The 144,179-nt window shown below is 41.5% G+C and overlaps 7 protein-coding genes across 9 annotated transcripts; 5 read left to right on the top strand and 2 right to left on the bottom strand.

The window, feature by feature from the left end:
* The first annotated feature begins 68,437 nt into the window (after nucleotides 1–68,437).
* LOC126568227 (lipase 3-like) lies at nucleotides 68,438–76,520 on the top strand. Its single transcript, XM_050224672.1, has 4 exons — nucleotides 68,438–69,000; nucleotides 71,921–72,402; nucleotides 72,490–72,635; nucleotides 76,365–76,520. The coding sequence occupies exons 1-4, from the start codon at nucleotides 68,438–68,440 to the stop codon at nucleotides 76,518–76,520; spliced, it is 1,347 nt and encodes a 448-aa protein (XP_050080629.1).
* Nucleotides 76,521–82,359: 5,839 nt separating this feature from the next.
* Nucleotides 82,360–97,246, bottom strand: LOC126567859 (protein argonaute-2). Of its 2 annotated transcripts, none has more exons than XM_050224183.1 (12): nucleotides 97,078–97,246; nucleotides 89,414–89,488; nucleotides 87,056–87,665; nucleotides 86,902–86,996; nucleotides 86,025–86,247; nucleotides 85,696–85,941; nucleotides 85,460–85,625; nucleotides 84,803–85,124; nucleotides 84,550–84,716; nucleotides 83,505–84,023; nucleotides 83,258–83,427; nucleotides 82,360–82,544 (listed from the first exon to the last, which is right to left on the bottom strand). In XM_050224183.1, the coding sequence occupies exons 1-12, from the start codon at nucleotides 97,193–97,195 to the stop codon at nucleotides 82,406–82,408; spliced, it is 2,850 nt and encodes a 949-aa protein (XP_050080140.1). In that variant the 5' UTR covers nucleotides 97,196–97,246; the 3' UTR covers nucleotides 82,360–82,405. The 2 variants fall into 2 exon arrangements, with proteins under 2 accessions (XP_050080140.1, XP_050080139.1); XM_050224182.1 differs by having other exon boundaries at nucleotides 84,803–85,142; nucleotides 97,078–97,245.
* Nucleotides 96,550–97,803, top strand: LOC126568568 (uncharacterized). The gene is made up of 3 exons (XM_050225065.1): nucleotides 96,550–96,695; nucleotides 97,425–97,552; nucleotides 97,628–97,803. The coding sequence occupies exons 1-3, from the start codon at nucleotides 96,550–96,552 to the stop codon at nucleotides 97,801–97,803; spliced, it is 450 nt and encodes a 149-aa protein (XP_050081022.1).
* Nucleotides 97,804–97,854: 51 nt separating this feature from the next.
* Nucleotides 97,855–98,049, top strand: LOC126568642 (uncharacterized). The gene has a single exon (XM_050225155.1). It carries the CDS (start codon nucleotides 97,861–97,863, stop codon nucleotides 98,044–98,046), a length of 186 nt encoding a protein of 61 aa, XP_050081112.1. The 5' UTR covers nucleotides 97,855–97,860; the 3' UTR covers nucleotides 98,047–98,049.
* A 17,847-nt stretch (nucleotides 98,050–115,896) lies between these two features.
* LOC126568142 (pantothenate kinase 3) lies at nucleotides 115,897–130,368 on the bottom strand. 2 transcript variants are annotated; one of them, XM_050224567.1, is made up of 6 exons: nucleotides 130,307–130,368; nucleotides 119,184–119,868; nucleotides 116,865–117,336; nucleotides 116,479–116,778; nucleotides 116,273–116,408; nucleotides 115,897–116,097 (listed from the first exon to the last, which is right to left on the bottom strand). In XM_050224567.1, the coding sequence occupies exons 2-6, from the start codon at nucleotides 119,614–119,616 to the stop codon at nucleotides 115,906–115,908; spliced, it is 1,533 nt and encodes a 510-aa protein (XP_050080524.1). In that variant the 5' UTR covers nucleotides 119,617–119,868; nucleotides 130,307–130,368; the 3' UTR covers nucleotides 115,897–115,905. The 2 variants fall into 2 exon arrangements, with proteins under 2 accessions (XP_050080524.1, XP_050080525.1); XM_050224568.1 differs by lacking the exon at nucleotides 119,184–119,868 and having other exon boundaries at nucleotides 130,307–130,343.
* A 1,273-nt stretch (nucleotides 130,369–131,641) lies between these two features.
* On the top strand, nucleotides 131,642–132,767 carry LOC126567545 (uncharacterized). Its single transcript, XM_050223762.1, has 4 exons — nucleotides 131,642–131,755; nucleotides 131,830–131,953; nucleotides 132,020–132,593; nucleotides 132,657–132,767. The coding sequence occupies exons 1-4, from the start codon at nucleotides 131,647–131,649 to the stop codon at nucleotides 132,765–132,767; spliced, it is 918 nt and encodes a 305-aa protein (XP_050079719.1). The 5' UTR covers nucleotides 131,642–131,646.
* A 287-nt stretch (nucleotides 132,768–133,054) lies between these two features.
* Nucleotides 133,055–133,862, top strand: LOC126567544 (ribonuclease P protein subunit p29). Its single transcript, XM_050223761.1, has 4 exons — nucleotides 133,055–133,061; nucleotides 133,127–133,427; nucleotides 133,507–133,652; nucleotides 133,726–133,862. The coding sequence occupies exons 1-4, from the start codon at nucleotides 133,055–133,057 to the stop codon at nucleotides 133,860–133,862; spliced, it is 591 nt and encodes a 196-aa protein (XP_050079718.1).
* Nucleotides 133,863–144,179: the final 10,317 nt, after the last annotated feature.

The following is a 144,179-nucleotide window of genomic DNA, read 5'->3' as shown; positions in this document are numbered from 1 at the left end:
TCAATAAAACAATCGCATCAGCCGCCTCACTTTAAAATATATTTTCGCCATCCCATCCACAACAACATCATCCAATAAAATCGCATAAAACAATCAAAATCTCAACGAGCGCTCAATAAAGAGCAAACGCAGATGTTGCTCGTGTAGCTTTTTGACGCGTTTTCTTCACCCCAACCCAGCACAACTGCTCCAATCAACTGTACCATCGCCTAGTACAGTACCAGCATAGATGAAAAACATACTTCGATAAGCAACCACCACCGCCGAATACGTCTAAACAGCTTCCCCCCAGACTACCAGAGTTTGATCGTACCACATGCGAGCTAAATGTTTTCCCATTAAGGGTTGGCTTTATTGGTGCACTTAATTTAATGGGGTTTCAAAAGTGACAGCAAAAAAAAATTATCCACCCATTTAGCAGTGACCTGCGACTGGGGTTTTTTTCCCCCTTTTGTTAAGGAAGAAACAGTTTGCTTTGAAGTATAAAGGTAGATCCATTTAAAGGAGTCAATATTGATCATTTTGAAACGGTGCTATTTTACACCAGCAGTAATACTTTTTTTTTGTCCCAGTTTCAGGTACTCTCTTTCATCTGAACATCAACATAACGTTTCATAATTCTAAGGCCACTTAACGAAACATCATAACTGGCTCTATGATTGTACGAACCTTCCGCCCATCAAGTCGATTACCGTTATGGCAGAATGAATTCCCAACACGACATTCACCCATTAGGACGAAACCTCAACCGTACCGTACCCAATCTACACGAGCAACATTTAGTCGCAATGATTCCTTCCTGAAGACATCCTTCTTACTACAGCACGCCCGACTCATCATACATAAAATCACTAAACGACAAATGATGTGAACCGTGTGGGTTGTCCTACGTGTGTCTATTTGCGCAGAAAACAAGATGAAGTCGATTGCTGCATGCTTGACAGGATGTGTTCCATATTGTGTGGATATTAATGAGGTTTTAAAAATGAGGAAAACGTATTGCTAAGCGGTTTATGTTGCCACTGAGTGTCTTTTTGAGTCAAATCGTTTTCGTCGGTAAGGAGATAAAGTACTTTTGTATGAACAACAGATTATACGCTAAATGAATGAACGCTTAATGCAAAATTACTTTTCATCCAGCAATTGCGTCTTATCTTTCATATGGTTTTCTTTCATTTGGTTTAAAATAATTATAATTGAACCTATTTTTTCAGTCCGAGTCAGAGTGGCGATAGTCTATAGCTGGAGACGTTTTTCCAGATCCATCCCCAATCAGTGGAAGGTCCATAGCCAATTTGGTGCCCAAAAGTCTGTCAATAATCTTTTGCCGCCTACTTTTAGACGTGTTGTTGTGTGTCGAAATATGGAGCCTCGAAATGAGAAATATGGAGATATATATCTGTGAGAAACATGGAGCGAAATACTCACCAAAAACGCTTGTAATGTGAAGATTTAGTCCTGCTCGACTGCATGGAAGGGCCACTTGGTTCCATGGGATTCTAAATCCTCCAGTCCTATCCTATAGGAAAGACCGCTACGTCTTATGAATCTGATCTGTGTACATCGGCCGTGCCCAATTCTCAAATGTAACGAGCCAAAGCTTAGGCAGAAAGAAAGTGGTCAAAAGCGACACCTTCCGTGCCAAGTTTACGTTTCTGACGTGGTTCCTGATCAAACGATGGAACTGTAGAGGTTTTCTCAGTTATGTCCCTTCATGTACATAGTCGAGGAACCATTTTGTATTCGATTTATATATCATTCACATGCGTAGTGAAATTTCACTTCACAATTTATCTTTCCTTATTGATACCGTCTTTAGCAATCTTCAATAGCGTTGCGGTCTTGGCCTGCTGCAGAAGTCCTCTGAACCACTCACGATCTGGCTCAGTTATTGATCCAATATCCACCTTTTTTAAAGTGCTTGTTTCTTCGTCACTTTCGACAGCTTAAAAAAAAAGCTTTGGTTGTCGGGTGCTGTTCTCGTGCTACTGCAGCTCACTGTAGTCCGTAAGCTTTTTATTAGCTATTATTATAGTCACTTGACGAATGTTTTGTGCCATTTTTTAGGTCATTTGGTAAGCTTCCGCTTCAACGGAGAGCATCAAACCAATGATGTCTAAGCCATCGGTGTATGAAAAAATTAGGATTGACTTATAGAGGATGGTCTAAGAAGTTTGCAGCTTTTTGTCTCGACGGCAAACCTCTCTAGTGCCAAATTGAAGAGAAATCAGGTTAGCCCATCTTCCTGTCACATGTTGCGATACCTTGTTATAGCTTAACTAAAGCTGTTTTGCCCATGGTAGGCTTTAAACCAATAAAGAAATCTTCTAAAATATTTGAGGCACGAAGAAGATTTAGTCAGCTGTGAACTTCCGATTTCGGAATCCTCTCTGACAACTACCAACCATTTCTCGTATTTAGAAAAATCCTTACAAGTGTTAATGAATGTCTTTGCCTTTGTTGTTTGTCTTCCTATGCGAGTAAAATTTCTGAACAAATTCTAGAATATGCTCAGATTTTAAATACAAAAGATGAACAAAATCCTAAAGACATAAAGAAAAATCCTGGCAAAATTTGTTATTTTTACGTTTCATTTCAACCGGAATAATGCTCTTCTGCCTTTAATGCATACTCCACAACATTCGGTCATAATCCTCCGATTGCATATTGAACGTATTCATACTGCCGCAAGCCAACTCCATTTAACATTCAGCATAGGAAGTGACTTGGAAAAGGCATCTTCTTACGTCAAGTATCGGTTACTGAAGGGCAAAAAAACCGACACGATTCTCGCTTTTCGCCAGACCCTTTGCTAAATTTTCACTTTGACTCGCTCGCAGCTTCCGGCAAATATGATAATCAAAGCGATTGCTTTAACTTTTTCTTGCAACAGAGCAGCACCGTACGTCGTTCGTCGTCGGTGTTCGGCGCTTCAATATTGAATTAAATCGAGTATCGACAATTTTTCCGCTTTTTCCCCCCATCACTCTCCAGCAAAACTGATGGTGACCATACGTTGGGGAATTTGATGGTGAATCGTGTTTCAAGCGCATGGTACAGAAGACGAAGGTGGATAGAGAGTTTTATACGGAAAAAAAGACCGCTTTACTTCTTAAAGGATTTTTTTTCTGGCTGAAGATTTTATCTAGCGTTGCATACGTATCAGATATCCTCACGACGGTTTTTATCCCTCCATTATATAGCTCCGTTTCGGCAACTGAACGTAAAGAATGAAATGGAAATATTTACGCTTTTCATAGCGGTTCAAATTCTCGATCCGTTTTTTTGGATCGCTGAAGGATTATTCGTGCTTCGCTTTTACTAGTCACACAAGCATCAACCGCATGCTTGTGTGACTTTCCACGATGCCTTCTGATTTACCATCGGCTCGGCTCACACCATTTCTTCCAGACGGTATACTAATTCCTCACCGCGAGGGTAACTCTTCCGCCGGCAAGGACAGCCCCAAACAGCGCAGGAAAAGTAGCGTGATTTCCAGACCGAACAAAACTATTTCCTTTCGCTGCGGTCGCTTTCTCGCTTCGCACGCGACCTTCGGTACGTATTTCCATTGATTGAAATTCCTTTCCTTGGTGACGAAAGCCGGCAGCAGAAGCGAAGGGTGTGTCTTCTGTCTGCTGCGGGCGTGTAAAAAATCGATCGAGCGTCTTCAATCGATCCCGACCAACCGAATCGAAGTCGGCGGGCGTGTTTGCTTTCCGCTGAAAGTGACTCGTTAAAATAAGGATTTCGGTGCGAGCTTTTTTTTTTTTGGGAAGGGAGTTGGAAAAGTTGGGATTGACAAAAACTACCACCACATCACCTTTTACCCCGTAAGATAAGTCAACTCGAAAGTCAAAAAGCTAACTTACTTTGTGCAGTGGAAGCAGTGGTTGATCTTCGTATGCAGCATTGCAGCACTCACACACGGTTCTTTCGGTTTGCAGCAGAAAACGAATGGTCTCTCATCAAAGGACAATCCCGTGTGCCGGAGATCAAACGGCAATGCTGATGCAATGCAAAAACGCTTTGCCAGGGTATGGATGGGCGATTTAAAGCGAGTCGAATGAAACGGAGCACCCTGTTCAAGAAGCATGCATTATGCATTGCAGCTTTATTTACTGGTCTTTTAACTGAGTTTCGGTATTGATATTTCAGAAACTGGTTACGATAGTATCAGGAGTGATTGATGTTGAAATTAAGTCAAACTGAAAGCGATTGTTTAGTTAAGGAATTAGGAAGGGATTGTCTTTCAGTTCGCACAGTATGGCGAATTCGAGACGAACCAAATGGGTATAATGCTGGTAACTTCAAAACGTATAAAAATTATCCATTGAAGCTTGAAAAACAGATTTATTAACAATATTTTTTTATTAGAATTGATCTCGTATTTTTTTTTTACTCTTTCTGGGGTTTCGATGCTTGCTAACTGTGTTTTTTCTTAGATCCAAAAACGAAATAATCTTTCATATTGTTTAAAGTTTTTTATATTGTTTAAAGGCTACTAAAATATAATCAGACATATCATTTCGTTCCTCAAACTTTAGGAGAAACTCTACTTTGGTAAAAAAGAAACTTTCTAGCTTTTTCTCAGGAAAGCTTGAAATGGGTTTGCCATGATTTAACATTTCAAAAATAATTGCATTTCTATGCGATATTGTCTTGTTTGTTGTAGATATGTCGATCGAATTTGTACAAGACACGACAGAAATGGAAGAGCAAACTAATAATCCAACTCCAACATTCTTACTAAGTAGATATAGAATCGATCTAATAATAAGTGTTCAATAAATTTCCTTAGAGGCCCTAGGTGGAATGGATATTAGGGCCCACACCATCATCAAACATCAATATGGTAAAAATAGGGTCCCTGCTAAGCGTTCAGAAGGAAACCCTTACTACGAAGCTTCTAAAACGGCCTCTCATACGAGACAGCTTCTGTTGAGACCCTAGGCGGACGCTTCTGCCTGTTTATTGACACCGATTGGTTTATTATCTTTTTTTTTTTATTGCATATCAACTAGTAACGGCTCAGCAATGTTTAATATGTACGAAAAAATAATCAAATACTTGCAAACAATGGTGCGAAGGTAAGGAATCAGTGGCGCAGGTCGCAGGACACGGCAGGACTGAGGTTCAAAGCACATCCGAAACTGACTATCCAACTACGTGGTATCGATAACTATAGCAAGCCATTCGATGGCCGGTGTGACCTTGCAAAAAGCAAGAAGTTAAAAGAATCAAGTTAGTTATTTTATTTAAGATTTATTCAACAGTTCGCGACGAACTGTTAGGCAACCCTATTTATGTAAATGATTAGGATCACGATCCGATGAACAATGATAAGATGAACTATTGGGAATGAGAAACATGAATCACTTTTTTACACACAAACGAACCATAGAGTCTAAAGTCGTCCACGTCTCAACAATAACAAAGCATTGAATTAGGCAGATATGTTAATCAAAAATTTAGTAATATATATTTTATTTGTTTTTAAATTCAAATTGATTGATCTAAGACTCCAACGTACTCACGAAAATCCTTCAACAGTTCATTCCGGTTGCTCTCTTACTTTCTATTTGATATAATAAAACACACTGCACCGGCTGGCTGCTTCCAATAAAACGTTTGTCAGTTATTTCGACTCAAAAAAAACCCCTGAAACTCCTATACTCGGTACAAACCGCGGTACACAAACGGTACTACTATAAAGAGATAAAAATTTACAACACTTGCGTTGCGGTTGCACGGTGCATAAAGACATGCTGCCTCCCAATTGCGATACGATATAAAACTTTTCCCGCTTCAAATGCTGCCAATTTGCATGGTGGTATAAAAAATATTGCTTGTGGTGGCTATCAAAACACGAAACAATGGATGCGTGTGCGAGAAAGAGTGAGTGGAAGAAAGAGGAAGAGAGAGAAAAAGGAAGAAAAACCAAGCTCCATCTCAGCAATAAACCATGGCGGCACAGTGACTGTAAAATCATTCTCCGTTTTGTGTCCTTTGAATTGCTGTGGAGCTCTCTCGAACAAACCACAAACTCAAGCTCTTTTGCTTCTGATTTTTTCCTTTTTTGCACAATCAAGAAATGATGGTGAAATCTTTATTTGAAATTTAAAATGCTTCCAGAAGAGTTTACAGCACATAAAGCTTCCGTGGTGGTCAGCGTAGACATAAAATCGCTTATTTATGTGACCTAAATGCAATTAAGCCAATCGAAGTAAGCGGAGAAGCTTTCATTGAAATGCTCTTTATGAGCTTTCTCTCTTGTGAAAGAAAAAATGACAGATTTCAGTTTTAAGTAATTTTTCGTATTGTAGAATTTCAAAGCATCTCAATGTTAAATGTAGCTCTACAAGAATTAAATGTAAACATCATCACCAGATTTCTCTACTCGTATTGGATTGCTGTTTCACGCCACACACACACACACACACACTTGCACACGTACATATAGTCACACATTATGTGAGGGAGTAGAGCGTTATGAAACTGTATCGATGATGGTGCAACCGATATCCTCCGACCCAGAAATACACCCATTCTCCCTCGCAGTGCATAAACTCGTCAATCGCCACTGTGTGACAAGTGCCACTTACGATCAAACTTTGCACCACGAAGTGTAGTTGTTTTTCCTCCCTTCCCACCATATCCCATCCATCGTTCTAGTTTGGCGCCAGAGTTCTCGCCAAACAAATCTCGTCCCAATCGCCAACCGAGCGACCTGATGGAAATGACGCAAATGGAACGAAAAACGAGCGAGCTGTGTGTTTGTGTTCGATTTTCCCGGTCCCTTTCTTTTCGACCGCCAAACCCCGTTCCAGTCCTTCTGGCGACACATATTCAACAGATATCGGTGCCCTTCGTTGGCCTTCCATGGCGGATGTGAAGTAGTAGACAACGTGCCGGAAGGAAGTAGACAAGGGCCCGTGCACATGCTGCAAATATGGTTTAAAACTTTTCCATCATTCGGTATCGATAAGTGAATGCGCTGTATCAAAGCAAGCATTGGAAAACGGTTATTAAGGAAAGGGAGAGAGGAAGAATGAGAAAGAGAGAGAGAGAGATAGAAAAGAAGCACGAGTAGTGTAAGCTCATCCTTTCTCCTAGGAAACAAGCTTTAGCCAGCTTTTTGAATTGCAAAAAAGAAACACAGTACACGGAAGTAACAAACCACTGTGAGCGAGTGCTGTCGGTTGGGGGAGGGTTTTTATGCGACAGATTGCGCTTGAAGGTTTCCCAAGCCGTTGGTAAGTGTCAGCGGTAAGTGTGACGATACTTGCGGCACCATCATCGCATGTGATTCAACTCGTTCCTTGTAGCGAGATTTTATTTTTCTTCTGTACTTTTTTTTTGCGGAAAATTTGTTTTCGAGCGTCAAGTCCATGACACCAACGAACGGAACGATTGCTTGTTTTTTAGGGTTGTCATTTGTTCACGAAAAGTTTTTGCTCCCTTTTGCATTTCCAGCGAACAGTGTAGAACCGGAAAGAAATTGAACTAGCTTACTCCTATGAAGCGGAAGAATGGTTTATCAAAACTTTCCCACAGCAAGCAGCTCTGCACATGATCCGGCCCGATCCGGTTCACAGGCATTCAAGTTCAAGTCGGTGCTCGGTTGACCGATTTACTAGCAAAACCCATTTTAATGCGCCACTTTAATGCAGAGATTTTCAAGACGTTCGGTAGGACCTTTTTGTTTCGAGTAAGTTTTTGCCCTATTTGCCATTGATTGAATCTGGCGGAATGTTATGGGGTGCATGAACTTTGTTTTTCCCTCGGTGAAGTTGAAGCCAAAAAACTGTCAGTGATTTTCCGCCCCGAAAGCCTACTGTTGCTGTTCTTTCGTAAGAATCCGGGGATCGGTAGACTGAGATAGCAGCTACTAAATCAAACCAGAGCTCGTCGTTGCGTCGTTAAAACTTTTGTGACAGGTTTAACGTACCGGTGGACCCTTAACTTTCAAAGTGACAGAAAGGTCGAGATTCGATTGAAAGAGATTATGGCGCGGTTTTCATAACGTCCCGAGGGTGGTGGGAAATCTTTTCGGAAAGAAAACTATTGATAAGGGCTTCATCGTTTGACGCTTTCCTGTGAGTTTCAGAATCTTTTTGTCAGTTACGTCTGATACTGTCGATGTAAAATTTGCTAGTCGATATTTTAAGATCCTCATGATTCATTGGATTGTTCGATGGGATAAGTCAGAAAAGTAAAATTGAATAACGCGGTAGTTAACAGTCGAGTACTTGGTGGGACATGATATGCAGAAGACCTTACTACATCTGCAGACCATTATCAAAGACCAAAGATGCCAAAATTGAAGAACGTCATCAGCAGTGTCAATAAGGTGCTTTTCACAACGCGTATTGAGCCTTCATCTCACCCTATTTAACTATCCTCTAATCTCATCCATTCTATTCTTGAGACTCATCGCAAACTTCCTATCACAGGACATAGAATTTGCTTCTCAGTTTGCATACATAACTGACTCATCTACAAGCAGTCCTCACTGTATACACTGTCAGACCAAAGTTCAATTCTACGATTCTACGAGTATCTGCTTCTGCAGTACGTTATGAGTTCTCCTGCTTTGGCTGTACAACGTCCAGAGGTCTTACGAGGACATTTTTGGCTGTCCTGGACTTCATTTTAGCCGTAGCTGTATATCCAGCCTTGCTAATGGGGAGAGAATATCTCGACACAAGATCATCCCACCATGAAGTAGTTACCGGTCCAATAAAAGTGTGATTTTCCTTTCTAAAATTTGTTGAGGGAAGAGAAGAAGCCATCGTGTTGTAATTATATTTTATTGGGTTTTAATATATGTTTTTTTTTTGTCAAATTCATTAGGAACAAATTTTATACTCAAGATAGTTCAAAATTATACCAACAATAACTACGAATTTATTTTATTTTTCTACACGAATCAATCATAAATTGTGTGACTCATAGTGCTCTGCTATTCGAATAAAATTGATTTCTAGACAGGATTACTAAAATAGAACACAAATACTACCGTCGAAACGATGACTGAGCCGCAAGCTGAAACGACCTCTGGTCAATAAATCTTCTACCGAGTTCGACTCTAAAAGCTGTCATTCAATTAAACCTGATTTAGGCTGTCACTCGCAGAGTCGTCCACGTGCAAGCCATATGTAATTCGTGACTCATTCATCGGCAAGACATAATAAATCTCACATTAATTCGCTCTCGTACCACATACACTTCCCAATAGTGCCACCGATGACGGTGATACGGTAAGCCTAGCCTTCTAGCTCTAAACTTATCACCAAACCGATTTTCGACTATTTATTGAACCACTCTCGGCTAAGTCGCTCGCACGATAAGATATTTCGTGCGAGCTATCAAATCGATAAAAACATTGGCTCGTAACGGAAACACCTTCAAACTGTGCTCCATCGCATAACACTGGTCACTGGGTCGTCGAATTAAGCGTGCACAACGCGATGAGATCGTTCGTAGTAGTTGTTTTTCTGTTCGGGCTGTGCTTCATCGCTACGGCTGAGGGCTCCAAACATCATCGTGCACGAGGTGGTGGTGGTGGTGGTCGTTCGGATGCATCACTATCGAACAGCTTCATGCAGCTGGACGAGGTGAAGAATATACACCCGCAGCATCTGAAAGTACTGAAGCATGCGGTGGACGAGTTCGAAAAAACCATCGACAGATCGAAGCTCAATGCAGCCGATAAGGAGGCAGTGAAGCGGAAGGCGGTACACCAATTTATGGGACGAGTGGCAGAGCACAAGCGCAAAGGACGCGGTCACTAGGTCTATGGTGAGCGTGGTGCAACAGTGATCGAACGGATGGCTATAAAAGCGGCTATAGTGTCATTTGAAGTAAGCTTCGATGGAGCTACTTCTCTGCAGCGCTAAGTGAAACAACTATTAAGTGGTCGACTAAATGGTGAAATATTATGCAAAAGATTCAATAAAATAAATGCTTGAACTGCAAACAGATGCATTTGGAGTTTTAGAGAGTTTTGTTTGATAGTAAATAGACTTTGTTGTGCAAAATTAACTCATATAGAGTGTTACGCTAGTTTCATCTGGCTAGAAATATTATCTTATTCTATTCCAACAAAAATTCTAGAGAATCTGAAACGTGATTTTTATCAAACAAGGCTAATATTGAAGCCAAAATTCACTTTTTTTACCGTAACCTCCTGACAACTTCCCACATGGGAAGAAAACTTTCTAACGATACTTCAGCTATTGTATTATTTAGCCTGTGGCAGCAGTGGTAACCCATTTTCATACTCCCTTCATCTCAACAGTGATGAGAAAAAGTCTTACGACAAGAGTCAGGGATCCGTTAGAACCAAACGGTCAGCTTCAGTTATCGTGGGTCAGTGCCATTGGTTACAAGGCACTATGGGATAAGTGATGATAGACCAATGGACAACAACATGTTTGCCTGCATAATCTAGAATAAGCTGATAGGTGAATTAATTTAATGTAATTTTATTTAAATAGTAAGATCCTGGAAATTCAAAGAACTTGTTTTATTTCTTCTTTGGCTCTACAATCTGGTTTTATTAGATTCATTTTTTTTCCTCCTGTGATAGAAAGACTACCGGTGCTATCGCTCCATCTTCGACATCTGGATCATAGGGACCCATAGAGACACCATGAATTATTTTTGATCTTCGATCATTATAATTGGAATCAAATTGGGATTAAAATTACGATTGTCAAACTTTACATTAAATTATTAATTAATTAAAAGAAATGAGCATCAATAGAGTAAGATTAACTGTTTAATATAACGGACTTGCAAATGTTATTTTTTTGTAATTTTCTAGCTTTTCTGTACGTAGCTACCAGTTATCAGAAGCACCACATTTAGAAGAATGATTTTATTTACAGATATGAAATCATTTTTATTAACTCTCTAACGAACCGAAAGCTTCGAATTGACGGACAAGGCAGATGTTTTATTCAGTACAATAAAATACAGTGCTGAGCTTAAATTTTAACTAATTTTATAAAAGTGTTAAACCGAGCTTATTATGTCACAAATTGCCATACTAAATTGTTAACGATGCTTTTTCTAACTTTTCTGACGGTCATACCCAGTCATACTATCAAGATTTTTTAGTATATTTGACCAATGTCAACCCATAGTGCATCGGTTAAGATGCAAATGCATCACCCGCCCCTTTACCAGAAACCATCAAAGCGGCAAGTTGCATACGGAACAGGCGAAAACTTCCGAATAAATGTCACAAAACTTGCCACACGCTTTATAACGCCATTTCGCAAATGATTTATGGGTGCAAAAAATGTTCAATTCTCTGCCTCGTTTGCCATTTGAAAAACAGTAAACCGAAACGCTGTTCGATTTCAACGAAACCCATTGCGCCACAAACTGACGTTACGACGGGTTACGGCTACTGCATCGTCGAAGGTGGCCTTTCGCTTGGCTTTCTGTCGTAAAAGGATGATAGTTTTAAGCATTGCGGGCACTCAACAAGGCAGAGCCGTTGTTTTCCGACACGTATGCGCGATTTTTGGACCGGCGTGACCCAACCACGACCGAACCAACTAGCACAGCATTCCCTGGGTTTATGTGGCAAAATGGCTTATTGTTTCTTTGCTGTGTTTCTCTGGAGTCGCTCACTCTCTTGTTCCCTGTCACCCTGTCACGCCGTTAACCGTGACCGCATTTGATCGTTTCGGTAGTTGGTGCTGACGAAGAAGCGTCCGTATGAGGAGGGGTAGTTTGAAGCATGAAATTCACCCAAAATTCCCACCACATTGCTCAAAGTGATAAATTTTACGCACCGAACAACGACCACGACAAGGCTTTTCATTTTTACGTCAGTGAGTGAGTGAGTGAGTGAGGTCATTTCGGTGGCAGGCGATGTTTCGCGCGTTCGCTCAGGAGCCGCCCACGCAAACCACAACCGATCCATCGGGCACAGGATATTTATGGATTGGATATGGTTCGGGTACGGGAGTATGTTGCGCACTGCTGTCATTTCTGCTGATTCACATATCGTGTTGGAAAGCTCCCGGAAGAACGGTGACAGATGAGTGATGAAAATGAGTGACAGTACTGGTGAAATGGGTTTGGGGCTTTCCAGCTGTTTTATGCCACGACAATGGCTACAATCGAGCCCAACCGTGTTGAATGGTTTGGGCAATGTAGGTTATGCACTAAAATATAAACTGTTTGAAATCAAAGAATTTTTAAAATATTCAAAAGAGCAAAGAAAAAACCCAAGCAGGGAAAACGTTTTTCTTCAACCCAGCACGTTTTACATTTATCTTCTAAATCTCTTTCTACTGTGACAAACTATTTTAAAATTGCTCCCCAAACGATTGTGCAAGATTAAAACGTGCTCATGCTAGCCGTGAACGCCTCGAGAAACCCAATTTAACGCTCAGTCTAGCTTCCTTGCGGCAATAAAATGAATCCCTCGCTGTCCTTTCGAATGCATTTTGCCTGAACACATCCAGCAGTGAAGATTAGATTTTTCTTTTGCCACTATTAAACTATTCTCCCTCACTTATGCAGTGTGTGTGGAGGCATAAGTAAAAAGAAAAATCTCCCGAAAAATACGAATGCAGTGTTTAACGGGTCAGAAAATAGAACACATTTTTCACACTGGCCAAATTTTTCAGTTCTCCAAACTCCAATTGCTTCTGGGCGGCACGGGCCGCTGTGGGACAGGGAACGAACAACGGATAAGTATAAAAGCGAATGCTCTGAGAAACATTGGACACAGATACCCGGTACGAAATAAATGTCGAGGTAATTCCATTCGATTAACGAAACTCACACCATCTCCACTCGAGCAGGCACAACCAGAGACACTATCGAGATATCGAGATAAGATAATAATTGTATACGCGAGCAAAAGGAAAGAGAGCTTGATATGGATAAGGCAGAAATAAATTGGGTAATCAGCGCTGTGGCATTGATATATTTGCTCGATAGTATCGATATTTGCTGCACGGTGTGGTTCGAATTTTTATTATTCGGACTTTCTGCTTTAAATTGTTTCATTTGAAGTATTTTATTTTGCTTTCGAGTGTGTTTGGGTATGACATTTATTATGATATTTTGTGGTGACTTTATTGGTCGTAAGGGATGGTAAATAAGGTTTTTATAAGAAAGTAGAAGTTGAACATTTTGGACATTATTTTCTTTTTTTTCTTATAGGACGCCGTTTTGAGCTTAGCTTAACTACTGAGAATTTTATGTCTGAAAACATAATATAGCAGCTTTCTCTCAACTCAATAAAGACAGCCCATCCGAAATACAGTAGTTAAGTAGGGAGTTCTCAGGAATTTCCCACCAACTCGATCTAAGACAAGTCCTTCATCCACGAAGGTATCCGATCTCCAACAGGTTCGTTACCACTTGACTCGCTTTCGAGCATGTTCCTGATGGAATCTCCCCGACTACCGTAAGGGCATCTAAACTTCGAAACAGCTCAGTCAGCTTGTAGTTCATTCTACTTCACCATACGTCCTGCTCGCACACACCGTCAAATATAATCATTAGTACCCGCCGTTAGAAAATGGTAAGTCTGTTGAAGTCTTCTGAGCCACAGGAATTGTGCAGCCCGTATTAGGCAGTTGCTGCTTGCGTTGTTGTCCGAAGTAGCGATCGTACCAACATAGCAGAACGTCTCTACCACCTCAAGATTATCGCCGTCAGTTGAGTAGATTGCTTCCGAGTCGGACTCTATCACGGTCAGAGCCTTCTTCAAACAGGAATTTTGTATTCGTTGCAATGAATAGGAAAGAATTGCCCACAGATGCCAATATCCGTATCTGGCATAACACCCTCCAGAGTGATGTTGAACAACAACAAGAAGAGTACGTACCCTTGCCTCAGACCTCAATGAGATTCGATCCCTGCAGCATGTTTTCTCCATTCTCAGTACTTTCACCACGCACTGCACCCCATCCATATTGACCTACAATAGCTGTACTAGCTTCCTAAGGAACAGTACGAATTACTGTTGGATTATGTTCCATAGTTCAGTACAATCTGTGATACCGTCGACCGCCTTGAAGTCTTGCGCTCTTGGCATCTCTAAGGATCCGTCGACCGCGGACCTTAGGCACCGCGGACCGCGGTGCCGCAGACCCATCAGGAGTGTGTGCGTTCATTTGAATTATGTCTAAGCTTAGGTCTAATAATTTTGTCTTGGGGACGCATTTCCAGCGTACATTATAAGTCGACTTCTAGATATCTTCAAGGCTGTGGCCTCGCATTCCACAATATAGATAATCGTGTGGGAGTTTTGTATGGTGTACGCGGTTGCTCGAACTCTTTTCTATCGGAATCGAATGTTTTAGTTACGTAGTTAATAAAACAAAACTATAGCAGGAAATAATGATACGATTGACAGGCAGTGTGTGACATTTCGTTAGACTTGTTTTTGTTTCACTTCTTTTTCGATCTCTATATCCGCTTTGTAGTGCCTCGTTCCCGATTTAACCATCCACATACTGCAATATTAATGATGTTTTTTCCCTCTGTTTTGCTACTGCAGAATCTTATTTTCACACAATATTTCTCCACCGAACGAAAGCAAACAACTACACCAATCATCTCAGCTCGCAGTAACAACCATTCTTACCGCCGCACACTGTGTGCTTTTCCGCGTGCTAAATCACGTTCCGGTGCGGACAGTGCCGAACGAGATCAGAAATCGTGCCACATTTCGCGCACAATTTGTGCTGAATATTTCATCCATATCCTACGAGCCGACTGAGGAATTTTCTTCTTTTTTTATTTTGTTCGGGGAGTGTCTTCTGAACGAAACGGATTTATTCACTTCACGGCCACACTCTGTCGTCACACGACGGCTTCAAGCAACGGCGACGACGACCTTTCGACTTCAAAAGTGATTCGTTTCTTTGCCTGTCTGGTTCGATGGTGTGCGCGCCCGTACGATAATAGTGAATGCGATTTGAAGGTTGCAAGGGAGGAAGGGAAGAAGAGGAAACCAGGTATGGGAGCAGAACGAACACCAATTCAACGGCAAATCTCTTTATGTCACATATCGAATCTACTGCATCGCTTCGGCGGGTGCTGCGAGCTGAAATTTGTGGTGAATATTTTATGCGCGAATGAAACATTGATGGGAACGAAGGAAACCCGGCCTGTTCGACTCGTTTCAAGGGTGTAAGGCTTCTTCCTTTCTTTTGTTAAAAAGCGAGGGAAACATGTACATTGAAGCCCGAAGAAAGTTTAAAAGATTCAACTCGTTTTCATTGTGTCAATTATGCTTCGTGATTGACGTTTTGCTGAGCACAAAACACATTTGTCCTTGATCATGCGTTCGCTCTTCAGATTTTGTACACCAAGTTGAGTGTTTTTTTTTCTCGATTTTAAAGTATCTTAGGGAGGATAATTAAAGTATACAAAGACTTATTTTTAATTCAAAAAATGTTTCCAAAAAGCTTACTTCTTCAACCAAAGCGACCTAAATCATTAGATTGAAGAGCGAGAATCACAATCAGAACACATTTTGCCCCAATTTTCCTTTAGCACCTTCTATTTATTTGCGGCTCGAGAGCTTTCTTTTTATACGTCCTTGAGGCATTCAAAGCTTTTCCACTTCAAATGTGCCCGGCCATCACATTAGAAGAGAATATAAAATTGACCTCGTCGGCAATCGCACCCCGCATTTCGCATTGCAGTTGGACCATTGGACCATCTGTCCAACCACGCCAAAGTGCTTGAATCCTGTCATCGGGAATACACGCGCCCATCTCTTCCCTTCTTTCCCTCTACTCGCCATCCCCCGGCGAATGTAACTGGCGTCTTCCGTTGTCGGTTTAGATGGTGTAATTCCATTTTATGGGGACTCTTTATTGCGGTTAGATTCGGGGCACTAGATATGAACAATGTCTTTGTTTCCGTTGGTGGTGCAAAGCGTGGCTGGAAAGGTGCGGAGCTTGATGATTGGGTAAGATGGCTGGTGCTTTGTGTTAGCTAAGAGCTGTGCGAGAAAGTTATAGCAGCGCTTCCTTGTTTTCTCCTCGAGGGGATTTTGGTAAAACATTTTCTAAAACATTCTCCCTCTGGTTGGTTTCGGCATTAAGAGTCTTGCGAGAGTCTTGAGGTGTTCTGGTAAAGAGCTAGGTAATAATGTTCTTGTGCGTAGATAAAAAAAAAATTTAGAGAGATAATAGACTTATTGGAGGAATTATTTTGCTACAATAAATTAAATTTCCGAGAACGAGAACTCTGGTTCTAGTGATCGAATTTGCGAGAGTTAAGCATCGGAAACAAAAGGTGGAATTATAAAGTACGGTTTTTGGGAGCGTGGCTACACAAAAGACTAAAGGAAATTTAAAACAAATTGCCTTAAGAAACCAACGAATATATAAGACAATAAGTTCCTCAAAACGGGGATAATTTCGGAGAGTATTTCAAGTAAAAAAGAACATTTTTAATACTACCCGGCACTCGCTCAATTTAAAAAACTGTATCAAAAAGCAAATAAATTTTTTTTTCTGGTATACAATTTTTCCCCAGAGGGTAGATTCTACTATGCCATGCAGTGTATTACAGGGTGGTGTCGTAGAACTGATGCACATTGCTCATATAATAAAATCGAAACCAGGTTTGAATTCTCTTTGGAATCGAATTAAATAACAACATGTAGTAATGAAATTTCATTCCACTTAATTTATTTCAAATCTTTCACCTTTGCACTTGATAACGACCGGTAGGCCGCACGCATAACTTCATCCAGCATTTCGTCAAACAATTGTCTCTTGAATCCGTCCAAATTCAAACATTTTACGTTGGCAAACTTTCCAAGCATGTATTCCCATCTGCTGGAGTCCAATCGATTCAAATCGATTGAACTCCAGACGAAGCAGGCCATTCTGATGCGCTGATGAAATATGGGAAACGCTCCTTGCAACACTTCTGAACGATCGAAGCCTTCTGGGCTAGATCCCCTCTGGAAAACGTGCTCTAAATAGTACTCCTTGTTGATTTTCATGCCTTTGTCGATAAATAATAGCGGCAACTGATCTGCTCTTTAATCGACTGGTATATCCCGAATAGATGCTCCATAAAAGCGATCATTCTGCTTATTCAAGCATGCCTCCAGAGAGAACAGTTTTTTGTCCGAAAAGATGATGTTGTGACCTGCGAGCGTCTTCAGCAGCAAGCGAGATCCTGTCAGTTATTGTAGCCAAAGTCAGAATGCTTTGCATGGCAAAGTAGCTCATGTTCATTTTACTTTCTTGTTGAGCGAGCTGGATTTTCCCGGATAGGTTCCTTTATCATTTTTATCATCGCTTGAGTCCAGACACTACGTTTTTTGCCCAGTTTCTTATTTGGAATACAACAAACAAGAGTAATCAAGCTAATCTGTCAAAATGTTACCATGTGTTTGACGGACAGTGACAGAAAATACTATAAATGGGCGAGAATGGGAGCGAGATACCTCATAATCTCAAACATTTCCTCTTCTTACTACTCATTTTCCTGTTACTATCAGACGTCCGCTTTAAATCTTCAAGAGCAACTGCATGGTATACAGTTTGGTGGGTTTTGTCTTCCTTGGGAATCTTTGTAAAAATTGATTTACTTGAAGATTGCATCATCATGTACAGGAATGGATTTTTTAATGACAGCACTGAGTAAGAGAGATACCAATTTTCCCGACAACTATTCAGCTTAGATTAACTTTTAGAGTGTTTAATGGCCTCCAATGAACAGAAATTTGTAATGCTACAAGAAAAAGCAGTTCTTTAAGTAGATGATATTTAAAATATCTATATGATCCCGGAACATATGAGGGTCGGACTGGTGGTTTAGGAGGCAGCAGTGGCGATCCTAACACGGTAGAACCGGTGTTCAAACCCCATCTGGACCGCCCCGCTTCGTAGTGAGGAATGACCATCAAACAACGAAGTATCGGCAAGTCAATCCAATCCAATAGCCGACGTCACCATGAAGGTAGTTAAGCCGAGAAGAGGAATACATTAAACTGGGTTTCTTACAGCAATATCTTGTACGGGACATGTTGAATATGAATTGTTGTGATACATGTTTGCCTTGACAATCCATCAACTTTAGCTCGTACGTTTACATTAAAATCAGCACATTCGACCCAATTTTCCATTCTATTTTTAAACAAAACTTTAACCCAACCTAACCCATTTCACCCTGCGGCAAAATCTGTTGTTTATCTTATCCTTTCTAGCTCAGTTCAATGTAGCGCTACTCCATCCTCCGGTACCCTGGCTCTATCGCTTATCTAACATCATTTCCAATCCGTTCGACATTTTCACTCAGCCTTCGTACGAGCAATTTCCGCTAATCACGGCACAACATCCGCCAACGATGACTTCACCAACGCCGACGGCCTCTTCCTCCAATCGGGATGGGCAAATTTCCGTGCGCCACTCACTTTGCCACTACCACTCGAAAGACAACAACGTGTCTGTAGCATTTCCGGCTGTTTTAGTTTCGCCCCTCGCTGGCAGCAAATCATGGCGTTGAGGTTTCTTTTTTATGCTTTCCATCCATCCATCTGGAAGTGTACGAAAATGGATAAAATGGACGAAAGGTTTGGCTGGAGAGCATGTAGGAGAGAGGAGAAAAAAAAACTCAAATAATGTATCCGTTTTTCTTCCCGGCCATTCATTCTACCACCACCACCACGCTATCAGTTCCGGCAGAACGCTTCATTAAACCTTTTTCCACCAAATCATGCCCGGACGAGTGAATTAATGGTGCGTTGTCGCTGTCGTTGCCTTCCCACTCCCCCCAACAAAACAAGTTGCATGGTTTTCCCGGAGGGCTAAAGGACTGATTTGATGGTGGGAAGAAAGGGCGAAAGAAAAAAATCATCGTCGTACATATCCATCAATTTTTTGGCTCCTGCTTTTGGTACGCTGCAAGGCCGGGAATGTCAAGAAATGCGTACACCCATTTTCCCGAAACTTCCCGTACTCTCTGGCCTGAACCTGCCATGTGTATCCAAAGTAAACCATCGATTTCCTCGATTTGCTAGTGATATTTTGATGGTGTTTCCTTTCAGCAAACTGCTGTACGCTCCTTCCTCCGTTCGATTATTCATCTTCATCACGCACGTCAAGCATCATCGTTCACGCTGACACGTACGCGTAATTTCGCCCGTAATTTCCATGTACGGTGGCCTGTTCCGGCACGGAAAGAATTGTAGGAAAAAAAAACGGCGAAGCAAGCAAAAAAGAAAAAATACAGGAAACACCGAGTGGCAAGTTTTGTGAGTTATTGCAACGAAATGACTGCAACAGCAAACGGTGACGACGACAGCGATGAATGTGAGCCAAACTGGGTGAAACAAACAACGTTTTGACGATAAATTAACTTTACTTCCCTGGTGGAAGTAAAGGGCCGAGGCAGGGATGAGAGAAGTGAGACACATACACGCACACACGAAAAAATGGTGGCAAAACAGGCCGTCAGAAACATGACGATCCCTGTAAGCGATGGTCATTAAAGTAAATGGGCAGGCTGTTTTCTAGGCTTTATCTCGTGAAAGTAAATCCTGTGCAGTACGGCGAACCTTTGGAAGTGCCAGGTTGAAATTGTGACTGTTTGTGTAGCATTTGTTATCTTTATTGAAAATAATAGGCGTTTTAACTAAAGCGACGGCAGTGAGTATTATTTGTAAATAAAGATTTAAAAGATGGACTCATGGACGCTGCTGGTACGTTTAGGTTTTCCTTTTTATACAAATATAAAAATTAATAAATATTTCACACTATCTTGTCAATAAATGTACATTAATAAATTTAAAAATGTCAAACCGACAAGCGAATTGTACATTAGATCACTTAAAGTTTGTTTTTTCCATCCGAATAAAATCGTAGAAATCTACTGATGTGACGTGAAAAACTCTAGCAACTTTTTTCAATGTATTTTGTTAGGAAGATGTGTATTGCTCTTGGTTTCGTTTGAGTGTCATTCATTTATTCATATTTCTTAATCCTAGTTATTAATTCTAATATTCATTTTATTTTGGCATATTCATCCGAACATTCTCCTAATCAGGTTTACGCGTGCGAACGCGAACATTTGACATAAGAATAAGATTTATGTTAGCAATACCTTCCTAAATAACTAAAATAAGAAATATGTTCGAAATGAGTTAGTCAACATGAGTCTTCAACAAGCATGAAGGCAGATCATATAAGAAAAGAAATACAACGTAGGAATGCCCTGATGCAGTTGGACAATATTTTACTAACCGAAAAATAGGTAGGTTTGATAAAAAATTAGATAAAACAGTAACACAGTGTTTTTCCTCTCGCCAACAGCAATAATGATCGCACACAACGATCACCGCGACGAATAGCAGGAAGTAAAGAGAGAAAAAGGCATGCGATGCATGAGATATTTCATGCATTGAAATTGCACTGTAAACGTCTAAGAACGTGACACTAAAAGCTACATATCGGCCGTTATAATCCACCGTCAGCTAACTGAGGACGAGTAGTAACATTCAGAGACTAAAAACTAGTGCTGTTGAGAGCAGAAGAAGGGATCTAAATTTAAATTTTGGCTGAACGTTACTACTCATCCCCAGTCAGCTGACGGTGGATCACCACGGCCGATATGTAGCTTTTAGTCCTTGAAACATAGGACTTGAGAACCCCTCTCTCCTTGTCCTGGCAAAAAGTAACGCTGGACCCTGCTGCAATATTCCGCAAAGCTAAGATAACTCTTCTCTCTTTAAAAATTTATTTTAAATTAATTAAAATAATTTTGTAGATAATATGTCAAGTTATTAAAGCAGCATGTGTTCCAAATTTTAGTTGCATATTACTTTCTCTTACGTAACACAAAGTGAACAGGGGGGGTTCAATTGTGTAACAAATCGTAATGCTGGATAGCCCCTGGGGTAGCCCCTTCCTCTCCTTCTTCTAGCGTTACGTAATTTATGAACACTCCCTTATAAAGCTTTGCACCAAAAGATCAAATAAAGTTGAAGGGTAAACTATCGTTTCAAGTATCGTTTGATACTACAAATATCCGAAATGTCGATGAATTTGTAAAACAAAATCTCAATCGTTTCCTACTTCCAACAGCCAAATATTTAAAATTAACTCTTACTACAAAACCCTCGAATCAATATTTTGTCTCCTCATTCCACCGCCCGAGTGTCATTATCCGCAATAGCAAATAGACCAACCCACAACTAACAACACTGAGGGCTTCAGAGCTGTGCAGCAACAACTAATGAAAAAGAATCGTCATCATCATTGCCATTCCTCTTCCCTGGAGCAAATTATGCAGCAGACGAACGGCGTCAACGAAGAATTACGACGTGTCGTTATGTCTTCCGGGGCCGTATGAGCCGTATGAGAAAATCCCCGATCAAAGCCTCCTGCCCTAAGCGACAGAAAACGATAACGAACTCAAAGGGAAATGTTAAAGAAACACCGACAACAGCTCACATATGTGTATGTCTGTGGCGTCACTGGCAGCACTGCAGTATCACGCGACATCCATGCACGAGATGGCAAACGATTGAGCCGCACCAGCAGCCTGTGTGTGTGTGTGTCAATCCCTCTTCGCCTCGTATAGCATGCGGCATCACTTCGAGGCGTTGGTTTAATGAATGAATCGAAATAAAAACCATGAACAGCAAACCGAACGTTGGCCCTCACGTACTTACTCCGGACAGGCTTCGGTACGTTTCCTGTACGTGGTTGCTTCTTTAAGGCAGTCCTCCGGAAAAGCAGAAAGCCTCCAAGTGCACGATGGTTTCAAAAGCAAACGACGCGAGAATGGAAAATGCCTCGGGAACATAAAAAAAAGCTTGCTCCACCGGCACAAGCCCAAGCCCCGGTCACGAACCCAACGTCGGAAGGAAGTGGCTAGCACCGAGACACAACAACTGGAGAAGTGAAGCAGCTGAAGAAGACGACGAACAAAACATGACTACGAAAACTATCTTCACCACTGAGCCCGTTTGTGGAGACAACTTTTTACGACCGCAACAGATGTGATCGGTTATTTTTGGGGAGGTGGGGGTGGGATGGGGGGTTAAAGGGACGGGTGCAATCAGTCCTATGGTGTTGGTGCACACAACACCACCAACAAACACTGCCATCACCTATTCCGGTCACGTATGAGCCGAATGATTTAGAGACACACACACACGCACGCACGCTGCAACACCATGAGCGACCAGGCGCCTCCATTGCACAGTCAGTGGAAGAAAAAAGAAGCGAAGCCTCTGCTGGGAGTAAAACGAAAAAACCACCAGCATTCCCTCACCGGTTTGATGCCGATGGAATTTGAATGAGTCCTGTTGGCTTTTTTTTTGTGGCCGTCCGTTTCTTCTGTTTTGTGTGTATGCAGCTTCACCTTCAAGCTGCACCAACCGGGTCTTAAGGTTTTTTAAGGTTTAAGGAATTCAAATTTATTACCCACCCGTCCCGCTTTTGCTGCAACGGTTGTGTCGAAGTGAAGACGAATCTGTGCATCTGTGTCAACGGTTGTGGAACCGTTGCCTCAATTTTCCCAAATCCCGGTCGGCACCGGTCGTTTAATCCCGCTGGCACAGTTTAATGCAGGACTTTAGGAATTAGTCACACGCTGTGTGATTGAATATCTAATGCTGAACTTTGCACATCCTAACCTGCTGTTAGTGGAGGTTGAACATGGCGCATACATTCATGGACACGCATCGATCAACCATTAGAGCGTGATCGGTGAATCGACACAGTTCGGCCGTCCGGTCGGCCGTCAATCCGGGCACTAGCGAGCAAAAACTAATCAATTCTGGCACGTGTGCAATGTTTGCACAGTATCACAGGCTTGCAAACGAGCAACACTTGCCGGAGCGCTTCGAGGGATGGGAATTGCAGCGAAGTAGTGTTATATTAGCAAAATCACGTTGCTCTTGCTTTCGATTTAAACATCTCTATCTTGTTCCATCGGTCAGGCAATTAATGGGGTTCGAACATGAATATGCTTTTCACTTCAAAGTGGATGATCGTTGAGAAACTCTTGTTTGAAAGTCTACTAAAAGCGAAGGAGTTTTTAGCTGTTCTATTCCTAAATGAATATTTAATATTGCACACGCTTTAATTCGTTGCTCCTGTTAACACACTGTTTCAAAGTTAAGTTACCTCGAAGTAATGTCCAGCTTTAGTGTGTTCCAGAAATTAAAAAAATATAAATAATTTTAACAGGAACTATGGACAAAACCGTATGGGAAAGTCAACATAAATTTAACTCCCATTTTGCCCTCAACAGCAACATATCTGAGAGAGTCCGACGTCTGGATTTGGTTCGTTTAATAAGCATTATTAAGCATTATTTGATTTTAAAAATTATTGGACATTTCAAACAAAATACTCACGTATTATAAATTAAAGCATTATAAATTAAATACAAATAAAAGTGACAAGCTGGTGCCACGTACAGTCGCAATCTTCTCGATTTGACAGCCATAGCCCACTGTTGAGTTCAGCGCACGGGCATTACCACACGTTTCCTCTCGTCTCCTCCTGTTTGTCATTCCTAAGCGCGGTGTCCACGGAATGTTGTGGTTGTTGCCAGCGATAGCAAGGCCGGCAAAGATAAATCCCGATCTTTCTGCGTTCTTAAACTCCTATCGTTTCACACCATCAAATCTGTTTTTATCAACACAATCAACAGATAGTTAGGCAAATCTCTGCTCTGTATTCGATTGAAACGGTGCCACTTTCATATCTCACCATAAATATCGCAAACCTGTGACGATTTAATTTACTTCCCCAGAATAAATCATCACTTTTGCATCGTCCGGATGGAGAGTACTGGGAAGCCGTCTGTTCTTCGATTTCCATTCGATTGAATTTGTTTTAACGCACTCTGTTCACCGACAGTGCTCATGTTGACCGATCTCAAGTGCGCACGTACGGTTCGAGCGCACCCCAACTCAATCACACTCTCACAAAACAGATCCGTTTAAGATTATGTAGAACAAATTGAAATGAGTATTGATTTTGAATCAATTTACACCATCATGCATTTTATGTGTGACGAGGGCCAGAGGGAGCGAGAGAGAGGGGGAGCAGGGCTGATAGTAGGGGTGAATACTGATTGCATCGTACTCATTTAATGGCATTCAGACTGTGCAGGAAAAGAAAACATTCATCAATGATAGCAGAAGGTGAACTATTGCGGAGACTTTTGATTTAGTGGAGCATGATTGTTGAAAGAAGCAATAGCACTGACATCGTGTGCCTTTATGAGATTGTTTAAACAATTCTACAGCAAAAATCTTCCTGCAAACATGTTCCAGCAAATCCTCAATTCCGAAAGCTTTTCATCCCTTACACGTGACAGCCTGAGAAAACATTTTGAAAACCCCAAACACGCCGATCCAATCCGGAACTTCGATACGAACTCAATTAAAACTAACCACATTCATTCCAACCACGATCCGGTGCGTTCCATGAGAACCGTATTATTTTTAATCCCTTTTTGCTAATGAACTTTTCCACCACCAGCTATTGCCGCTTTTCCCGACCGCCTGGGACATGTAACGCGTGTGTCCGCACATGTGTTTGGAAAACGTAAACGACGTCTCCTCTAACAACTCGCCGGCTCTGATCCCTTTTTTGCCCCGAGGCTTCCCAGGAATGCGTGCTAGAAATGGATGAGCGAACCATTCGCTTGCCATTATTTATATTACATATAGATCGCAATGGGCATCGGGATCGTGAGGAATTGAAGCGTAACGGCCCGTATCAAGGGGCTTGACGTATTTTGCGGGCGTGCCAGCGAAGCATTTTCCGGATTGTCCGAAAACGGATAAATTTATCGCAAAATGCGTGCGAGAGGTGTATTTAACGAACAGTATTGGTAGCGAGTGGACAGTGCAAAGCTTGTTACGAAATATTATCAGAGCTTTATGATGGTTACTTTTCGCAACAAGCCATAAGAAATTAAGTTTTGGTAATAGGATTTATATTTTAGTGTTATAAAATTTAATAATTTAATTTTATACTACAAGATTTAATTCATAAAAAAAATTCTTTAGAAAATGTTTGCATCAAAACGCCTAAACGTATGCATTAGGTGGCTCTGTTTAATTTCATTTTCCTAATTTGTGTGTGTTTAGTGTTTGTTTAGCAAATAAAAGCTCCGATTTATTTTACCATTATGTAGTGCTTTTTCTACCGAGCAAATCAAATTCACTTTGCTCTCTCTCTGCTTTGTATATCCAAGCACTTAAGCTAAAACTTGTTCTCGTTCTCGCCCAAAACTTATCTCCACGAGCTCTCAACGCTGAGCTAGAGCTGTACCGACGACAATGAAGTGCCATTTTAATGATAAATGCAACCCCATAAACTACACTACCGAAGAACCCGGTAACCCGGTAGCCTCCGCCTCCGCATAAACACTCATAAAACGACCCAGCATTTACTGTATTCATTGCCCGAAATGTCATAAGAGTGGCTTCCGCAGGTACGAACCTGAAGCGTTAAGACGGAGCCACGAGCCGGAGCAAAGTGGAAAGATAAGCTTCTGAAGGTGTTGATGCTTCCGGTTTCATTAGCCGTCTTTTGAGGAACTGCTGCTGCCTCCACCCAGCACCCCTTTTCACGGAAAGGATAATGCCATTTCAGGCCACCGGAAATAGGGATGGGGTAGGGGAGGTGGGGGGCAAAAAACATAGAAAATGAACCCCGGTTTTGAGCTGTTTTGTTTTGGCAGACTAAGAGAGTTCTCTCTGTTGCGTTTGTGTGCTGGATGGCGTGTCCTCTTGCCTGGCCAACCCCCTTCCAGCACCCGACACTAATTAAGATTTTCATCCCAAAGGCCGCCCCAAAGCGATAAATCCTTTTGTTGCGATAACCACCCGCCCTCGACGGTGCGAGGGTTCACAACAATGTGAGAAAGGTGACGTTGCTGATGATGATGTGGATGGTGGTACACGATTAATCAAATATTGAGTATCGTGCTAGTGGAATGTTTGAGAAATGTGTTTTCAGGAAGGCGTTTTATAGCGTTCGGTTTGTGTTCGTACCGGAAACCACACCGTATCATTTACAGGTTAGCTTATCTGCGTCTTATCATGGCACGGTGGATGGGACAATACGGGTCTTATTAAAGGATGCTTGAGCGTGATTTAATTAACAGAGATTTTATGACCCTCGAAAACAGTTGAGTGGCATCGTTAATCGCTTGCGGTGGAAGCAATACGGTCTGACACACCTTTTTACTTTAGCTTTACTCTTGTTTTTTCAATGATTTTACATTTTAAATATCGTTTTCAATTTGTGTAAGTAGAAAGTCTCTTGTCATCAAGTCAAAAGCTTTCAACAATTATCATTTTCTTAAGAGCTTAGATCAAGTTTAAAGAAACAATTTCATTGCTGCAGACCTCAAATTTCTAATAAATTCCACCATGTTATAATCCATTAGTATCATCAGAGCAGGGCATCGGTTTTGGCGTATATAACATTGTATCCGAGGCATATTTCCAACTACGCCAGCCATGCTCGATATATGTAGCGGAGCTCGCCGCAATCTTTTACGCCTTGTTAATAATAAGTGCTTGTCCTCCAGACGAATATTTTATATTCTCCGACAGTTTAAGCGCTGTCGAAGCATTAAAATCTGTGAAGGCTATTAAGAGCCCGGACTACTTCGTAAAAGAAATATTAAAGGTCTTAAGCTCATTGTTTGAGAAATCATTCCGGATATCTCTTGTTTGGCTGCCTTCACATTGCGGTATCTTCGGCAATGAAAAGGCAGACCAATTGGCCAAAAAGGGTGCTTGGGAAGGGTCCTTTTTCGACAGGCTTATCCTACCTCACGAGTACATGCGTGCCCCACAGTCTCTCTGCATGGCTCGGTGGCAGAGTTTGTGGGACACCGATGAGCTCGGGAGGTTTCTTTATTCGATCACTCCCCAAGTGTCCTTGAAGCCTTGGTTCCACGGCATCTCAGGTGATCGTGCGTTCATTCGAATGATGTCTAGACTTAGGTCTAATCATTTCGCTTTGGGCGCGCATCTCCAGCGTATAGGACAGGTAGACTCCAAAGTATGTGGCTGCGGCCTCGGATACCATGACATAGATCATCTTCTATGGTCTTGTGTGGAATACGAGGCTACTCGTTCCGCCTTGTTAGACGCAGTCCGGGGCATTGGAAAGTTGCCGGATATTCCAATTCGGGACCTGCTGGGAGACTGCGACGAGGTCTACCTGAGAGTAATCTTTCTCTTCTGCCGTGCTAACGGATTATTAGTATGATCCCCTTCCCCCTTTACTCCCACTGTTTGTCTGTCTTATACATGTTGTACCTCGCTTGTATGAATGATGATGAATGAATGGATGAATGAATGAATGTATGAATGAGTACGATGCGTGAAGGGTTGGGTAGCATATGGGAAAGTTGCATCGGCCTATGCGATGGACGGACAAACCAGCAACGGGATGAAGAAGGACAGTAACGAGACGTCATCACAACAATCGGACACAATCAAGGAACCTTCGAAATGGAAAATGATCAAGATCCCCGCTACCATCTGGACCACGAGCATGGATACGCCTGACATTCCCCGGGATAAGGTACCCTCACACGATAAGACCCTCGCTAGGAACACGACTTTGGCTTTGGATGACGGAACTTACGCAACGGAACAACCGAGCACACCCGGGATATGGTGCCCTTTCACAGCTCGGAGAAGGAAATGTCTCCCAGCAAAGAGGAAAGGAGTATACTAATTTTAAGTTTATTGTAAGCAATACGGCCTGGCCGTCCCTTATGAATAAAAAAAAAATTATCCATTAGTATGACACCTGCTACAATTCATCTTTATCTGCTACAAGAGTAATTCTTGCTTCAATTTTCACTATAAACGCGTTTTAAACTCTTTAACACATATGCTAACGTATCCAAAATTCACTCCTTAATGTAGTCCTAATTTCTCCACGAAAGAAAACAAATGCTACCTATCCAAAGCCCTTTTCAAACAAGATACGCAAACACCCTATAAATCATTCGCACTCCACCTGCTTAAAGCGATACGGTGTGGTGCCTCTTTTATGCTCGTAACTGTGTGTATGTGACACACGATGACACTCACGGAGATATCCCGGTCGAGTAGATCTCGCATCACCGGAGGCATCGAGCTAACACCCCATGGATCGTCCTTGCAAGTAGGTAATTATTCACCTTCATCATACGGCAAGCACCTAAAAAAAGCCGTGTGAAGTATATCGTATCAACAACCCCCCGGGGGTGCAACATGGCAACATGAACAAGAGCCAGCAGCACCCCAACGCACGGCTAGCTGTCTTTCAGCTGTCAAATGCAATAGCTAACAAACAACAGCTCACCCCCGTATGTGTTTACTGCATGCCGGCAACGCTCGCTGTGTAGCAGAGCTTCCCAGAAATGACTTTAAAAAAACCTGTCCATTTTCTCCGAAGGGTATTGGATGATATTTGCAAAACCGAGAGCTTGAAATAGTGGAATAAAAGGAAGTGAAAAGCTTTCTTCTGCTTTGTGAAAAGTACCTGGAACTGGGTGGGATGCTGTTGGATGTTCGATATTCAATTACGAAAGGATGAATAGAACTCTTCTTGTTAAGGTCGAGAGTACTCGGAAAACACCGAATGAAAGAAACTGCTATTCATCAGACCATGTGAAAGTGTAGTAAAATCGTTGCCATTCTCACAATTTTTAATGTGAACCAACGAAACGATTAAACATAAAACTAAATTGACCCACTGTTTAAAAGCCAGTTTCGATTCCCCTTTTTCTATAGTCCTCACTTCTCGGAATGCTTACCCTACTGCCAGTTAGTGTTACGACTCGGTGGCATGTTATTACGAGCACCAGTAAAACGTTTCCCCCAAATTTAATCACCAAAACGATTCAATCTAACCGAAAAACACGCAGAATAGCAACAACACAAAATCATTCCTTCTCCATCAACTACACAGATGGTGGCAATGTGCGATTCTTCTCTTTTTCGAACTCCAAGTGCGTAAGATTTCTCATTTTCACAATGTATTCGGTGCGCTGCCGTTTTACACAATTTTGCCCCAATTAAATAGCCCGGCACCGAAAAACGCTGGCACTCGCTGTTACAATAATATTTGCTCATGGGAAAGCAAAACTCTTTCTACTCACGCCCCGGCTCGGGCAGAAGTTAAACAGCAACACATTCCATCAAGGGTAGCGACTCCGGCTGATGGTTTCGTGGGCTTGCACTAATAAGAAACGGGAAGAACAATCAAGCAGTGTTGGCTTGAAACCCCATTTAGTCGGTGTGTCTTTTTTTGGTTTTTGTTTTCGAGAAGATGAGACATTTGGTGTTGAAGTTTGTTGAACGCTTACGCTGTCACGTGACCCGTAGCCGCGGTGGCTTTAATTGTTAAGGTTAAAGATGATAAGCAAACAAAAACACAAAATACTTTATGCTTCTGTTTAGTGCAAGCTTGTAGCATTCAAATGAGAGATTTGAACATTACTTGAAATTTTGATTGAAATATGTATTATATAAAATGCTTAAAATTCACGAGCTTTTCAGCTCCTGAGCTCAGGAGTGTTGCAATCGTCGAAAGAAGTTAAAATAACAAATAGAAATTGATGCTCTCAACCTAGAACTCAATTCATATTTTAAACCCGCAAAAATCTTCACACAAATTGATTGCTATAATCCCATAATGAACTAAGAGCATTTACAACACTGCATTAAAACATGAGGCAGAATCACTCCAGAAGCATTTCATTATATCTCCTGCTTTGCATCCTTCTTAAAACCCGTCAAAATAAATGAAGTGATAAACAAAGCGTACGTTCCACACGTTCCAACGTTGAGGAAGATCATCATCCCTGCGCCATCAGCGTCATGAGCTGATGGGTAGCAAAGCCTGTAGAAATGACACGGCTATTTCTAAATTGCGTTTTAAGCGTGGCAGAAGACGTGGTAAGAGCTTTTCGCCAACGTCAGAAAGAATTTAATCTTAGCCTGGATAAGGATGATATACTCTGCATGGGTAAGTTGTAGTGAACGACGGTGCTATAATGAATTTAAAGTCTTTTTATAGCATATTAAAGAGCCTCATTTTACGGCGATTTAAATTTTAAGTAGCGGATAATGAAGCATGTCGTCGAGAGCAGCTTCAAATGATAAGATTATTTTTCCTAACTATTATAACAAAATATTGCTACAAGAAATGACTATCTTTAGTCTCTAAAACCCCTCAATAATCCTTTTGTTGTGCTAAATTTTTCACGATTGTGACCTGAATAAAATGAAAATTTATTTTTCCGCCCATACGAAACAACATACACAGCCGCTTCACGGCACAAGAAGTCACGCAACAGGCTGTTGTCGACGCCGTCGTCGTTTATTGTCGGTTTCACTAATTCATTCGTCCCTATAAATGCATCCGGTACCGACACTCACACACACACACACCGGCAAAAAACCCATTGCAAATGAAAACGACCAACCCACACGCTACCGGTCCTAATCGAGCAATACGTTAAAATATTCAAAGAAATTGTTTTGTGCCCCGGCAACCCCTTCGCCGGCTGCATTCCCGTTTCTTCCGCCCGTAGCATTTCTTCAAAAGATATATATTTTACACACTACATACGAGACGAGGCTCCACGATAAAAGTGAACACACGCAACACCACCAGCACCACAAATGGTGTTAAGTGTATTTATTTGTTCATCTTTGCCACGTGTTACCCACGTGTGCGCTATTGTTTGGCTTGCGATCGCAAAACCGTTTTCCATAAATGAGCTAATGATTGTGAAACTGGGAAACGAGCCCATTCGCTTCACTTACGGGGCTCATAAAGTAACAATTGAAAGCAAAACGGGCAAAGTACAGGAGGGCTCGTTTAAAGAAAAAAGGGAACAACGGGTACCATAACTGGTACCTTATGGTACCTACTGGTACCTACTGGTGTTGTGCGTGATGTGCACGCACAACACAAAACCCACACACGAATGGTTAGAAGAAGGTTTTCCTTCGTGAGCAGCGCAATTTACGGAAGCTTACAGTTTGCGTGTTTGCGTGCGTTCTTATCACACCGTTTCGATCGGGTTGTGAATTGCACATTATGTAGTCCGTTCATGAAGTGGGGCAGCAACAGAAAAAGCGAATGGAAATGAACTTCAACTACACAATCAACGCCGGAAGTGCGTTGTGAGATGGAGTCATGTCATGTGTTTATTTTCCCTTTAAATTTTTATTGTGAATTTTGTTAACAAAGGGGCAATAAATGGTATTTATAGTTGAGTATATGAATTTCTGCTGTATCTTTATACCATATCACATCAAACTAAAACTAAAGCATATAATTTTTAAAGTTGCTCCACAGGAGGTTAGGAGGTTAGGGTGTACTAACGATATCCGATAGTATTATAAATCCACAGCGTAGTGTGCGTTGCTTAGGAGTACAAATTAACGACAGATTGTGATTCAATCTACATCTTACATTTGTCACGAAGAAAGCAACACCGTACACCGATGAAAGCATACATGCGCTGCGGGTGATGATGACAAACAGATGTGATCCTCGCAATAATTCGTTCACCATTTCGCTATAGGCTGTACTGGGCCTCATCTACACTGGGATATGATTTGGTAGATTGCTTAAAATATGAGGAAAATAGTAAAATCCTTCGTGGTGGCCATCAAACAGCGACTATAAGAGTTGTAAGTGCTTTTTGCTAGGCACCACATGACACGGCTTGTTTAGTTTTGGGGAACGATTTCTATTTACATACTAGTAGAAATTGAGTGTTGTGACGAAGATGTCCTTCCATATCGCTCAGCATATACTGTAGAAAGACTTGAAGCTACGTAGGGGAAGATAGATAAGGAAGTCTGCAGAGATTAAAGACCGATTGCCTGCTAAACCGTGACTAAGAGAGTTGCAGGAGAAACAACGGGGCAGAGGAGGAAGAGGAGGAATTTATTCAACTTGGTGCATAGAGGCATTCTGTAAGAGCTGAACTTTAAATTGAGGCTAGTGTAAACTACTGAGATTAAAGCTACCTAATAAACGAAGAGCTTAATACTAGACTAACAGGTTGGCTAATAAGTCCCCGGTGTAACAAAGAAAAACACATTTTTTTTGTCAAAATTCGTTTTTATTATTCAACATAGTTCCCTTCAAGAGCGATTCAACGATTATAACGACCTTCCAATTTTTTGATACTATTTTGGTAGCACTCCTTCGGTTTTGCCTCAAAATAGGCCTCAGTTTCGGCGACCACCTCTTCATTGCAGCCAAATTTTTTGCCTGCGAGCATCCTTTTGAGGTCTGAGAACAAGAAAAAGTCGCTGGGGGCCAGATCTGGAGAATACGGTGGGTGGGGAAGCAATTCAAAGCCCAATTCATGAATTTTTGCCATCGTTCTCAATGACTTGTGGCACGGTGCGTTGTCTTGGTGGAACAACATTTTTTTCTTCTTCGTTCTTTTTTTGTTCGTCAAGCAATCAAAAGTTGCTTGACAAAAGACGCTCTGTCTCACAAACTAATTGACATACAGACGTCAAATTTTGACACGAATCATTTGAAGGTTGGTGCTATATAAAAATAATATGCATTTAATACTAGCGGCGCATTCTATGTGTCAGACCGGGGACTTATTAGCCAACCTGTTAGCAAGAGTCGAACTCCTACAGGGAGCGAAGAGGTTCAGAGGGATTGACTGTTAAGAGCACAGCCACATTGTGAGAACCGGATATCATAGAGAGGTCAGAACTTCCTAGTGAATGCAGAGTATCATTATGAGTACAATTCTATCCTATGGTAGTACAGTTACCTCGGAGATCTCTAATGGAAGTTTTAGGAACCTTACCAGATCAAGGATAGTTTCAGAGGTCTGTTTTTTACGAATTTTCGCATGCGTGAGCAATTGATTTTCGATTCTGCAAAGCAAGTAGTTTTCTGTATAATTAAGGGATACAAATCCAAGAGTATTCGTTGCTCTTCCGATGTAACAGCTCTACGTCGCATTGTCCAAATCTAAGAGCATAAAAATATAATTTTACAGAAATCTTTAAGAGACGAGACGATCTTTAAGTAAATATTTGAAACAGTTCAATATCCTAAAAATCGGAATAAAACGTTTATCGAAAAAGCTATCAACCATCAATACATCAGTTTAAGGAAATAATATATGTTTCCACTCTGTCATAACCACAATGAAACTTCAACAAAAAATCGATTTTAAAAAGTTTTTTCTCGTACCCTCCATAGTGACGGCTACGCGTAAGTAGAGGAAACAAATATGTGCATAAATTTTCCATGCAAGCATTCAAAAGGACTTCCCAGCTCACTCTCATCGTAAATTGAAATTTTGCTCTCAAACAATCTTTCCGATCGTACGGAACGCTTCACCCCTGCATGGTAAAGAAAACGTATAAAGTCAAAACAGCGCTACCATATCACCGTGGTGATATGCGATAACCATGATAAGGACCACCGCTACTACTGCCACGACATATGAGCTCTCCATTGTGGCTGATGAATAAAGCTACGCCACCCTACGTCGATCTACCCGTAAGACATGGCCATGTTTTTCTCCCACCATTTCGCCTAACCCACGCAAGGTAAATAATCCTTACCTGCCACAGCCTGCCAACGGTGGAGTAACTTCGGGAAAAGAATAAAGAGCCATTTGCTACCTGTACCAAGCCTCGTTTGGGCGCACGGATGGAGCTACATTTCGAAGGTTAAGGCACTGCACCACACTCCGTTCGTCTCATTTATTCCATGGGGTATCGCCCTATCGTCGTATCGTCCGCTTGGTAGCGCTAGGCTTAACCTTCTTCAACCGGACCCATTCAACCCACACTCACACACACACACACAGATACACACACTGTGCCAATAAACTTCAACGACGTAATATGTGGCGTTTGGTCCCGCGTCGTGTGCTTTTCGAAGCGCTTCTTACTCCCAAACCGGTTACGGAACAATCAAACACTTTCTCCATTTTTGCTCTTTTTACCGAGCGTCTTCCACCCACCGTGGAGGTGGTGAACACACCTGGGTGATATTTGTCTGTCTTGTTTATGGTCGTGGATGAGTCGGGATGTGTGTTACCATTGCTGCTAGCACAGTCTCTTCACCGTCTGGCAGCGAACGGTGGAACGATTCCGGGAGCAAAAGAACCACCCAGCTAAAGAACTCCGTAAAGATGGTCTGATTGCGATAAAGCTGTCCTTAAGTTCCGTACCGGTCGGATGTCCGTACACAACCGTGGGCTACACACTCAACGGAAGTTGCTCTCCTGTGTGCGGCACTTTGCCATATTACGTCTGTCGGTTGCTCTCAAACTAGCGAACGTCTTCGATTCCACCTTACGGTTGCTAGCAAAGCAAACGAAGGAATGTTTTAATGATACGCAGAAGCAGGAATCTTTGCCCCGCTTGTGGGCAGAGCACAAGACGCATGGTAATTATTGGAGCCTATGTTTATTCGTCGTATAAATATATCTCCACCAAGACTGGAAAACAAGCGTCTCTACGGCGAGCGAGGAAGTAGTGAAGGAGCATAATTACACGGTACGATTGCTTACATCTACGGTAGAAGTAGCATTTCCCCGTACAAGCATGCCTTCTGATGCATAGATTTTATAGAGAGAGCTGCGAATGAGCGAGCCGTTTAAGAAGCTTCGGAAGCTCGAGGGTAATTTAGTCATTTACATTTAATAAAACACGAACGCATTGATTGGACGGCAGATGCGTGATGGTAAAAGCTTTCAATGGAAACATCTCCTCGGTAAGGTACGGTCGTTCGAAACCATTAGTCAAAATGATTAGAGGAAGAGGATTTCTTCTTATTGAATTATGCACACGTGGTTCATCCGGTACCTTCAAAGCCATTATCAGCGGACCGAAATATATTAAATTTATGTGCTTGTTGAGTGAAAACAATCATTTGTGTGAAGGTAGTAGCGATTCGACTTTTTCAATAAAATATTATGGTTAAAACCAAAAGCAGAAAGCACAAAACCATAGGCAGGTTATTTATTTTGGTTAGTAAGATACTAAAGCGAAAAGAGATTATATTTTAAAATATTAATTTAGAAAGATAGATCGTGCGCGATCTCCTTTTTCTAATTTTGTACTCTTTTATTTTGCACTTTTTAAAGTTTTAAGTGCTTAAATTGTAAATATTATAAATTACTATTTCTTCCACGATTTCTTAAACTCTTCACCAAATATCTCAAGAAAAACCAATCGAGAAGAAAAGGGAATATGTGTAGCATAAATATCGAACATGTTTCAATTATTGTTCACTCACTTATTATTTTAAAAAATTTATTTATTCCATTTTCTCCTCTCCTGGGGTTCAACAATCTATGATTACTGGATAACTAAAGGTTTCCACAGCATCTATGATTGTGGAAACCTTAAAGCGGGATAAATTGGGTTATCTTGAAGTCTTGATATACGTATCACACACCATGAATATGAATTACTATTATGAGACTTTACCTAAGAGGTTGTTAAGCCAAAAATAAGAAGAATATTTATTTATTTATTAGCTTAGTAATACAGGGAAGGCCCAGTGATGTAGGCAACAGCGGCGATGGTCTTCAAACGGCAGGACCGAGGTTCAGTAAGTCTAGCAAGCCATTCGATGGCCGGCGTGACATTAGAAGGTCCTAAAGCCAAGAAGAGAAATAAGTGCATATGTGCATTCGTTATCACGAACAAGTTTAGTGGTAGTTTTTATGGTTTGAGGCTCCTAAGCTATCTTATATGCTGAGTAATTACCATGACTTTTCAAAAATCTTTTATAAAATATGTCATAGCTGAGTTCTTAGCATCAGTAAAATAGACTGGATTGACAATCCAGTGCTGATGATTTTTTAAACTTAGTTAACCGAGCAGTCCATAGGCTGAAGCTATAGCAGTGTCACCTGACAGAACTAGGCATCGAATGCGATCCAGATCGCCTCTCCTCCGACAAATTAATTCAAGAAAGCAAATAATGACGGACAAAGTCCTTTTCTGGTGTGTAGGCTCAATGAAGAAAGAAATAAAGAAGACAACGTGTAAGGGATTTTGGCAACAGATAGGTAAATAAATGTCTGAAGTAGTATATAATTAATGCAGTAAGAGGTATCAATATTCTGCATCAATTTCTGTGGTGTATTCTGTGGCAGCACTAACAGCTAAAGCTAGCTTAAGAATTCGTATGGCATTGCGATATGTTTATCGATAGTATTGAAATTGTTAGGACTATATTCCTGTCAACATTGGTCTGCAGTACTTCTTTGCACATCCTGATAAAATATCTAAACATTCAGGAATTATTCAAGGACATGATTATAGCAGCCAGTTACGCTCGCTTTATCACATTCCAGTGTTCCAACCCATAGTTCATTATATCGATTTTAATTGTGCGGCTGCCCAGATCTGCATATGCATCACAAGCTGTCCCACCACACCCAGCCACAGCTTCAAATGAACCATCTGTTCATTTATCTCCCTCCTTCCAGATTTCTCGGCCCCGAAACACAACAATGAAGGATGGATATCGATCAACACGTCGCTTGGTCTGATTTATCGTCGGTCTGACTCCATCTTCCCATCGCTAACGACCCAATCAATCCGGACACCGATGTCATCGTAACAAACACTTTCATGGCTGGCACTTTCTTCAAACCTCCCCTGCTCCATTCCACCCGGCAACTCTCTTCCCCGCACCGCACTGCAAGAGCAGAAAAACAGACCGACTTGTTCATTTCATGCTGCAATTCAATCACTTCCGATCCACTTACCATCATCGGTATCGGTTTTGTTCCGACAGCCAACTTCGGCTGGTTCGTGGTCGTGGTTCCGGAACATTCGCCCAGGACAAGATAATTGCATTAAGCAGCGCTACATCGCCTCTTCTGTGTGCTTCTCCGGTCTGTTCCGGTGTTACCCTATGGATGGTTTGCCCACCCTCAGGTCAGAATTTTGTGCATGTGATGTTGAATAATTCCCGTCCGGAGAAAGCCTTTTCTGGGGCGATTTTACCTGCCCAGAATGTACTTTCACACACACACACACAAAGCCTCCCGGCTCAATAGGATGTTAGTCATTCGGAAAAGATGAACCGTTGGTTGCTCGGGATCTTATCACGCAAATCAGCAAACCCCAAAAAATGGCCTCCGGCCTAAGGATGTTACCCAACCGCCGGCGTTCGTTCATTAAGGTCGAAAACAAGCGTTACGCTACAAGGCAAGGAATGGGTTTCCGTCATCGGTTGACATTCTGTGGCAGCACTAAGTAAGTAAGTACGGACAGCGAACGTGAAGAGACCTGAAAAGGGCATGTCAGAAGAGCGCGAAGAGTGGAATGAATTTCTAATTCAAACAAATTGGTCCGTGCTCGGTAGCGGCAGGTAGCAGTTTCGTTGGCCGCAACACCGGTGTAAATGAAGCGGTTTGTGCTATCGCACAATCTTTGAGTGTTTTCCTTCGACCGTTTCGAGAGCCCCGGTTACACATTCCTTCGGCATCTCGTTTGATGTTGACACAGGCGACAATCTGGCGCAACCCCATTGTAGTTTCCTTCAGCTCAAGGAAGCACAAGCAAGATTTGTAGCAAGAGTAGTGGAATTGTTAAAGGAACATTCCCAAATAGAAGAAGTTTTGTGATTCTCGAATTGATGAAAGAGCGACGAAAAGATCGCAAGGCAGAGTTGAAGGATGATGCAAATCCAACAGTTTCAAATCCTTTCAAGCGCATAAGATGATCAATCGTTTGGAATGAAGACTGTGTTACAACTCATGTTACAATTTCATGCAGTACGGGTTCGAAAAGTGGCAAAGCTCACTATGCTACGGATAATGTCAAAACTCAAAGGATAAATGGATTACAAATGTTAATTAATTAAGTATATTTACTTTCCCATGATTGCTTCAGATGTTTTCGTTTTCGACTTTTTAAAGACTTTACTAGGTATTCCGTGATGCCTTATGCTCTTGGTCTTTGATGCGACAGTTACTTATGTTTAAAATCTTTATGTTTTTAGCTTGCTCGTCAATAAATTTGCGTCCTTAGTTTACACTCGTACTGGAATAACTAGGAATTAAGCTCTATGATGCCAGATGAAATATGTAAGATTTTTTAACGTTTGACGTTTCGAGGCCAAAACGCTGCTTCCTCATCATACAAACTGACAGTAGGACAGCGCTATTGGCTTAACGATTAAGGTGACGCCGGCCATCTAATGGCTTACTAGACTTGCTGATACCACGCTGGATAGTCAGTCCTCTCTACAGATAAACGGGGATTTAAACCCCAGTTCTGCCGTGTGAAGATCCATTCCGCTGTCTCCTTACCACCGAGCCATCCTTTACCAAAATAAGTTTTTAGTTAGGTATTTTAGTTCTTAGAAAAGAGATGCTTTGTAATAAACAATCATTAGAAATATCAAGCAAATTCAATATTTCTTTTGTCAATTTACCGGTAAGACCTTTTGATATGTTTTCTACTGCTGAAGGTTGGGAATTTTGTTTTAGTTATTTATTTTTTATTAATTAGTACGGTACAATGCCGTAAAGTCAACACCGTTTGTGATGAATTTATCAAACAAAAAAATGATAATAAAGCATTTCCTGTTTATTCTTTGCCTTTTCCTTCATTTTATTATAGAAGTTTGGTAAATGTTTACTGAACTTCCAGTACAAAATTATATGAACTTTTTTCTTTTTATATGGAAAGTAGATAAAAATTCTTTATCAAGTTCCAGTCTAAGAAACCTAGAAGGGTTGTTCAAAGGAACGTCAATTACGATCCGTACGAAATGCTCAATGAACTATTCTCTGTACAGTGTATTACATTGTAAAAGTCAAAACTCAGAAGGCTAATTATATGATGAAAACAATCCCAGACGTTTAAGTGCTAGAGAAAGGATATCATACAGGGTTTAACAGGTTCCATTTTGAATGGGAAAAGTACTTTGCTTCTGGAGCGGTCCAGTGGTGAGACGACAGTGGCGCCAGTCTTCACACGACAGAACCGGATTTAACTTCTTATCCATACCATCGGCCAGTCGATCGATATTTGATTTTTAGGGATATGTATTTTCACCAAGTGTCATGTCTTGAGCAAAGGAATTTTGCCGTGACCCACATTACTGAAGATATCTAAAACTATCAAAGAATAAACGGGCTTGGTATTAAAGTGTCTTAGTTTTCAAAATTTGAAGTCGCAAACTGTAGTGCTCATGTAAAGTATGTAATTATTGCCATATCTTCATAAAATAGGGACGTATGTAAATGCTAGATAAATAAGCAAAATTCCAAATGGATTGTTATATCATGTGACAGCCATAAATATTAATTAAAATTTTTAAAATCAAATTACTATTAATCAAATATTTAAGTCCAGTATAGAAACAATAAAAACGTGAGCTTTAAAATCGTTAAAGTAATATGAAAGATAAATACTATATTGCTTCACTAAAGAGTCAATAACTGAACAGATTGCAATGCAAACAATATGAGCTATTACTTAATAAAAGAAACCATATTTTAAACCGCTTTTAATTATTCTTATTTTCACCTCGGTCAAGAGTATTTCAAATTCCATTAAAGTGCAATAGTTCCATACAAAAACCAAATCCCTCATAAATACCTCAACCATTGCATGAATTCAACCACGACCCATTATCGCTTGCAACGCAATTTAAAAATCGCCCACCTCACATCACCCCGGGCACTCACCAGCATTCTCCCGCTCTTACCATTTAATTATGCTCCAAAGTACCTGTTTAATAATAGCAACAACAATAAAAAAAGCAAAACCCCAAGCGGTCATACCCGAACCGGCTCTAGACGGTTGCCATTTTTTCCCACGTGCCGCGTGGTCACGGTATACACGCCAGCGGGGCAATTTCTTCACCCTTAATAATTTATCTCCCACCTTCCCTCTATCTCTCTCGCTCGCCAAATTGTATGTGTATGTGCACGAGTTAATCTATGGATGCTGCTGCTCGTGGAATTTGTCAGCTAAAATTGCCTTACAATTTATGGCACGCCAAGCTCTGCAGTTCAACTAGCATTTTTGCTTCGTTTTGTGCATTTTTTTTTTTTTTTTTGCTAAGCGATTTAGAGCAAAAGTTGTACCTTTTCCCACTGCCCACAATACCACAAATATGAGAATATTTCAACCATAATCTTGTTTTAAATTTAATGGCTTCAAGTCTCGAAGCTCTCACTTCACTGCTCGCTCGGAAAGGATTGAAAATTCCTTCCTTCGTTCGGCTGGTGTTTTTTTTTATTTCTCTTCAGCTATTTTATCCCCCCCGGTGTCCATTACTTCCACGAAGCGCCTCGAATGTAAAAGAATGCTGGTCAACTGAAGCCACACACCGAACACAACAAGCCACACACAGCCGGAATAGGAGAGACGGAGCATGAGCAAAAAATCGAGAGAAAAATATAAAACGACCCATCACTGGTGCTGATCGTGGTCGGAAAGATAGAAGCACATCGTTCTTTTCACTCACTTCACGGACCGCCACGTCAACCTCAAAAAAACGGAGTGTTGGATGTAAATTTGTGCACCGAAGCTTCATAAACTTTCTCGCACACTTTCTTTTCCTTTTGCCGCGCTGTTTGCTGTTGTTTCGGTCTTCTCCGCCGTGGTCGTCGTCGTCGTAGGTAGTCGTTTTAAGTGCAAACACGAAACTCTAGTGACTGATCCGGCAAATTCGCACCCGGGGAGTTCATTTGCAGCTGAGATTTTTCTTTTTCACCTTTTCTTCTTTGTTTTGTTGCACTTTGTGATGACACTGTGCTGCACTGTCCTGTAACTTTATGTCTTCCTTGATATTTTTTTCCCAATGAAGCGTGTTGTAATGAACATTTTTGTTTTTGTGATTCACAGATATTCAATCGTGGGATTATTAATATGCTTCCGAATGCTTATAATAAATAATCGGTCTCAACTTAACGACATACATTTTGAATGACAGGCAATTTTGTGCTGTTAAACTTTATAAAAATCTATTCACTAGCAAAAATTTACAAAGATTTCATTACAATGGCAAACCCAGCGAAAGATAGAACAACATGATAGCGACAGCAATGGTCGTCTTCACTCGGCATGACCGGGGTTCAAATCCAGTTCACCCGTAGTAAGGACGGACCTTCAACCTACGTGGTATCAGCAAGTCTAGTAAGCCATTTGACAGTCGGCCTGAACTAGCAAGTCTTTAAGCCGAAAAAGTAGAACCTTTAAAACAGTTACGAAAAAATCAAATGGAATCTTGTGGAACTTTGCAAACATATAGTGGAATATTGGATTCAGTTAGGGGAATCTTTCTACGCAACTGTGATGTTTAGAAGTGGAATTTCTGCTGGCCGTTGCTGGTCCTCTTCTACTTCTCAGGGATTTAAATATGGCGTAGTCGCCAATCAGTTTCCAGGAAACTCGGTCTAGGGCTGCAGTCTTTCATCCACGGCTGCATCCTATCTCCGATAGGTTAGACACCACTTGATTCAGCCAACGAGCTCGCTGTGCTCCTCTACACCGGATGTATTCGATGACGGGGCTACAGCATTTGGGGGCAATTTTAACACTGCCACTTAAAACTTTTAAATTTGTATGCCTCTTTTTTTAAAGAAGGCAGGCGATTTGCGCAGCACAGTGTTCTCCAAATCAGTCCAGACTAGATCCAGCGACTTTTGCTACGATTACTTTCGGCTCGGAAGTATTCAGCGGGTTCAGTCTGGTGTGCAACAGATTCGGTCTTGCTACTACGGGATGGAGCTTGTTAACCATTTTTGAATTTGATGCTGACATTGCTGGGGCTTGAACTATAACTGCTGGACAGTCACATCGACGACGGAAATTTATCTTCTCCAGACCAACCTATCTGCAGTAGCCCACCATTAATAACATGTTAAACACACAGAATTTCGATCCATAAAATGGCTCTTTTAAACCATATAGTGGATTTATTCCAATGCTTAGTAGAATACCACAAGCTGCTTGTGGAATATTGCAATCAAATCGTGGAATATTGCATTCAATTGGGGCAGATTTCTAACTCACCTGTGGAATTTTGGAACTTCTGCTGAACGTTTGGAGCTCGTATATTAAAATGGGAATATGAAAACTATCAGCCAATAGTTTCTTTACATCAGTACGCCATATCATTTTCATTTGCATGTGTTTAACGGAGAAAGTAATTGAACAAAATGTTTTAATTACTTCTTCAAATAGAGGCAAATGTAGTCTCTAAGACTCAAACCAAAAACAAAAGCTGATGACAAAATTAAACGGCCAAGATGCTAATTCCTCTTCAGTGAATGCAACCTTCTATCATATGACTGCAATTGAAGCAGTGCTTATCAAATATCATAGCAGAATATCAAGCAGCAGAATATCAAGTAGTGGCAGAAGCACTGCTTATCAAGTTACTAGATCAAGTTGAATTTAGATGAGTAGATGAATATTGAGCTGTTCAAACGAAAGTTAAAAATATCAAGTCAGTTAACACCTTATTTCTTCTTCTTTGCTTTGCGACCTTCTTGGCCACGCCGGCTATCGAATGGCTTTCTAGACTTGCCGATATCACGTATTTGGATAGTCAGTCCTCACTACGGGGGAACGGTCCGGATGGGATTTAAACCTTGGGAACCAAAACCTTTTTTTACATCCTTGTAACACATTAAACTATGGCATTAATTCATTAATATGTTTGGTGCATTTTTTGTAATATAAACTAGTCAATCAATAATCGTAATACTATAATAGAAAAAAATATTCTTACTCATACTTATACTTAGCTTTTGCATATTTGTTCTGGACCGAAGTAAAGTAAGCATTTAAAAAATTCTTTCAAAAATTATGACAGGCAAAAATCTAGTATTCCCCAACCGAGACAAAAAATTGAATTTTTCTCCATCGAAAAAAAAAAAATAACAAAAATCAATAACCTCATAATTACAAACCCCAATCCACGTTCAACAATCTTTCAACAGCACATTCTTCCGAAATAATAAAAAAAACACCGTTCCCATCCGTCAAAAGCCATTAAAATGCAGCCGGAAAATAGCTTTCCAGATCTTCTCTATCAGTAAGAAAAAGTCCAAAACTCTATCGACCCTAAAACCCACCAACAACACACAAAAAAAAACCAGCCCTTAGAAACGAAACAATCACTAACGGTCAGGGCATGACTTTTCGCTTCTGACCGGCGGCCACGGAAATTGCACCGGGTGTGCCAACAACCGAGCAGCAAAACAATTCCCCCCCCCTCCCCTTCATTACCACCAACCCATGAAACCGCTTTCCACTCTTGTGTTTTTTGGTTTTTTTGTTAAGTTTGGTAGTAGTGCGTCAGCTGCCACCACGAAAGAGGATGATGCTCGATGATAGTGATTTTGTTTTCCGTTGTGTTTTTTTTTTACTTCTTTGCTGTCGTTTTAGGTTAACTTTCCGTTTTCCCCCAATCGTATGATCATTTATCAAACTTTAATGAAAAGTCAGCGACAGGCCATGGTTTTCGTTTTTAGTGGGTCAAAATGGGCATGGTACGCGATGTGGTTGAATTGTGCCCAGGACAACAACACAATATTCTAGTCATGGTTAAATGAGTGTGAAAATTGATTTCCTTTCTTCCTTTTCATCAAAAATTGTAATTATGATTATCATGAAGAAGTAGGATACAATGATTCATTCATTGAAAATATTTAAGGAAAACCTGTATTAAAATCAAATTTCCTGTTCGTCTTGTTACTGTGCGAATAATACTGTCACAATCATTGTCATCGTCACAAACAAATCTCCAATCGCTTCTCAAGCATTCTACTCAAGCCCACAACAAACGGACCACTCACGCTACAGAAAAAGGATACAAACACTCTTCCCACCTCGATGCTATCAACATCCACGGCAAAACAACGGCCTAACTGTCCCGCACAGATCACTCTAGCCGGCCTGCACTTATCAGGACAGAGTCCCTCCCTCAATCGGAAACGGCAGCGATGGTTACGACAAGCGATGAGCCACACTGGAGCCGAGTATCTCTTGAAGTCATCGGTAAAAGTTACTGTCAAATGCTCGACAATACGTACGCCGACGGATGGCCGGGACGGCCATCATGATAACAGCGATGATAAGCGCAAACAAAGAAGATACTCCGGGGCTCGGCATGGAAAAGCAAAACATCCGACCAGCAGGCGAACGGGCTGCAGAAACTGACAGCACCGATACGAAGACTTTCCGAAATGTGGGGGGAAAATTCGCGTGGGGAAAAAATGCGCATGCGCCGGTGCTTCGGAACCGCTTTGGTCATTTTTCCCCTTGCCTGTTCATCTGGTTCATTTGGAGGAAAATGGAGCATTTGTTTACAATGGGTTAAGTAAGCGAGTGCTGAGGAGTACACTGGACATAATATCTTTCAAGACGCTCGTTTGAATGGTTCGCTGTGAATTTTCGAGGCTAAGTCATCAATAGCTGTATTTATTTATTTATTTATTTATTTCAAACGAAATATCTGCCGCTAGGGCTACATATAAGTGACTTAATTGCTAAATGATTTAAAAATTAAACTAAACTAAATACACAGAGGCTAAAACGGACGACAATCGATAGGCTTCAGTCAAACTAGGCATTGCAGAAACAACAAACAGAAAGGAAAAAAACTACTACACGGATGGAAAGAACGAATCAAAGACTTGTAGGAGGAGGCGTTGGAAAGACTGATGGGACAGATGAAAATCAAATAGGTGAGAAGCATTGTTAAACGCCTGAAAACATTGAAGTAGAGGATCACTGGAACCATACATCGTCCGTCTCGAAGGGATAAACAAAAAATTCCGCTGCCGCAGCACACGAGATGGAGCGTACATATGAATTCTAGATAAGAGAGCAGGCGTGTCAATAACGTTTCTTAGCAAACCACTTATAAAAGATGCTTGAGAGAAAGCACGGCGATCGTGTAGCGACATTAAGCAAAGTAACCTGCAACGTGCAGGGTACGAAGGAAGGATATTTTACGATCTGCCTAAAAAGCGTTTCACTGCTAACCGCGTAAAATTACGCTGGACTTTTTCAACTCTAGTGCTCCAAGTCTGACTAGTCGGGCACCAAACAATGCTTGCGTATTCGAGAATAGGTCGAACCAAGCTGCAGCACAGAGCTTTGAGACAAAGTGTTTCCCGAACATCCTTAGACATCGTACAGATCATTCCTAAAACCTTGTTAGCTCGGCTGACAGTGTAATCGATGTGATCATTGAATGTTAACTTATCGTCTAGGAGAACCCCAAGGTCACGAACAACATTCACACGATTTAGAACCGCAGAATATTAAATGCTTTAAGCTGTATTGAATGCTTTAAGCTTGGAAATTGCACATCAATTTTAATTCTAAGAAACCTATTTTTTATCAGATATTTCTTTATTTTTGACATGTATTAAACTTTTTTAAGTTTCATGTATAAATATATTCTTGTCAGGCAGGATTTATTAAATTACTTAAGATAAAGTTTCAAATGCATCAAGATTTTTCAAAGTCTGGCTAACAGTTGGAATTGATTTGTGATTCGATTTGTAGACTCTTAGAATTTGCATATGTTTTGGGCAACTGGTAATTTAAATAACATTTTCAACAATCCTACTCAAAAATGATACACATATTTGGCCTGCTAATACAAAGAAAAAAACGATCCAATGACATACTACAAATAGAAAATTTGACAAAATTGCACCAAAGGTTCAATTGCTTATCCAATTTACTCTTCCTTTTATTCAGGAGAGCTTTGCTACTCACCTCCGGAACTTTGCAAACTGCTGTAGAATTTCAGCCGATCGTTTGATCCTCTCCAGTCAACCCGACAAAATTTAAAATGCCATCTAAGCGATAGTTTACATCAGCATGCCATAACATTAATATTTTGAAGGTGTTAATAGAAGGATAGAGGCTCACGATGTTGTAGCAAAAGAGTAAAAAGAACAAGAAAAGTGCATTTTGTTTATAATATAAGTCATTATATGGCAGTGCAATAATTGCCTACAACTGTCCGAAAACTCTGTTGGTTTCGTCATATTTTTATTCAGTGTCAAAATTACTGTGAATTACAGCTAAATACTAAAGAAATTAAATAAAAATAAGAGGCACATTATGAATTAAAGATAAATCTTGTAAAAACTTAAAATATATCCAAATATCGTTTTTCACTGAATATTTACATACAAGAATGTAATTATGAAAAAAATTTGTACCAGCATATACATTTGAATTCAAAAGCAAATAACTCACCCAATCGCTAAAACGAAATCCATTGATTTGATCACAAATATTTGACGCGCAGTACGTAACATGAAATTCCACTCCACCATAATGCTGGTCGCCGCATTGGCTTAAATCTTGAAATTTTGAAACAATACGTGATCGAATTACCCACTCCGTATCAAGCGTAATCCATACGGGTAGTTTTCAGGCAGCATTCTCATCCGCCAACACGCGCCAAATTCAACACAAAAACAAGAAAAACACTGCAAAAAAATCTGTCACCAAACATCGTGTACTCTCAGAAAGCAACACATTTTTCCTACCAATCGCTGTGTCATGGCTGTGTGCATGTGGTGAGACTTGAATGGAACTAATCAATAGCCAATTTGTTCGACTCGGGATAAATTTCTCGTCACAAGCCACGTGGTTCGTGTGTGATGGAGGCGCCCAGTCTTTTTTGCCAAAGGCACACGCGCGCACTTGGAAAACAATGCCGGAACATTTAATTAATCATATTATTATTCAACGAAGCTTTTTTTTTGCCTTGCTTTTAGTCGCCTAAATAAAGCTAACTCGATCAATAGGGGTACCACCACCCTTTCGTTGTCCGGCAGTTAATTAAGAACCATTCAAGCTTGACCCGCGTGTTACGGGATCGGTTCTTGATTAGGGACGAGAGGGAAAAATGATTCTCATCCCACTCGGTGCGCTTGACTGAATGCCTATTTGTGTATGGAGAAGCTTTTTTGTAGCTGTGCTAGTAAATAAAAGGAATAATTAGAACATTACCGGATGAATGGGTAAAAATTAGTAATGGACCGCTCGGTACAGATTTCGCTATATCCTCTTAAAAGAATTATGCTTATTATTCAAACACCCCCAGCGAGAAGGAAAAACCTTTCGTTTCTTTCTTCTTCACACTCTGTTCAGTCAACACGAAACTCACCCTCGATTTTGCTCGATTCTTCATGCAAAGTGGTGCCTACTGAAGCAACCGTTTACTTTCAATCCAATCTGTTTGCACTGCACTTCGAATCGTTCAAACTGAAAATGGATCTAAAGGCAACGGCCATTTTCGCTCCTACTCTTGAATAGTAAAGTGTTTCGACGAAAAAGTCACTCTCCTGGGAAAGTGTTCCTTTTACCTAGACAAATAAGATTTAAGTGAGTTCAAGGTTTTCAATGAATTGGGAAAATTTTCATTTAAAAATCTACATACAACTTGGAACTGGATTTTACTTCGTGACGGAATGATATTTCTATTAAAATTTCCATCGATGCTTTTTCTGCTTAAATAGTCTTACAGTATTAAAAAATTAAATCCTTGGTGAGATTTACTAATCAAAAGAAATCCACAAAAACTGTTCATGCAAATTTAAACTGTCAGTTAACTATTTAAAATTCATTTCACATGACAATCGCTCATTGTTTCTCTTTTTTTCCACAACCAAAACCATCAGTTGAAGAAAAAGGTTCACAAAACAATCAAAATTTTCATACTGTCATGTACAGGTCTTGGGGCCAAAGCAAAACCGGAATAAAACAGCAACAAAAACCAACCTCTTCTACCAACAAAATCTGTCAACTTCGAAGTTCTTTTGTAATTATTTCATATTTCATAGCAGAACAACGCACCTCGCATCTTGGAAGTGAAAGGGAACGAGAATACAAAATACACACACAAAGAAAAAAGAAACACAAGCACACAAGGGAACCCAATACCGACGATTGGACGAACCCGGCCGTCGGTCCACTGTTGACGTTGTCATATTTTGTTACAAAATCTTGAAACGGATCTCTTTCCTTCAGGGGGGTTGCCGGTGCCAGTTTTTTCACCCGGTTTTCGTCCCTTTGCCCAGCTCGGTTCGTTCGACCTACGGGCAAGGATTATTTGCTCTCGCTCCAGCGGAACAGCTTGTCGAGCCGGTGTGCAAAAGCAACCCAAAAAAAAAGAAGAAGATAGGCCCCCCGAACGGCCTACGAAGCAAAAGTTTTGTCCTATTATCCGAAACCAATGAATTTTGCAGCAAGCTCAATTCCCTTTCTGCTTCGACAAAATCGCTCTCCGGCCTGATGGATGTGTGCGGTGAAGGTTGTCTCACGGTACAAGCCTTTGCGCTCTCTCTCCCTTGCCCGGTGCGTGTATGTGTGTGTGTGTGTACGTAGCAGGCGCATTGTAATGAAAAGGATGATCCAATTTCAATAACGAGAACCGTACGCACCGAAGTGTAACAAACGATTATGGACATTCAACCAAACGCCGGGGCACACAGGGTGGGGCAAAAGAATCGAGAACAAAAGCCCTTGAATAGATGGAAAGTAGCAGCACACACAAAAAAAAAAAACACTCAACCCCCAACGTGACAACCAAACCAAGCCCGCGTCTGGACGCTGGGAAAGTGATTTTGCAAAACGAACAAGAAGGGAAAACGGCGCAATATCAACCCTTTACCGGTACACTTGAGGCTTGTTTTATGTTTCTGATCTGTGCTTTGGGAAGTTTTTTTGTTTTGGTTTTTTTGTTGGAGTGTCTTTTGTAGTGGACTCGCTGCTACGAGTTTTGTTCCTATTTTTTGTTATGTTTAGCAAAATGTCATTTAGGATGACAGAAATGTTTTAAGCTGAAAGTGAACTGTTTAAAAAGTGACATAAAAGAAAGAAAAATTATGTTTTTTGTTTGTTTTAATTTAAAATTATATTCTGAGCGGTTCTGAACCTACTTTTTTCGTTCACTATTCTTAAACAGGTGAAAAGCTTATTCACCTGTATTTAATAGTCAAATTTTATTTTTTTTACTTTTTCAATATTCCAATGAAATTATTAAAAACAATCTGCCGTTTTTTAATCATGAGATGTGGCCTGGCAAAATTAATTCATACATGAAAGATGCTTTCTTTTTGGTTGAGAAACATTTTCTTCTCCGAACCGATCTATGCCGTTATAACACCACATAAATTATTGCAAGCTACAGCAATTAAATTAGTTACAAACCTGCTTGAGTAGATGAAATAATTAAAGCCCGAATGTGGTTTAATTTCCCAACTGTCCAATTACGTTAGCATATTTAGTAAGCCATTGGACGGCCCCGGATGTCTTGCTGGTATACCAGAGTTTTCCTGCCGCCCGCCACCGCATGAACAGCGAAGTCGGCAATGTAGTGAACGTGGAAAACGTCACTGCATTTGTTCCAACCGCTGGAAATGAGTCGTCATCACCAGCAACGAAGGCGAACAAGAATCGAGAAGGGCGAGGTACGTATTGGAACCGATCCAGGTGCTCAAATAGAAGTCAGCCTCATTAGCGGTCACTTCGGTTATATGCTGTAACAGTAGCTAGTACTTCGACGGAGAAGCGTGCTATCGCTACAAGCAGTAGATCACCGTTGAGTATTGGAAGGGTCTCATAAGCTCTTACTGTTACCAGCGGTGATTGTAAACCTAAGACACCAGACTACCCTAAGCAAGTAGTCATAGCGCCGCACCGAGCCGTTTCTTTTGGGAGGTATATCTTCTATACCTTACATTTCTGAAGCAATATCCTAGCTGGTATCCTGAAAATATTTGGTGAAGGCTCATGGAGGGTTAAGTCAGTTAAAACGTGGCAGTACCCAGGGGTTGGTTCCCGACTCAGGCCGCGTGGGTCTCTGTTTTCAGATTTACACCATGATACAAAAGTCATTTAATGACCTTTGTGATCCTTAAGCCAAAAGTAGAAGCAAAATTACTTGTAAAAATTGAAAATTATCCCCTCGTCCTTTACAGAAATGAGGTATCCGATCCACATCTAAAACATCCTTTAAAACCCTGTATTTAGCTATTTCTATTTACTAGTCTATTTGCTTCCAGTCAAAATAATAAACACATATGAATGCCTTGGCTGATGTATCACAACAAACGTATTTGAAATACATAGGACTAATAAATGTATAATATATAGGACATTTAGCTCCATGGGCAACAAAGTCTGACAGATTCTATGTCAGACTATGAAAAATTCTGCTTGACAAGGGGCCTCGACATCATGTCGTCAGTTGAGTTGAGCGGATCAAATCATATTCAACAGTTCCAAAGGACATTTAGTTATTCGGTGGTAGTCCCACGGAGTACGAGAAGTGTTCAATTACTTTGACTATGATAAGATATAAATCTAGCTTTACCGTTAAGTTCAAAGAGTGACACCGAAAACATCTCCTTAAAACTCTTATCTTCTATCTGAAGCTGTAATTTAGATAGTGTTTGGCTATGATGCGCTGCTTTGGTTTACTTTTTGCTATTAAAATAGTACTCATTAAATCATTTATCTACAGTATCTAACAGAAAGCATCGAAAACTTCATTAAATCCTTAAATTATCTGCAGCTTAAACAGTCGAATGGAACATGTAGCTCCAGCAACGGTAGTAGAAGTGAACAGTATTTCCGTAGAATTCTTGTAGCTACCATCTTACGCTCATGGAGTGCGTTCGAGTGTTTCACGATGCCATTCGTGACAGCAAGCGGCGTCTTGCACACTACCAGAGATAACAATTAACTCATTAACAATCATCACATTTACAACACCAGCAAAACGAAATAAGAAGGAAGGTATTTGCATCATTAATTAAATCATTTATAACTAAACATGCCCTGCTTGATGTCTCTTTCACCCCCTAATCCTTTTAGTGCAATAATTCAACGAGTGATTTAAAATTCGGCACAGCAGCGTGATACGCAGAAGCAAAAGCAACGAAACAACCTTGTCACAAAAGAAGTCCTAAAACTGACACCCACCCATTTACACAGGCAAAAATCAACCGACGTTTGGTGTTTTATGCGTTTCCAGCCCGTGTTGCGTGAGCTTTATAAAACCAGTGCGAAAAACGAGAGGATTAACAACCGACCGAAAATTTATGGCCCGACAAGTGGGTTGATGTTTGTTTATGAGGTATTGCTGGTTGGGGTTAAATGGGAAAATGGTTCCTTTTCGAGCGAGCATGAGGTGCAGATGGATAACGAAGTAGGAGCTCCTCCGGTGGTTGTTCCACACTGCCCCTTAATTGCAGTTGATATCCATTGCAGAGCGTTTAAGCGACCCTGTGCAAGAGAAGAAAAATATATAAATGTGTAATAAATAACTAGCTGGTAATATAGAAATAAATTCTCGGTTTGCCTGTCATACTTTATCGGAGAATGGAATAGGATAAGTGTGGTTGGCATAGTTCCGAACGCAACCTGCTCCACTCCGGGCACTGACAGCAAAAGCAATTAACTTTTATAAAATATGTTCAACTAACTTTCGTTGCGAATCTCTCGCCAAATTGTACCATGGTCACCATCATCACCGGGGAGACGTGTTTTTAATAATGTGTCGAAAATTGTGCAATAGTAGCTCATCATGCTGGAGTAGTTGAATGTTGTGTATATTTATGATTTGTTATTTTCCAGCTCTGTGAAATCGTGATCCTGACTAAGGAAGCAGAGTGTTTCGTGCAGAAAGGATAAACAATTCATGCATTATTTATTTCACTTTACATTTATTTACTGTACACGAGCGAGCAGAACGAAAATGCACGGCCAGGATAGTAGCGATATGTTTACATTCCCGTGCCCCATATTGAGGTGCTGCCGCCTGCCTTCAATAACGCCAAGATCGCAACACGAAGAAGCTAGGACATGCTTCTCGAAGCAGCAAAAGACACACACACAAACTAGATGACTACGCTACTCGCTTTTAACCAGAATGTACGCGCTGTCGTGAAGACTGGGAGTGAAATTTATGTTCCGACAGTTCCGACTCACCGCCTACAATGCGTCATCCGTTCACCGGCGCGAATGGCTGTACATGCACATACATAAACGTGCAAGTAAAAATAGCTTTTCTCGTGAAAAATCCTCATTGAGATTGTGTGAGTGGATGGCAAGAAGGAAGGGAAGGATAGGATGGTTCTGCTAACGAGAAGTATAATTTCAATTTTTTGGCTAACATTTCAATTCCAAGATTTGATGGTAGCGTGTTTGGAGAAGATGATGTTGCGAGCCTGCCGTATGTGCATCGTTGGAGAGTGCATAGAAGATGATGAAAGTTTAATGGATATCGAAAGGGGAGGGATGGATGCTTATTTATGGTTGAGCATGATCAAGCAAAGATGCAGGATCATCTCAAGATTGCTTTTAAATTATGATTTTACTCGGCAAATGAGTGGAAGAAGTGCTTGATTTTCTTCAATTTAATCTTTATTAGCGCTTCTCTTCAATCGTCCATGGCCGGGAGAAGGAATAAAAAAAAAACAGGAAGGAAAATACTTGGAAGAAAATGTTTACAATTCGGCGTTTCATTTGTTACTTCATTTTCTCGATATTAGAAATATTTCTCCCACTAAATACATCTCGCATCTAAGTCATCACTACAAGGCTCTGACAAAATCATTTGACCTTATAGTGCCACGCGTATCTGGTTGAGGGTGGTAGAGTGAAATAATGTCCACCAAAGATTCAGCAAACAGCAAAGCTAGTGAAAGTTCTCTGCACTTGCTTGATGTTGTCAATATGGTGTCCCGAGCCGTAGGACACCAGATTACAGAGCCATACCCTAGTGAAGACGTTGCCAACGAAAAGAATAGAGCTTTGAAATATAATTAGTTGCAGAAATCCCGGGCAATATGTCCCATAAATAGTACTAAGGCATTTGCAAGCCCCGTAGTCGATGTGAGGCGTAAAAGTGAGACTACTGTCTAGCAATAGAAGCAAAGATAACAGAACCTTTGAAGCTCTGCTATTACTTAAGCACTTGGTCTACCATACTTGGCTTACTTGACTTAGTTTACCTATAATTGCTGGATGGTCAGTCAATGTAATAACCTAACCTATCTTTTGAACGTATCAAGATCATCACTCCATCATCAGTTTAGCCAAAATCCCCTCTTCGCTCCATGTGGGTGACTTAAAAGAATTTAAGGACTGGGTTTTCCGATTCCATTCTTACTTAACGGATAAATGCTTCCCCCGAATATAGGCTCCATTGCCACAACTTATCCGTGCCTTCGGATGGTAATCCAGCAGCTCGCATACCATCCGGTACCTACAGTCACAACCAAAAGTTTGCGGCAAATGATGGTCGACAGACTTCCAGACTCCAAAATGGCTATGGAGTCACCTTCCACGGATTGGCGATGGATTTGGAAAAACGTCACCAGCTACAAACTTTCTTCCGACCAACGCTCGATGCTGTACTTGCTGGTGCACAACAAGGTGCCACACGGACTGCTGCTCGACAGGATGAATCGGGCTCCTTCAACCTGTTCATTCTGCTCCCGGACAGAGACTCTGGAGCACAAGTTTGCCCTGTGCTCCAGGGTGTCTAGTGCTTGGAGCACACTGATGCAGGCTATGGAAGCCATTGTTCCAAACCACAACCTCAACTTCCCTTCCCTCCTCTTACCTATTTTAAGTCACATTAGCATAAGTAAGAGGATTCCTATCCTACGTTTGTTTGCAAACTACATCATCCACATTGTTGGAAACAACAATGCTGTGATTGATGAAAATATCCTTAAGTGTTCTTTGTAAAACCTGTACGTCGTCCCTACATGTACCCCACTATTCTTTTGTTAGCTAGTTTTGAAGTTGTTTTAAATAAACAATGTTTTAAAAAAAACCGGATAAAACTCCGAAGCCTTCCGAGTCTAATTCGCCTCTGCACAATAATAATATCATCTTACACAGCTCGTCCAGCTCGTCTTTGTAATAGCCTCTAAGTTGTCCTACCACGCATGCGAGGTCATCTTCTCCTCGTACGCGTTTAAGAAGGTTGCGTCTGTTTTGGACAAAATTCATGTCGCAGAGGCTTATCTGAGCTCACGAACTATAAAGGTTCTATACAGGCCTGAATTCCTCTATCGAGAAAGGCTTCTAGTTTCTTTCATTACATAAAAGTAAGAGTAAGAGCAAATACACTGAAAGCTAATATCCACAATGTGTTCAGCACTGTTCAAAGAACCGATTGTTATCTCTTCCAATATTGATTTTCAAATAAAACTCTACCTGTGCTACTCTTTCTCCTGGATTTTCCTCAATTTCCAGGTATGTTGGTTATCCGTGCCCTGTACAAATTTATCCACCTGACAAACGTCCATTATGCAAAAATAGCTCAATCAATAGACAAAATGCGAATAAAGCTTTCTGTGTACTCAAGTTTCCATTTGCAATGTGTCCAGTTCACCAAAAAAAAAACATTCTATTGTATTCTTTTTTATTCAAACAAGCCCATAAAATCAGATCTCAATATGTGGGGAAATCACGCGCTGCTTGCCAACTATTACGGTTTAATTAAAAGCATATAACTTATCAATTAGCGTTTTACATCGGATCGAGTGCAGTTCGATTGTCGCCGCTGCTTCAAAGTTACGGACAATGGGAAAGCCAAACAAGTCATAAACACGCACACAACGGGGGCACACAATCACGGCCGCGTCCGTTAATGCAATCTGATGCATTTTACCGACTGACCTTTTTACTTTTCCCCTCTGTGCCGTCTGCTGTCTCCTGTCACCGTTGCTTGCCTTCCCGTCCCGCAAAAACGGAGAGGTTTTATTTGCAATTGCTGACAGTATATGTAGGTACACTGTAAATGGTGCATTCGAAACCCTCAACACTGCAGTGCCCGCCCAGAGAAGGGCGGCCATTGTGTAACACGATGCTGGCAAGTTATCCGCAGCAGGTGCGGCAATGAAACGGACACCTGACACCCTGATGACCAATGCGCTCCTGCAGCCGGAGTTCGCTAGAAAATGGGTGGAAATGTTAATCTGGGGAGTGAATGTTTTCTTTTTACGCTCGCGCTTTTGTGCCATTGAAAATAGCTCAATAATCGTAGCAAGGGTACACGGGTTGCAGCTGATGAAGGCACAAATGGGACACAGAAGTTTGCTCTCAGTTGGTAATTAAACTGAATAATCCATGGGGGTGTGCTGCTACTGGCTGCTTGAATATATAAAAATAAATTTAGCCATTAATAGTTTCCTACAACCCATTTTGTTTTATGTTTTTACTTTGCTAATGGCTTTTATTATGCCATTACTTTTTGTTTTCGTTCATTCAAATAGAAGAAACTCGTATGTACTTGGCTTGGTGTAAAATTTGAATCGTTGAAGGACGGGAGAGCGTAATTACTGAAAAAGAAAAGTATACGAATTCATCTGAACATAAAACACAAATCTCCATGAATAAAATACAGAATAATACGACCAATCAAACGCGTTTGTAATTTAAAATTAATTTTAAATTTGTTTACCACACCACACACGTGTTACCGGTTTGATGGAAACGCCTGGTTGCTGGTGCGCGCTCCCACAACCAAATTAATTTCGCTCCACTTACCACTCAACGGCACTGCAAATTAACATGTCCAGCGATGTTCTTAATTTCTGCCAAGTAAGCACCAGATTTAGTAGCGCGCAACATTCCGCCACGGTTCGAAATGCACGGGCAAATTGAGCGTACAATCTCCACAGACGCGTTTCCGTAACGGTGAAGCAATTAATTCACGTGCACAATGTTAATACCGCGTTACTCTTTGACACAGCGTAACATTTGACCTGTGCGATGTGTGTGTGTGTGTGTGTGTGGGGGGGGGGAGGTCTCCAGGCTTTTCCTGCCCCCTAGCTACATGCTCATAAAGTGACCTATTTCCAATTTGCGGCCGATTCCGGGACAGATGTCATAATACATAAATCAACTGAGCGATTATCCGCTACATAAATACTGCTTCGACCCGACCGAGCTGAACCTCGAGGCCCAAAGCGGTCGTGACAATGTGCGAGCGCATGGAGCGCAAACGCCACTGGAAGAATAACAACAACGACAAGCCAGTAAGCGGAGCGAACTATGTAGAGCCCCCGTTCGGGTGTTGAGTGTCGGGGATGGAGGGCGGTGAGGGAGAGCGGATTGATTGTAAGTCTCGCGGTCAAACAGTTTGCACTGCTAGCAGCGAGGGATATAATGAAACAGGGTGTGTTCAAACAGGGTGAATGGTAAATAAAACGTACTGTATGAATTTGATTTTACTACTTTAGCCTAGGAGACACAAATGTGCTTAAAACAAGTTCATATATTCGTTCTGCTTAAGGTGGGGCCGCCAGCCATAACATGCTAATGCTAGCAACTATATGGTGTGGTGAATACCAAGGAGTATCCACAAGAAAAGGGGTTTTCTTGGGAGCCAATTGTTAGTCTCCACGCCACGATACTTCAAAGATCCGCCAACCCCTTAGCAGACATAGAGAGGACAACTTTAGAACCGTACCTGGCAGTAACAACATCCACAACTGAGCTCACCCAGGATAAGGTGCACTTGAATTGAGGGGAAAAGGAAATGTCTACCTTCCAAATAGGATATTAGTTTAATGAATTGTTAAGCCGTTAAAATCTAATAAGATTAGATTTTAAGGAATACAGCCTGGCCGTCATTACGAAATAGAAAAAAAAGTTCATAAATTGTCTTCTTTAAATCCTAACTTGAATTTTATTTATTTATCAATAAAATGAAAGTGGTTACATTCTGTTTCAGAAAATTTACAAGCACTCTACTTGCCAACAAACTGGTTTTTGAAGAATGATCATCCTTTGTTATATAGCTTTCTATTGTTAATAGACTTATTGTTCCAATTTGATCCAATTTCTGATGAGCTCATGACTGTTGACTACACTGGAGAAGGACGAACCATATTCCAACCGCAGAGTCTTTGCAGTAAAAACTTACTAGAAAATCAATGCTTTGCTGTCTGAAAGGGAAGAACGTTACGAATCTTTGAACTAGAAGAAATGCTTCCATGAAAATGGCAAAAAAAAAAAATTAAAAAAGTAGGAAAAATTGGACTGGACTACAACCACACATTATTCACTCATCCACAACCGAAAGTGCCCGGGATGAGGTGCAGAATAAGGAGGAAATGGCTTATAATTATGTTTATATAAATCAGTTATCACAAGCAGTGTTAAAAATACGGCATTGTACCGTCATATTTAACGAATTATAAATAAACAAATAGAAAGGATGTAGAAATTTTAAAGCCACTCAACGTCCATATCTGATTTAATGCTGCTAATTTGATAGACACCAGGACTTAACCCAAACGTACTGAAGCCAACATCGAAGTTACGATTGATCGTTAAGAATTAAAAAGCGGAGAAAAATACGATCTCTCTTTTTGAAGAAAATTATAGCTTGGTGTCTATTTTTTTTTTTACAAGCTTTGAGTTTGAGGCTTTCAAAATTAGTCCCACACATTAGCTACACAGCATAATTAGCTATACAGAGAAGAATATGTATTAAGCCACAATAAAACAATTAAAAATTGTAAGGACCAAAGCCGGAAAACCACTTGACTTTTTGGTTAAGAAGCGTTAACAATTTCTCTATTATGTATAAGGCTAGGAGCCATATTTTATGTACTTTTTGAGCTCATACTGTACAAACATTTCAACGACTTTTTTCACTATTTTTGCCTAATTCAAGGCCGGTTCTTTTCCAATTAAATTAGTCATAATCATTCGTATCAATCAGGTTTGATTTGATCGATTGACTGTTTTGTTTGGAAGCTTCCTCTTCCTGTTCTTCCTCTTCACGATGGTCTTCTTAACAAGCAAAATCAACCTATTACAATTTCGGATAACTTTAATTGAAATAAAATTGCCTGCATTGTGTATTACATTAGAATTTATTACATTTCTAGCCTTACAACAATTTAGCCCAAAACTGATCGATTTCATTAGTGAATTACCCTGTATTTCCACTATCATAATCACCAGGCTCTTCATTTCCTGTTCTGCTCTTGTAGCAGCTCAATTCCTATGTGGTGGCATACTGTGGTGCACCAGAGAACGCCAAAAAGCGATTTTCTGAAAAACCTTCCACAATACCCTATTCACTGTCCTAGCTGCTTCTCCCTCTCTGCCAAGTACGGGCACCAAAGCCGATCCCTGTGAGCAGGATGGGTATTAAAATCAATTATATACGATAATAAAGCGTAATTTGATTTTAATTTACATCGGGATACATAAATGTAACGCAGTGGCAGGACAGCATACCGGAGCCACCAGGGCCGTTCCCTCGGGCCGTTTCAATGCAGCAAAAGACGCCCCCCGGCGGTTTGGAATTTGGGAATGAATTAATTTACACTCGACCGAGCGACTCCAGTAGACCATGTGTGTGTGTGTATGTGTGTTTTGCTAAAGCAATGGTCGTTTGTTTTTCGCCGGCAAAGAGCTTCGAGCAAAGCAATTCGAGCAAATACGTGGCCCGAATAATATCGATGAACGAAAACACACCGGATCAAACAGGAAAACCTCCAAACCGAAAACGTCCCTCTAGCAACGTATTTGAAGAGCGCATACACATACAGACACCATCGAACTGAAGCTATACTAAAGCTACCGTCAACGAAACGAGAAAAAGCAACAGCATTCAACACGGAAATTGTAGCTCAGCCTCATGCACAGAAACGCATCCAGAGGCCACACTAAGCGCGATAAGGATGGTAAACACAATTTGCATACATAAATTGGATCAAACGACCCGGTCTTTTACACTTTAGCCCACATCATCAACGATCGAAGGCGAGGGAAAGTAAAAGGGGGCAATGCACGGGCGAGGCGAGCCTAGGTTTAGTTTAAATATTTCCTGGCTCAAATTATCCTGCTTTATTGTTATGGTGGTTTTTCGGTGCGAAACCGAGCTCCGAAACCTCCGGTCGATCGATTCATCGATACCGGGCACGTTCACTCTGGTTGGCGTGTGAGTGTGTAAGTGTGAGTTGAGTTTCGTTGGCTGTTTTATAGCAATTTTATGTGGGATAAATTTAGTTTTCAAATAAACAGCACTTCATTAGCAACAGTAGACGGTCGGAGTTGTTGTGGAGCGCTGTGGAAGTAATCAAGGCGGGACGTTCTAGTAAATTGATACATCAACACGATTTTCGGCACACGGTTTGGTGATTGTGAATACACAAGGATTTTTTGTTGCAAGTTTCAAAAATGTGATGAATTGATTCTGTAAATCTATAGGATTATTCAGAATTATCCCAATAAACAGCTAAATTAGAGATGAACGACTAGCTTACAACAAAAGGCTACAGATAAAGTTCTATAGAGACGCTAATTTACTACGTGGAATTCAATTTGCGGTATAATTTAAACAAACTAAACCGAAAACCCGTAGATTGAATAATTGGCCATACATAGCAAGATAAAGCCAGCAAGAATGGCTACTTTATAATTTTTTCCAACCAAATTTGATCCGAAATACAAGAATAAAAAAACGTGTGGTGATCGTCGCCTTGTGGAACTCAAGCAAAGCTTAGATTTTGCACCTTGGTGACATCATGTGTAGCGTAAGTTTAAGTAGGTTAGTTCTTGTAAAGCGGTATCAAAGGGGGATTTACTGGCGGAAATTGAGGTCCTCTATCTTCATTGAATTTAAGTTCGGTGAGTTTCCTATTTTTGCTTCCCATGTGAGGCCATTTAATCGTATTTATAACCAACTTTACCTGCATTTACTACTTTAATGATTGTTGAATATTGATCTTGAATATTGATGATTAAGTGGTTTAAGTTGTTCCAAATGCCTGCATGCCTTAATCAGACCAAAACTGAGTGAGTCATCACCTATTTTCTGAAGAAAGTGCCTTGCGCAGAAAGTTGCCCGGTCAAAAGACGCTTTTAACAACATGCGGAACATTCCTATCGCACCAGGAATTAACGAATTATTGCCGATTTTCCACGGGAAAGTTTTAGGTTTTCCGTAATAACTGGGTGAGGGGGTGGAGCGGTAGGTCATTTGTCCCGATCGGACCTGGAATGGCCGAGTTATCGCCAATTCATCCCGATCGGACCAGGAATGGCCGAGTGATCGCCGATTTTCCACGGAAACGTTTCAGTTTTTCCGTTATAACTGGGCGAGGGGGTGGAGGAATCGGGTTGAGGTGTTCTTCAAAAAGATGCGCGGCCCAAAGACACATTCAGCGGTAGGTCATTCGTCCCGATCGGCCCAGGAATGGCCGAGTTATCGGCGATTTTCCACGGGAATGTTTTGGTTTCTCCTCAATAACTTGGTGAGGGGGTGGATGGATCGGGATGTGGTGTTCTACAAAAAGGTGGACGGCCCACCCATCCAACGGTATGCCGCATGCCAAGATCGGACCAGGAATGGCCGAGTTATCGTAGATTTTCCACGGGAATGTTTTAGTTTTTCCTCAATAACTGGGTGAGGGGGTGGTTGAATCGGGTTGAGGTGTTCTACAAAAAGTTGCGCGGTGCAAAGACGCATGCAACGGTATGTTGAGCATTCCGATCGAACGAGGATTGAGGGAGTTATCGCCGATTTTCCACAGGAATGCTGCTGGTGGAATTTTCCGGTAGTGTTTGGAAAATTCTCCTTGGTTCCTTGTTATATTAAAAAACTCGTTCTGAAGGTCTTTTCAAAAGATATTTCAAGAAAGAAACAAAATTGAGGAAAAAACTTATAATTGAAAGGCGCCCATAAAATGTTCCGGAAAAAAATTTGTCATCTCGGAAAGAAAAATATTTTCTGACCACTTTTAAAACATCCATTTGCTACCTCCTCGGATTCATGCTCTCCTGTTACTCCTGGTCGAATTTTGCCGCATAAAAATTTCCGGATTTTTGCCACAAATTTCCGGATTTTGCCCGAAAAATCCGACCAGGAGTAACAGGAGAACATGATTTCGTGGAGGTAGCTCGGGTCGGCCAAAAATTTCGAAAATCAGTTTTAAATTTGGGTTGGAAATTTTAAGTCTGAAATTCAACTAAATTTTTGCCGCGGGATTTTAAAACTGATTTTGGATTTTAAGATTGGATTTGGAAATTTTCGGCCGATCCGAGCTACTTCCTCGAATTCATGCTCTCCTGTTACTACCAGTCGTTCCTGGTCGGAAAATTGGTTCATAATCGGCGATATCGTCATTGGACCGCGCAACGTTCGAAATCCCTCCACCGTCCCCCCCCTTCCTCCCACCCACATCCGTTAAACCCGTGGAAAATCGGCTATAACTCGGCCATCCCTGATCCGATCGGGACGAATGACCTACCGCTGAATGCGTCTTTGGGCCGCACACCTTTTTGTAGAACACCTCAACCGGATCCCTCCACCCCCTCACCCAGTTATTACGGAAAAACTAAAACATTCTCGTGGAAAATCGGCGATAACTCGGCCATTCCTGATCCGATCGGGACGAATGACCTATCGCTGAATGCGTCTTTGGGCCGCGCACCTTTTTGTTCAATACCTCAACCCGATCCCTCCACCCCCTCGCCTAGTTATTACGGAAAAACCAAAACATTCTCGTGAAACCGAAACTCCTGTAGATAGGCGAGGTTTGCACTGCTCTGGCGGGGAATGTTGATGGAATTTACCCATCTAAGACGAAAGAGGTTGTCTTGCCGTGATCCCTCCTGACGACCACCAGCTCCGCGCATAGATTAATCCGCGTCTGAGCCATACAGGACAGTAGTTTGGAGCGACAGGTGCGCCTGACACGTGCTCTCTTATACAAAAAACTGCCAAGCTGAACGAATGTAAGTGATAAAAGAAAATAAAAGTAATGTCCAAAGAGTCCAAGATAACAAAGGTCTTGCACAACAATATGATACAGAACAAGAGCGTTAAATAGTAATGTATGATAAAAAAGTGTATCGTTGTAGCCCATGCATAATGTTTTAATGTTAAAGTCTAATGAAACGCTGAGAAAAAATACAAAAATTTCTTATGCGATGGTCGATTTTGTATAAGTTGCACACAAGCTGAGCGCATACTGCCACGTAGAACCACCAAAAATTCCAACCGTATATGCGACAGTGAGTGAATAAGAGCATTAAACAAGAGAAGAGAACAAAAAAATCTACACTCGCACAAAAACGACAACACACAGACCAGACGCCATCTCAGGAAGTGCAGATTCGATAGGGAGGTGGACAGACGACAATCGTCGTTGCCGTCGTTGTCTCGACTAAAAGTGTCTTAACATCCGCCACAAACCGCATCTTATGCCTCACCCTAGGGGACAACCCAGAACGTACTGTTACCGATTATTGAACCGCTGGCGGTGACTGTACTGCCGGAACGTTATGTCTATGCATAACAATTTCGTCAACCATTATGCTAATCAGATAAAGTTTCTTGGTTTTGGTGTCTCACCAGCACATTTCCATTTGCGTAAAGTTTCGTTCGTTGTGTTGGGCTTGGTTTGTGGTTTTTGGCCCAAAAAAAAAATCCAATCCAGAACCATCAATGTGTCCGTTTGTTGTTTTTGGTGACTCAATTTAAGCGTCCAATCGTCTGGCCAATGACAATCATTCTGGTGCAATAGAATTTAAAAGCTTTTATACGTTCGGTTTTGAATTTTCATCGCAAAGTTTGCGCAGCAATAAAGAGGAAGTCCGTCTGTCGTTGGGTGTTTCGTGCTTTTTGAACACAAAAAAAGTTCCGAAGCATTGATGAAACTTCTCGGAAAGGCAATGTTTTTTAACTAACGGTGACGAGAGTGCATTAGGAAGATTGAGGCAAAGCAAAATAATTACTTAACAGCTAAAGTGAAAACTCTATAAAACTTCCTAAAGGATTAGAGTGCACTTTCGAGGGAATGTTTTAATTAAAGCGTGATAGAAGGATTCCCGTCCAAAGGTTTTCGTCAATGCAACCTTCTTCTCGAAGGGGCCTTACCTCATTGAAAAAGCCTCCTCCTAGGATTCTTGTCCAAGATTTTTTAAATATTCTTATACAGGGGAACTCGCTTAAGAAGCTTCGCCTTGTCCAAGGGACATTTTTTAAGGCGCCTCGCCCAAGGAAAAGCTCGTTCAGAAAGACTTCTCCAAAGATTTTTGTCTAAACAATTTTCGCGCTCCTTTACCGAATGCTCTGGTTAAGCCAACTCTTCATAAACACGTTCTTGTCGTAGAAAGTTTATTTCTTCCCATTCAAAGATTCTAATCCAAGGATCCTCCTTCAAAGGAATCTCTGAGAAGGATCATCGCCCAAGATATTTCGTTTAAAAAGCTTCTTTATAGTGCCCTTGCCTTAAAAACCATGTACCTTCGGGCCTCGTTCACAAGGCTTCCCCAAAAAATGGTTGATGAAGAGTTATCGAAGAGGCCTCTCCAAAGGGCTTCGTCAAAGAATCTTCTTTAAAGAACTGTCGCCTAGCAAACCGTGTAGCTTCAGACCTCGTTTAAAAGACTAAATTCTTATCCAAATATTCTACTTCCGATTCAAAGATTCTCGTCCAAGAGGCTTCCTAGAAAGAATCTTTCGCAACAATCTTCGTCCAAGAAAATAATCCTCCACCAAGGATTCTCATTCAAGGATGCCAATTCCTAGATTCTCGAGATCTAAAATGCTTCGTCCGAGAATCCTTGTCTACAGGGCTATGCTCAAGGGTCCCAAACCATGGATTACCTTCCAAGGAGTGTCGTCTATAGGCGCCTCATCATAGAAACCTTGACCACTGGGGTCCATCAATTGTTCATTGGGGACCTTCGCCCGAGTAACCTCGACCAATGGTCTTCTTCGAAGGTACCCCCACCCCGGGTGAGTCACCCAAGGAACCTTATTGTAGAGATTTCATCCAAGAAGTCTATTTCATGAATGCTCGTCGAAGAGACCTCGGCAATAGAACCTTTTTCAAGTGAAATTATCGCAGCTGCCCTGTCCAAGGGGCCTCTAAAAATAGCCCAGCAAAGAGGCATCATCAAAAGGTAGCACGATCTATCGGTAGATCGTAGTAGACCGATCTATCGATCGGTAGCACGAGTTTATCAAAAAATTGTCTTGAAATAAGAAGAAAAAAATAGTAGAAACGAGAAAGCAGATTTTAAAAACATGTAAACATCTTGAGGCTACAATAACCTTGGGTTGTGAGCATCTTGGGTTTTTGACACATACGATGACCGAAGAAGAGACAGTGTGCGAGCTGTCAAAAGAGGAGAGAATAAAATAAAACCTGTGGAAAAGAACATCTCTTAACCTCCTTGCGAAAAATTGACCGAAAATCCTTGTGTTTACAAACACTTTAAATAAATTGAGTATTGCAGATGCAGTTCCTGTACCTACAAAACTACTCTTTTTTTATTTTTTAAATATTCACAAAGTACAGATAAATAAAGACAATTATATAAGATAGAATTTCTTAAACTTGGGGTTACTTCAGGCCGTATTAAAAAAAAATCTGGACGCCATTTTTACAAATAAAAAAATGAATTAAAATTATGTAAACCTCCAACATTTTGAAACAAATCTAATGCAACACACAAATCAATTACTTTGCTCAGCGCTTAAGAGCTTTTTAGAATGACAGTTTAGAGGAAAGAAATAAATTACTCCAACAGTGAGCCTTGGATTCGAGAAGCCACAAAACCCAGGGAAGAACGCACGGACAAACAATCCGTAAACGGTCCAATCAACGTAATGAAAGCCTTTTCCAGGCATAGTGGCAGTTTTTTTTGTATCCTACCCGCCGTTCCATTCCTTCCCAGGAAGAAGAAAAAAAAAGGCCAACCCAAATGTAGGAAAAACAGCAATAAAAACTCTTACAACTCTTCCTTCAGTTCAATTCCTTTGATTTGGTGGATTGAATTGTTTTTTTCCCTCCCATACATCCTGGTCCTTGCTTGGTGGATGTTGGCAGAGAACTGCAACACAGCCAATCAATCAATCAATGCCGACCTTTCGTCGCATTTCGCATCGATTGTGATAGGAGTGAGTTGGAAAGAGGAAAAAAAAAACGCACATTCAGCACTTTTATCGCTTTGTTCTTCGGTTTGGTGTGATGTACGCGGAAATTCGATGGGGAATCGTATTGTTCTACCCCCCAGTCCTGTTGCACAAAGGCTTCACCGTTCCACCGATCTCTTTGTAAACTTCTTTTATGGGTGGAGGTTTTTTTTTTGCTCCACAACGGCACCAAACTTTTATCTGCTGACGGTCCGTGCGGGATCATTTCGAAGTGTGATCACCCACAGAACGAAACTCAGTCCCTGGGCCGCATCAATCAGCTCACAGTTGCAATCGTGTTTTCGAGCGAATGGCGAACGGTCAACAGTAGCCAGCGAGCAAGACGTATGCTGATCACCGGATGCCTTAACGAACGATGCAAGTTTGCCCATTTTTTTTGCTTCTCGCTGCACTAGCAGCAAACAAACTTCACGGATGCAGAAAATCGTTCCCCAAGCGTTGATGCTGATGCAAAAGGTTGGTAGAAAAAGTCCTCACCTTAGGAAACATTTGCCCCATTTTATAGATCGTCCTGGCCTTTGAAAGTTCCCAGCTAACCTCTCTAAAGGAGAACGGCACCGAGATGCAGAAGAAGAAACGCTCCTGCACACAAAAACACGCCTCAGCAGTGTTTCCCAAGAGGTGTGCCAACGGTAAAAGTTTTGTAATTAAATTTAATCACGTCCATGCAGCGGGGGTCAACCTCTTGTCGAGCTTTTTGTGTGCTCCAGTGCAGGAGGGAATTTATTACAGTTTCAGTCAGCTACTTTTTCCCCACTTGAAAATTGGCGTACTTGAACAGATGGCGGGTAAAACTTCATTTGATGTCGCAAATTACGCTGAGTAGTAAGGAGGGGAGATTGTTAATGTGGAATTGATTCAGATTTCAATACAGATTTGTACCTTGAGAGTAGCGCAGCTTACTTAAATCAATCGATGGAAAGCGACACAATTTTACAGTTCAGGTAAAGTTTTTCTCATCACTACACGACACCTAACCACAAAGGGATCAGAAGAAACAAAAGGGGGTAAAGCGTTCCTCTACGTCAAAGTAATGGCCTAACCCGGAGCTATATCGCCGGGATGTATAGATTAAGTCTGAGAGTCGATCCGGTGCTCAAGCAATCATTCCACAAACAGTCTCTGACCGTTGCAGTTGCACGCTGCTTGAAAGATTCGATACTCAATATCGCGCAGCATCCATCTTAATCCACCTGAGGTCTCCAGGACGTGCTGCTGAAGGCCACCACACCACGGAGGCGTACTCCAACAAAGACCGCAGTAAGGAGGCAATACAGTGCCTTCACCGAGTGCCCGGGTCGTCGAGACCACGCGCTAGGTGTTTTTCGGCAAGCCTATCAGCTGTGAAAGCTTGCTCAAGCTGGTCCTGGAATCTCAACTTTTTGTCAAGAAATTCTATAATTTGGCATTCTGCATTAACACAATAATTAAAGCATTTGGATTGCATACATGTGGACTAAGTGCAGAGCAAGGCTAGAGTGTTTGAGGCAAGGGAATAGACTCCCCAGTTTTTTGTTCCTAACTTGCTCTGGAAGGTGTCAAGCGGAGCGCGGGTTTCGATATCTGGGGCATAACTTTCCAATTCCTTAGCTTCGTGAATGGCATCGACTTCATCGGATGGATATTTGAGGCAGTGTGTAGCGCGTACTCCCTTAACTGAAATACTGAAATGCAACGCAGATAGGATTGTATTAAGGATCAATGCGACGAAGACGGTAGCAGTGTATCAGTTGACGAAGACGATCTCGAGGTGGTATAGGAGTTCTGCTACCTTGGTACGATCGTAGCTTCGGACAACAACGTCAGCAGCGAAGGCGATTTGTTCAGGGGAATCGTGCCTTCTGCGGACTCCACAAACTCCTGCGATCCAGAAGACTGTAACAACACACGAAATGCACGATTTTCCGCTCCTTTATACGTCCGGGCTGGACTATACTGACGGCGGACTCCAGTTCACGTTGTGCAGTGATACGTTGGCTGGGGCACGTGATGAGGAAAAGGGTGCTCGTCAGCGACCTGTTCGACACGAGGCGTAGAGAAGCACAGCGAGCTAGTTGGCTGGATCACCCAGAAGTCCAACCTGTCGGATATTGGATACCGCCGTGGATGGAGTATTCCTGTGAACGAATTGGTAGACCTGGTCACGTCATCACGTTCAACCCTGAGCATGCCAAGAAGAAGAAGAAGAATGTTTCGATATTGTAAGGCACAATCAATATGGAGAGGACAGCCATCTTTGCCTTAAAAAATGCTACAAATTATTGGAAAACTACAAGTCAAAAAATCCACTTTCAAAAATCAACTCCATTTCAAATTTTTCTAGCAAATTGCATAGTCTACAGAACATTCGTATTAGCAGGCAAAAAGCATGGATTATATACACATTAGTTGGTGGAAATAATTTTCCTCCTAATGCGAATACAAAAACCATGCGAAACAATTGCAGTTGCAAACTTGCTGCAGCTGGTGATCCCAACGCAGAGCACAGCAGAAAATCAAACAGCAAAAAAAAAAGAAAACCCTTGCGAAAAACTCTCCAACTTTCATCAGCTCGTTCAGCCCAGTTTTCCAACCACGTGAGGACGCAAAATGGTGAAAGTTTTCTGCCTTACTCGTCTGACGTTTGCAATGTTGCAACTTTTGCGCAGTTTTTTTTTTTTTTTGTTGCTCTTCCTTCGCCGGAACAAAATTAATGTTTCACCCATGAGCAACCGGAACTCTCGTGTAGAAGTTGTGAACTTTGTCGGTTACATTACATCAAACAGTTTTGGGTTTGGGAAAAAGTGCAGTTTGGTGGAAAATTATGCTTAACGGTTTCGTCTGACAGATGTGTAGTGAGCTTCACGGGGATAATGCAATTGAAAGGCTTAGCTTACAAGTGGGATTAGCATTAGAAGCCCGATAAGCCTGTTACAATGCTGTTAGTTCCCCTTTTAAAGTGGTTTAAAATTAAATATTAAAAACAGTAACACGCAACCCACACTCTAAGAGAGAGAGATGCAGCATTCGAGAGGGCTCATCCTCCCCAACTTCATTACTTATTCAGTGACCGTTTAACCCGACACCGATGTTTGTACCCACAGCGCGACCACACGCCGATGATACAGTCAAGTCACCGGGAAAAAGAAGCTGCTTAATCCAAAACCCCAACTCTCAGTCCGGTTCTGCTACACCGAGCAAATCCATACATTTAAAATGCTTCCCCATGGTCCAATTTGGATAAACACGACCCCACAACTCTTCGGCCGTTGTGCCCTTCTCCATCAGAACATGCTAATTAAGCTGTTCAGTGTTTCGGAAACGGCGAGCTGGACGTTTTATGAAACATCCAGCCAGCCGGCTTCATAACTCATAACGTGCTGCGGACCCTTTCAGTTTCAGTGTTTGTGGTGCATCAGACAACTATGGCAGGGCAGTTGCGGACAACAGTTGTCCCGAGATTGATTGTGCTGCTGTTTGTTGTGCATCGTCTCACAGCATCAGCTTTTAATGGGACACATGATAAGGTAGAGATCACAACCACCGTCCCCACTACGCCGGCCACAGTCTGGAGGAGACCTCCGATCGCGTACGACAGAGATCTGGTGATTGAACTCATCGAGGCCTCAGATTATCCGATCGAAAAGCATGTCCTCACCACATCCGATGGGTACATCTTGAAGCTGCACCGCATACCGGATCCCGTGCAGTTCGCAAGTGCCGAACAGGGCCGAACCAACGCATCCTCCCCCGATCCGGACGAACTTTTACGCTTCACCCCAGCGAAAACGTTCCGCGGAACGGTTCTACTCGTGCCGGGCCTCTTCTCAACTGCAGCCGATTTCGTTGTAACGGGTCCGGACAATGGATTGGCGTTTGTGCTGGCCGATGCCGGGTACGATGTGTGGCTGGCCAATGTGCGTGGTTCACGGTTTTCAAGGAAAAATGTTAAAATAAGCGTGGCGGACCCTGAGTTTTGGGATTTCAGGTAAGTTTCTGTATCAGCTTGATAAATCGTTTTGAAAATCATTCAACCGAACTGGTCGATTTCGGTGACGTTTTTTTGCGGGTGCGTTAACGGTGTGGAAAATTTGGTGCTATCACAGCCGATCCGGGAGTGGAACAACACCTGTTGAGAGAACTGTTGTGTGGCACAACAAATCATGCCATTTCGATTGAATTTAATTGCTTGCTTTCCAAACAATTTGATGCTGTCGGGCTATCTAGATGATTTATCAAGATGGGTTTCTAGGTCTCGCTGTAATTTGTCACGCTCAACGCGGGCGGACAGTAAACAGCTTACAATATTTTCTTTGTTTGTGTGTGTTATATATTCCCAGAACAAGAATATAGACTAATGTTGGTTGCCAAAGACGCAGAACAGTACTTTGCCTAATTTAAAACACTCTTAAAAATTTCATGAATGTCTAGTCAATTTCTCAGGAGGGAAAACCCACTTCTTACCCCCTCAATGGATTTGAGAGGAACGGAATTTATAACTAGGATATTTAAAATTTTAAATTTACTATTAACAATTGTGCCAAAATTAATTCAACGTCAAAATCATGGGATCACGACTTCATCCATCCAACCATAACTAGACTTCATATATGTTGTGCAAGATTCTTGTGAGAAGCTGCACAATAGTATATGGTCAACCACGCCCTGAGGCATCCATTTTATAGAATTGGAGCGCTTTGAATAATAAACAATTTTCTTGCATTCGCTGCAAGTCATTACGGGTAGTCATTGCGAGAGACTTACTTACCACAAGATTGCACCGCTTTCGGACATTTATTCTTTATTTTCCGAAGCCGTGGCATTTGCGCTTCAGAAGCCAGAAAAAGTGTAGTAGGACACACATTAATCTGTGAACTTATTAAGGAATTGTAGAGTAGAGTTTTGTCCTTCGAAAAAGGATCATTTCGAAGGCTTTAATACTTCAGCCGCACTACTGATAGCGCTAAGATCTTCACTCGGGTATGTAGGAACATATCGAATTCTCTTTCTTGATATAAAAATAACCGTGTCTTCTGCAAAAGTATTAATTTCACAATGATTGTCGGCGGATCGTGTTACAGGCAATCTAAGAAGATGCTTGGAAACCGAGCTTTATTGGGCTCGGCGTCGGATCTGCTGAAAAGAACGGCTCCAGAACACAATTTGGGGGCCTCTTGGAAAGTGGAAAGGATCTTTTCTATCAATGGCATAGACGTCATTGACAGAAGGCTTCATAGGCCTCCTCCATGCTAACGAAGATTTTTTTCCTGACAATTTAAGCTGACATGGACTGAGACTACGATCACGTTTTACTATCGCTTCTGCGATCGGTGCATCAACCACTAGTCACTCCAGCGCCACTGGGGAGGGAAGGGATGGGGTTGAGTTTCGCTTCATTATGATGCAGCATTAAATATCACCTCCAACCCCATCCAAATAAACTAGAGAATACTAATCATATAGAATCCTAGGCGGACCGAATCCTAATCGAGTCGCAATCGGATCGATTTCTTATTGAATCTTTTATCGAACGCGTCTCCTAATCGAGTCCCAATCGGATAGAATCCGTCCATTAGAATCTAATCCGCTTCAAGTCTTTCTAGGAATAGAATACTCTAATTTTCGGAGTCCTGAATCTGGCAACACTAGCCAGCAACTTCTGACACGTACAGTGTACGTTATATCCACATGATTGCAAACAGCACATGAGGACTCCCTTGAGGACTCTTAAAGTAAAAAAAACAAGATTTTAGAAGTGCAATAGTGAGTTATTTAATTAAAGAATTCGTAGGGAAGTCCTTTCGTACGTCAAGCAGGTTTTTCTCCTTAAAGATAACTACATTGCTTTGGACCTTAAAACCAAAGCCTTCATTAACAACGCGGCTATGCTCTTCATCTTGTTAACACTTTGGTAAGCATTATTCGAAGGTACAAAATAGATTTCCTTGTAATGTTCTCCAACTATCGCCCAAATTTGCCATAAATTCGTTTCACAAAATTTGCCCTATTATGGAGCCGAAAAATTGAACAAGTGAGGGGTATGTTAACAATCAACCCTTAATTAATGCGATCCCATAAAGTACATCCATGCCATTAAAGCCATGACAGCTATAGAGCTATGAATACCTTATTACGATTGTATCATTAATCTCCCAAACATGAGTAGCAAAGTTGCTGTTTGTAATGGTCGGTCGATAAACTACAGAATATCATTTTAATTGGACGATTCTATCAATTGCCTTCTCAGTGAATACCCTCCAAGCCTGCAACATACGACCTGTGAAAGTAATAGCATGTGGTATTTTTAAAACAAACTTCAAACAGACGACTCGGCATCAACAAGCACACACAGCACACACTTTTGCAGGCCAAAAAAAACGATGCCAAAACCCCAGACCCAGACCAATACATTTCCTTGCTTTGCGCCAAAGTGTTCGTTGCGCTTTTTAAAATGGCGCCAGACAGGCGACAAACCGGAGACCGGAGATAAAGATGTCGCCCCGTTGGCGCAACAATCATGGTCGTTCCCCATGGTTCAATGCAAAACGGGACGATTATTATTACGACGACGGCAACGAACGGTTTTTTTTAGCCATGGTGCGATTAAGCGTGCAATATTTCATCGCTGGTGAGATAATAATGCTTCTTGCTCGTTTCTCGTGGACCGTGCTGGAGGACGGCCCATTTGGACAATATTTTCTGGCATTTCTCTCATTCGTTGGGGGTACATTTATTCCAAAGGTGTTTTCGAGCAACCTGTGGAGAGATTTAAGGTGATTACCAGTTGGAAGCAGAAAATGGAATAATGGCCCCTCCAATATTAATCCACCCCGTGTAATTTATGCTCCAAGAAAGATTACGCTTATATCTAACCGGCTATTCATTACGTTCCTGACGTTTTCCTACAGCTTCCACGAAATCGGCACAATCGATCTGGCGGCCATTATCGACTACATTCTAAGGGAAACGAATGCAAAGAAAATATTCTACGTAGGCCACAACCAGGGCATGACGGATCTGTTCGTGCTGCTGTCCGCCAAACCACGCTACAACCGTAAGATCCATCACGCGGTAGGGCTAGCCTCGATTGCATACCTCGGCACGACGGAAAACCGTGTCGTACGGCGTGCTGCCGACCTGACGGACAAACTGTACGCCACCTTGCGTGCCCTCAACATCCACGAGCTCAAACCATCGCCCGATATTGTGCGTCTCCTCTCCGGAACCGTGTGTGCTAGCGATATGAACGAGCTGTGTGCGGAAATGTTACGAGGATTTCTCGGCACCACCGTAGATCGATCGCGCAATCTGCTACCGAACATTGTGGATGATCTTCTGACGAGCGTATCGACACGGCAGCTTATCCATTTCGGGCAACTGATGCAAACCAGTACGGCAAACGAGTCTGCACGAGTACAAACGCAAAAAAAAAAACCGGGTCGAATAACATGCCTATGTTTCATTTGTTTCTTTGTAGAGAAATTTCAACAGTTTGATTATCGCAACTACATGATCAACACGCAAAAGTATGGTCAAGCTAAGCCACCGGAGTATAACCTATCGCGTGTTCTGCTTCCTGTGTCGTTGTTTCATGGAACGAATGATTTTATCACATCCAAAAAGGTAATTAAACTCGTTAATTAAACAATTTAGTTTAGGGATTCGGGTGACTGGATGATAGAGAGGATAAGGACAGGAGTCCGTAGTGAGGCTGACTATCAACCTACGAGGTATCAGCAAATCTAGTCAGCCATTCGATGGCCGGGTATGACCTACGAGGTCGTTAAATCAAAGATTTGATTTGCTTACTTACTTGGCATGGTAAAGCGCTGCAAACGCTTCGCGGTCTTGGTCTGTTGCCTTCACGATCCAACGCCGTCGTCTGCCGGTCGATTATCCAGGCTTTTCTGGCGGAGTCTTCAACGCCATCACACCATCTCAATTTGGACCTACCACGCCTCCTCTGTCCATGTGAATGACCTAAAATTCTAATGACATTCTAATGCCCACCAGCCCACCGGTTACGATAAGAAGATTTTAGGGATTTTTAATTCGATGACCCTGTATGACCGTCGTCAGACAGCAGTTCATCGCCCTGATGATTGGTTCACACCATTTCTTATCTGGACAAGATGAACGTCTTGCATCCACGTCGTAAAACAGAACCACTTAGTAAAGGCTGCTGTCATCGATCCAAACGGCTCTCGATTCATTCCAGAAACATTCCATTCCGATTTTCCACGGGAATGTTTTAGTTTTTCCGTTATAACTGGGCGAGGGGGTGGATGGATCGGGTTGAGGTGTTCTACAAACAGATGCGCGGCCTAAAGAAGCATTTAACGAGGTGCCGTTTGCCAAGATCGGCCCAGGAATGGTCGAGTTATCGCCGATTTTCCACGGGAATGTTTTAGTTTTTCCTCAATAACTGGGTGAGGGGGTGGAGGGATCGGATTAAGGTGTTCTACAAAAAGGTACGCGGCCTAAAGACGCATTTAGCGAGGTGCCGTTTGCTAAGATCGGTTCATGAATCGTCAAGTTATCGCCGATTTTCCACGGGAATGTTTCCGCTTTTCCGTAATTACAGGGCGAGGGGGTGGAGGGATCGGGTTGAGGTGTTCTACAAAAAGGTGCGCAGCCCAAAGACGCATTTAACGAGGTGCCGTTTGCAAAGATCGGTTCAGGAATAGCCGAGTTATCGCCGATTTTCCACGGGAATGTTTTAGTTTTTCCGTAATAACTGGGCGATGGGGCAGAGGGATCGGGATGAGGTGTTCCACAAAAAGATGCATGGACCAAAGAAGCATTTAACGAGGTGCCGTTTACCAAGATCGGCTCAGGAATGGTCGAGTTATCGCCGATTTTCCACGGGAATGTTTTAGTTTTTCCTTAATAACTGGGTGAGGGGGTGGAGGGATCGGGATGAGGTGTTCTACAAAAAGGTGTGCGGCTCAAAGACGCATTTAGCGAGGGGCCGTTTGCTAAGATCGGTTCATGAATCGTCAAGTTATCGCCGATTTTCCACGGGAATGTTTTAGTTTTTCCTCAATAACTGGGTGAGGGGGTGGAGGGATCGGGATGAGGTGTTCTACAAAAAGGTGCGCGGCCCAAAGACGCATCCAGCGGTAGGTCCAGCGGTCATTCATCCCGATTGGACCAGGAATGGCCGAGTTATCGCCGATTTTCCATGGGTACAACGGATGTTGGTGGGTGGGGAGGGGGGGACGGTGGAGGGATTTCGAACGTTGCGCGGTCCAATGACGATATCGCCGATTTCGAACCAATTTTCCGACCAGGAACGACTGGTAGTAACAGGAGAGCATGAATTCGAGGAAGTAGCTCGGATCGGCCGAAAATTTCCAAATCCAATCTTAAAATCCAAAATCAGTTTTAAAATCCCGAGGCAAAATATTTTGTTGAATTTCAGACTTAAAATTTCCAACCCAAATTTAAAACTGATTTTGGTAATTTTTGGCCGACCCGAGTTACCTCCACGAAATCATGTTCTCCTGTTACTCCTGGTCGGATTTTTGTGTCAAAATCCGGAAATTTGTGGCAAAAATCCGGAAATTTTTATGCGGCAAAATTCGACCAGGAGTAACAGGAGAGCATGAATCCGAGGAGGTAGCAAATGGAAATTTTAAAAGTGGTCAGAAAATATTTTTCTTTCCGAGATGACAAATTTTTTCCGGCACATTTTAAGTGTGTTCTTCAAAATTAATTTATTTTCCTCATTTTTGTTTCTTTCTTGAAATATCTTTCAAAAACCCCTCCAAAACGTGATTTTTAATGTCGAAGAGAAATATGGAGGTTTTTCCACAAACTCCCAGGAAATTCCGCCAGGAGCATTCACATGGAAAATCGGCGATAACTCCCTCAATCCTCGTCCGATCGGAATGCTCAACATACCGTTGGAAGCGTCTTTGCACCGCGCAACTTTTTGTAGAACACCACAACCCGATCCAACCACCCCCTCACCCAGTTATTGAGGAAAAACCAAAACATTCCCGTGGAAAATCGGCGATAACTCGGCCATTCCTGGGCCGATCTTGGCATGCGGCATACCGTTGGATGGGTCTTTGGGCCGGGCACCATTTTGTGGAGCACCACAACCCGATCCAACCACCCGCTCACCCAGTTATTGAGGAAAAACCAAAACATTCCCGTGGAAAATCGACGATAACTCGGCCATCCCTGGTCCGATCGGGACGAATGACCTGCCGCTGAATGCGTCTTTGAGCCGCGCACCTTTTTGTAGAACACCTCAACCCGATCCCTCCACCCCCTCGCCCAGATATTACGGAAAAACTAAAACATTCTCGTGGAAAATCGGCGATAACTCGGCCATTCCTGGTCCGATCTTGGCATGCGGCATACCGTTGGACGGGTCTTTGGGCCGTCCACCTTTTTGAGGAACATCACATCCCGATCCAACCAACCCCTCACCCAGTTATTGAGGAAAAACCAAAACATTCCCGTGGAAAATCGGCGATAACTCGGCCATTACTGGGCCGATCTTGGCATGCGGCATACCGTTGGATGGGTCTTTGAGCCGGGCACCATTTTGTGGAGCACCACAACCCGATCCAACCACCCGCTCACCCAGTTATTGAGGAAAAACCAAAACATTCCTGTGGAAAATCGACGATAACTCGGCCATTCCTGGTCCGATCTTGGCATGCGGCATACCGTTGGACGGGTCTTTGGGCCGTCCACCTTTTTGGGGAACATCACATCCCGATCCAACCACCACCTCACCCAATTATTGAGGAAAAACTAAAACATTCCCGTGGAAAATCGGCGATAACTCGACCATTCCTGGGCAGATCTTGTCAAACGGCCCCTCGCTAAATGCGTCTTTGGGCCGCGCACCTTTTTGTAGAACACCTCAACCCGATCCCTCCTCCCCCTCGCCCAGTTATTACGGTCGTGCTTTTATATGCGTGAGTCCATAGCAGGTGCTTCAGTTTGAAGGGAGTTGTCTCATGATGTCCCATAAATAATGTCGCCCTTCACCATCGATAGATAGACCTATTGGCGCATATTGAGGATTCGATCAGCAGATTCAATGTGATAGGGGACCTCTTTTTCCATTCCACTAAGGGATCCTCCCAGGGATGAAAGACGCCACTGAATGTATTGATAATGTAAAACTTACGTTCGCCATCAAATATGCGCCAAACTTTTGCCAGCTTGGAAGGCAAACTATCTTACGTTGATTGATGCCATGATAGTCCTCCGATTAATTCAATTTATAATAACATTTTTCCTAGAAATTATACGATGTCATCTAGTAGAAAGGATCAAAATTGGCTGTAAATAACCTCTAAACTCTGTTCTCTTTCCAACCAACAGGATGCTCTTCGGTTGAAGGACGAGCTAAGAAATGTGAAAAACTTCATAGAAATTCCCGACATGAACCACATCGGCTTTGTATACTCGGACCGGCTGTACGGACTCGTCAACCGGAAGATAATCGACATCTTCAATCAACACCCAACACAAGCTTAGTATTTTAAAACAGAAGTGAAATATTATCTTTCTTTCTCTACTTCATACAAACAAGCTACTACACCACCGATCGGTTTCGGCTTTGTTTTACAATTAATATATTCTTTATTGTGGCTGTGTAGTACAACTCTCACAAATACCGCAGAGCAAAAGGAAAAGTTTGTAAAACGGCAACGCACAACAAAAAAAAAGAAGAAGAAAGGGTGGCCAATTTAACTGGAAAATTATCACTATTATTATTATTATTATTAACGAACGCTTCCCTGCCCCACGTTTCCACTCCAGGCGCCTAACGCAGGGTGTAAGGGGTTTGGTGAACTATCATGATAGAAAAAAAAACTTATAAGATACCAGCGAAAAAAAATAATAATAAACATTTTCATAAACCTAATGCATATTCCTGCCTGCTGCTTATTTCGACTTGTGTGAAGAGATATATCTTGCGCATTTTATCGTCTGTACCATGTGTCTGCGTGTGCGCACGGGAAAGCTTAGTAAAAGGATCGTCGCCTTGGTTACTGGAGCACTTCTTCTGCTACGCTACTTCACTGACACACACACACACACGCGCTCATGCGATTTCAAAGGCATCTTTGCTTTCCGCTTTAAGGTGTGTATGTTCGTTTCGCTTTGCAAGGTAAAACATATTGTTGCATAGTTAAATTAATTAAATTAAGCCATAGAAAGCAAGGAAGAGCGAGCGCACACACACATGCACACGCATTTCTCTTCTAGCCGGCGGCGCTGTTTGCTGCTTTGAGAAAGCTAATCAATTTGACCTCTTTTTCCTTTTTTTACTTAATTGTAATGTTTTTAACGCTTTGTGTTTGACAAATCTGGTACATGTTCATGTTTTGTTTTGTTTTTTTTTCTCGGCAACCGGATGTAGAAACAATGTGAAAACTAAACCTTCCATAAAGCTAAACCATGGTCTTTGGAGGATAGGAAGAAGTAACTTGGGATCCTCCATTTTGTTCTTCTTCATTTTTAATTGTTTTTGGGGGGTTTTTGGGAGAGTGGGGGTGGGGAGGTGGGGATATAATTTATTATCATTAGTTACACACACGCAAACAAAACACTTTTCCCCTTCATGGTGTCAATGTGTGTGTCAGTGTGCACATGCGTTGAGTTGGAAATTGGAATCTTCCGATCTAGCCAGATATTCGCCATGTTACCCCGTCGCCATTGTTATCCTTTTCTGTTTCCCCCCTCACCCACACACACACACTCATACACACATTTACTCAAGGGTAATTTAGTTTTTTCCTCTCTTTTCAACTCTTTGCACAAAGATTGCAATCATTTTGGAATCATTTTTAATTTTAATGTTTGGTTTTTTCCACCCAAGATAATTCAATTGAGAGTGTATGCATGTGTGTGTGTGTGTGTCACATGGGGGATCTGTGTATTTTCTCCCCCCGAGTTCCTCACCTGGGGGGTTTCTCGGGTTGCCTTAAAGTTTATGCGTTTTGTTTTGTTGTTTCTTACTCGCTAGAGTTGTGTGGTTTTTTTCTCTTTTTCATTATTTTAGTTTGTGTTTTTTATCTAAAATACAATTTTGCTTGTTAAAGTGTGGTTTGTGTGTTGTGTTCTTCACATAATGTTTTTCATTGTTCTGTATCCTTACCATTAAAGATTGAATTTCTTACATTGTTTATCATTCCTTTCTTTCCGTTTGACTACCTTAATATGTTATAAATCCCTTGTATAAGTTTTAATATAGTAATTTGTTTCCTTTTTTCTTTCTTTCTGTCTCTCTCTCTCTCTTTCGCTCTTTCCTACACCGCACGTTACGTCGTTTTTGTGTGTTTGGTCACTGTGTTGTGTGTTGGTTTCCGTTTTGTTTTATTTGCCACTCCACTTTGCTCCCCCCCTCACCCACATCCGCTGTGCTTTCATTCTCTTTATGCAAACCTCACTTCTCACTCGTTTTCCTATGTTTTTCTTTTTCTTCCAGAAGAGAGATTAGAACTGGTTGCCTTCAGGACGCCTTGGTTTTGTTTAGGGAGATATTTCCCTTCTTTTGTTTTCTATTACACTAAGTAAAATTCATGGGAGCCACTCTTGATGGTGTGTATGTGTGTGTAGGGTGTGTATTAAGAGACGCACTACGAAAAGAGCGTAATTACAGCTAAAAACATTCAGCAACCGTTTTACTAAGCAGCCAGCAGCTCTCCCCATCGTAGATTTAAAATAAGATCAGTGTGTTTGTAAGCTTATGTGTACAGACGTGTGTATGTGTGGGTGAGGTTTTATGTTCATTTTGAGGTTGTGTATGTATGTTCATTTTCCATTCGAGAAACCTTTTCTCAGTTGCGCTTGTTTGCTTAATAAATAAAAAAAAAAAAACCACGCACATACAATCCTAACATCTTGGCGTCACTTTGCTACACTATAGCTGGTAGTGTGTGTGTGCGGGTAAGTGTCCCATGAACATTCTATATCGAGCGATACGCTACTGCTGCTGAGAACTTAGCAATTTGGTGATCGCCATTCGTTTTACATGTAATCATTTATAATAATGTACTTGTATTTTGTTTTGCCTTACATACTAATTCCCGGACTGAAGTTTCATCTTATTGGTGGCACAACATTGACCGCCGTACTAATATGTCTGGTTTGTTTTGATGAATATGCGCTCACATCACACACACACACACACACACATCACTATGCGATGATAATGTGTACGTGCGTGTACGTGTTTCTATCGCGCTACTCTGACTCCTTCAATAATCTTCATAATCTTATCATTTCCCAACTGATATTCTATTTCCATTAATCCACAGGAAACCAATACCTAACCTCTTTTTTTAGAATCATTCTGTTTCTTTCTCTGTCTTTCTCCTGTTTTCCTTCTCATAGCTTTCTCTCTCTTTCTCGCTCTCTCGCTATCTCTCATTTGGCTTGAATAAAATTAAATAAGGAAGCCATGCCAACCCACAAACAAACACGGCCGTGACTACAATCAATCTCACAACATCCAGCTACTACACTCCGAAAAGCTAACCTTTATTAAAATCCATCAATATGCTGCTCCTTCTTGTCCCTGCTCACCTACCACCAGACATTATTTTTTTTGTGATAAATACATGTTCTACATTTTTTTTCCTTTTTTGCTTATTTTGCCATCCTTACTGATACTACGCACCTACAAAAAAGCTTCATAGATGAATTACACTGAGAAAAGCAACAAGGAAAATCAACTAAACAGAAGAACGGCAAGACGCAAAACTGGTAGGAGGCTTTGATTTTTTTCAAATCTAGCACACATAAGATCGATCCGTATCATGTTTTTAGTGTGTGAATGTAATAAGCGTGTGTGTGTGTAGTTGGTTCGATTTGGTACGCGTTTTTCCTTTTAGTTTTTACTGAAACCTTCATGCGTTTGACGGCGACGACGTATTACATAGAATGATATTATACCACAGAGCGATGCAATTTTACATTCTCTTTCGTCGATCCGCACGATATGAAAACATTTGCCTTCTTCTCCCTCCTGCAGTAGACTGAATGGGGTTATTAAACGGGTGTTTTGTTTCTTCTGGGTGGGTTTTTCGTGATAGATTTCGATCGCAAAAACGAAACTTAAAAAACAGATTGTTCGCTCCTCACTATAAGTATCGTACGATTAAGTGTGTAGCAGCCCGATTTCAAACTGCAGCTGCACCAGAACTCTAGAGCTGTTGTCATTTAGCACTTATCTTGCTTTTCCCTCTTTACCCAAGTACATCGTTCTTGTTACCATACGCCCCGCTCTCTATCATCTTTTCCGGCAACGTAACGATTTTTTGTTGTTTGACACATTTTGCATTCATAAGAGCCTCCTTCGATTCAAGAGGATCGATAAACTGGGTGGCGGTAGATTAGATTTTTATGACAATCAACCAATTATTTATGGGTGTGTTTGTTTTCCTGTAAAATTGTTTAATCGTTTAAATATATTACAATAAAGCTATTACAACATTGGATTTTACATCATTACGAGCTTTTTCACTGCATGGTTTTAAGAATATTCTTTCACAAACACACATACTCAAAAACACACATTAACCTTATCTCATCTAATTATCTCGCTTTTTTTTCTGTTTAAGATTTGATGCATTTTCGTTGGCGAAAAAAAGGTTGTTTGCTTATTCGATTTAATAATCCCCGGTACATGGACCTGTTTCCCCCTCTCTATCACTCTCTCTCACACATCATCATCATCTACCATCGTTCTTGCTTAAATGTTATTCTAAACTTGTTTATTTGATTGTGGTTTCATATCATCCTTCTGAAGAATTCCCGGCACAATTGAGTGGCGCATTGTGGTGTTCGTTGTATAGCAAACAAACAACTCGCCCCTTGTCTAACTTGCAAACAGCACAGCAAGTGTTCAGACACACACATGTGGCGTACAAGATAAGTGGCAAATCATATATAGGCTTAAATCAAGTCAAACATTACGTACGTGATCCATACTTTGGAACTATATTTACACATTATATTAAAGCTTGATGATGGTGGTGCTGAGAGAATGGTCTACTTGCATAATAAGTAGCGGTGAGAGCTTGTGCTTAGTTAGTAGAAAAAGCAGCTTAACTATAGAACATGCGCACATGATTCCCAGATTTTCTTGTGTATAGGTTTTGTTTGTTGAGCAAACACAATCTTCGGGTGGCAGGCGAAGGGATAGAATCATGGTTTCAAAAAAAAAAAAAAAAAAAAAAAAAAACTGAGACACAGAGATCTCATGGAGGAAAATAGTATGGATAAAGAATCGTAATCTTAACTGGAGGACACTTTTCGCTGGATGCTCTCTAACCTTAACGCAACACATACAAAACTAATTATGCACTTCTGTGTCGTTGTGTGTGTCTAGTCTTGCTTGGTGATTTTACTGATAGGCTCATAAGAGAAACAGCAACGAAAAAGAACGCTTATCGAAGTAATTAAATTTATCCATTTGATTACAGGATACGTGAATGATCGAATGATCACTGACTACAGCACACCGTACGTGTTAAGACGTAAAAATCCCTTGTATTTCAATTGTACTAAACTATTAAAAAGGACTAAATACACATAATTTCATCTGTAAGCGCGATACACTTGTGTTTTTGTGTTTTTGTTTATGAATGGGTTTTTTGATATCATGTGCTTCAGGGAAAAAAAATCCGAAAAGAAACTGAACTCGTCCCTAACTAATGTACAATAGATTTTGTTCTCTTAAACACCTCTCGAATGGCGGATGTTTGGGAAACTTTTTAAAGGAGCTTTAAGAAACTAATTTGTTTTTCTGCTTTTAAATCGCAACCACTAAAAATAATAGCTTTAATGTATAATAATAATATAAAAAACGTATCGAAAATATATATATGTATGTATATACATGTCTATCTCTTCCTCTGGTGGTGAATGGTTTTGCATTTATAAATGACACTTTTCTTTGAGAAGTGTGATGCAAACTATGGTGTAAACAAAAAAAAAAAAACACTGTGCCATTGCGCTTCTTCGTCGCAAACAATTTGGTAATAGGGAGAGCAGCGACAACCTCACACCTTTCAGTATAAAATGGTCGAAAAATTAAAGCATAAGTGGGGGGAGAAGGCTCAAATTGCACCTATTAAAACACGGCGAGATCTGGATTGTAGTAGTAGCCGTAGTACATCGTGGATCTTCGTTGGGCCCATTTGCACATTTCCTGCTACTATTGCGACGCTTCTACCCATCAGCAGAATGAGACCATTATGGGCGGAGGATGCAACAATGTTGTCCGTTTTGTATGTGTGTGTTTGTGTTGCCTTTTTTGTAGGTTTGATTTTACTCTTTCACTGCTTTTCTCAGTGTATGGTCGTTTTGTTTGTGTGTGTGTGTGTGTGCATATTGAGGTTTTGTACAATTTAAGCAAAGTACATAACCTTTTTGGTGTCGGCGTGTACGGTAATGGCACGTGCCATCGCTCCCGGTGTTCTGTCCTCCGAGCAGCCGCTTTGATGAGATCCTTCGCCAGAATCGTGCTCCTTCTCGACCAAGTGGTACCTGTACAGTGGAAGTGGGGTTAATAAATTAATAAAGTTTGGCAAATATATTGAATCTAGTGTGCAGCGTTTAGTAGTGTCAGACAATACAATAATGTCACCTATTTTAGACAAATAATTATTAGAATTTTTTATTCGGATCAATTTGCGAAATTTTGCGATGTATAGAGTCGGACGGGTCGAGTATGAGACGGCTCAACAAAAAGATCGTCCTATAGAGGGTTAGGACATTGCCATGGTCATGAATCAATTCATTGCGAAAGCTGGACTAAATCGCTGTTGAGTTCTACGCCCGGTTCAGCAAAAAGCTTCTATGATCATCATTATAGAAACTTTTCACATTCATATTTCAACTCCAACAGGTGCCTCCCACAGGAGTCCCAATGACTTCATATCGGCGCCTTTTTCGAGACGGGTTTGTCTGCTTATAGATAGCCACCTCTGTCCGAATCCCTAGTGAACTAATTGGTCAATTAGGATCCAATCCGATTCGAATCTTTCTAGGGATCGAATCTTCCGAGTCCCACCGAATCTTCCAACACTAGATTCAATACCTCGGAAATTAGATGATTAAACACTGAAATGTTTCTGCAGCGTTTTGTTCAATAATTTTGATAGTCTAATGTTTCCGATGATTGAAGGGTAATCTCCATTGTTGTATTGTCCAGCAAAGCTGTTCTTTTACTTGTTGTTTCTTTTTATTCAGTTGCTTACCTCGCCCTAAATGCAACCAGATGGGCGTAGTAGGCAGGAGCTGGAATGGAAACGGATCGTGTACACCGGACGTACGTGTGACACAGTTGATACGTTAGGCACTGCAGCTCGTCCGACTCGAAATGATTGTCGTCCCAGAGTACGTGGTAATGGGACGGACGACTCGTGCCCTGCAATGCGTAATAAAACGAAAAGGCTTATTAGTAACTTCTCGCCCAAAATTGCAACCAAGCACTCGAACACGCACCTGAATACCCTGGTGACTGCAAAGGTAAAAATCGAACTCCGTCGGATGTGTGATGCCTACATCGACCGTCGTACCGGCTGGAATGTTGCCCGATTTGCCACTCTGCTCCTTCTTGTCCGCACAGAACAGCCTCGTGTGATGGCGCTTCTGTACTACGATGAACGTGATGCCCGGTTTATAGTCAGCCTCCAGCTTTATGCACGCCTCACGTATCGCGGTCAGCTCGTGCTGCAGCACATGGGGAAACTGTCCCTCCGACACACCATCCCGGTACAGTATGATACGGTGCGGTTTGAAACCACCGGTCGATTTGTAGAACATTATGAGCAGCTCGCGCACCATACTGCTCAGCTCTTGGATAATTTCCTGCCGGTGCTGCTGCACTCGCACGGTTGCCGCGTACCGAGACGGATGGGCATCCATCGAGCCGACTACGGCCGCTATCGAGGGCTTCTTGTTATCACCAGCCGGTGGATGGGTAACATCGGCGCCAAGGAAAATAACAGGCTCGTCGAACACCTATGAATTGATAGGTATCGGTAATATTTTGAATATCTGCGGACTCATAAATGACGCCCTCATACAATTAAAGGAAAAATGATTACTAATGTTAAATGATTCTTTGACAAAATATTAAACCAATGTTACTCAGAGACAGATAGGCATATTGAAGATGATGATCGTCAGGGAAAATAATACAGGGTACCACAGCGATTTCTGACGATTTCCCATGAGTTTTTGCCGCCTACCAGTGATCTTATATTTTTGTTTGTTACTGTTTTACAGCTTTAGAGTGGTCATAAAATTTTATACGAGAAATTCACTTTAAATAATAGTAGCATGCCAGAATGAAATAAAAAAATCAGCAGTAGAAACCTAAAATTTAAGGCACGCGGCCAAAAACCCTCGGGACGAGAACAAAAAATTCTAGGAACACAGCAAAAAAAACCTCGTGGAACACTGTATGTAATACTAAATAAACAAAACCAACAGCACAAATTTATTCGCAGCTCCGTAAAACCGGTTCCGAATATTCCACACGCACCTTTGGTCTAATCGATGGCACCAGGATCGAATTGATACCGCCCAGCTTGACGTTGATCTTCAGGCAGAGATTGGACAGTGTCTGTGGTGACGTTTTGTTAACGTTTTTAGCCTGAACACACTGTGTCGCCATACCGAGCACCGTGTCACCAACTCGCTTTACTTCCGCTGCAATTAATAAATTGAAAAAAAGTTAAAAACAGTCCTGATGTCTCCCTTCTCCTGATTTAAAAAAAAACTGTAGAAAAACGTACCGTAAACGGGCGTTTTGCCGGGCAGCACCACGACAACCAGCTGCAAATGGCTGAAGGTGCTCTTCAGATATCTAAACATCGGCTCAACCTGATCCGGTCCGGTCGCGTACTTGCAGAAGCATGGCTGGCCGATGATCGGCATACCGGCATCATTCGATATCTTCTGCAGCTGCTGGGTAAAGTTCCGTAGTGCATCCTCCCGTACGGTGCGCTGCGGTGCGAAGCAGGCGATGGCCCATACGCGAATCTCGACGCCGGTAAAAAATTGTTTGCCTCGCATATCCCAAACCCCTTGGTTTGGTAATGCTAAGCTCACCTTGTTCTGTGGACCGGAGAGTAACTTTTTCACTTATTTTAATATGTCTGTTACGAAGGGCGGATGTATGGCCGATGGCCACTGCCGAGCCGGGGATTGCTCGGACTTTGTGTGTGTTTGTGTGTTGAGTGTGGTGTGTTTTTTGCACTGGTTTGGCTGGGCAATTTCTTACTACGACTGGGCGCTTACGATCTGACATTCGATCTACTGTATGCGGGATAAAAATGTTCAGCAATCTTATATTCCTATCGTACGCTAATTGCGAACAATCGTAATAACAAATCACCCATGTTCTATCAACACGACGACACGAAACACGGCACACTACTCGGATAACTTACTTGTCCGCTCATGCTGGAAACGCGCCCACCGTACTGTAGCTTTGGCGGTGGAAGCACACGTCCTCGCACTTCCATCATGTTGTTCGAGATGGTGAGACCGAACTCCTGCACGTACGCGTCATTGTTAAAGTCGGCCCGTCGTACCAGATTGTTGATTTCACGCTCACTGCAAAATACGTAGAGCAAAAAACGCCATATAAACCCGTTACATTCCAGAAAAAAAAGACTCCACTTACCGATCCGGGGCCGATCGAGCAGTTGCCTTGATCATGGTGGACGTTTGCATGTCCGTCAGCTTCTTGATGCATCGCTGTCCAGCGACAATGTTACATACCTCCAGCGGAAGGTACGTATGTTTGTGCTCCTGGCCCACTTGCAGGCAGGGTAGATGCGGATAACGTAGCTTCATCTTGTACTTGTCGAGGAAGTATTTCGCCACCGTACACTCAACCGTTTGGCCGTTCTCTAGCTGCAATGGGAAGCTTTAAAGCGTGGGATGGACGAAAAAGCACAAAAATTAATAGACGAACAACAAACCGACTCGCATGAAGGTGGAAATACGTACGATTGCATTTGTGCGGGTCGTCGGGTCACATTGCAGACGCGATACTTTCGTCGCATCGTACCACAGTGAGTGATTTCGATCTTGAGACCCTTGATTTCTTTCGTGAACTTAACGCGCTGGGAATCGGTTAGTGGTTTGCGCTGCTCGTTAATGTCTCTGATGTCCAGCACTTCGCACATAAACTCGATTACCGGTTGCGCTTTGTAGAAGGCGGTGGCCGATACTGCAAGGAGGAGAGTGAAAGGAAAAATAGGATTAAATACGACTCGCGAAATTTGTTCGTCCCTGTATGAAAAACGCCTAACAGTATGCAAAGCGCAACACATGTAGCAAAGGATTCACAGTGGGATTTCAGAGTAGTCAAAAATGGTTGGATTAATTAGAAGAAATTATAGCTAAAAATTTAATTTTGATCCCTTCTCTTGCCCTCGCAAGCACTAGTTTTAAGCTCTGAATGTAACCTGTCTAGGTCATTATTAAACAATAATGCACACAGTGTTTATCGAACAATTTTTGACCACACTAAAACACACTATCCAATCAAATTGACATATTACAGTGCTGTGTACAAAATGTTCTAGAGAGAACCTTATCTAGTCTTTTACCCATGACTACCATGTGATCCCACCGGATGATCTTTTTTTCGGGATAATTGGGCTCTATTAAGGACAAAGTATCCTTGGCAAACTGAGAGATTGCCTTTTTAAACCATTTGTTTCCGGATTAATTGCTTCTTGAACACGACTTCTCAATCTCGATTTAAACCGAGTGATGTTCTTAACATGATTATTTTGTTGCGATTTTAACAGTCCACTTCCTTATGCGTGTCGTAAAAAAATTATCTCTTCTCCCTATAAATTACTAAAGCCAATCTTACCGTCAATGTTAAGCATCATCTTCCACTGTGATGGTCTGACGCTTTGATGGAAACCGAACCACACCTCACGTCCACCGCCCAGTGGATGATAGTACCTGTAACAGAACAAGGATTAATAATAATTTTAACCAACTCTCGAAAGCTCGCTACTTACCCATCCGGAGAGCTAAAGAAACTTCTGCCAACCGGTGTGTACGTCATGCTCGGCAGATGGCGCATCACCACATCCAGCGCCAGTATAGCATCGTACGGTATCTGCCTGGTGCGGCCCTCCAACGCTTCCTCCAGATTAAAAAGTGACACCTGTGCCACCCATTTGATCGTAACCCGGAACACCCGATCCTTGCCTTCGCCCGGCAACGTTACCTCCAGCTCAACGCGATCATTCCCGATCGGTAGCAGATCACGCGTGTACAGATTGTTTCGCCCGTCAAACACCGGCTTCAGTGCGCCAAACATCTTGCTGTACGCGTGTACCATCGTTTCGATAATTTCCCGATTCACCTTGCGCGGACATTTGTCCGGCTGGATGTTGATGTCGTAGTGATGTACGTAGCCGCGGGGCATCGTGATCTGGAAGTGGTTCGCCCGCAGCACGATCGGGCGACCTTCGCGCCCCAAATTTGGCCGCCGGGGGCATGTGAAGACCGGCAGGTCTGGGGGTGCTGGTGGTGTGGCCGGTACGACACCGAGTGCCTGCGCACCTTGCGTACCCGTCGTTGTCGCCACCGTGGTCGGGTTGACCGTTGCACCGGCTGGGGGTGCTGCACGTGGCACAACATCCATGGTGTGTGAGAGAGCAAGGGGGGGGGGGGGGGCAATTTTGACGCCAGTTTTTGGTGTATAAATTTAACGCAAAATTCCACAATCGATTCAAACGGTAGCCGATCGATCGATCGTTGAATTGTATATTTTTTAATGATCGAAAACACAAAACAAAACCAAAAATTTGACGAATGAATTTTTGTTTTGATTTGATACAGAATTAAGATAAGACGATGTAACGATGGGGCAATGAAACGGAATAAAGGAAAAATAAACAAGAAAAACGGCATTAAAATTGATGAAAGCGCGTATAATGTCTACACACAATTGTACACAGGAGAAAAATGTGAATAATGATGGCACGTGTTTTCTTCCTGCGCGATATGAGGATCGTGCAGAGGAAGAAATTCAGAGACACAAAAAACGATCCTTTTACTGTTTTTGCTCCTGCCTAAGAAGAGTTCTTTGTTCCCTATCGTCTAACCATTTTTCATCTCCATTACAGATCAATTACCTGAAACTATTTACATAGAGAAATTGTAAAATCGACACACACAAGTATTTTTAGTAACTAATAAGAGGAGTGTGTAATGTGTTTTATGATGCTTTCACAATATTTGGTCCAAATTAACTGGTTTGTTTTTGTCCTAGCTTTTTTTGAACTTGAATTTTTGAACTATAAACACAACCTCCTCTTCTAGTACCTCGAAAACGACAAGGAAACGACTGTCCAATGATATCACGGTGGAAAAAATATGAAGGGAAAAAAATAAAACAAGGGCATCTATCTATGTATCAACCGCAACGATTGGTTAATGCTTTCCAATATTTTTTTAAGATGTATTTTACGCGATATTTACACAAATGTTTAGAAGAATGATTTACTGCCCTTCTTGAACTTGTAAAAAAAAATCGTTAATTCAGTGAGAGAACATATGAAAGCAGTTAGTTACAGTTACACAATTATTACACGCAAAGTTAGCAACATATTTACACAAGGGACATTAGCTGAATTAGCGTTTGCGCTCGGTATGACGTTTCCCGTTGAAAGACGTTAACAGAAGTAGATAATGCAAAGTGAGCAAACATCGATACAAATGCAACAAAAATACAATCAGGCGCCATTTTATACAGAAAAGATCGTTTTAAACATTTGACTTTAAACAAACTGACGCATCTGATGGTGGTGGGTAAGCAAAACTGCAATCGTCGCGGTCGCACAATGAAAACAAAAACAAAAAAAAACATCGTTTGTCGGAAGAGCAAAACGTCCTGCTTCAATTCAAATACTTTCCGACACTCGCTTCTTTAAGAAGAAAAAAGACCCAACAAAACGAGATCCAGAGGAACCAGAACGGAACTTCTTATTCGATGTGTGTCTTAATGTGTGCAAGTGTTTCCTCTTCAATTGTTGCGTTGCTTCGTAAGGCACATTGTGGTGTTTGGTAGAGTTAAGAATTTTGATGATTAATTTTGTCTTTTTCGAATTTAAGTATTCATAAATTAGAGCTTCTTTTCTGCGGATTCAGTATTGGATTTAGCCAGGCCCAGGCCTTCCTATTTTCGGTTTCGTTCGTTCCAATCATCTTCCGTATTATCGCTTCTATTCGTGAAGAATTTTCTTGTGGCTGGCTGGTCAGGCTAAAGGGCTTTAATTCACCGTTTTTTTCTGTCTTTTCTTGCGTAATTTATGAATAATAGATTCGAAAAGGTATTCGAAACAAGCAGAGTAAGCAGGTAATTTTACGTGAGAGTGTATCGAAGCTGGTCTGCGACTGAGACGGACTTGGAGGCCTTGGCGGCGAAGAAGTCCATGGTGATTCTAAAAATAAAGAGAAGAAAAAAAAGAACAAAAACGATATTTTCTTTGCGCTTTTTTTTGGGTGGCTGGGGGGGGGGGGGGGGAGTTTTTGGTTTGATTTTGTTGTAATACCGTTTACCACAAAAATAGGGAGCAAATGGGGAAGCAACTACTACGTACATTAGGAGGGAAAACAATTTGTTTTCAATTTTACAAAAAAATAACTAAACACGGAGAAAAAAAATACAACAACTTTTATACAGGAACATAATAAAAGTTTGGAGGGGAAAATATTTTTTTAGAGCAAAACTACAAAAATTGGATAATAGAGGATAATTTTCTTAACTAAAAATACAAAAAGTAAATAAAATTTGAAGCGAATGCTACACAACTTCCGAATCGATGGAGCCGATTATTCGTACCCGTGACACCTGTGAAAAACGTTCATCAATGAAACATAAACGAGTTACATATACATATTGCAAGCCAATCATTTACTGCAGTGTTGAGCAATATTCTGTATTGGTTGGAATCGATTCTGGGACGCTCAAAAATTTCCGAAATCAATTCCCGAATCGAAGTTTGGAATTGGAACCCAGAATTGGTTCCAGAATGGGCATTCGGGCAAGTTGCACGCAACGCACTCACATGCAAGCTTGTATGAAAGTCCACAGACATTTGTGAACATGGCTGAATAGGACATATTGAAAATATTTAAACTATTGGTTTATAAAATCCAAAAAATCTCATTTTAACTAGTTTTAATACATTTTCAGTAAGTCAATCAACTTTCTACTCAAATCATGTTTAAATATTATTTTTTTCCGTATATTGAGCCATTTAAATTAAAAAATATGACTCACTATAGAATTATTTCAATTACAGTATGAACTGTCTCGTTTAAATGATGAAATAAGCTAGTGAAATGTTTTTATAAATTAGTCTTATACGTAAGCTAGCTTTTGCTATACATCACAATAATTTCAAATAACTTTCCTCATTTTAATAATTATTTTTTTAAATAAAATTTTCATGTCCTACGCATGATGGTCACAATCTACCGTGAATTTTCACACAAGCTTGCATGAGATGAATCCCGTACAACTTGAGGGCCTTTATTACACTTTAGCCTATTCGATTTATCATATTTAAAAGGGTTCTTCCGCACGTCATTGGAAAAGGTGACTAAGAGACGAGTTGGTGATTATTCATCCAGACAGAACCCGAAGGCACAATATTGCAACGATGCATCATCATCCTTCCCGGCATCCAAATCGTATGAGTCATTTTGCAATGCAAAAAGGTGATCGAAAAGCAGAATGTAGAATGCAACGACGTATTTGAATGGCTAGAACGGAGTTTGGCAAGCAGCAAAAATACTGTTAAATCTGCATTGGTGAAAAGCACAACGATGCACACGTGATAGGGCGATAAGGAGAGAAAGAAAAGCGAGAAGAAAAGAAAACCCCCGTGTACTAGGATTTATTTTGATTAATTTTTTAGTGTCTAAGTGTGATGTTAAGCATGGGGGTTGGTGTTGATTAGTAACTCCCTTAGCAACGAATACATTTTCTGCAGCGTCATGCACAGATTAGGGTCTATTTACACAGCGGGTCCATCGACACACATACACAGAGAGAAGAGTGTTCAATAAATGCTTATTACAACCATCGAGCGAAAGCATAAATCACAACGGGAGCGTGGTTGAGTCGCGCGTAGAAAGCCGTAGACACAAACCATTCGTCGAACACGTGGGAGCAGCATCAGCATGAATTACGGGTGACCTTCGCCACCATGTTTTACTGTTATTTTTCATTTTTAGTCCCTGATATTTACAGGGTTTTCACTGGTTTTACTGACACATTTAGCGCGTTATAGAATCGTTCGAGCATACTATTGACTCGTTCGGCGCGCTATTGACGTCTTCGGATGATTGTATTGATTTGATCGGCAGTGCGCTGAATGTGTCAATAAAACCAGTGAAAACCCTGTAAAGAGAAGATCGAACACAAAGACCCATTTGATTTTTCTTCCAAAAACAAGTGTGCGCCACCACCGATTGGAATTTCGGCAAAGCAACCAAGTCTTTTCGTGTGTATGCTTTCTGTGCAGCACATTCCACGGCAGCATAAACACATTTCTAATCATGAGAGCGAGAGAGAATCAGACGTAGACGCGAACCGAAGAGACAGAGAGCGGTAGCAACGTGCTTGAAACGACGATGTCGATGACCCACAAACTCCACACACCAAAAAGCATACCTTTTTTTTGTACACCCCACGGACGGAGAGAGAGATAGCGATTGAAATGGAAAAACCGCTAGAAACCGCGAAATACATTGACGAAAACAAAGAACCACTACTCTCTCCTACCAGACTCTTTCTCCTAACCCAATTTTCAAGTTGGTGAGAGCAAGAGGAAAACATGGAAATAACATCGCCGCGGTTACTACTAAACATCGGCGTTGTTGTCGCCCTTGCGGGGCTGCAGGAATATGTTTGACTGTTTCCGGTTCTAATTTTTTGTGGGTTTCTTCGTTACACCCAGTCTCTAACAAGCTTAAAAGGGGGCCAAACGATAGGTGGTTTTCGCTTTGGGGACAGGCGTTACTTTAAGCCACGGGCAGGTGACGTAGACAGTCCCCCAAAAATTAGGTTACAACGCACAACACACAGGTTTAATGGGTGTGTGGCTTTTTGCGGGTGTTTGTGTGTCTGTTTTTGGTAAACATCAGAAACATCGAGTCTAAGTTGGTTTCGTAGAGCGAGAGAGTTGTCCTCCAAGAACTAGAATGAATTCAAACGGCAAACGGAAAGTAGTCGTCACTTTTGATGACTTCGCAATTCATCGTTGGACGACATCATCGAATCATCGTTGGACGACATAGCAAACGAAACTTACAAAATCACTACATCTACAAGCGCTACAAATCACTACTTCTCAACCTGGCCTTTTCTGGCGGTTCGTCCGGTGCCATTCTCATGACATAACTAGCCTACCGGAGCCCGCAAGTCCAAATTTGCTGCACAATGGTAGGATGATAGGAAGCGGCTCCTCCGGTGTCCTTTCACCTGATGCTAAATGAGTTTTGCCTGTTTTGGACAAATTTCGTGTCTTAGAGGGTTATGTGAGTACTGGGAAAACAAAGCTCCTGTACAGTGTCAGCTTCGTTTCTTCGTGACAGGTGTTTTGAGTGAAGAATTTTCTTCAGACTTTATTATGACCGGTTGGCGCGCGTGATTCTAAATTTATGTTTATTGAATCGATGCGAGCATATGATTTCAGAAACAAATTTTGGGTCAACTGCGTAAATCAGTGTTTCTTGGCTGGACCTCAGATGTTGCCCTCATCACTTGATGTTTTGTCTCGTTGGCCTCCAACCTTTCTTATTCAATCCTTCTTCTGCTTATTCAATCCTTTGGTAAGCTATTTGTAGATAGTAGAAGAGACTCAACCCTCCAGCATGCCAAGGATTTGGACTCATAAAATAAGTTTACTCTTCCGAGACCCAGATAATTCTCTCTAGCTCCCAATACAGACGAAAATATGTCCATTTTCTTAGTGATAGCAAAGATTTCTGAAAGTTTTCCATTTCCCTGGCATGTGAAGTTGATCATTTGTCATTCTTACAAGCCTGGTAAGGTTAGCCGGCATTCTAAATGAGCTTATTGCATCGTAAAGTTTGCCTTCGGACGTGCGGCTTTGATGCAACTTTAAAATTAATGATGGTAGGATTAGATCTCAATGAATTCAGCATTAAACAAGTTTAGATTAAGGTAAAACAATAATGTAGGTGTACAAACAAGCTTCTAGGCCGTGTCGGTCGATGAAAGGCTTGCTCGACTAGCTTATCCACGAGTTGGACAGCCACTCCCCTCATTACGGTGGAACGGTCCGGATGACATTTGAGCCCAGGTCCTGCCGTGTGATGATTGTTGATGTAAATATAGATATCAATGAATATAGTTTTAACAGCCGCAATTAGAAGACCGCATCAGCTACGGATAATTTTGGATAAAGTCTTAAATTTCAGGTCAAGAGCCTCTACGATGCAGTTTCAAAGAAGTAACCAGTCTTGCATGACGTGTGAAAACCCGAAACGATTGTAAGACGGGATATCTCTGATTCCCGGATACCCAGAAGTGTTTTAATCAATATGTAACAACAATTAGTTCGTACATGACTCACGGTTCATTTGTGCCCTAAACAATCAAATAATTTTCAAATATAATAGAATGGTGGACAAACCTTCAAGCTGAGGTTTGTCCAAAATTCTATACGCCCTTGTGGTCCAGCTTCCAGTGTATTCTTTGATATAACAAGCAAGATAGTGGCTAGCGGTCATGTCATGGGCAATGGTCCACGTCCAATGTCTGGGCATGCCTTTGCCCAAAAAACAAGCTGACATGAAAGCTTAATTAGCCGGGAAAAACGCTTCACGATCTCCATAATCTCAGCAATAGGGCTGATAATACGAAAAATATTGCAAATGATGTTTATGGATCATTTGGTCTGGTCTTTGATTGATACTACGTAGTTGAATAGTCCTGGAGGGGGTTTGATCCTCAGTCCTGCCGTGTGGGGAGACCTGAGACGCTATGGCATCAGCCATCGGACTCCGACCCCGACAACCTATTTATTCTCACGCAAATTGCATCACTCGTACTGGAGCCGCTTACATACACAACATAATTGCATCATAATTACACCCAACAAGAACAGAAACAAAACATAACTATGATTCCTTCTGCACAGGATGCTGGATAAAACGCAGCATAACAACAAAATATTTGGCGCTTTTATCCGGCAACCCCCAACATTGGCAGGACAGGCAGGTTGTTGACATTTACCGACGAATTTCATATTCTCCTCAGAGTGCTTTCTTCCCCAAAAACCTTCATGTTAAATCCAATCAACATGAACCATTTGAAGCGGAAGAGAGAAAATCGTCGTCGCTTTCGTTAAAACGGACCAATAAATTAACAAATAGCACAGTACAACAGAAAAAACTACTCATTCTATGTTGTGCTTTGTCAAAGCGGCGCCATCATCAATGTGCGTTTCCGTAAAACGATGCTTGCGATGGTGTGTGTGCATATGCTTTATGCGTGTACACACACGTTCGATGTTTTGCGATGTATTATTGAAATCCATCGGGTCTCTCTTTCTGTCCTTCACTCAAACACGCGTCGTACACTCTCCCTCTCTCTCTCTCACACACATACACATTCATACACACACTCTTCCATTCTCATTCCATTCCTCGTAATACGCAAGTGGTTACACTACACCACTACATCCATTCGCACAGCACCATTCCAGCGGTTTGCACACAATACGACGTCCAACCAAATGCCTATCAACAACACGAAAACACGCACACAACCACACCGTCAACTCTCTACTCGTATTCACACACCACACGGAGGCAGGTGACACATTGTGGGACGATTTCCATGCGCATGGTGTTACGCCTGCTACAAACGCGACCACACATATGCTACCAACATGGGACGATTTGCTTTTTTCTATTCAATTTTTGCTTATGCGACAACGACCCCATTCGGATGGGGGAGGGATGTATGTGTGTTTTTTATGTTTTACATTGCTTTGATTAGTAGCGAAGAAGACGTACGCATACACACACGACGCACGCACACATTTGCAAACAGCCACTTGCGCACAACAGACGGGTTTCTTTCACAATTCAGACGGCACACACACACACTTCTACACCATGGCAACTCTAATCCCGTCTAATGTATGTGAAAAAAGGGACATTTTCTCACCAACAATTGCATACATATTCATGTCAGAACTATTTCGTCACATCGTTTCACATGTTGCCTCTATTGTTGCGTGAATTTTTCGTTTGTTTTCCTGTTTCCTTAACAACACATTCTATTAAGATTTTGAATTTTTCTTCTTCACATTTCGGTGAAAAACGGCAAGGGTTACGATGAGGGGAGACGGGGCGGAAAGAATCTTCTACACACAATTACCCCACACCACCAAAAGGCAGCACACCAACACTATCGCACACTACTACTACGGTATACACCAACACCACTACACGCCGCCTTTAGCTTAGTTTTGCTGCTGCTGCTGCCTCTCGGGAAGATGATGGTGATGGATCTTGATGTCTGAAATACCATTGCTTTTCATCCATTCGAACGCAATTTACTTACGTTGGCCTACAGGATACATTTTGCGATGTATGTGCGCTGCCACTAATTCCGGTCGTTTGCTGGCTGGCTGGCTGGATAAGCTTTGATGTTGATATCGGTCGCGGGGACACAACCTTATTTCACTCAATTACGGGGCCACGGCACACACTGGCCCGTCTTTCTTCTTTTCCCGTTCGAACACACTGACGCACGCACACACAACACATACACACACGCACACTCGGGGCCCTACACAATTGTTCCCCACACGATGGGCCCAGTGCTCGACCCCAATAAAAGGCAAACCACACTTCACGCACGACACGGAATTGTGCAAACGCGCACCCAACCCCAGAACCGATGCGGGATGGTTTATTTTGCACAGTTTTCGTACACTCGCGCCGTTTTGTTGAGCAATTTTAAGAAGAAAAAGAATGATGCATCCGCCACAACTTTTCTCTTTCCGCACAAACACCTTTTTGAGCGCTCGATCCGTGAACGTGTACGGTGTAAACGACCCGAAAGCCGAACGGTAGCCGAACGTGTTCGAACGTGGCGAACATGCAGCTTCAAATATGGTCGCTTTTCCGAAACCACATTTTTAGTGAGATTTTGAATTTTCATTGTATTCGTTGGTTTTATTCATGTCTTAATATAGTTGATGATCATGTGCTTCTATTTTTTGAAATATTGCGGCATATAAATTCAAAATCGACCCGGTTTCGAAGATAATATTTTCGAACATTGATTTTTCGCCGTGACGTTTCGCCACGAGCACAAGCGAAACTGTCAGCTGTCAAACGGGCAACATCAACCTTCTTTGCACAATACAAATTGTTATGAAACTTGCCGCACTAGCCCAAAAACATTCCCCGGTTGCTTATTCCCACATCGTGTAAAATTCCAGCAACTGTCATGTCCATCAAGGTTGGTGGAGCATTCCGGCGCTCGGGTGGCATTGTATCGGCCATCGGGAAACAGCTGAAACTGGTCAACCTGAAAGCGGTCCAGCGTATCACGGTGTCCTTCGATCCGTTCGATCCGACCACCATCGCTACGAGGTAAGAACCGTGCGAAAAAACTCATGTGTCCCATGTTTCGAACAGGACGCGCCATGAAAAGTATAGCATGAAGCTGATTTCCACTGCGCAAGCGTGTGTCACACACACACACACACTGTCTGCGAGAAACATGAAATAACTGCACGGTGAAGTATTTTGAGAACGACGATAGCTGCGCTGGGAAACCCATTTACGAGCAGCATCAAAACGTGAAGTTTTGTCGACCGATTTTCGGTGTCCATTTGCAACATTAGACGTGAAACAGGTTAAGATAACGAAACGGTCGAAGTGATTCGGAATTGTGTAGCATTCTTTTCACCAGGAGAAAGTAATAGCAAAACAACTGGGAGGAAACGGCATAAGAAGAGACCAAGCAGCTTACCATTAAACGATTTGCCCATGATTGCTCCGTTCAGTTGAATGTGTGTGGCCATATCCGAGTAGGACAGCGGGTGCAACTGCTGCGTTGTTCCGGGAGTTAGTTCCCTTTCCGTGGACATTGCTGTTGCTGCTGCTGCTGCTTCACTTCAATCGTGCGCCGTCTGAAACAGGGAAAAAGGAAAAGGCCACAAGTTATGCGTGTGTACATGAGAGAAAGAGAGCATAAGAGGAGCAGCAGTAGGAAAAACAATCCCGAAAATCCAGAACGTTCGATTCGCGCAGTCACACTCAGGAATGGAAAATAGAATTGATTCGCTACTAATTCGTGCTTTTGTATCTTCCAAACAGGGAATTCGTGCATCACCTATCCGCACCGAAAATAACACAAACCAACCCAACCTGCCTGCTAAAGACGGAGGTTGTATGCGACCGAAGGCCACCATCCGTTGTCTTTCAGCTTATCCCATCAGTACAGGGTAGGTGAAAGTAAAAAAGATCACTTCCCGCTGAAAACATTTGCCTTTATCCCGTCCCTGTTCTTCACCTTCCAGCCGAAGCAAAGCTGAAAAAGATTGAACTAAGCAGTGCCAACCTATCCACGCTTGAGCTGTTAAAGCTTTGCAACAAGCACGTGAGCGCCCTGGCACCGAAGGAAATTGCGACCAGCGTAGTAAAGACCAAATCGGAGAAAAAGGCCGGTAGCGGTGGTGGTGGCAAGCGTCGGTAAAGCGGAAGGTCGTGTGTACAACACCCCCCACACTCGTCCTCCCAGCGTGCGAGAAACATGTCGCACAAGAAGCTCAAGGGCGGCCATATGGCCATCATCGAGAACTGGTACCATCAGATACCGGCATTTACGGACGTGTTTACGGAGGAGAGTTTCTACATGTTTGCCGTCTGCTTTGTGCTGGCCACCATTGCGGTCGTGTTTGTGCTGTCCCGGTTTATCACGCTCAAGCCGGTCGATTAGTAGTTGTGTCTCGTTTTTTTCCTGTACTTTTTTAAAAAAATAATTGCAATGTAAGTAAATTCTAGGCAGATAAAGCTTGCAAAACCGTCAAACCCGACCTGAAAGATGTTGCTTTCTTGGGGTTGGAAAAGAGCATTGAGAAAAAGAATAATTTCACAAACATTATCTTATCAAACAAGCACAAATGCACACAACCAATTCAATGTTCGTGTGTTGGGTTGAGTAGAGAAAACAAAATTAAAAATTTCCTTTCCTCCGATAAGCGGGATTACCTGCAACGAAGACGGTTCAGCACTCCCATTATCACCTTTGCGGGTGGTGGGCGATATCGATTGTAGATTGTTCGTCAAACTTTTCATTTCGTGGCCACAAATGAAGTTTAATTATTAACACCACAAATTAAAATGTTTTACTCTTCACTTTTTACAATCACACACACACACACATAGACACACTAGCAGCGCTCAGAAACACTTTGAGAAAATTCTTAGACTACTTGATTGAAAACACTTTTTTTTCTTTTCACAGGTGTATGCGTATTTATGCTTGGAGGGCAAATTTTCGCGTCACAGGTGCAAACTACGCTCACACGGTGTGGCCAAAATTAAATGGACCCTTTTTTCCCGTAATCTGAACTGACCACCACCCTCGGCCACGTACAGACCCAACATCCAACAGTGAGGGGGAATATACCAGGGAAAACACACACACAGCCCACAGCACACTTTTACGATAAAAATTGCTGGAAAAACTACTTCGATTACTTGGATTCGATTCACAGCAATGTAACCACCATCCGTCCGCTTCTAGCCGTGTGTGTTATGGGCCAGAAGTGGACATATCGCGCGAACGTTTCTAGGTATTATGATTTTAGAGCACCAAATTTTGTGCTCACACACACACGCACACACATGCGCACGGTTTCCGGTGTGCGGCGGAGCAATAACAATAACACAACCCAGAGAAACAGTGTGTATTTGGGAAATGGCGTCTCAAGTTCAATGTCAAGCCCAAAGCACACTTACACGCGCGCCGACTCTGTTTGGGGCGGGAGGGTTTGCTTTGCTGCTCTGCTCAGAGCGAACCGAACTGTTTTGACCAAAAGCATCATCCCCATCCCCTCCCCGCTCCCCTCGAAACAGCATCGCCAACATCCCCTCTTCCCCTTCTTTACCCGTATTCTCTAGGGGGGTCATGGGTTGGGTGTTGTTGCGCTCCAGCTGAATGGGGATGAGCGAGCTGAATGGAGGTGAGAAAGAGAGTTTTACTGCATGAGATGAGAGACAGGGAGCAAAAGAGAGCAAAATTGTTGTTTTGTATGAGGAAGGAAAGATGCACTATAGGAAAATTTTAAATTAAGATAATGTTTTAAAAGATTTTTTAAGTTCAAGTCTAGTAAGAGTCGAATAAAGTTGAAGAAAAGTAGTAGAAAATGTTTGAAAAAGAGCGAGTGAAGACGAGATGATTCATTCATTACAAGATGGATGATGTCACTGGAAAAAGCTTTTTTTTTTGTTGCTAATTTAGAGTTAAAATTTGAAACTGTTTGAAATGAAAAAGCCTAAAATACTAATAAAAATATAATTAAGAATTTACAACAAAAAATATACGTTTAAAGAATTTGCTTATTATTGCGTTTTGCTCCTTAAAACTTAATTTTAACTCACAAAGCAGTTGTAGTAATAGCAGTGAGCTTTGTTTCCATGACGTCATGATTAATGTGAGCAGACATTTCAAATTAAATTCTCAAGTTAGTTCAATGTTGCTCGCCTTTTACTAGTATTTTAACCATTCCTAATTTCAGTAACACAGTTTGTAGAAATTACGCGAATTTTCCAGTGTAAAAACACTCTCCAGTGCGTTCTCTCACCCCGCAGCATGACGATGCGCGAGAGAGCAATGGAATGCATTCTCAAACGTATAAGCACCAAAAGAGCACAATAAATGCAGTTGCATCTCTCCGAACTCATCACCCTTCTCGCACTCTGCTCTCCCGTTTTCCCCTTCCTTTTCATCCAGATGTCCCACCCCCCCGGGAGGGTTACAGAAATCGAATCGTTGTTGAGCAATGACCGGGAATTTGCAAAACCGGCGGGAGCGCATCGCACAACGGTGAAGTCATGCCCGTCTGCACTCTCTCCCTCGCGATATGTCTCTGTGTGTATGTGCACAGTTTGTCGATGTATTTTTCTGCAACGCAATAAATTTTACAACGACCCACCGACCACCGCCATTAACCTCACATGAGCATCATAAACAGGATCGCTTTGTTGCTAAACCCGGCCGGCAGTGCATCGATGCACTGACTACGAACGCATCATACCCCGAGAAAAAGTTTCGCAAATATTTTGAGATTTTACATCCTCGAATTTCTGACGAGTCGTCCAAGACGTCCAAGAATAGAAGGGGATTTTAGCACATGGAAGTCTTAAAGGTCACAGGTTTTACTGACCGGCGTGGTGTCCAAGAATGTGCATACCCTTTACCTTAGTGTCATATAATGTAATGACGCCAATAAACTGCCGACAAGCCGCTGAAGAAATTCTGGAAAGATTCTTCACCTTCCAAGGCCAAAAAATGCATTTCTGAAGCTTAAGAGGCTGCTTAAGTTAAGGCTTAAGCCTAAGTTGTAATGTTATCGTACCCAAAAGGCGGTTAGGGTGCAAGTTCGCGAGGTACCATTGCTTCAAAGATTCCAATAAGACAGCTTTGAAGTCATCTTTTTTTAAAAGATTATCTAAATATTTCGTTGAATTGCAAATTCTAGGCCTTTTAATTATGGCAGAATTTGGAACCGAAATTGCAAAAGAACTCTCGCGCTTCCTGACATTACTCACGTTCCCTCAATCTGCACGGACACGAATTCGGTCCAAATTTCAACATCTTGCTACACAAGTTCAAGTTCCTCGGGACAAGACTCAACATCACCCAGCACACAGGGCTACGCAGTAATCCTTTAACCTTTTTACCCACTTTTCTCCTTCTCTCATCGGCCCAGATCTGCCTCCAAACCCGTTCGGATCTGGCCCGTTCCTTGGAAACCTTGAATATCCTTGAAAGAAATAACACGACCAGTGCCACCGAGTTGCCTCTCACTTGCAGTTCCAGCGCGTTTGTCTGTCCCTTTTCTTGCCCACTCACGAGCAGGCGCGTCCGCTCCAAAATAAAGCATCACAACCGTGTCGAGTAGGTGAAAGTGATAGGATTGCCCTTGGGAAAAAGCGAACACCCTGGATCGCCATTCGCCATTTTCCGCAAGAGAGCGCAGGAAGAGCAGCAGAGGGTGTTGGTGGTTGGTGGAAAAAAGGTAAACATTGCCCAGCTTTTGTAGTGTGTGGGAGAGAGTTTTTCGCAAAGATTGTGTGTTTGTTTTGACCCGGTGTGGGTGGGAAGTTGCAAATTGCTCTTTAATATCGGAAGGACAGGCAGCTGGGAAGAAAGTGTTTGAATAATTCATCGGATCGTGGTGCGAGCTTAGCTTAGCGGAAGTTTTGGAAAATTTATAGTTTAATGCTTTCTACTTTATGGCCGCTTGCATCGCCTAATTCCTAACTACTAGGGGTGTACGCATATTTCACCACCCTGTTTGAAGTCCTTTAAGTCTTTCCAGCTTTGGAGGTGTAAAATCGTTACGCCAAACAGCAGAGCACAAAATTTCCTTTGCGAAATTGTTGGGCAAAAGATCAGGCAACGTTCCGCTCGTGGTCTTTTGTATGGCCGGTGAAAGGTACACGCGCATGCCACACCTGGAGCACAACTGGAACTGGACTGGCAATACCGTTTTTTTCATCTTGCAGACGTGCACATCAATTACAGCACTAACACAGTGTCCGGGGTCCAATTTTGTCGCAGACGGCGCGGTGAGGATTTAATGCTTGTGCCATGTTTTTATGCTGTCTCCTCCCCCAGAAAGAGCCCAATCATTGTCCAGTTGCGGTTGGGAACGTATCGGTTTCATTTGGCAAATTATTCGATTCCGTTCCCTCTCCTTTTCCCAATCGTATCAACTGTGTCATGATCGTTTTGTGAGTTTTGGCTGGAGCCACACTTCCTGTACACAGTGGTGAACAAAACAGAATGTCTCTTGAGATAAATTTTTCATACGGTAATTTGCTCAAAGTATGTAAACAAGGAAACTGGTAAATGAATTATCGAACTGGTTTTTGTTTTTAATTAAATCAAGGGGAATGCAATAATGAAGCATAGATCGAAGTTTAACATATCGAAGACTTTGATCGTGAAAGAGCCCGACTCGGAACCAAAGGAACCAGACGAGGTGGTTAAGAAGGAGGCCTCGGTAATATCGTAATAACAACCTAAGTACCGACATCTGAAGGCGCGTTGTTCAGGGGAATCGTGCCTACTAAAGGCTCCACAAACTATTTCGATCCAGAAGACTCAAACAGCACACGAAATGCTGTTTGAGTCTTCTGGTCTTCTGGATAATGCTGCAGAAGATATACCACACCTTGATACGTCCGGTAGTCCTCTAAGGGTACAAGTCCTAGACTATGCTGACGAAGGACGCCACTGCACTCGCCATTTTCGAACGGCGGATGCTAAGTACTATCTTTGGAGATGTGTGCGAGCAGGGCGTGTGGCGAATGAGAATGAACTTAAAGCTAGTTGGGAGGTTCAGATGCCCTGACGGTGATCAGAGCCAGAAGGATAAGAAGGGTTGGGGCAGTGATGAGAATGCTAGCAGCACGAGACGTAGATGATCACAGCGAGCCCGTTGGCTGGATCAAGTGTAGTGGAGAACCTGTCCGAGGTGCAGCCCTAGATCGAGTGTCCTATAAACGATTTGGTGACCTGTCCATGTTATCTAGAATTGTTCATCCCTGAGCATGCCAACAAGAAGTAGATTCTTCTTCAATAATTACTTTACTTTTAGTGGTTGATTTTCAAAATTAAATATAAAAAAAACCTACTAATATAATATTCAGCTTAACCTATCACAACATTTCTCTTACATTCTCAGTAAACAGACTCACTAATTTCGCTCACTTTCAACTACAATGGATCTGGATCATCACGTCACCGCATACCTACAACCGAGTCTATCCGGGATAAGCAAAAGAATACGGAGCAAAGGCTTTATCGCTATTGTTTTTTTTTTATTAATTCATTACAGGCAATGTTTTCAATATGGCCCAGAACCGCATTGCTTAACAAAAATGTTTGAAAAAAATGTTAATCGATCGACAGTAATTAAAACGATAAAACTCCAATTAACAGGCAACTGGTTAGATTTGTCAAAGTTGAGTTCGATAGTAATGGTCTTGACGAGGGGTTTCGATGGTGGAGACGATAAAGGTGCCGATCTTCACACGGTTGGGGGCCAAAAATCAAATCCCACCCGAACTATCCGACTGCGTGGTATCAAGTAAGTCCAGTAAAAGCCATGAGATAGCTGACATGACCTAGCAGGTCATATTAACTCAAGAAGAACTAGAACAATTTTCATTACAAATTTAAAAAATGAGGTATTATCCAACTCCCAATATGTATATACATACTGTTACATACGTGGGCCGCTACATATATTTCTGGCCTAGGCCACAACAAGTGTTTCCAGATGCAAACTGATATTTTTATTCGAAATTTTAAAATTTTGGAGCATAATCATGAGCATTGTGATGTTTACATTCACTTGAATCCGTAATCATTTTCGTGCGATCATTTTTCACAACTTTTGATGTGGACTATCAAGACAAGACTGCTTTGAATAACTCAAATCTTTGTATGGCGATGAAGAACCATCCTATAGCACTGTTGAAAACTGCTATAATGAATTTAATCGTGGCTAAAAATGGCCGTTGTGTCTGATAACATTGATGCCGTTCGAGATCTAAGTGTACAAGATCGTCATGTGACATAATACTGCGAGATAGAGGCATCATTTGGGCCTTTCTTCCGCCCCAGCATAAACACTATTTTGCACAAACACCTGACCGTAAAAAGGGTGAAGTCTTCGGAGAAATTCGAAAAACGAACTACAGAAGACGAGTTCATTTTTCACCATGTGAAATATTTGACCGGCCAAAACGTCGAATTGATGGGTCATCCGCCCTCTAAAGCCCTGACTTGGCACCCAATGACAACTTTTCATTCGCGCACATCAAGAAAAAAATTCGCGTTCATAAACCACGTTTGGTTGCAAACGCTCAAACCACGGTTTGAGCGCATGGAAGCAAGAGTGCATTAATCGTGCTGGAGAACACTTTGAAAAAGAATAAAACAAATTTTGAAGATAAATAATTGTATTTTCATTATCAGGCCAAAAATAGAAATAGCAGCCTACGTACTGAATTAGTAAATATTTTTGGTGGCTATGTTCCTTTCTTCAAACTTTAACTAAATCGGTGACATTTTTGCACCAAAGGATGTACCGAAAACAAGCCGATGTATTCAGCCTCAAAGTGTTTGTTTGAAAGAGCTGGTAGATGATATCACAGAATAATTACAATTTAACACAAAAGCGCTTCTAAAAGCAATTTTGTGATTGGGATATCAAGTGACATAATTGTGACATCATCTGCAGCACGTTTTGTGGAAGTGATGCTAATGTGATATTGCGATTTTCTTAGCTCTAACACATTAGTTTCTTACGGCATTGTAATATCAAGTGGTAACAGGGAATAAAAAGAAATTCATTCGCACAACCACTACTTATTAAACTTATTCAAATACTCTAAAAAGCGAGTAGTGAAATTGCTTTCGTAAAAATCCGGCAAACGATACACGGACGAGACCAACGGACCAGCCGATTCATACCTCGAGTCGGCCCCATGCAGACGATTGCCCGCGCCCGTATGTTGTTTCTGTGTTTGGATCGCAGCGAGAAGATCCATTCCTTTTGCTTTTTCTTCAATCAGCGACACAAAAAACTAAAGTCCACGAAGTAGTAGTATTGGGGGAGGACGACGTTCGCCCCCTTTTTCTTACCTCCATTTTGGAGAGGATGTAAACGGGTTTGGCTTTTCTTTTTTGTTGTTTCCTTTACTCGCTTGCTGCATGTTTACTACCGGCGTCCGGTCGTGTCTTTGGCTGGATGTGGCTGTGGTCCCGTTGAAGCCTAAAGGCTCATTTTTTTTCGTTGCTTTCTTGGTGGTACGATCGACAAGCGGACCCAGCCCGAAGCCAAACACGAACAATCTATCCCCCAGCCTTGTGTTTTCGCTCAGGTTTGCCTGTTGCGTCGAGCCCCGGTCAGTTGGTTGGAGAGTCGTTCTGTGCTGTGCAACCTCCTCCAAAGCGTGACCGGGTTTGGGGGGCATTACGAAGGGGGGGCCGTCAATAACATGCTGACCTATGTATTTTTCGGTCCCTCTCTCACTCACTCACACGCTTTTTTGTGTGCGTGTGTCTGTGGTCACAAAACCGCGGAACGCAATTTTGGTTTCGCTTCGCTCCTTTTCTTTTCAACATTCGATTTTTGCCATTTTCGTCACGAAAAGTAAAGAAAACCGGGCCAGCCAAAAACGAAGCAAAAATGCACACACGCAGACACAAGCCGTTATCTCATCTGTCTGCTGCCCTGAGTTTGGGGGGTTTCAGGGGAGAATAGCGAGGGAGATGGGGCTGGTTTTGTGGGCTGACCGGGCTGGGAAGTGCTTAAGGAGCAAGCACTCCCTCCCCACGAAGCATGATCGTACATGATTTGACTTCACAGTTGCTCTCAGCGCACTGGTAAGGAATACGAGCCACAACTTCAAGCACGTCTTGCGTGATATGCGAAATAAGTCGACGACAATCGAAACGGAACACGCAGAAAAAGAAAAAGAAATCTCTCACCCCCAATCGATCCGATACGATCGAACCGATCGATCGAAGAGGTTTCCGTCGATGACTGTGTCTGTGTGTATGCATGTGGGGGGCCCATTAAAAGCTTCGCAATTTTTGGTGGTACCATTGCCAGCTTCTTCCATCTTCCCTAGCCTGATCACCATGAATTATGCTGCTTTGTATGTATGGCCTTTCCATTCCGGTCTTCCCAATGTTTGGTGGCTATTTTTAAGCACATCGCCCAACGTGGAGAACAGAAAAAAGGGGGTCATTATTAAACAGGAGCTATAATTAAAGTGGCGAAAAGATTTCCCGTTTTTTTCCTGCTTTTTGCTTGTGCCAAGAGAGAAACCTTTTGGATTTCTTTATACTGTTCAGGAAGCGAAAAGATAAACCTTAAAAAAATATTGGCTGTTTCTGGTGACAATATGTTAACAAAATAGCATTTGTAAGATGCTTGTTAAAAATAGCAAGACTATGAGAACGAAATTTTGGCTTTTTAAATTTGAATTTTTAGATTGTTTTCCCTGTCCCTCTTAGTGTTGGGAAAAGCCAATCCCAGTGGAGATTCGAATCTTCGAATACACTTCCTGATTGGGATTCGATCTACATGCGAATCCGAATCCATCTTGCTATGGTACGGATTCGCTAATTCTTTTTGCTGTTTCTAGTGAGCGAAATTAGTGAGGGTGGGGGTGGGGGGGGGAGAATGGGGTGTTTAAGATCATAGAAATTTCCATATTCCAAATTAACCTCCAATCCCATTCATATAATTAAAGAATACTAATCGTGTAGGGTCCCAATCGATCCCCAATTGATCCCAAATCCTACACCAACATCATATCGAATCGGATTGATTCAGAATCCCAATCGGATCAAATTCCAATCGAATACGAATCCCAATTGAATCCCTTACGGATCGAATCCGTTCATTAGGATCAAATCCGATTCGAATCTTTGTAGCGATTGAATCTTCGAATCTTTCGAGTCCGAATCTACCAGTACTAGTTTCTACTGCTTTTCGTAATTTAAGCCAATGTTTTTTAAAACATAATTATTACAGTTACTGCAATAAACAGAACAACACGCAAGCAAAAAAATAAAATATAAATAAAATATAAGAAAATAAAATATAAATATAAATAAAACTGAAAAAAGCTATTACAAAAGAAACTTAATTGGTTGTAATTTTGTCTTGATTGAAAACACTTTAACAGAAATTTGTATACTGGCTTAATATTAGTGTCTTTTTTATCTTTGTGAGATTTTACTCTTTACAGACTATTTGGCTGTTATATACTTGCAGTGGATGGACAAGAGCATAAAAAATAAGAGATAAAAATACCAAATTTCATTTAATAGACTTAGTTTTTGTTTGTTAAACTTAGATGAAAAGAGTAGATGAACGAACTGTTTACACTTTGATGAAAATATGAGCTTTACGCATTGCTCGATTATACAATTATTTGTTTTGTTTTGGTTTATCATTTGCCAAACAGGAAGAGATGAACTGTGAACATTACTGGAAGATGAACTAGTTAGGGTAAGATAATATAATTTAGCATATTGGACTGGAGAATAAACAGTAGCCTGACTGAATCCTAGGCGTGATAGCATCATCAAAAATATTGAGAAAGCGTAATCAGGCTCTAAATTTATATATAATTATTCAGACAACATTGAACGAAATTAACGCTAATGGGAAAAAATAAGATTATGATGATGCTATCACCAAATGTTGGTGTGATTATACCTGGTAGTAATATTAAATGAAATATTTTGAAAAACTAATATAAAAGTAGTCCCGATTCTTTTGTCCATCACTGTACATCCCGAACCGGAGAGAACAAAATAAGGAAATAGTTCACAAAACTTAAAAGCTATATATAAATTCAATAAAAAGTTTGAAAATATAGTATATAAAGAACAATTTTCAATAAATTTGAAGAAAAGGTAAAATAGTTGAAGACAAAACTAACACTATGAAACAGAAAGAAAACAAAAAGGTAACAAGAATGACAAAATGACAGTAGAAAAATAATACTAAATAAATTGTTTTTGTCGAAACGATTCATAAGTTCATCACATGAACTTTCCTTTTACTTTTCAAAATTTTTAAAGACAATTTTGATCTCTAAATTTAGTTTAAAAAAGGTTTAAAATAAAGGAATGAGAAACGAAATATGGAAACAACATAAAGGAGTATAAGCTTAAGTACTAAATTAAAATAAAAGAAAATGAGTGAAGATAAAAGAGAAGTCAAAAGTAATTATGTAAGAAGAATTGCACCAGAGAGCAAACCAAATCCACCCCAAAAAAGGAATGTCAAGTCCTTGTCGAAAAAAGAATCTTTTAACATTCATGAAATGTGTTGCACTTCTTTTATACATCCCAACTGTAATGGAAAAGTGTGTAATTCAAATGGAAAAATGGCCATATTGCTATCCCATAAAAGAAAAACCATCCTCATAAAGGACAAAGTTTATGTCCTTTTTCCCCAAAAACAGACTACATTGCTGTAATGAACGCAGCACCAAAACCACACACACACACACACTGTCTTAGAACACTGTACCAGTGGGAAATGGAGAGTTTTTGAACGTACAAGGTCGTGGAAATGGGCCAACAAGGTCGGTGGTCGGTACACCGTTTAACCAAGAGAGCTAGAGAGTGACTTTATTCCGCGTTGAGAGGGAAATTGCAGGTCAAAAAAGGCTAAAGAAAAATGCAAGGAAAAGCGTCTGCAAAAGTGTCTTCTCCTAGGAGTAATCGTTAAAAAAGGAGGGAGAAGTATTCATCGGATTTTATTGGAAAAACACAAAAAAAAAAGTTAATTGAAATGGAATGGTAAAATCAGCCGGGTTGAAAAGTTCTAACGAACAACTTTTGATAACAACCATTCCCAATTCGATAACTGCCGATAAGAGCCAAAACCGCACAAGCTGCTCTGTTGGGTTTGGGGATCACTTTGTGCGGGGTGACGATAATAGAAAAGTTGAGTAAAATGTGGTTGTATGTGGGGTTCATTTCTTTATATTTAAATATTTTTTAATTAATTTTCAAAACTATTTTCTTGGATAATAATACTTTGTGCTATTCCATAAGTTCGATAATCAAAAGAAAATTATTTGCAAATCACTTTACTGTCCCTCGCAAGCTCCTCGAGTCCTATCTAAAATGAGCTTTTATTACACATGGTAACTCTGAAGGCAGAAAAAAGCATTTCTTGAGAGTGCTTGTCTTCTGAGACCCTATCTAAAAATCGCGTTTTCATGCTCATGAAGGTCACCTGAAGAAACACCACCCAGACAGACAGACCGACAGACAGTGGGCAACCATTTTGGGAGGAATCTCGAACGCACATAAATCTACACCTACTTACCCTGTATTTTTCTGGCTGGCTTTTTCGGCAACGAATCTGCTGGTTTTGTCACACAAGCACACGCAAACTTTTCACTTTGTTGTAACTGATTTGTAATAACTTTGCTAAGCTTAAGCCACGATCGGAGTAAAGGAAGCTGCTGTTGCAATGGCAATGCACTCGCTCACGTTACATTTTTTTCGCACCCGCATGTAATGGAGGGGACACACAAACACATGCAGGAAAATGCTTCAGCTGTTAGATGACAATGTGCCCGCGATGGATTTACGGCTTTTCGATTGCCCTGCTGCACCCCTTTGGCCTTATCGGGGGTGGGCGATTTTCACACGATAATAACAAATATACACGGCTGATTCACTTGAGCACTCGCACAAATACACGTGAGGAAGGAATTTTCACCCACACACACACACACCCACACTTGCACACCTATGTAGATTAGGCAAAAGCGTAAATATTAACATTACACATTATTACACAAGGCAGTCGATGTTTAATCGAATAATGTTCAAACTAATTGGCACGTGAGACATATAATTATCGATGAGAGGTGAGAGCTTTTCCCACGATCACTCAAAACAAGGTTTTGTAGTGTTGGATTGCGTTATTGTTCGTATGACACGACTGATTAGGCATTCAGAGTTTCCCTAGCTTTTCTTAAGAATAATCATAATAAGAAAATATCGAATTTAAACTCCATTTTAGATTTTTTGTAGATTATATTCTGTTCATTGGATGCATTGCGTTCAACGACAATGGAAAAAAAAAAATAATTAAATTTTATAAAAAATTGCTTGAAGAAAAAATAAAGAAAATTATGCAAACCTAGGTCAACAAACACAAAACATTGAGGCAAAATTAATGTAAAAAATTGAGAAAATTTTGCATAAATTAGTTCAGAAAATCACTAAAATTATTTCAAACGAAAAATATGTATTTTCATGAATGCAAAATTACTGCAAAATATTTAGCAGAGGATACAAAAATTAGGTCAAGCTTCAACCTTCATGTATGTAAAAATATTGTTTAAAAATTTGTGCAAATGATGCAAAAATAACCATGAAAAATACTTGATTTTTGGGACAAAATATTATCTTTTTTATCTTAAGGGACAGCAGGGTCGTATTGCTATGAATTATTATCTTCGCAAGTAACAAATTATGCTAAAGAAATTAGGCAAATGAAACGAAAATTGGTCAAGATAAGCACTGGATTTTTTATGTAAACATATAATCTTCATATACGCAGAATTTTGGGGCCCGGTGGTATAGGCGACAGAAGCGCCGGTCTTCATACGGCAGGACCGGGGGGTTCCTATCCCATCCGCAACGCCCCCTCTCCCGTATTGAGAACTGACTATCCTACTACGTGGTATCGGCAAGTCTAGTAAGCCATTCGATGGCCGGCGTGACCTTAGAGGTCGTTAAGTCAAGAAGAAGATATGCAGAATTATGTAGAAAAATTAAGGAAAATTAAAAGAGAAAAATGTGACAAAAATAGATGAAGAAAAATACAAATTATTTAAGACAAAATCTTATCGCCATGCATACAAAATATATTAAACAATTTGAGCAAAATTAGGTCAAGAGAAACAGTAGCTTTTTGAGACTAAATATTATCTACATCGAATGCGAAACTATTGTGAAAAAAAAATTAGCAAAAGGTACAAAAATAGGTCAAGTACAACATTACATTTTTAAGATAAATTATTATCCATCGTCGATAACAAATTTTGGCAAATGATACAAACATAGGTCATTATTACAATAAATAATAAAAGGATCACTTTAAAATTACTCAATGTTTAATAATCAATTAAACACAATTAATCTTCTTAAACTCCAACTCAAACAAGTAATCTGCATAAAATCTGCTCATTCACAAACACACCAGCGCATCCAGCGTTAAATTTTCTTCGATTTCCAACCAACGGTGGAAGATATCGGCCCCGAGGGCAACAAACTTGAAAGAACCTTCACGCGGGAACGACACGGTTGAGACACACAAACACACACGACACGGCGCGGGTATTCGCGTAGCCGTCGTCACCAAAAGGGATGCACCCGCGAACCCGGCCGATGCACAGACGCGCGAAATATGCACGCGTAATAAAAGCAGCACAAAACAAACGGCACGAGAAGAACTCGGCATATACGCACACGCACACTCAATCAAACACAACACGCAATGTGTGTGCCCCGGGACCGGCCGGGGTATTTTTTCGCTTAAATCGAGTGCATAAAAGCAGCAGCAACAGCAGCACCACAACACAAACGCACTGATTCCATCCCCCTTTCCTCCCACTGGGTCAAAACGAAGGGAAGGGATGAGGTTGGGTTGGGGACAGGAAAACGCGCGCGCGGGAAATGGCCTTCGAGGCACGAAACAATCGACAAGACCCCTTCGCCTTGCTGAGCCTGGAACCTGGCTTTGGGTTTGTACGGGCGCGCGAAACAAACGGAACGATGACGCAGTTTTGGATGGCAAAAATCGACACGAATCCAATCCGAGGTATCGTGGAAGAGACGAGAAGAATAAAAAAAAAAACAGCCCGTGTTAACACACCAGCGCTTCCACCGACAACGGCAACCGAACAGTGAATGAGATCTGCTGCTGCTCGCGCGTCATCCGTGAGCGATGGGAGCCGCCGGATATTTGTGTGTGCGTAAATATGAGCATACCATTCTCTCGCATTAGTGTATCAGCCATCTACCATCATCCCCCCTCAAACCCCCCATTTATGTTGGGTACGCACCAACAACAACGAAATGGGGGAAAGAAATGGCCAAATACACACATACACACAATTGGTGGCTCTTTTTCGCGCACTGGCCCTATCTGAGATTGGGGGCCTTTTCCCCTTTTTCGCGATTGCAATTGTGCGGACGGTTGTCGAAGTGTTTTGGACGGGTGTCGGTTTTGGGGTCTGTTTGGGGTTGTTGTTTCGCCGATGCAACCGCCACAATGGGATGCAACAAGTTCTGCTGCTGCGGTGCTCATGTTGTACGACGGTTCCACTCAATTGCGGATTTATGATAAGGGAAGCAAGGGTTCGTATTTTAGTTCATATTTCATCTTAACAAATAACTAAAAGAAATATAAATTTTTTTACTTTAAAAAATCAGCAGCAAATGCTAATTGTGGACCGTAATACGGACACTAGTTCACCAACTAATAATTATATAAATATATAAAACAAGTAATTAAGCCGAAAGATCAGCTACAATTACTTCGATATATTACCAGAAAAATGATAAATTAAAATACTTAAGCAACTCGCAAATAAACCGAAATAATAATGGAAGTAAATATGGCACGAGAAACCAGCAACAGATAAAACGTATTCAAATATTAAATTAAAAAAAATTGGTTTTGTAATGCAGTTAGTGAATATTTTATATTCAAACAGTTTATCAATAAATAAATGATAATTCGAAGTGAACCTAGACATATTAATCTAACGACTTTAAAACAATTGCTGCTTCTTCTTGGCTTATCGACCTTTTAGATCACGTCGGACATGGAATGTCTTACTAGACTTGCCGATATCACGTAGTTGGATAGCCAGTCCTGACTACGGAGGAACGATCCGGATGGGATTGGAACCCCGGGCCTGCCGTTTGAAAACCGTTAGGCTACCGGGCCGCACAACTTAGAGATTGAAAGTATAAAACACGTTAGTCATATTAAAACAATGCAATTTGAAAATGAAATTTAGTAATCTTTCTTCTAGTTATTTAGAAATTTAGAGCACTGAGTTCAGCTCCTCTTATGCGCCCACCAGAAATTCCGGGAATTTTCAATACTTGTTGGTTAGTTTAGCAATTGTATGATTTATCATTAACTATCTTTTCTAATATGTTTTAAGGTACTACTAAAGAAAGAATACTAAATTTTCATTGTCAAATTGGATTGTTTTAATTTACCTAACCTGCTTTATACTTTCATTATTTAAGCTGTGCGGCCCAGTAGACTAACATTCTTTAAACGACAGGTCCGGGGTTCAAATCCCATCCGTACCGTACCTCCATCGGGAGGATTGACTATCCAACTACGTGGGTATCGGCAAATCTAGTAAGCCATTCGATGGTTGGCGTGACCTAGTAGGTCGTTAAGCCAAGAAGTAAAAGAAATGGTTTTACCCTGGCTGCTCTGCCATATGCGGGTTTAAAATCAATTAAGCAATGGGAGAAGTGTAACTTTACGACCCACCGCAGTGCGACGTATGACAACATAAAATCAGGGACGGTTACGAAGGGTACGGTAGGGAACTTGCAGTGAAATATTCCTGAGCAAAGCTGGATCATGGATACTATCAAGGAGAAGAGTGGTAACATATCAGGATTGGGCAATAGAACGGCGATCTTCAAGAGACGCCAAGCAGACGACATCTGTCGTCGTAACAGGGCAGGGTAGATGATCAATCACAAATGGTTTTCCAGAAGGCAAACCTAGTGAAGAACATCTTCATTCGATGAACTGAACCAGAGGATGCTGGTTGATTAATAACTCTATTCGATCAATGTGGATTTTGCTGATGTGGAACAGATCATCGAGCAATACTATAACACCGATCGGATCACTGAACAGTTCAAACTCTTCAAACAAAAGGCATCGGAGAAATCACGAGCCGCACGTTTTCAATGTGGTGAGAAAAGGTGAGACCCGTGTCGAGTCAAATACCCAAGTCCTAGCACGTTCTAGGGTGAACACATGGTGAAGATGATACTTGGTAATGGATATTCCGTATACAAATCCCCTCTGATAGTTTCCCACTATCTATTTGGAATATGTTACTGAAATGAAATGAGTTGTTTTACAAAATAAAAATATAAATCTTTCATCAAGTAGATGTAATTTAAATTAAAAAAAAAAGATACATACCTTAAGATTTGTCGCTGTTTTTCTGCTGCCCACGAGAAAATCCTCTCTAAATAAGCACCTTATTAAGCTTCAAGACAGCAATCGTTTCGGGATTTTATCATTCAATTTTCACTCTCAACCTTCCTCTGTATTTTTTCTTGTTGTGTTGTCTGCGCTGTGTATATGTATATATTTCATTTGGTTTTGAATTAACTGTATAAAGCAATAGTGGAAAATTTTTCTTAGCAATTCGATCGAATGCGACCAAAACTGTCTTTTGCTTTGAAATTTATCGTTTTCGATACGTTCGCCACCTGCACACGTACGTTTCCATCTTTTCTGCTGTGTTGTTGTGCATATTGGCTGAATGGTATAGCACATTTAGGCGTATTTTGAGGCTTTTCTAGGTTGAGCTGCCGGCGGCGTCAACTGAACCAGTCCCACCACCATCACGTGATACGTTTCTTTTCCGTTGTTTAATATTTTGTTCTATTTTGTAAGATTTTGTTTGTGTGTAAAAAGTAGCAGCTAGCTGGTTGGCCATATTTTCCATTTTCGTTCCTTCGTTTCCAAACCTCTTCTTCTCTCTTCCATATTTCCTCTCCTATCCGTTTGTTTTTGTTTTGTCACTTAGCAGTCTGAGAAGAAAAGATCAAAAATCGAATTACATCCTAAAACCTTTACGCTTTTTTAACTCTCACGTTCGTTTCGTTTCTACGTTTTTTTTTTCTCCTGAAAGCAAAGTTTTTAAAGGTGGCCTTTATGAGTTTTGAACTCAACTTTATAGCTACGCCAAATTCAGTTTTGGTCAACTTCTACTAAACGTATATAAAATAATAATAATAATATTAATAAAAGTAGCAATAACATTAATCCCACTGACCTTCAAACAAGCACAAGACCACAAGGGAAGTCCATGCGTTTGTGTGTTTTGCAATGAGCACCAGTCCCATCTATCAATCTAGCTATCGTTTTGTTTCTTATCATTTTTTAACTTATTTCACTTATCTCCACCCGGGTTTGCCAATATAACTCTCTAGTCTTCGCTTTTTACCCACCACTACACCTAACCAACTCTACCATTATTTCCGATTTTGCCTAATTATGAGCATGTGTAGTGGCGATCCGCTGCTGCTCCCTGTGCCTAAGGAATCTCACTCGATGTAAATTATTTTGGGGGGACATGTTCGTCGAACCATCGTCATGGGGAGTGCACGATTTTGTTAGTGTACCTTTAAAAACCCTCAACAATTCTAAACGGAAGAACGCAGTACAATGGAGACGGAAAATAAAAAAAAGTATTTACTACTGCGTGCTTTTCATTGATATTTGTGTTTAGTCACACGTGCCATTTTTCACAGCTCATTTTTAACGGACAAACCGACGGATACGCGTGTTGCATTAAAAGGGCTCATCATTTAAATATGATGCTGGATTTCTTGTTCTCTTCGAACCATGTGTGTTCCTAAAACCCCTTTGTCAGCATTGTAGCAATGCTTTCTTACACTATTTGCCTCGAAACGTTCGTATAGATTCCTTTAATCGTCTAGGACAATATGATTGAGAAAAGCTTACAGTAGTCGGGGTACAGGATTTTTCTTTTCCCATCTGAGCGTGTGAAGGTGGGATATAATAGCTTTGTAAAGCCAATTCCGGCCTGTTTATTGCTGGCTCGAACTGTGTACCATTCCTTACCACCTTACGAGAACTATAAAACGAACCAACGAAGAGAACAAGTCATCAGGCGCCAATTGAAACCAATAGCGAAATACATCCCGGATTTTAGTCGGCTGATGGTGGCTTTTTTCATACCGCTAACCTATTATCTAAGTAAGTAAATCACCGATTTGTGCGTGCAGCTCACCGTTGAACTGCAAAAGGCAACCGACAGCACCGAAGTAGCCCTCGTGCTCAAGGAACAAGGCTTTGAGCGTTCCCTTCGACCAGTAATCCATCGCGTACGCTAGCAGCTTCATCGAGATTGGATTCACGCGCAGAAAGTTGCCCACAAATACAACCTGGGAATGGGAGATACATTACAACAAATGGCGTCATGCGCAGATGCGATCGTTCTTCTTTTTGGCTTAACGATCTTCTATAAGGTCACGGTCTCTTGGCAGTTGTCGCTACGGGGGAACGGTCCGGATGGAATTTTATCCTCGGTCCTGCCGTGCTCTTTCAAAAATGGCTTACCTTTTCGATCTTCTCGTTGCTTGCGCACATGCGTGCGATCGAACCGATGTTGTTGGTGATCGTCACCAGAATAGCGTGTGCCAAATCCTCCTTGCTAACGCTCTGCCTTCTTTCCTCGAGATGCATCTGGCCGAAGCTGTCGAAAACGAAAAAGCCTCGGAATTAATATCAGGGAACTCCCAATTGCTTCCGCCTATCGCACGTACCTGGACGCGACCAACTCGCCGGGCAGCCCGAACCGCTCGTAGTCACCGCCGTAAATGTCTTTAACTAGCTTATCTACTTTCTTATGATCACCCTTCGTCGCTAACTGTATTGCTTCCTCGAATGTTTCACAGCCGGTGAGCAGACAGCATAGGCCCAGGAATGTTCCGCCGCCCAGGCTCGTGCCGGAGATGCGCTTGTAGTTGTCTGGGCCGCGCACCGCCAGCACCGATACGCCCGAGCCGACGTTCACCAGTATAAACGGGTACGGTTGACTAAAGTCAAACTTTTTCTTCGTACTACTGCAGGTACGAACCGAAAAAGAAAAAGAGGAAAGGCTTCATTAGTACGTATCACAAGAATCTCGGGAGGACCACTCAGGACTTACCTAATTTCATTGGCATTTTCCCAAAAGTAGCATTCACATTTGTTGTGCGTTTCGGTAAACAGAATCCCTTTGATCAACGCATCCAGCTCATCAAACTTGGCCAGCTTCATGTTGACGTTTACTCGGAAGTCTTCCTCGAACTTGAACGCACCACCTCCGGTCGCACAAACGGTCGTTACCAGCTGGGCCATGCCTTTAGATTTCGCAAGCCTCAGAAAGCTGAGCATTTCCGACGTTGGAAAGCGAATGAAGTGAAGCGATCCACGGCGACCCCGGATCACCACATCGTCCATCTGCAGGTGGCTATCCCGGTGGCCCGTCTTACCGTAGGCCGAATTCTTCGTCAGGTAGCGCCGAATGTTGCGCAGTATGCGTGCCTCCTGGTCCAGCTCACCCGGCGTGATGTCTTTCGGCTCGAAGTACACCAACTTCGTCAACGTGCCACCAATGTCCATGCCGAACCATGGCATCGCTGTAATCAGAGCAAAAACAAAAAAAAACAACATTAATTCAAATTTTAAATTCCAAATTCCAAAACTTAATGTACGGCGAAATGAAACAAAAACCCCAAACTAAGCAACAAACATATTCCTAGGAAGCACTTATCACTACCCCCGAAAAAAGATGCAACCTATAGGGCCGGCCTTTGCTGCTTCTTCATCAATCGGCGCTGCATCGTTCGGTTAAGGTCAGTTTCTTTTTTCTAACGTTTGTCAAATAAAACCAGCTGATCAGCATACACCACAGCTGACCTCCGCGCACGGTTGATCACGTGTTCGAACCTGTGCTGGTACATGATCCGCCATCGGATTCGATTGGAATCCTTGATTAGGTTATCAACAGAAGCTGTTTTAAAAATGGGAACTCGAAACGTCACCCTTATCAGGGAAAGGCAGAGAGGAGGCAACATGCAACCGCTACACGGGTAAAGGCAAAGGTCCAAAATCCAAAAACCCTCCGGTCTCATCGCAGCTGTCAGAGAATGTTCTCAAAAGTCATTATCAAGGACTCAGTGGTTGCATCAAGCAAAGCGCTGGGTTTTGAATCTTATCACCGCTGATTAGTCGCAGATAGAAAGTGATTTAGACAACGATACGCGACACGATTCGCGGCATGACTTTAAAAGACAACCTTAGAACAGCGGACCCACACGCCATAAACATGGAGGCGTGCGCTGCCTAAACATTTAAACACGGAACCGGTTTGGTCGGCCCACTGCACGTGCCCCCTTCTTGTCGATCACACAACATTTGGGATGGAGTGTAAAGAAAACATAAGGCACGAGCCGTGTGTGAACAGGATTCTGAAGGTATCCCTTAGGTATGAGCTGAAGATGATGGCTAGAGAAACACGTGAATACCTTCTGGAGTCTGGAATCTGGAGAGGGTGGCTGTTTGTTACTGACCGCTTTTGAAAGATGATTGATTTATGATTGATTAGACATGAAAGGTGAGTGGCGTGGTGAACCGTCGAGATGATGCTAGTCGGCATCAGTTATGGATGATGGCTTAGCGATACAAACAAAATTTGCATTCCAGCATCCCTGAGATTTAGAAGAGAATGATAAAGTTTAATAATGTTTAGCACTTTCTATCCTCCACAAATATTCGAGACGGCTTTTACAACATCATCCCTGTTCGGGGAGATAAGGAAGAACATAGATTGGACAGCAGGTTCCATCCTCCTGACGTTACTGGACGATCTTTAAGTTACAGTAGAAGCTGCTGATATAGATGCAGTTCAAACCACCGAAGCGATGAAGAAATAACTGGAAAACATAGACAGCTTTAGTGACAAGCTTTAGACCGCTTTAGTCTGAGGCGTTAGCCAAGAAATAATGGCAGCAGGAAGACTCTCTGGCTCAAGAAAGAATATTCTAAAAAATCGTTAAAATAAGCTATTATTTCACGTTATGGCGGTTACGGCAGCCTGTTATTCATTGTACATACATAAATATATAGCACAATGTGTGTGACCAGTTCTGGTCTCGACTAGTTGAGCCAATATATCAACCGCAATAGATGGTTTCAGAATAAAGTTGAGATGTAAGACCTTTCCAAGAAGTTTGATACCAACATGTATCCTCACACTGGTCCTGATCGACCATCGGGTTTCTTTGAAGCGTAAAAAGAAGCATTTCCTTCACAATTTAGATGAAGATAATAATAGTAATTATGGTAAGTAATAAACAGAACAACAAGAAACAAAGCCTTATCACAACCCAAAAAAAGAACTCACGATAAGCGAATAGAATGAAGGAAGGTCCAACAAAAACTAATCAAACTAATCCAGAAAAAAAGGTAGATGAACGATGCTTACACACTGGTCCCTCAATGGAATGTTCTGAAGTATCGGACCGGCTCTCGTCGGTCCACCGGGTATCGGGGTTCGATTTGCTGGCCATCGCTTTTCGCGTACGCCGCCTGGTGATCTCACCACCTTTGGTTTCGGTTGTACCCGGTGCTGCTGCTGTCTTGGCTGTTCGTCGCTTGTAACGACGCTGTTTGCGCTGGGAATGTTGCTGCTGATGACCACCGCTCGCACTGTTCACCGAGGACAGGCTGGACAGTATGGAGGTTATGGAACCGGCCGACGAGTACGACGAGGTGGCCGTCGACGTACGATGGAGTTCACGAGCACGCCGCCCGGACGTTCGTCGGATCGGTGAGGGCACAGTGGGACTACTGGTGCTGCTGCTGCTGCAGCCACCAACACCATCACCACCGCTGCCACCACTTTCCGCCGAAGACATTTTGCGTCTGGGCAGTCGGCGTACTGTGTGCCGGCTGTGTGATGTGGTGGAATGGACGGCGGCGTATTGCCGGTGCTGGTAGTTGGACGAATGGACGGAGGGCACGACGGTACCGTACAGTAGCCAGCGTGTCACAGTACTAGAGAGCGGTGGACCGAGCGGTGCGTCCAGTGCGTCCGTCTGTGTCCATTGTTCTAGGGCCCGCTCTTGACGCAAACGGATACCCCTTTCGATGTAAGCGTTCAGCGCCACCTGGTAAAGTGAAGTGAAGATGGATGGTTGTAAGGCTTACGTTAGGCTCATGGGAGGGTTGGTGTAACCGATTATGCCAATCGAATTCTTGTCCGGTGTCGGTAGGATTTAGGTGGCAGTAGCAACAGCAGAAGACTTGGCTTTTTTTTTTCTTATCATTCACTTTGGATAAATCCTTCACAAAGGGAAGTCATCAAGATTGCGTTTCATTATCTACAATGTTGTACTCAATATTGCAAAAGTGAACGAACAAAGATGGCGCTTCCACCTTACGCAACTCCGCTGAAGCGATTCTACAACATTCGCGGTATCGGTGTTGCAAGCAACGATTAACAACTCCACATCAAAAGCTTGCAGGGGTTCCTTTACAGACCTCTGGGCTGGTGCGTGCGCCATTCGATGATCGTACGTGTTAAATGATTCCACGCAGCTAAACATCGTAACGCGTTGTAACGATTTGTGGTTCACTTTTATCGACCTTGACATGACACTGAGCACGCATTTTGTGCATTGCACAGCAGCAACTGTTTATCGATGCTATCACAATCGTTTTCGGGATTTGTAAAGCACCAGTGATTGCACTCTTATCAATGATGGTTTGCAAAAAGTATTGTGTGTGTGTGTGTGTATACTACGATACGGCGCTAATAGGTTCAGGACGATAAATCCATCACTCAGCTTCTTCTCCCATCTAAAAAAGGCCCAGCGGGTCAATGTACAATCTTCTTCACGTTGCAAACTCATCATACAGATGAGTTACGTCAACGGCAAACGAATTATTTAGCAATTAACGAGTTTCATCAACTACCTCGCACTCCACAGACGGCGGGACGACGTGAAGCTAGTGATGAATAAGGCGACAAAAAAAAGCATTAGCATCTTACCATGGAGCAAAACCGAAAGAAGAAAGAATGGAGTGTGCTTGTTGTGTGCAAAACCATTTGGTCAAGGTTGGGAAAGCACATTTGCACAGGTGTGAAAGGAGTAACAACGAATGATCAAGCAAAACAGAAAAAAAAACCCTCGCGAATTGGAGGCTTTTTTTGATTAACATCACAAAGAGGCCTCAATGTTTATTGGTTTGATATGTTTGTAGACGTCAATGATGGGAGGTAAGAGGAGGGCAAATATAAATAAAAGCGGACAAGAATGCACATTTTATTCTCCATAACTAGAGTTATCGATGATTTTAGTATACAAATATTGCAGGGTTTGCGCTGAAGCTGTTGAAAAATTAACCTTTTCAAATAAAGGAACTCACTTGATAAGGGGAGTGCAAAATATGGAGAATTTTGGATGAGTTTCAGTTTCTATTTTAACCAGAACCAAAATTGTTCAAGACCAAGGATCTAAGCCATTACATATATACGATCAAAAGAAAAATATGTTCTCAATTTTGGAAAGAAATTGATCTTCTTACGGTACAAATAATTGTGTAAAGTTCTTTACAAAAAGTTCTTTTTGTAAAAATAATATTAAGAAAACTGTTCAAACATTGCGGTAAGAAAATAAAAATATCTGGGAATAAACATCGGGACATAGCCACAAAAAGACTAGAAAGAGTCAAACAACATTAAGACAATCTTCAATATGTATATCATGAGAAAGCGCCAAAATTCCTCGGGAATGCTTGTAATTTTAATTTAAATTAAATTATCAATCATCTCAGTAAAATCCCACTGGATTTAATTCAGGCACTATCTATTTTATTACATTTTACGAATTTTTAACCTCAAACCTTAGAAAACAACAACTGGGCAAATTTTGCTTTCAAACATAAAATACGACATTTGCACGAATATTAATTAAGACGAAATAATGAAACGTTTTAGAGAGTTGAAGCCATCCAAAATATTAATAAATTGAAAATCGTGTTTGATGTCAACTGACTCTAAATTTCCTTTCAAAACATTAGTTTGAACCTTTGAACCATGCGTTCAAAATGACACGGAAAACACTGCAGTATCGATGAAGAATTGACATTGTGTTCTACATCCATTTCCTTATACATAGATCTTTGAAAATTATTAAATATCTTTTGAAGGTTATTCAAGCTTCGTATGGAATGTCTTCGTATTCCAAAAAACAAAACCTTATCTTGTCGTTCAAATATGCTCATCAAACCGATGGATCACGAGCGATCGCTCACAGATGATTATCTTTTCTCTTGTGCTACGTATCCTCCTTCAGCACTTATTATGCAGAACACCGAAACATTCTACCGCTATCCATCTTCTATCAATAGAAATATGTATATGACGCACTATTACTGCCCTCTGCAGACGGACAAACTGTTTGATTTTCGGTTCCACGGTATGCGCACAAAAACACAAAACAATTAAGACACCATCCAAACAGAAGCCTCGCTAGAAGGCATTCAAAAGTTGCCTGGCTTTTTTTTTGTTTGTTTCGTTGTCGCCGGTTGTGTTTACCTCACATCAAAGTGCGCTTGAGGGTTAAATCATGAACGTTGGATATATATGCGGGGTTGGGGGTTCGCGATAATATGGCACACGTTTGGTGCGAGCCACGGGAAAAATGGCTGCTGGCTAAAAATGACGCAAATGGACGCCCATCCTACGCAAGTGTTGTTGGGAATTTGTGTTTTTTTTTTTTTTGTCTACCCAGCAGACCCACGGCAGACAAGAGTTAATGAAAGCTGGGTAGGTAATTAACTGCAAAAAAAAGACATACAAGGCAATTGGTTGGCTGGCCGGCCGCTCGTGCGCTCGAGAACGTGAACAGGAAACACCGTTCTGGAGAGTGATTATTTCCGCACGAAGTGTGAACTATCTCACACGAACTTCTTGCAAATCTAAAGCAATAGAAATCCATCAGTAAAGTTTGTTTACAGTTCCTTGTTTCCAATGGGCAAAGAATTGAACGGCACAGAGCGGCCCCTTTTTTGTAATGCGCTAGGTCAAGTCACGGGGACCCAACAGCCGGGCAAATGGAAATTAGTTTCCAGAGTTCAGTTTCGAGGTGAGTTTTGGCTTCGTTTCGCTCAGGTTGGTGCTTAAGTAACTTATGAGTTCCCGATCGACGGTGACAGCTAAGGCGAACTCCTCGTCGTCAATATTCTGAGCTTTCTGCCCTTAACGACGCACGGATTAAATGAGGTCGCATACGTATAGACATGCTTGTGACTGTGTTCTTACATTTCCTTGACTATCAGTAGATTTTAAATGAGTTGAATCGACATAACATAGACGAAACCTATCGCTTCTCCCAATATTTAGTAGTTAATTAACTGAAACAAATAATTCTCCTATATTATCAATTTATTCCCTTTTTCGAAGCGTTACTCAGTGTTCCAGTCGAACTTTTCGACGTATATCCCCGGCTCTAACGGTCACAAAATCTGCCTCATCTCTATACGAGCCGAGACTGTAATTATAGAATCAAACTTTCTCCATCCCAACCAACTTTATCATCATCAGCAACGAGAGGGAACTTTCCAGTTCACTTTGGCTTCCGAATCAGTGGCAGCGTAATACAACACGAACTTATAATCCACCAATCGGCTAATAAGGGCTGCAGGCAGCAGTGATTGCAAACAGTCTGTGAAATCTGGAGAGATCCCTCACCAACCTGACCGACCATTGAAACGCATCCACAACAACAAAAAAAAAAACACCCTCCAACCAACGAAAGAGAAGATGGCGCGGCTTGCACACACATTCAGCCGACCATCAGCGTGTTGCTGTGCATGTACTCGTTAACAGTGCTCTTGTGCTTGGTGTGCTGGATGATGATAACCTTCGCAAGAAGTATGAGCGGCTTATTTTTTGCGTTGGTCCAGTGGGGGGGGATTGTGTCGGAATCGGCATGAATTGGCAAATGTTGTGCCGGTTGTGCGATATGGGCAGCAAAAAGGCTCCACTCCACATCATGCTCGACTACCAGCGACTAGAAGCATCTACCCGTGTTTGTACGCGCGTGCTGCTGTGTTGGTTTGGCAGTTTTGGCAAAAAGTAATGCTCCCCCCGTGCTTGGCCGACATTAATGTTTTGACTAGCGAGATCTTCATTGCGACTCACAACAACATTGCCCGATGAGACGTGTTTTATTGGGCAAAACAACGCACAAGAAGAAGTGGTGTTGCGTCGGGCGGTACAGCATACAGCGCACACCTTCGTCAAAGGCGTAGTATCTGCACACCGGTTCTACTTGACCGTTGGACGATAAATCTTTGCGGAACGAAAAAAAAATGCACCACAACTACCTCGTAATTGATGTTCGTTGGAGAACACACACCAACATACTATCGTGTATTGCGTATCGCTTTAATCTTATCTAGTGTGGCGATTGGAAATGGAGGGAGGCTTTAGTTTTGGCCAAGGTACTACAGGTATACTTCCTGGAGAGGTAATAAGACATGCGGGGATAACTACGATTGGGACTCAGTGGAGCATTATGCACCATAAACAAGGTAAAGAATCTAGGTTTAGTAACCCGAGCAACAAAGAGTTGAGGTATTATCTGAGGACTTTGCTCATACTACTCGATCCCCTTATACTCTATAATTGACCTAATAACTATACTTAATAACTTAGTAACTTAGTAGACGACTGACTATCGAACTACGCGGTATCAGCAAATATAGTAAGTCATTCGATGGCCGGCATGACCTAGAAGGTCGTTAAGCCAAGAAGAAGGAGCTCATGGATCTGCTGAGGAATTAGTTACCCGCAAGAAGTTCAAACCTTGTGAATAGGTTTCCCTGTCGAATGATTCTTTTATTAGTAGTTTTGCTGCGTAAAGCACAGAAGAATAGTCAGTCAAGTATGAGTGCAGATCATCGAAAGTTTACCCCTTACTGATGAACTCCAAAGACTTGAAAGCATCCTCAAAGCTCGCAAAGAATCTCCACAAAACCAAAAATTCGTATTCCAATATCAACAAAGCACTCAACATCCCAGATCCGGTTTTCTTAATGATCGTTTTATCAATACTACAAGATCAGCGAGAAAAAACCAAAACAAAACCCGCTCTCTATCCACCAACAAAACACCTTCAAAAAATATATCCGATATGACGGAAATAACTGATGCTGATGATCGCTGCTCGGGCGATCGCGGACATGCGACCACCACACAAAGGCACGCACACACATCCTGTTCAGCACCATAAGATAAGATGTTGAAGATCACGCCATTAAAAAAAAAAGCTCACATCGACTGCTTGTCATTTTTGCACTCTTGCTACGGCCCCGGCAGGCCAAGGTAAACCTTCTAGGAGAGTAGAAGGAAAAAAAATCTAGGGTAATGCACTGAACTTTGCACCAATCTCATGACACGCGACATTGACGGCCAACGTGTGTGCGTCCATACGCGTGTCATGGCACGTGGACACACTCTCGTCCATTTTGTGTCGGACATGCGAGCGAGAGCAGCAACAAATGGCCACCAACAAACTGCAACACACTTCCGGTTCCGTTCGATCGCCGCAACTATGTTTCGGACTGGTTTCGTACGGCATACGATCACGATCTGATGACGATTTTTGCGCGCTGACCTACAAAATGCCTCTCTCTCCACGGGCTCCGGACGGTGTTCCATAACGTCACGAGAAGGTGTGTCTCGCAGCGCCTGGAATGTGCCGGCGCAATTTTGGGCGATCGTGTCGCTCTTATCGCACGCAAAACCTGTGGCTTAGAGGGAGAGTTGATCAAGATGGCACCCCATTTGTATTACAGCACCATCAGCCAAAACTTTCGGACACAAGGCTTTTGGAACATTCGCGTCCATTTAACGCTCCAGTTCGTGGCCACACATGCACGCACACACGTGCGTATGGCCTTTGTAGAGCGAAAGTGCAACACCGCCATTACGTCTTCGGCAACCGAACAAAATGGTCGATCGTGGGATGGTCAACTTATCAAAAGCCAAAACACTGGCTAAGTGAAGAGAAATCCCGCCGTGATTGGAGAATTGTGGAGACATTCGCAAGAGAAAATTGTACATGTGTATCTGTACAACTCCACCTGCGGTATCTGAAGGTGGTGTGGGGCATCATGCCCGCTCACCGAAACTACTTTCCCGCCCCTTCACCACAAGCGGTGGTACACATAACAACAAGGAAGCAAAAATTGAAGTCATGACCAATCTACTAGACCCTCTCTCCACAACCAACACACACACACAACCACAACCAACATTCCGCAAGCAATTACTAATGACCTGGCGTCGACTGACTGAATGGCGGCGCTAAGACAAACCCCCCTAACCGTTGGAAAGCCGTGAAGGGTGAGGTGTGCTCGCAGAAAAAAGTACCGCCAAATTCGGTTACACAATGCTCCTCCCGAGATTGTGCGATGGGAGGCGGTATCAGGAGAATCGCAACATTGCGTGTGGCCAGCACATCGTTGTGCAGATTCCACCGCAACTCTAACCACCTTTACCGTGATCGTCCAAGCAGTGTGCACACATTTATGGTCGAAAAGCGTGGCCAGTGTTAACACACAACCACACACCCGCTTGATAATTATTTAAACATCAATGAAAAAAACACACACCGTTGGCAGAAATGGGATGGCAACCCCTCCAAGGGTGGTACTCTTGACGGTTGCATAGCAACGAATGTTAGAAGCTTTTTCTAGCCGAATCACTCCTTCTCGTCGACATATTTTTGAACCAATCTTCCCAACTAAGACCAATTTCTTGAAGCTCATTTTGGTGGTTTGCTTGCTGCACTACTGCCAGTTGCTATCACATCCCGACGACACTTGACGACCAAGACACGACCGGTCATCATCAATTGATCTGCTTGATTGACACCTACGGTGGAAACTGCGAAAAAAATCCTGCAAAGCACGAACTACGACGACGACTAACGCGGTTTGCAAATACACTGGCCGGGAAGTATGACCTCTGGGCGTCTAGCACGGATCACGGTGGCCTCTCTTTTCACGGTATTTCCACCAAACCACACATACACGCACACGTCTCGAACGGTGTAACTTCAACAAAAATTTACGTGTTTCATTCACAAACCAATAACCCTCTAAAGCACGGCAAACACACACTCTCTCTCCTCCAGAGCTCTGCCTATGCAAATTCAAACAGCGAAGATCATACGATCATTCTCCCCAATTCGCGATAGGTGCTAGTTTCTGCGACACACGTTCACACACGCGCGCCCAACGACAGCGTATCAAGTTTTGTGCGACCCGCGAGGATCCAGTTGTCAATAGAAACTGAAACGCACACTCGTCGCTCCGTGTCGCTTTAGCAGTTGTGCGCGGCTTCGCGTTTGTTGGCTGCGCACCGATTATCAGATTTTCTCCCGAGCGAGCGCGCGCGCCGCTCCAAAGCGTTGAAGAGGCACGGTTTGGACAAGCAACGCGGTACGGAGATTGCGTACGCGTACGCTGTTGCGCAGATACGGAGAGCTGAGACCATTCATTCAAACGTCGCTGTTCATTCGGTTCATTCCGAACTGTCAGTGGCGAGCACCGATGATGGTGATGAAGTATAGCAATTATGGATGATACTGCTGAAGAACTTTATTTATTATTATATTGAACTTAGCACATTTCTGTACAGTTTCTGTGCATACATTGTCTACTCCGAGGCAGATAATTAATTGTCAAAAATTAATATCGATACAAAATTAAACATGGATGGATAATTATCAATACTTGCAGTTCAACGTAGCGCGTGTTGTTTCAAAATTCTTACTATCTTGACTTAAAGATCAGCTAGGTCATACCGGTCATCCAATGGTTTATTAGACTTATGGATACCGTATATTTAGTGGGATAGCCAGTCCTCAACAGCCGATTGGATACCCGATCCTGGTGCATTTGTAGGCGAATTCAACAACCCTGTACGAACGGTGGGAGAATGTCGTGAATTGTCACAGATGGCGCCCCATTACCTGCATTCATCTTGGAGAAAATTTGGAGGAACCAAGAGTTTCCTTTTCCTGTCAGTCTTTTATCGTCCAAAGTTTATGTGACTTCGCATAACATGTCCAGATTACTAGTTAAGATATTACATCAGAGCCGAAAGGTGTAGACAATTTATATCCCGGAGGATGCATCTGGCTTATTAACTTGATGGTCTATCTTATTGATTTGGGAGAAGCTCCTCTGGCGTTCAAAGGTGATTTACTTGCTATAACGACAACCATTCCTTTCTAGAGGAAGGTCGCCCCACTGGCACAAGTGCTGCAATTCCAACTAGTTAAACGGGGTTAGAGATCAGATGCACATTGGTATGTGTTACAGCACAGATCAATGGACAGGTGTTTTATAAAACACATAGCTCAAAATATGAGCCTTTTTATGGATTTCGTAATAAGGTCTGATGATATAATTTTTACTTGAAGTATGACGAGTTGGACAGATAGTCTAGATAGTGCCACTGTACGATGAAACTTACCTAAACCTTATACTTGATTATATCTTATTTTTTTTTTTTTTTTTTTATTCATAAGGGACGGCCAGGCCGTATTGCTGATTATATCTTATTGTAACAACAAATATGCAAGAGCTCCAAATACAATAATATAATCCCAATTGGATCGAATCAGATACAATTCAGAATCCTAATCGAATCCCTTTCGGATCGGATCTGAGCTTTTAATTTTCCGAGTCCTGATTCTGCCAACACTACTTCGTTTACTTAAGTTATCCCAAGCGGGGTCAGTCCTGTATTATTTGTGCATAGGATCAGATTGTCAGGCCCCTATTGGGCTAACTTTGTTGCTGGAATGACAAAAGAACACACGGCCAGAATAGACGAGGCATTGCATCTGTAAGATTGAGTGATGGGTGCGATGAACAATAGACAGAACATTCATAGTTAGTGGTCTAAATGTCAACATCACCGGATGAGTAATAAAACAAAATTGAGAGGACCAACTAGGAAACTTTGCTTCTACAAATAAAGTAGTTTTTGCTAGCGGTCGCAGCTCAACTCAAGCTTAAACCTTCTGCGTCTGCCATTTCTTCCTTACTTGAATTTATTTTACTGATAAATGACGAGGGAGACACTGTATCTCAGATGGTTCCATGTTTTCTTGCTAAGATATTACAACTAATACACCGGAAGGAAACTCTAACTGATAAGGTTGAATCGTGCACTGAACGTAAAACGACCACAATATCTGACCAGACACTAAAATGGTGATTCATCAACACCTGTAAAAATCCAGTAAAAATCTACATGAATGGACCAAGGTCAGATGTATAGATAATGATGAACAGAGCACCAACATGCAAATCGATAATTGGCAAACAGCCGGATGGTCAAAAACTTGACTTGATCTTGCAAATGGACGAAGGGAAATATTTGAAAAACAAGGATTGTTTTGACAATTTTAATTCAAAATTTGTATGACTATGGCTAATAATTCAACCCTTTAATGTTCAAGATGTGCTTCACTTCTCACACTTATACTTTACTTCACTTCAAAGGAAGGATCGTTACAACGCAACAGTTCAGCACGCACATTTCTCCATGCTAGACTCTAATAAATCTCACAATAAATTATTCACCCTATTTTGACCGATAATCTTTGTTCCATTATCAAAGAGGAACTTTATTGCACCTTTTTTATTTCTACCCACGAAATTGAGAACGATCTACACTCATTAGATCGACACAAATTAATAAACTCACATCGTTTGACAACCGATAAGACATCGGGTAGAAAGAAAAAAAACAGCAATGACGATTTCCAACAAAAGCGAGAGGAATGATAATTATTTCTAATGCATCATTACTCTCCAGAGGTTGGTCGTACCACTTGAACCGAGCAGTACTTCAAACGGACCACGATTTTCTCAAGGGCTTTTCTCGCGGGGGTCTTGCTTTTTTTCCATATTGAATAACCAGAGTTCCATTGAGTTTGCAAAACTCACAGTGCCGATTGGAGTGACGGTGTGTAACAGGGCAAGATAACTAACCTGGAGCGATAACAACCGCCGGTCAAAATCTGCGTGGAAAACGACCCTGGTGTGTGGGTTGGGGGTCGTGCTATTGGGGATACCTACTTCATAAGTGGATGTAATTTATGATTGCAGCTTATCAGTGCGCTGGAAACTGGAGTGCGCACTAAGCATCACATTTCGCATCCAGTTCCAGTACATTCGTTCTCATAATCTGTGTGTAATATGAGGCTCAGTACAATCAACGTGGGAGTACGCACACGAATGGATTCTGAAGGTGATACGTTTTCTTTTAGTTTCGTTTTCTGCCACGTGCCAAATTTTGTCCTAACCATCATCACATACGATCATCAATTATTCTTGCCGATTTTTTTTCGTTTCTTTTCAACTGTTCGCTCAGGGAAGCGGGCAATTAACACACAAGTCCCGCTGACCCCGTTTTCAAGCCCATACCGCAAAATGAGGATGATGTGAGGATGATTTCTTGAAAAACAAAGTTGAACAATAAATATCTCACAATAAAATGCAACTTTCACTTACCTTTGCGTACTACTTCGGTGCTGCCTGTCGCTTCACTGCTGCTCTCCATGATGGTGCATTAAATGGTAAAACCTGGCAATTCCCTGCGCAAATGAGGATGAATTTTTCTCGTCGATTTTGTTGCAATCAAATGCTCACTATACGCATGATGTGTGACGAAGGGATTAGATTAAAATACTATTGTTTCCTGACTTTGCTTCAATACGGAACGGTATTTTGGTTGTTGTAATTCTGCTGTTAAACACAAACACACGCACACACACACCCTTTGATATGGGAATACTTTATAACTGCTCCATTCACGAGCGTGCCTGTCCTATCTTCGAGCGTTGCACATTGCGAATGGAAACGTACGCAGATCACTTGATTATCGTTTACTACGAGTGCGACTAGCTTCCAGGGACGGCGACTGCATTCTTCGCTGATTGCCTCTCTACTTTACCACCAGACGGAGGAGGGCCGACCACCACCACTTACACCCGCCAGACACATTAGGCTGGTACGTACGTAAACAAACAGTTCTGCCTGCCTGTGGCCCTTCTGCTAGGTTAGCAAACGATATCCGCTGCAGCGAGTAGCGAATTGGAGAAAGTTTCGTGCAAATAGGTCCGCGATCTGCTTAACCATAAACTGAGGGTGGGTAACGTTTTTCCGTGAATTAAACTGACCAATACTTCTTTTTTTCTTCTGCTCGTACTATCTGTCTGCCACCGTGTTAGCGCCGCGCTCCAGTGATCGATGATGTCGGTAAAATTTGACTCGTATCTCGTGGCGGTACGGTCGATTTTCGATGCTTTAACTACCTAGGCCTGGTTGCTGCAATACTTCTCACGGGAATGAACACTAAAATCTTTCTTACTACCGGCTACAAACACGTAACACACTTTAAAAGCGAATTTTTACAATATTTATCCGTCTTGCTGTGCGTTTCGCTGAATGGCCATGTTTGTTGTGACAGCTAGCTGGCACGGGTGCATCTACATGGCGTAGTTGAATTCTGCAGGAAGAATCGGGATAGAGGAGACCGGGAAAATGAAAGTTTTTCTATAGAAATCAGACTTCAGAAATCAGAAATCATTAAAATATTAAAAAATTTCGATAATTTATAATTTTTTGTGGAATTGATAGATTTTTTAGGGTTGAAATAAAACACTGAAAGCCAGAAATCCGATCCGAACCGAGAACCGCTTGAAAAAAAAACCGTTCAAATCTTCACCGATTCAAAACTTCACTGCTACGCGCGCACACACACACAAACTGCTGAGATTGAAGTGAACGGTAGCTTTGCAGGATCAAATTTATTGTTGTTTTGCACAACTTTTCGCAAGCAGCAGCGATTAATGATGGCAGAAGCAGAAAAAGAGTGTAAGCAAATAGAAATAGCCGTCCAACGTCACCGGAAGATGTTGCATTACGTGACCAAGAAGTGTGTCCCTTTGCTGGAAACAAGTAAGTACACAGGTTGGGTCCTTGTGTAGGAAAACAATAAACATCTAGGATAAACGTATGGTGCTCCACCGTAGAGCTAAAGGAAGCGGATGAAAAGTCTGTCTCGTGGAAGGAACGAGCGCTAAAAGCGGAAGCCAGAGTGGCCCTGTTGGAGCGCCAGCTAGAGGATAAAGTTAACCAAATGAACAATTACAAAAGGTATATTATTTCCCTTGCTTTTTCCATACCCAAAAGTTTTCTATTTTTCGTTCCGTTTTGCTGCAGATTGTACGAAGGACAGTACCAAGTGATGATCAAGATCGGTTCCGTGATGGGTGAAATCGTATGGAAATCGTTCAAAAGTCAATCGAACGTAAAAATGCTCATCCAAGCCCAAGAAACGATGCAAAAGTATTGTGCACTAACGAAAGGTTTAATTGATTCGTTCCTTACCGCGTACGGCGTTAATCCACCTCCGTTGCAATCCACGGAACACGTATTTGTAATATCGGTTCTAGGAGCAATCACGAATTTGGCAGCCTTTACCGAAGGAAGAGCATTTCTGGCCCAGCAAGAAGAAATGGTACAACTGATGAAAAAGATGGTACTCGGTCAGGAACAGTGGAGCTGTACACAGTTTCGCTTGATGAAGCGTATGGTGCTAACGTTCGCGTACAATATGTCGCTGGAAGATCCGGTTGCTTATTTCATGCTGAGCGAGGAAAGGCTTGTCAGTTGTGTTCTTCGTTGTTTGAGTTTGAACGATCCTACCGATGTGGTAGCGGTTGCGGTGGCTATTATCTATCGCTTGCTTAGTACATCGCTTCAGGCAGGGATCCCTTCGGCATTGCCAGAAAAGGTGTGATGTGGTGTAAAATGGACGGAAGTAAGGGAAATTCACAGATCTTTACTTTCCTTGCAGATTCCGTGGACAATGATAAAAACGATGAAGGACTCTACGGACACACAATTGGGAGATATTGCGACGAGTCTTTTGAACGTCATGGAGATCTCAGAGGCTGCTGGGATCTAGTTTTCATCATTTTATTATTTTTTTTTGTTTATATATAAAAAAACACTTTAATAAGACGTTCATAATGGTAACTAACTTCCTATAGAACGATTTTATATAATATTGTTGCTTCCTCTGCGAAATTTATCTGATTTCAACGGCGATTTTAAATAGGAAAGCCTGCGATCTACTGTCCGACATATGGTTTGCTTACAGCGGTACCGGGATTCATTAGGAAATGTCAAATTTTGTAAACAAAACATCCAAACAAATCCAGGAAGCCGCATATTTGGTCACGTTTGTTCAGAATGGAAGGTAAATTTCCGTTTTATTAGATTTTAATCATATTTCTACATCTACTAACCGGGTTTTATTTGCAGCTCCTTCGTTTATGCTTAGTTTGGTGCGACCAGAAGAACGGGAAAAGGATGCTGTTACAGCCAAACAGTACCTCAGTCTTGATCCGGTGCATTGTAGGAGCAAAAAGAAGGTGCTACGAACGAAGCCAAAAAAGAAACTTTCACGCAAAGAAATCAAAGAATTGGGACTCTACACTTTACCACCCGATACGGTAAAGTACGCAGATGCGTTAAAGCTGCACCGGATGTGGTGTGGATATTATCAGACAATTTTCCCTTCTGAATTGCCAGACGTGACCGAGGCTCGATACAATACGGCTGTGTATGTGCATTTTTATTCTTTTACGTTATGTGTGTACCAAGTACTAAATATTTCTATATTTTTTTTATGATCCTTTCAGAGCTAGCTTGCTAAAGGCCGATTATCATGGAGCGAAAATTCAAATCATCCGCTCGAAACAGTCCAGCGTGGTAGGCATGAAAGGAATCGTTGTGCTCGATACGAAAGGAACCTTCAAGATGGTGTCGAAGGATGATAAATTGCGAAGTAAGTGTAATATGCGCATGGGAATATTTTGGCCTGATTGATTAAGAATGTGTATGTTTAATAATGTTTTCAGCAATACCCAAAAACGATTCCCAGTTTGAAGTGATCTGCAAAGATCAGATAGTGACCATTTTCGGCAAACATCTAAATGCTCGGCCTGCGGAACGATCGGTTAAGAAAGCTAAAACGTTTGCTTTTCCGGATTTATAACGGTAACGGGAAGTGAAGACCGTTTGAAAAATAGTATAGAACAATTTTGTTTGCTGATTTCTTCTTTAATACTTCCAGTTACGTAAAGAAAATTAATGAACTCTAAAATCGATTTCAAATGTCCAACAAATCGAAATAGGATTACAAGAGAGATGAATTAGCTGCAGATTAACTGCCGTAGAAGATAACGATCGAATAGTAATATTGTTTCAGTGTTATATTAGATGATTAATAATTGATGTGATTTGCTGCATTCAATTTCTACTAAATTGAAGAGCAAAAAACTTCAATTCATTTAGCTTTTTTTTTCAAAATGCTATCATAACTTCCGCTATTGTCCGACAGATGTCGCTTTTGGTAAATTTTCAAATTTAGGGATATTTCAGTTCGTTACTGCCTGCTTGAGTTGGGATGAATTAAAGAGCAAATTAAATTGATAAAATAAATAAAAAAAACTTTATACGATAGAAAGGAAAATGTAGATCATCTGATCGATCACCTAATAATTGAAGAGACATTTCTGGCTAAAATATTTCAAATTCATATTGTTTAGTTGCATCTTTATTTTATGGTAAATGCTCTACAACACCCCGCCATCAAAACGATATGAAAAAAAACGACAAGAAATAAATAAATACGATTTTTTCAAGCGTTTCTGCAATTACACACTATTCATCATTGTTTCTTTTTTTTTTTTCACTTACACGCAAACGATTTCCCATCATGCCTTGTTCATTCGCGTCAGACTAATGGTCAGCTTTTGTTAGTTTGAAAGCCACCATCGTGATGTTCTCGTAGCAACACCTTAAAAAAAGGTGTGCACCACGAAATCGGGAGCAGCAGTAGATAATGTTCGTACGTATGATTCGATTGTGAATCCACTTTCGACAAACGAACGATCCCCTTGCGCGATCCATATAAGAATCGATGCCTGATGTGCCCAATGGTAGGACCGCTCGGCACCAAACGATAGGAGTGCAGCACGATACGATTCAACGCAGGGACAAAATTGAGTTATGCTTGGGCATTAAAATTTTATCCTTCATCTTCCGCTTAGAAAATTGAAAAGGGGATTTGCCACTTTGAAGTAGTGAGCAATTTTCTCCCACCGTCCGTGTTTTTGCTGAATGTAGCGCACCAGAATGCGAATGGGTGCTTTTAGTAACATCGAGGTACGGGTTTCTGGTGCGCTAGTCATCGTCGCCCCGAACACTCCAGGTTTCGCAATCAGAACGCTAGTCGCCGTCGGATGTGCCGTCGATTAAAAGCAGTCAAAGCAGTCACCAATCAGTGCTACCGAGTGGTGGTAGTGGGCCCAACACATCGTTCATCATGTGCCAATGTGCTCGATAATGCACGGTCGAGCCACAGCAGCGCTGGCCCAGCAGTATACGGACCATTCCTCGAGGGCTATTTATCGTACGGTGTGCGCTTCTTACCATCCCGGTCCCTGGTGACATCGGCGGATAATGTAAAGCCGTTATTATTATTTTGGATCATCCCTTTGAAGAGTGTGGCACCCGGCTACTACTTCAAAGGGCACAAACATTGTGTCGTAGGCAAACGGTAGACGGATAGACACGACGATCCCGATGCGTTGATGAAGTGGATGTGGCCAGTAGTTCGTTCGTTGGCAGCTTTTTATCACATTGAACATCTTCCAACCGTCTGGAGCTCTGGGATGAGTCTTTTGGGCATCAGCTAACCGAGCGAGGATACTGTGTAGCTAAAGCGAAATAAGGAAAATCCGTTTTTCTCCAAATGGATGCCATCAAATCCAATCATGTCCCGCTGGAGGTGGGATTCGAAATGTCGAAATGGAGATATCATTATTAATTCCTCATTAAGCGACGGCATCTTGGTAAGTCCGGTCTCCCCGGGGAACAATTAGCGGGTAAAGGGTAGCCGTTGTAAGACGATACCATGCGCTTGATCCGAAAGAATTAATACGTTAATACTTACAGGCGGGGATTGGGTTGAGATTTCGAAAGGAAAAAGCGTACGCTATTAATACACGCACACACGCCCGTTCGGTAATGCCATTCGCGCATCAGAAAGGATATCGCAAATTGAGTTACAATTAATGATGAATAATTCAGGTTTGGAAGTATTTCTTCTAGAATTTCGAATTAGGTTATTAATATTTGATAGCTACGGGGTGCTACGGGTTCATACTAAGTCTATTACCGGAAGAGAAAATGGAGCAGTTTCTTGAATCTTTTTTATACTTAACAATGTAATTTAATAAATTTCAAAAATTTGGGGGTAATTATATTTTTTTAATTATATTTTTTCACTAGTGTGTTGCTACAGTGCAACTGCGATGTAGTTTTCTCTAGTGTCACAGCTTAACTTTTTTTGGTTCATTTTCTGTTTTGCTCTTTACATTATTTATTTGATTTGGTTTTTATTATTTGTTTTTGGTTAAAATCGGAGCTTTGTTGATTTATTCGTTCTTTTATTTTTTCTATTTGATTATTTTTTATATTTTACTTGTTATTTTACTTCTTTTGTTTTCATACTAGTTTTGCTATTATTGTTTGGAATTGTGTTGTATCCAAAATGCTTTATTAAAAATTATTAAAACTATTTCCATCCATTTATTTATTTCAAATGTGAGGGCTCTTTGCCGTTTGATGAATAATTTTCATCTACTTTAATCCCGAATAGTTTTATACTATTTTCTTGTTTTCTTTTTTTGTCTATTCGTTAGTAATTTAGTTTTAGCTATTCTCCATTAGGTAAGGGATTTTTTTAGATTGTTTATAGTAATTTAGTTAATAGTAATTTATGTCTATTTATCACCTAGATAACACAGTCACCCTATCTAAAGTCTATAATGGTTATCGGATATTCAACAAATCAACTTCTTCTAATGATTAATTTAATGTATTTTTCAATTGCAGTGTTTTTCTTTGTCTTTTTGTTTTCTTTCTTTTTGTATTGATTCTACAATATATTTAGTATATTTTTTATTTCACTTAGCACAAAATCTTCCTTTTGTAGGAACTTAGGACATTTAACTACACCATTTGTCCAGCTCTTCTAATAATAATTCCAACTCTTCAAATACATATAAATAGTGCTACAGAAGGTCTCCAACACTGCGGTGTCTTAAATTAGGCTTAAACTCGTTTGATTGGTGTGGTTTATTAAGCGGCTTTAGTGATTGTTTAGCAGGTAAGCTTAATCATACGATAAAGTAGAGTTTTTGATCCTCTTTTTCGCCATACGAAAGAAAGTTGAAATCTACCACCAAACTGTCCGCAAAGTTATTGGTGGCTTTGATGAACAAAACGTGTGGTTGGTGGGATTTTTTGGGTTCAAAACTCAGCCCTTGTCTATTGTTACTCTTGGTTAATCACAAAACTTTCCATTAGTTGGTCGACCACTATAAACAGGTGTGGGCTTTACTTTTAATGAGAGCAACTTTTTACTTCGAACTCCTTTTTTTTTCAAATTCGAGTGCTCCGCAACCAAAAAACCGTAGAAAATATGCTGAAGCGAATAAACCAACCTTTTCGAGGGTAAAAACCTAGTCACAATCAACCCATGAGCCATCTAGCTGGCGGAGAAAACACAAGCTAAAAAAAGAAATTCTGTCACGGAAGGATGCGCCCGTAAATTGAATAGCACTCGTAGAATCCGTGAGCATAAGGGATTCGCTGGGCTTTTTTATGCGTTTTTCATTCTGGCAACAGCAGCATTAAACCACCCACCAACCTCCCTCCGACCCACCTCCAAGGTAGTCGAGTTGAAGAGTAAAAAGGGATACCGCTCGCCCCACGATAAGGATGGGCTGCTGGGCGCGCGCGCGTGTGTATTGGTGTCGGTTGTGTCACTATGGCAACACACTCAACGTGTCAAGCGTTCGGGCGTTGGTGATGATGCTGCTACTGCTGCCATGTTTGCTTAGTTTGTTGGTCGCTTCATCATGTTGCCGCCCGTCGCACCGTCGAAATCGAAAGCTTCACAAACTTCCTGCACGGTACATAGACGCCATGAAGTGGTCTGCGGGTGGGTGGATGGTGGATGTGGAAGTGTACTTTCGGCTTATTCGCGGCAAAGGTGACTGCGATGGCGCCGCGTCGCATTTATTTATCGGGTAAATATTTTAACACAGTCAGCCGGTACCGCGCGACGAAACGTAAAACGAGCAGCGTACTGTGACGATGGACCCATCGCTTTAGTGGAAATTTATGCAATCGGCGTCGGGAAAAAAAGAATCAGGACACGATGGAGGAAACAAGTTTTGACAAAATTATAGTACATCGGTAGGTGGTTGCCTTTTTTTTCAAAAGTTGAATAAAGTTTCGTTGAAGTGAGTACAATACACTGTTCAGAGTAAATCAACATATGTTGTATTACTATCATTTATTACAGTCATTTGTGTAAAATATTGTTTGAAGACTTTTTTTATTAAATAAAAAATTAAATGCTATAAGTACTAATTATGATAAATTTTGGAAAAAGTTTTAAAATATTTAAGAAAACGTCACAGGAAAACGTAAGACTAAGTCACCGCCAATATTAAGGAGAAAAATCTCAAACAAAACCGATTTTATTATGAAAAAGACAACGAAACAACATAGAGATGAAACTGAAGCTCAATAAAAGATCGTTTCTATCCTTTCTTTGCACCATATTTAAGTCTTTTAATATTTTAATTGAATACAGAGCACATTTGATTGTTCTTCTTCCTTTCTATCTACTTATTGTTCTTTATACTTCAATTTGATAGCTTAATTTGTAATTGTTTGGCTAGATTTAAAATATTTTTAATTTTATCAAAACTTTTCTTGTATTTGGTCCAGTTTTACTGTATTATTTTTGTTGTTTTTCCAATTTTACTACTAGTTTTTTATTTACATATTTCTTTTTTAATAAAAAAGTTATTTCTTTCTATTCAATTTTCATGTTTTAAAATAATCAATATCTTAAATCAATGTACCTTTATTTAGTTTGTTTTAATTGATTTTCTTTTCATCTTTTATTCTTAGTTTCATCTCAATACTGACCATCAGCAAATCGCTTCACCTCGTTTTAGTTTTTTTAAATAAAATTTTCGCTATTTTTCCAAACTACAACTAAATTTATCAATTAGGTTTATTACACTGGTTTCATCCTTGCATTCTGCGCTTCTACTGTTCTACTTTTCTCCAATTTTTCATTATCTTCCAAGTTTCACTTAAACAATCATTATTGCCATATTGATGAATGTTTTTAATTTATTTCACTGCTATCTATCATTTCTACATCTATTTCAATTAAAGTTTCATAAGTTAAAAATAGTTAAAAGTTCCATAACACAGCGTGAACACATTACTTAGCTTTCCGTTATATCACACCAACCAGCTTCCAGGAAAATGACAACCACAGCTAGTTTCTTTTTTATATTTTCAAAATGCCAGCGCCATTCTTCTGCTGCGCCAGTGTGCAAAATCTTTTCCCTTTTCAAAACATTTTTTGTCCGTCCGCCCTATCGCTACGACCGCTTCTCGGGCTCGGTGTCGGAAGCCTTGAATGTCCTTTTTTTGCTTGTTTCCATCCATGCATTTTTTTTTTAGTTGCTTTAGTGCTTTGTCGGCTCTTTACGCCAACACGTTTCGCTTCCTCGCTTTTTTTTTCTCGTGTGTGCTGTTGTTGTCCCAAATTTCACCCTTGGTATCCGGTTTCGACGGCTTCGAACGGTGGTCCCAGTTGCTCTCTAATCCGGGTGGAGGAAGTTCGGTGCGGGTTTGGTGCAGAGCAGAAGAAACAGGAGGACGTACAGACGCGCGATACGCTGTGTGGCAGAAAGTTTGTCCCCGGGCGCGAGCGAGACGTTGGCGTTGTCGCTCGTTGGTTGGTCGGTTTGTTTGACTTGAGCTCCGGGTGTTGGTTGCTCTGTGTGTGTATGTGTGCACAGGAAAGTCGCACCCTTCTTGGGATGGCGCATAACGGTGGCGTGTTGTGTCACCCTCAAGGCAACGCCATTATGTTTATGTTGCTCGCTCGTCCCTTTCGCTCCGGCTCTCTCCACAGGCTTTTCCCTCCATCCGTTGGGTTTTGTGAGATTGACCTGCGCTTCTCGTTCTCGGAAGTTGATTGCTCCTTTTCCTTTTTGGCACACACACACACACACACACACACACACACACACACACACACACACACACACAAGAACGAACCGTTCGCTTACACTGTCGCTGTCTATTTTGCCAGAGCGCGCGTGGAAAATGTATGGAGAGTGAGTTGATTGCTTTCCCGGAAGGTGGTTTCCCATTTGGCGTAGAACAAGAAGGGACAAAAAAGAAAAGATGAAGCGACAGGGACACACGGCAATGTGTATATAAGCACACCGAGCACACTTACAGCATACGAACGTGGTGACACACATACACACGGATAGCGTGGTAGAAGTGATGGACATGTCGTACGGAATATTTGCGTCATCTTTGGGTTCTCTTTGCTACAGGAATACACTAGTAGAAAGGTTCGAAGATGGGCAAAACAACATTAAGCAAAGGCAGTTATTTGTCACAGCTTCTGGCATATCTCTCGTTCTCTCGCTCTTAATGTGTGTCTGTATATGCCATGGCCAGTGGAATCGAAATGGAAATCAATGACACTTGGACGGTGATGAAGGAAGCTAAAGTCCTTTCTACCTTTTTGTTTTGTTTCTCTCGCTGTTGTATAACATCCGTTTGCCTTGGGGGGAACTATGTGAAGTCTAGCAAAGTCTTATGTACCGAAACCGGCACATATCCTTCTCCATATCCACATATACACATGTATGTTCTCGTAAGGATCTCCCTGCACTGGCATCCCTCTCGGATTTCCCCTTAGTAATCTCTCATCTGTGACATCCCACCGTGACAGTGTGTGTCCCTGTATCCTATCGTTATTAGGATACTGCATTATTCAGATGGTTTGTTTGTACGAAGATCTCACCAGCAAATTCACATGCCTAGAAGAATGGAGAAGGACGGGTGAAACGCTATGGCGTCAATCTTTGAACGTCTTTGTTTCGTCCTTGCTGTCGTGACGATGATGGCGCTGTTGATGCTGCCGATGTTGTAGGGGACAATATGTTACAATGTGTTTCCCATCTTGCCCACTCCGGCCTGCAAGAGTGTTGGCTTTTACACACATTAACGCATACTACACTACAGGCACAAAATAAGTTTTGGAAAAGACACTCATACAAATTGCGCATTATAAACAGTACCGCAACAGGGCTATGAGAGCAAAATTGTGTTTCATCATCATGTGTTAAGCAATGTTTTTAGAATCTGGTGTTTTACACTGGTATCAAGATTCTTTAATTTCTTATTTTATATGTTTCGTTTATTAAGTATTAAGTAAATTGATTCTTTTTACAGGAAATGGGGTGTGATTTTCTTATATTTGATTTTATTCATACAAACAGTTTTAACTCATTTTAGTGTTTATACCAACCATTATGTTGTTTAAAAAGTATTTTACATTTGTTTTATCTTTTTTAACCATAATTGTCATGCATTTAGTACAAAATTGCATTAAGTATCAAAACAAATAGGCATAAACACTAGAAATAAGAAGAGCTATTGAAAATCAGCTGATGAAGATTTATATTGAAGCTAAAATCAATAAAATAGCACAAAATGCCTCCTGTGAGTCAAGATTTGTATGATTGTATTTCTACACTGTTATTTTAATATTAATTCTCTTATATATTTTGTAGCGTTTAAAACCAGTTTTTCATTTACAATACGAATAATACAATATCCCGAATTGTTTAAAAACTTTCCTTTACAACTTTATTTTAACAATGAAAAAGCTTGAAGAAATAAATAAAAATTACGTTTCGAGTAAGTTGCAAAGATCTTTTCTTTTCGTAATTAAACAGGTACGGTTTTTTGTTATTTCTGCATGATATTAAACGCGTTCTTTATGTTTCATCTATTTCTTTTATATATTTTATGTTCTTCACATTTCTACATCATTTGCCAACGTATTTTGATGCTCTAAAAATAGTTCTTCGTATTCAAAAATAACTGGTCATCTTTTATAGGGTTTTTTTTTAATTTTAGCTTTAATTTGGTCACACATATAAGTGCCCACACATATAAGTACGAAACAAGATTACGCATCAGGACACTCGCACAAATAGCACATTATCAACAGACGAGTGTGAGGAAAATTGATTCCTTTCGGTGACAAAATTGCTCATGTGAAAGCAACGTATAGCTACCATTCCCCGTCCTTCGCCTTCTGCTCGAACGAGTGTTTTAAAAGCTTTTCATTTAGTTCAATTAATCCGCGTGTCGGGGTGTCTCCCTTTTCGAGCCGAGCCAGTAGAACCAACGTTTCCTTTTATCTTTCCGTCCGTCCTTTGGTACGATCCAATTTACTAAATTTTGTATGCTACAGAAAGAGAGACAGTGTTGGTGAGTGTATGTGTGAGTGAAAGCGAAACGGTGTGAGAAGCGCTGTAAAGCGAAAGAGGAAACGAGCGTTGGGAAACGAGTGAGAACATATTTGATGGAGGCGCCTGGTGCTGGAAGTAATAAAAGTAGGATTAACTCCTTCCACTCGGCCCCCGTACTTTCCGCCTCGGTGGCAACGGTTTTGAGGGATGAAGTTGCGAAAAGCTTTCCATAAACCATCACTTACAACATCATACACACACACACACCGAGACACATGCAAGCATGGCTCTAATGCTTTGCTGATTACACACATGATGTTGTTAGCGTGCATCACCTCATCAGAAACATCATTCTTCGTGCGATGGTGTTGCTATGGTGTTGCTATGGAGGTTTTGCTGTCAGTTTTTCTTCCTACACTGACACACACACACACACACACACACACACACACACACACACACACACACACGAACAAATACTCACATGAAAAGCTTTACGGTTTACGGTAGACTCACTCACACATGTGTAGACGGACCATAATTACGAGAAAGTTGTGATCAAAAGTGGTGTGGAGGTCTTTTATCCACCCCATTTACTGCTTTGGGAGAGATTGGAAGGGGAGGAGGGAGGGGGGGGGGACATTTTGTTTGGCAACGGCAAACCGCACGGTGTGCTTTACGGTGTTGGATTTACACTTGGCAAAGTGTTCGGCGAAGGATGAGTTTTTTTTGTTGCGTTTCGTTGCAGGCACCCAAGGCTTGAAGCAGGTGGAGAAACTGTTGGTAAAAGTTTTCTTCATTCTGCCGTCGGTACTGATGAGCAAAGTGTGCTGCAAACGGGTACAATATAAAATGAACTTCCAAAGACTCTTGCCGGTGTGTATGTGTGGATGTTTTTGTTGGCGGTAAAGGAAAATTTTGTAATGTATTTAGAACATCCAGAAGAAAATATGGACAAGATTTGGCGGGTTTTTGTCTGGAATATAATTTACTTATTTTATCTTTTGCGCGAGTATTTGATGCAGGGTTTCAAGCGTGTGTAGAAAAGTTTTGTTGAACAAGTCTGAAAATCTAAAATGAGATTAAAAATTTAATATTAATGTTAAACAGTATTTTCAAGACATATCTTAACTTTTTTTCGCTCCGTAGGTTTGGATGGAATAAAAGGTTTAAAAAGTTTGAAAAGAAAGAAAACAAACGTGAATGTTCTAGAGCGATTTCTTCTCCTTCGCAAAGAACGTCCTGGGCGTCTTTTTATAAAGATGGATAGATCGTTTATCCGTCGGAACACATGGGTTCAAAAAGAAAAAGAGAAAAATATGAATGATTCTGACAAAATTTCAAAATATATTTTTAAATACTAAATCTATCAAACGCCGCCATTGCTTCTCTTTTATCTCTTGTTAGCTTGACGACCTGCTAAATCAAATAGGCCATTTAATGGCTTATTAGACTTGCCGGTACCACGTTGGATAGTTGAATAGTCAGTCCTCACTACGGGGGGACGATCTGAGTTCGAAACTCCGACTTGCGGTCTAAAGACCGGCGCCACTGTCGCCTACACCAACGGGCCGTCGTTTTTCCGCTCTTTTGCTACACGTTTTCCTTCTAAATAAATAATGGCATCAAAAATAAATAAATTAAGACAACTAAAAAACTTCAAAATAATTCGCTTAATTTAATTTTTTGTCTGTAAATCTACACAACTTCTTTTTAGATTCAATAACTGCATGCTGGTCTCTACCACTCATAGTCAATCTTAATTTTTTGTCCAAATTGCAACCTATTCCGTCACTTTTTGGAGTCGCCGGAATCAAAAGTGGCACTAGTCTTCACACGGTAGGGCCGGATCACGTCTGAATCATTGATCCCTGACTATCCAGCTGCGGATAAAGTAAGTCCAGGGAAGCCTGTAATTTGGCAGC

The sequence above is a fragment of the Anopheles maculipalpis genome, chromosome 2RL, assembly GCF_943734695.1.
Source record: "Anopheles maculipalpis chromosome 2RL, idAnoMacuDA_375_x, whole genome shotgun sequence".
Lineage (NCBI taxonomy): Eukaryota > Metazoa > Arthropoda > Insecta > Diptera > Culicidae > Anopheles > Anopheles maculipalpis.
Note: the sequence above shows the minus strand (reverse complement) of the source record. Positions and strands in the feature narration are given on the sequence as shown.

What these genes read in the sequence shown, in the direction of transcription:
- LOC126568227 (XM_050224672.1), top strand. Translation starts at nt 68,438, where the DNA reads ATGGCAGGGCAGTTGCGGACAACAGTTGTCCCGAGATTGATTGTGCTG. An exon ending in CCTGAGTTTTGGGATTTCAG is followed by an intron (nt 69,001 to 71,920) that starts GTAAGTTTCTGT and finishes GTTTTCCTACAG; the next exon opens with CTTCCACGAAATCGGCACAA. An exon ending in ATTTTATCACATCCAAAAAG is followed by an intron (nt 72,636 to 76,364) that starts GTAATTAAACTC and finishes TCCAACCAACAG; the next exon opens with GATGCTCTTCGGTTGAAGGA.
- LOC126568568 (XM_050225065.1), top strand. Translation starts at nt 96,550, where the DNA reads ATGTCCATCAAGGTTGGTGGAGCATTCCGGCGCTCGGGTGGCATTGTA. An exon ending in CCGACCACCATCGCTACGAG is followed by an intron (nt 96,696 to 97,424) that starts GTAAGAACCGTG and finishes TCTTCCAAACAG; the next exon opens with GGAATTCGTGCATCACCTAT. An exon ending in GCTTATCCCATCAGTACAGG is followed by an intron (nt 97,553 to 97,627) that starts GTAGGTGAAAGT and finishes TTCACCTTCCAG; the next exon opens with CCGAAGCAAAGCTGAAAAAG.
- LOC126567859 (XM_050224182.1), bottom strand. Translation starts at nt 97,195, where the DNA reads ATGTCCACGGAAAGGGAACTAACTCCCGGAACAACGCAGCAGTTGCAC. An exon ending in CATGGGCAAATCGTTTAATG is followed by an intron (nt 89,489 to 97,077) that starts GTAAGCTGCTTG and finishes CTTTATTTTTAG; the next exon opens with AATCACCATGGACTTCTTCG. An exon ending in GCAGTCACCAGGGTATTCAG is followed by an intron (nt 83,428 to 83,504) that starts GTGCGTGTTCGA and finishes TACGCATTGCAG; the next exon opens with GGCACGAGTCGTCCGTCCCA.
- LOC126568642 (XM_050225155.1), top strand. Translation starts at nt 97,861, where the DNA reads ATGTCGCACAAGAAGCTCAAGGGCGGCCATATGGCCATCATCGAGAAC.
- LOC126568142 (XM_050224567.1), bottom strand. Translation starts at nt 119,616, where the DNA reads ATGTCTTCGGCGGAAAGTGGTGGCAGCGGTGGTGATGGTGTTGGTGGC. An exon ending in TTCCATTGAGGGACCAGTGT is followed by an intron (nt 117,337 to 119,183) that starts GTAAGCATCGTT and finishes CTCTGATTACAG; the next exon opens with CGATGCCATGGTTCGGCATG. An exon ending in GCAACGAGAAGATCGAAAAG is followed by an intron (nt 116,098 to 116,272) that starts GTAAGCCATTTT and finishes TCCCATTCCCAG; the next exon opens with GTTGTATTTGTGGGCAACTT.
- LOC126567545 (XM_050223762.1), top strand. Translation starts at nt 131,647, where the DNA reads ATGATGGCAGAAGCAGAAAAAGAGTGTAAGCAAATAGAAATAGCCGTC. An exon ending in TGTCCCTTTGCTGGAAACAA is followed by an intron (nt 131,756 to 131,829) that starts GTAAGTACACAG and finishes GCTCCACCGTAG; the next exon opens with AGCTAAAGGAAGCGGATGAA. An exon ending in CAAATGAACAATTACAAAAG is followed by an intron (nt 131,954 to 132,019) that starts GTATATTATTTC and finishes GTTTTGCTGCAG; the next exon opens with ATTGTACGAAGGACAGTACC.
- LOC126567544 (XM_050223761.1), top strand. An exon ending in GCTCGATACAATACGGCTGT is followed by an intron (nt 133,428 to 133,506) that starts GTATGTGCATTT and finishes TGATCCTTTCAG; the next exon opens with AGCTAGCTTGCTAAAGGCCG. An exon ending in GAAGGATGATAAATTGCGAA is followed by an intron (nt 133,653 to 133,725) that starts GTAAGTGTAATA and finishes TAATGTTTTCAG; the next exon opens with CAATACCCAAAAACGATTCC.